Source organism: Coregonus lavaretus, assembly GCF_964263955.1.
Source record: "Coregonus lavaretus genome assembly, chromosome: 8".
NCBI classification, from domain to species: domain Eukaryota; kingdom Metazoa; phylum Chordata; class Actinopteri; order Salmoniformes; family Salmonidae; genus Coregonus; species Coregonus lavaretus.
In genome coordinates, this window is record NC_139995.1 from 18701694 (window position 1) to 18838235 (window position 136542).

The 136542-nt window shown below is 43.5% G+C and overlaps 4 protein-coding genes across 4 annotated transcripts in view; 2 read left to right on the forward strand and 2 right to left on the reverse strand.

Annotated features, from left to right (window-relative positions):
* LOC311133961 (cadherin-4-like) overlaps window positions 1–28356 on the forward strand; it is a gene marked incomplete at both ends in the record, with an annotated part of 66008 nt that extends 37652 nt beyond the window's left edge. The window contains 9 exons of the mRNA XM_084167590.1: window positions 3807–3944; window positions 10479–10664; window positions 10824–11077; window positions 15426–15568; window positions 16950–17186; window positions 27052–27285; window positions 27460–27599; window positions 27803–27967; window positions 28150–28356. Of these exons, the coding sequence (XP_084023716.1) occupies window positions 3807–3944; window positions 10479–10664; window positions 10824–11077; window positions 15426–15568; window positions 16950–17186; window positions 27052–27285; window positions 27460–27599; window positions 27803–27967; window positions 28150–28356 (1704 nt within the window). The remainder of the gene's footprint in view (window positions 1–3806; window positions 3945–10478; window positions 10665–10823; window positions 11078–15425; window positions 15569–16949; window positions 17187–27051; window positions 27286–27459; window positions 27600–27802; window positions 27968–28149) is intronic.
* Window positions 28357–56362: 28006 nt separating this feature from the next.
* On the reverse strand, window positions 56363–90474 carry LOC311133962 (transcription initiation factor TFIID subunit 4-like; the record flags this gene model as incomplete). Its single annotated transcript, XM_084167591.1, is given in 18 exon segments — window positions 56363–57377; window positions 57619–57729; window positions 57842–57898; window positions 58056–58181; window positions 58260–58296; window positions 58298–58388; window positions 59055–59224; window positions 59340–59439; window positions 59560–59689; window positions 72281–72481; window positions 72651–72740; window positions 74730–74870; window positions 75094–75204; window positions 75206–75208; window positions 75597–75753; window positions 75755–75836; window positions 89233–89647; window positions 90301–90474. Coding segments are annotated over 18 exon segments (2364 nt in total). The 3' UTR covers window positions 56363–57209.
* On the reverse strand, window positions 89569–90385 carry LOC311133747 (uncharacterized protein). The gene has a single exon (XM_084167299.1). It carries the CDS (start codon window positions 90296–90298, stop codon window positions 89663–89665), a length of 636 nt encoding a protein of 211 aa, XP_084023425.1. The 5' UTR covers window positions 90299–90385; the 3' UTR covers window positions 89569–89662.
* Window positions 90475–91719: 1245 nt separating the features above from the next.
* Window positions 91720–94414, forward strand: lsm14b (LSM family member 14B; the record flags this gene model as incomplete). Its single annotated transcript, XM_084167295.1, has 8 exons — window positions 91720–91840; window positions 91981–92144; window positions 92436–92571; window positions 92799–92984; window positions 93453–93533; window positions 93616–93777; window positions 94017–94155; window positions 94255–94414. The coding sequence occupies 8 exons, from the start codon at window positions 91720–91722 to the stop codon at window positions 94412–94414; spliced, it is 1149 nt and encodes a 382-aa protein (XP_084023421.1).
* Between the last annotated feature and the right edge of the window lie 42128 nt (window positions 94415–136542).

Here is a 136542-nt window from a genome sequence, read left to right on the forward strand (position 1 = left end):
ACTGGGCTGTCTCGGTGCTCTCTAGGCCTGGCTGGAGTGGCAGGTCCGTTGCTTTTCATTCCCCCAGGCTACTGCAACCTCTCTGGAGCCTAGCTGTGCACGATGCTGGGCGGCGTGGCTGACTCGTGTCAGCTCCAGGTTGGAGCGTGTCAGCTCTGCTCTGCCTGATTAGGGCATTGATCTGGCACTGTAGTCGGTGTTTGTGAGTGCCTACAGACTGTCCCCATGGGGGAGGAGAGGCCGGGTGGGGGACAAGGCAGGGCACTGGGCACCTACAGGGGCTTGGAGGTGCCATCTCCAGGGGACTGAGTATCACTCCTTCAGCCTGGGGAAGTGGTTAACCATTAGGGGCTCCCTCTGGAGAAAGGTTTGTGTTTGGCATATCTGGGGGGCAAGTGTCTGTGCATAAGGGTGTATCTGAGTGTTTGTGTGACTGTATTTAGTGTGTCATGAGTGTATCATATTGGTCTGTCGTAGCCGGCCGCGACCGGCACAATTGGCCCAGCGTCGTCCAGGGTAGGGGAGGGAATGACCGGCAGGGATGTAGCTCAGTTGGTTGTGAGTTCGATTCCCACGGGGGTCCAGTATGAAAATGAATGCACTCACTTAACTGTAAGTCGCTCTGGATAAGAGCGTCTGCTAAATGACTAAAATGTAAATGTAAATGTCTGGGTGTGTATGTGTATTGTATGTCCATATGCCTTTGTTTTTAATACAGTGTATTTAGCAGGAGCTCTGTGCTCCATCTTCCTCAGAGAGCTGCAGTGAATGGGAGGGAGGGAGTCTCTCTGGGTTAAATGTGAGTCAGTGGCTGTTTGAGGGAGATTGTTAGTGACAGGGTAATCACTGTGGTCAGTACCAGACTGACAGGCCAGAACACAAACCACAGAACAAATACGGAAAGTGCTAGTTCAGTGCTCATTCACGCTCGCTTTGTCTTTGTCACATGTTCAGTCTGCCTAACACACAAAGCACAAACACACACAGCTCAGATTAAATTCATTCTCCATTAAAGGGATTCTCCGGTACTTTTGTATACTTTTTAGCCAGTAGTTCTGAAAGTAGTGCTCTTGAGCCAAAAGTGGTCCCCGAAAATGGTGTACTATGTCACATACAGTATGTGCACCACGTCATTGCTGTCTCTCTCTCTCTCGCGCCAAACAGCGAACATTAGACAACCATTTCAGGATTTAATTTGACCTTTTTTGTTAAAAGGAGTGCTGGCCATTGAGTTCTGTTAGCCTGTAGCCTTTTGCGCTTTCTGTACTCTCCGGTCTCATTCAGTTCCTGTGTAAAGGATCTAATTTTACCTCAGAGTTTGCAGCAGTGTTCTGTTCTTATGGCCCTAGATGCCTTTCAACCCTTCCCATTAAAGTCCAAGGGCTTAGGCCCGTGGGAAAAGCGCTGCTTTTGTTCTGTTTGGTGAAAGAAGAAGGCGTATTTCCTTTCGTGAGTTGGACTCTCTAATCTAACAGAGAGACTTATTTTCAAAGATCTATAAGACTCATTAGAGACCCCTTTAATGGCTTGTTAGGGCAGACACAATGACGGGAGGGAGAGGCTAGAAGAGTGTGTGTGTGCTGGGTTAAACTTCTAACAAAGTGCTGCAGGACAACATGTGCCATTCCCCCTACTGTGTCAGAGTGCCACCTGCTGTTGGGCTTAACACTCCTTTCCATGCTTGATCAAACACCATGCACATCTGCTACTAAGAGTCAGGCTACCCACAGGACAGCAGCTATCCAGGACTACTGTTACCCTGATGTAGCTGAATCATAGTCTGAAGAGAGTGTAAAGGGTCTATTTACTGCAGTGCACTATGAGAAGAGATGTTATTGATATTTCATTATGGCTGTAATAAACCGCAGCCCATATTGAGTTTTCATTAATAGAGATGGTCTAGTTCAAATTAACATGTGGAGCGAGTCCTAATGACTCTGCAGAACTTTAAATGACTCTAGGTGAGTTTAAGTGCTTTAAAAAGCCTCGCTGGATCAACTGACCTGACTATTAAGCACACTGCACCCTGAGCAGCGAGAGAGAGAGAGAGAGAGAGAGAGAGAGAGAGAGAGAGAGAGAGAGAGAGAGAGACCTGAGAGAGAAGAGAGAGAGAGAGAGAGAGAGAGAGAGAGAGAGAGAGAGAGAGAGAGAGAGAGAGAGAGAGAGAGAGAGAGAGAGAGAGAGAGAGAGAGAGAGAGAAGAGAGAGAGGAGAGAGAGAGAGAGAGAGAGGAGAGAGAAGAGAGGAGAGAGAGAGAGAGAGAGAGAGAGATGAGAGAGAGAGAGAGAGAGAGAGAGAGAGAGAGAGAGAGAGAGAGAGAGAGAGAGAGAGAGAGAGAGAGAGAGAGAGAGAGAGAGAGAGAGAGAGAGAGAGAGAGATGAGAGAGAGAGGAGAGAGACGAGAGAGAGAGAGAGAGAGGAGAGAGAGAGAGATGAGAGAGAGAGAGAGAGAGAGAGAGAGAGAGATGAGAGAGAGAGAGAGAGAGAGAGAGAGAGAGAATTCATCTTTACCCAGCATTTTACTGGCCTCCATCAGGGTTCATTCATACCCATTCAGGTCCTGACCCAAGAGCTGTTTGTAGGCTGTGTACTCGAGGTCAACAGTGCAGAACTGGCCCAGTGATAGCAGGGCTACTGAATGGTGGAAGGCTTGAAAAGAGAGGCCTTTTCAGCTGAACAGGGTAAAACTTTATTTGGATAGTCCATCTACAGACTATCAGTAACATTTCAACTAACTACTAACCTTAACCTTAACCCTTATCCTAACCCTAACTTAGCCCTTACCCCTAGCCCTAACCTTAACTCTTACCCTTATTCTAAACCTAGCCCTAACTTAGCAAGCAGTTGCTTATCAACAGATAGTTTGTTGATATTATGACCTGTAGAGCATCTACCGATGGAAAATCCGGACTATACCCAAATAAAGTGTGACCGAACACAGCAGCAGGCTAGGCTGGGCTTTCATCTCCTCTCCTCTTCACACTGACTGACCTGTCTTGACGTCCAGTCTCCACACCAGCACAATAGGGGGTTTAGCCAAATGGATTAATGAGAGCAGAGAGGAGCGGCGACTCTGAGAGGCTTACAGGGAGAGACCAGGGGAGAGCCTGGGTGACTGGAGAGAGAGAGATGGACTGGGGAGAGGGGCGAAACCATTGCTGCACTGATGGACACAGTGAATTTTCAGCACCATGGACAGCAGCAATGTGTAAAAGTTTTGTTTTTGAGTCAAAAAAAGAAATAATGCATCTGTTCGTGTTGTGAGAGAGAAGGAGGGAGAGAGAAAGATAAAAAGAGAGGAGAAGACAGTGTCTCTGCTGTGTCTTCTCAGTGTGAATGCATGTTATACTGTTTGATGTCATGATTGACTGTTCTTTCAATGGTGGTCTTTACTGCAGCACCGCCTCTAGCTGTTCTCTACCATCTAACTGGGCTAAATAATGTCCATTCACTCTCTTTAATATTTGCAGCATAGTGGTTCTTCTTAAAGTGATGGCACCTCCATTAGAATGAGTGATGATCAGGGTTGCTCAGAGAGCTAAAAGCAGGGACTTGTAGGCTATAATGGATGAGCCTTTCACTCGCACCCATTGCTCCCTCACTTCCTAAGCCTTTGTGTGTGTGTGTGTGTGTGTGTGTGTGTGTTCATGAGTTGCACATAAGTGTGTGTATCAGATTCAGAGCTGTTTGTGCTAGTTATTAATTTGTTTGTTTGTCAGTCAGCCCACCTACCTACAGTATGCTCAGAACTACCTTCACCCTCTATGAGCTCTTATTTAACTAACATGAATGTGGTGTGTCTTTCCAGAAAGTGTCCCAGTACACCATCATCGTCCAGGCCACGGACATGGAGGGGAATCTGAACTTTGGCCTGTCCAACACGGCCACCGCCCTCATCTCTGTGACCGACATCAACGACAACCCTCCCGAACTGACCGCCAGGACGGTGAGTCTCCTCTCCACCCCAGGACTGACCTCTACTGTAGGGCCACACATCTGTCTTCATGACAGGATAACATCTGCTGATGGATATTCACCAGGGCAGTGCCCCAACTCTGTTGTAGACGCAGTCCATGTGTCTGATGCTATCTTAGAGAACAAGAGGTCATGGCTCTTTGACAGAGGAGCGGGGCAGAGACATGTGGAGAGATAAACAGCAGGCAAAGACAAATAGGAAGAAAGGGGTCAGAGGGAAAGAGGGAGCTACTGAAGTAAAGGGAGAGTGGGTCAGAGCGACATATGGAGGGACAAAGAGGGATGAGAGAGAAAGATCATAGGCTGTTTGGTTATAGGAGCAGCCCTCCCTCCACTCTTTCTGCCAGCAGCCTCTCTGGTGGCCATGGTTTGTCTGCAGGCATCTGGTCCCAGTCCCATACACATCCGCACTGGAGGCTGCCTGACTTCTTCTGGCCCACTTTAGTGTGTGTGTGTGTGTGCATGTGGGCGTGCATCATAAGGGAGGAGTAGTCTCTCCCTTTGTTGGTCTTTCTTTCTTTCTCTCTCTCTCTCTCCCTCCCTCTCTCCTTTTTCTGTATGTCCATCCATCTGCAGAGAGAGGAGTGTGTCCACGTCACACACTGCCTCCTCTGATATGTGATCCATCTCTCGGTGGCACGGCGGCATCATCACTGAGTGTGCCAGGCAGGCAGCTGTGTAGTTCCAGCCGGTTGCTCTGATAAGAGGCCCCAGCTGTCAGAGACTAACCCACTGAACAACGCCTCAGACCGCTCTGTCCTGTCTCTGTCACTCCCCTCTCACAGGGGAACACTCAAACTTCCACACTGCCACACTCCTCTTTACTCTACACTCTCTACTCTCTCCACTCTTCAGTCTTTGTATGCTGTTTGCTGTTGTAGGGTCACTGGATTATCAGACATGGTGTTATGCAGTGGTGGGAAAAGTACCCAATTGTCATACTTGAGTAAAGGTAAAGATACCTTAATAGAAAATGATTCAAGTAAAAGTGAAAGTCACCCAGTAAAATACTACTTGAGTAAAAGTCTAAAAGTATTTGGTTTTAAATATACTTAAGTATCAAAAGTAAATGTAATTGCTAAAATATACTTAACCCTTTGACACGTACCAACAAACGGGTGTGATCATTCTAAAGTGGTCTCTGCAGCATACGCTCAAACCAGTGTGATTAGAAGGCTTATTTAGAACGTCCAGTTTCGATTGACGCAACAGTCAGCGTTTGAGCTGGCCACACTGTTTTTTCACAGAAACATTTTGCACAAACACAGTCCTTACACAGTTATGTCCTGAATGTGACCAGTTTATTTTTGGATGCAATGTTCAGACATTCACAGAAGTAGCAACAGCATACACAATCATCCAAACCGGAAAATGTAGGCTACATTAGTCCTAGCGCTTACTGAGGAAAGATTGACATTACACAAGCGTATTTAGCAAACTCTCAGCTGACAGAAACCACAATTTGAATTAGCTAATAGCAATTACTATTTACAATTCATCATATCATGGGTGAGCTCTCCATTTATTTAAATAATTGAGTAAAACACTTTCTAAAAATCTAAACTAATCCGATGATGGGTAGTTTGTGCGCGCCGCCATGTTTGCTTTTTTTGCCTCAACCAAAGATAAGAAGAGGAGACAAGATGAGTTTGGTCTGTTTGCACTATGCATGTTGAAGGGGGCGTGTTGTCTACGATCATTCACTTCCCTTCATGCACTTCCGGAAGTTTACTCGAAAGATGAGTGAACCATTCCTTCACCTCATTTTGTTCTAACATATTTGATCTGACAGACGTTTAAGTGACACCCAGAATGCATTGTATGATGTCAACAAACATGGAGCCACACATACTGTAGAAAGCAAATAACTTAGCATTAGCTCATCATAATCAGTACAACCTTGAAAAAAGTATTTGTCTATTACAATCTATGCAAGAATCGGAATGCATGATTTGTCACCAGTACTTGAAAACATGTGAATAAAACTGTAAATACATTATGCTCCACATACTGTATGCTACAGTAGAAACGACAACATGATATACAGAAAATAAGGCACTTACTTTGATAGGAACGCACACACGTCCAAAGTTATTATTTGTAAGGAAAACAACAATGAAGGCAATGCGGGCGCCAGACAGAAAATGTTCCAGGGGGAAAACGTTTGTGCAAGACTGGCCAAATGTCTGCATACTTGATCTGCGGAAACACTGGGGAAGTGCTTGGGCTCTGGTTGAAGAGAGAAGTTTGTCCAGCTCAGTAAATCCTCAAACATAATTTGTCCGCATCAGTGAAATGGGCTACTTCCTATGTGTATTAATGAGGAGTTGGAACACACCTCAATTGAAACTGTTGTTAGAAAATAAAACTTGCTAGAAAATAATTTGAAATTGACAAGTTGAAACATAGATAAATAGCAGGCAGTGTCTTGGTTTGAGGGTAGCGTGGGTTAACTGTCCTGTTGTGTAACAATTACATTTGGGAACAGTGAGTGCATTCTGACATCACGTACATAAACAAACTCACGCTGGGGCGTGAAAAGGGTAAGTATCAAAAGTAAAAGTATAAATCATTTCAAATTCCTTATATTAAGCAAACCAGACGGCACAATTACATTTTTTATTTTATTTACGGATAGCCAAGGGCACAGTCCAACACTTAGACATCATTTACAAATGAAGCATTTGTGTTTAGTGAGTCCGCCAGATCAGAGGAAGTAGGGATGACAAGGGATGTTCTTTTGGTAAGTGGTGAATTGGACCATTTTCCTGTCCTGCTAAGCATTTGAAATGTAATGAGTACTTTTGGGTGTCAGGGAAAACGTATGGAGTAAAAAGTACATTATTTTCTTTAGGAATGTAGTGAAGTAAAAGTTGACAAAAATATAAATAGTAAAGTGAAGTACAGATACCCCCCAAAAACTACTTAAGTACTACTTTAAAGTATTTTTACTTAAGTACTTAACACCACTGGTGTTGGGTGGAGGGAGAGTGTTGAGTATCCTCACTGCCTCACTGTGTTTAGAACCACGTGGCATTGCAGGAGAGATCATGAATTATACCAGCAATAGAAGAACCAGGATGACAAAGAAGGAGAAAGAAACAAGCTCTGGAAACATGGTTTAGAACACATGGTTTAGAACACATGGTTTAGAACACATGGTTTGGAACACATGGTTTAGAACACATGGTTTAGAACACATGGTTTAGAACACATGGTTTGGAACACAAGTGTCAAACTGTGTGTTCCAACAGTAACAGATGGATGGGCCTCTGTTGTGGAGGGACAGTGGTTATTGTGGTGCAGAGGACAGGAGAGGGAGGAAGAGAAGACGAGTGGGGAAAGCAGAGGACATGTTAGTCATATTGAGGCAGCTGTCTTACTATCTTACTGCTGTCTATTTGACACGCACGCACACACACACACACGCACGCACACGCACGCACGCACACACACACACACACACACACAGCTTTACCCGCAGGCACACACACACACACACACACACACACACACACACACACACACACACACACACACAGCTTTACCCACAGGCACACACATACACATTTTCCTAGAAGATTGCAGTATTATCCAGGTTCTCTGTTGCTTTGTTTGTCAATTCCTTTTCTTCTCTTTCCACAGAGCAAACTCCACTCGGAGCAGTTCAGTAATTATTTGTGTATGACAGACGCAGGAAAGCATGTGCATCTCTCAACGGGAAATGGAGAGAAAACATAAGCACACTAATTAAGTAAAATTGCTTGCAGGGGCGTAAACCAAGCAGATATATTGCTTCTCATTTGAAAAAAAGCCAAATGTTTTATTCATTTGAGAACATGGGCATGAATATGAGAGTGTGATGTTCGTCATTATGTGAAAAACAAAAAGACAATGGTACTTGCCACAACTCATTAGGCTGCTTTCAGCGACTGTATAATCTCACTCTCCTAGGGTTATGGTAATGCGATCTAATCAAGTGCATCACACTCAAACTAAACTATATACTCCTGCCGACGTTTTCAATTCATATCCACAATGATCGGTGTTTGGAGCTGTAGTCTGTAGGTTCAGATGTTCAAATATCAGCCAGCTAGATTCCAGTAGGCCTTAATAGCATGCTATTCCTGGTTTACCTGAAGAGCGTCCGTGTCTAGCGGGCTAGTTGTCTCTCATACATTGTAGTTTTACTGAGGCTTATTACTGAAGAACAGTCAGGGGCATACAGATGTAGGATCTTAATTTGACCTACGTATATTGTCACAGCAAAATAATCCTGTAGCAACAGGATTTGAACGTTTAGTCCATAATGTTTTTTGATCGGTGGTTAGGCTATCAGCTGGCCAAAAGTAGGCTACATGAAAAGTGCAATACGGTGAAATACAGTGAATTTATGTCAATCACAGAGCTCATCTGCATTTCCTGCAGTGCAGTAAAAATTCTCAGCAACAAAAGAGTGATCAAATTAAGATGCTATATCTGTTGGCACAGCAGGCTTCATTGGCTGTTAGTGATAGTACATGTGCCACTGCATGTGGCACTAGTGTGATATGAAAAAAACAGAAATAATGTGGGTTGCCAAGGGCTCCATCACCGTCACAATGAGGATATAATAATACCCATAAAACTGATTTAACTGTGCACCATTCTACTCAGAGAGAAAAATTTTAAGAGTTGTTTTTAAGGGCATTTTTATTCCCACTTCTTGCTAACATTATTGCACCTTTGTTGTTGTTGTTGTTGTTTTCAACCAAGACCATGCTTCTATTGGGAAGAGTAAAAGAGCCCGTAGAGCCGTGTTGAGTTGTGTAGCTGATTCTCTTGTCGTGAGAGAGGTAAAACAGAATGCAGGACTATCTTCTCAAAACGCTGCATTATCACAAGGCTCAATTCTTATATTATTCAGTTATTCTCAATTTAATCTCCAATTCTGTTATTAGTAGCAGTTGAGTGGAACGGATTCCCAGTAAGGGTTGGGGTCTGTTCCATTTTGAACTGGATCTGCATCCTTTTGACTTTCAAAGTCAAACTTTGATGCATGAATTAAATTGTAGTTTACCATTCTGAATTGACCGTATCCTCTGTCATTTTTCAATCAGAACCCATTGATGGGCCCTCCAGTTCCCTAACCAGTAACCAGAGGAGGCTCCCATCAGGCTCTCTTGTTTGACTCTCTGGCTGCTTATCAGACAGACCACCTACTTTCAAGGGTGAGGACATCTTCCCAGAGCTCTATCATCCAGTTAGAACCGTTCCATAAGGTTTTAAAAAACACATCTAATTCTGCCTCTCCCTCTCTCTCTCCCAACGTTGCCATACAAGCTTGGAAGGTTTTTTTCCTGTCTGTGTTGAAGCTCGGAGAGAAAATGAAATAGAGGAGCCCACACACCACAGAGAATGTGCATATTTAATTTGTTCTGTGCTTATCGGCGTGGCGATGCTGCGGGGGACAAGGGCTAGGGAGGAGGAGGGGGGTTTGAATGCAGCCCCAGCGCCATGATGAAGCCATTAGAGTGAACAGCAGCTGGCAGACACACACCATAAACCAGTTAACGCATCACAAGAGGAAACAGGGATTACTGTCTGACAATAAAAGCCGTGGTGTGTGTGTGTATTGTGTGTTTGTGTGTGTGTGTGTGTGTGTGTGTGTTGTGTGTGTGTGTGTGTCTCGAATATGAAAGAGACCGCTGCAGAATGTGGTCACTTTGTTTGGACTAAATTCCTGTACAGTAGGTTTTTGTGTATGCCGTTTTTGCTCTGGCTATACCTCTGAGTTTTCTGTATCATTGAGTGAACTGAATAGTTTTAGATTGGAATATAATGAAGATCATTACCCAAAGATGGTTCAGGCCATCCATTTAATTACAGTACTTATTTAATTTCTTAATTGGTAAATGTGCAGAATTAAATGTAAATGGGTAAACACTTCATTGAACAAATCCATTGGTTTGAATTAAGATTTTGTGACGAGTACTGAGGATACGAAGAGGCAGGACGCAGACGCAGGAATCAACAATGTAAAGGTTTACTTAACACTGAGCAAGAGAACAACAAAGAGCGAGTACACGACAAGTCACTAACAATTACACACAACACAACACTGAACAGTCCAGGGCTATATAGGGGTTGTGATGAGATGATGAGGCGCAGGTGCGCTGGAGGTGATAGGGTGCGTTGGGTTTCCATTCCGGTGTTGCCGAGGTGGTGCGCTCAGACCGCTGTCTCAGTAGACCGGCGAATCAGAGCGCTGGAGGGGAGCAACGGGAGGAGATGTGACAGATTTCCACACATTGGCATTCAGCACTATAAGGAACGGCATTATGGTAGTTAGCAAGTTGGGTACTACCAAAGCATGTCCAGAGTGCATAAAAGGGCATTACTGTGACTCAACGGTCACGTGGAATTTTACTGCGGTCATGACTCATAACTGCCTGTCTCTATTATCCAAATTCATAAAAAATATCTCACTTTCTCTCACAACCTCCCTCCCTCTCTCTCTCTCTAGTTTTCAGGGGAGGTCCCAGAGAACAGGGTGAATGTGGTGGTGGCCAATCTGACAGTGATTGACAGGGATCAGCCTCACAGCCCCAACTGGGCTGCCCAGTACCGCATCGCCAGCGGAGACCCCCAGGGTCACTTCCTCATCCGCACCAACCCTGTCAACAACGACGGCATGGTCACTGTGGTCAAGGTAGGGAACTACTTCACTGTTTTAAATAAACAACTCCAAGTGCTAAATTATGATTAACTTTGGTTCCATATTGATATGGGTGCATTTTTGTTATTTCATTTCTCTTTCCTTTCTCGTTCATCTCTCTCTCTCGCTCTCGCTCTCTCCCTCTCCCTCCAGCCGGTGGACTATGAGCAGAACAGGGCCTTCATGCTGACGGTGATAGTCTCTAACAAGGCCCCACTGGCCAGTGGGATCCAGTCTTCTCTCCAGTCTTCAGCGGGGGTCACCATCTCCGTACAGGATGTCAACGAACCCCCTGTCTTCCCCTCCAACCCCAAGTCCATCCGTTTCGAGGAGGGTGTCCCTGCAGGCACCACACTCACCGTGTTCGCTGCCCAAGACCCTGACCTCTTCATCCATCAGAATGTCCGGTACTGAATGATCACTGTTAGGAACTACAGGGCCTGGGCTTCATTTAGGATAGATGCTGATTGTATTTTGCATCGCCGTCATAAGACTGAACCACTGCCTTCTGTGACATTCTTAACTGACCTGCTCCCAAGACTAAAGTCCATTAATTTCCCTGTTGGCTAGCGACGAGGGAGGAAAGGTTACATCGTAATAAGCTGGACTGTGTCCAGCTACTCTTTACCTCTCTCTCCCTCTCCCACATACTCACTGGGTCAAAGGTCATTGAGCCACTCCATCCACTCTATCCCCAGATTCAGCACCAATCAATTCCACTCTCAATTCACTCAGGCACCCGTTAAAGAATCAATGCAGTGCAGGCAAACAAATAAACTCTAAAAACACCAGTTCTTCTCATAAATGAATTCACTCAAACTTACTCTTTCACTGTTGTTTTGTCTTCTGAGAGCCACAGAACTCCTCTTCTTCTCTCGCTACCCTGTCTCTAACTCACTGCTTTCCCTCTCTCTGTCTCTTTTTTCTCCTTTATTGATGGGAAGTCGGCCCTTTTGTCTTCTCCAGAGATGTCGTGGCAGCCGACAGGCAGCTCATGTTTGGACAGCCTGATCACCACTGGCTGATTCACTTTAGTGACCTTGCCGACAGCTGACGTGAGGAGTTGCAGTGTGTGTGCACCAGAACACTCCTCTTCCTTCCCCATCCCTCCTCCCGCCTGCTTTCTCATGTGGAGGGGGAGGAAGAGGAGAGGAGAGCAGTGGAGAGGAGAGAGGAGAGAAAAGGGGTAGACAGGGTCTGATTTGCCAGCTAGTTTGACTGTCAGACTTGGGGGAAGTGGTAGCGTGCATGGATGGATCGTAGAACTGCACCACCAGCTGTGTGCCCTTCTCCATGTGCCAGTCTCTGCCAGCTGGGTGTCAGAGAGAGGCGTGAGTGCCCCCGGGCTGCCACCGTGGCATGGGGAGAGATGACAGAGCCTCTCACAACAACTAGAGACCTCTGTTTCACCTGCCAATGGACATCAAATCCAAACTGACACCAAAGTCTGTTGGCGTGACTTTCTAACTCTCATTTTCTTGTTACTACTTGTTACAACAATTTATCTGTTGTTGATTTCCCCATGACGGAGCACCACATCGATACCTCGATATCTCTGTTCGTCTTTACCTCCCTCCATCCCTTGGAGTCCAAATGTGGCAGAGTGTTTCATTAAGGGGAGATTTAGCTGCTTAGCTGCTATTATCTCCCACACATCTCGTTGGCACTTGCTAACTTGTGTGATCCTCCAGCGTGTTCTCTAATTAGACCTATTCTCATCATCATCAGCAGCAACATCAAACCTCATCCCACCAGGCATCTGATCTCTCTATACCTCTGTCTCTCTATATATATATACAGTGCCTTTGGAAAGTATTCAGACCCCTTGACTTTTTCCACATTTTGTTACGTTACAGCCTTATTCTAAAATGGATTAAATAAAAACATGTTCTCAGCAATCTACACACAATACCCCATAATGACAAAGCAAAAACAGGCTGTTAGAAACGTTTGCAAATGTATAGAAAATCAAAAACAGAAATACCTTATTTACATAGGTATTCAGACCCTTTGCTATGAGACTCGAAATTGAGCTCGGGTGCATCCTGTTTCCTTTGATCATTATTGAGATGTTTCAACAACTTGATTGGAGTCCACCTGTGGTAAATTCAATTGATTGGACATGATTTGGAAATATAAGGTCCCACAGTTGACAGTGCATGTCAGAAGGAATTGTCCGTAGAGCTTCGAGGCACAGATCTGGGGAAGGGTACCAAAACATTTCTGCAGCATTGAAGATCTCCAAGAACACAGTGGCCTCCATCATTCTTAAATGGAAGAAGTTTGGAACCACCAAGACTCTTCCTAGATCTGGCCACCCGTACAAACTGAGCAATCGAGGTAGAAGGGCCTTGTTCAGGGAACCCATTGGTCAGCTGTAGAGTTCCTCTGTGGAGATGGGAGAACCTTCCAGAAGGACAACCATCTCTGCAGCACTCCACCAATCAGGCCTTTGTGGTAGAGTGGCCAGACGGAAGCTACTCAGTAAAAAGCACACGACAGCGAGTTTGCCAAAAGGCACCTAAAGACTCTCAGACCATGAGAAACAAGATTCTCTGGGACGAAGGTTCACCTTCCAACAGGACAACGACCCTAAGCACACAGCCAAGACAATGCAGGAGTGGCTTCAGGACAAGTTTCTGAATGTCCTTGAGTGGCCCAGCCAGAGCCCGGATTCGAACCCGATCGGACATCTCTGGAGAGACCTGAAAATAGCTGTGCAGCAGCTCCCCATCCAACCTGACAGAGCTTGATAGCTTGAGAGGATCTGCAGAGAAGAATGGGAAGAACTCCCCAAATACAGGTGTGCCAAGCTTGTAGCGTCATACCCAAGAAGACTTGAGGCTGTAATTGCTGCAAAAGGTGCTTCAACAAATGACTGAGTAAAGGGTCTGAATACTTATGTAAATGTCATATTTCCGTTTTTTATTTGTAATACTTTTGCAAAAATGTCTAAAAACCAGTTTTAGTTTTATCATATTATGGGGTATTGTGTGTAGATTGATGATAATTATTTATTTTTTAATCAATTTTAGAATAAGGCTGTAACGTAACAAAATGTAAAAAAAGTCAAGGGGTATGAATACTTTCCGAATGCACTATATATCTCTCCATCTCTCCACACAGTGAGAAACACATTTTAACTGAGTAATCACATTGATTTACATTGTTTTATTGAGAAGAGATACACTGAGTATACCAAACATTAGGAACACCTTGAGTTGCATTCGCGTGGCAGTGTTACCTGCATGAAGGTTAGCTCCTTTCCCTGTAATTAACCTCTCCACTTAAATATTCATTTGTTTCCTTTCTGCAAATTGCATTTCATTTGCATCAGTTTACTCTATTTAGCTGTCAACTGTTTACTTGACAAAACCAAGCTGCAAGAATACCATACTGCTTCCTGATGCAGGGGAGATGTTTGCAATGTTAAACTCCTGATCCTATATGGAAGTTAAGATTAAATACAGGGTATTCGCTGATTCCACTTCTATGATATATTAAGGTGTTATCACCCATGTTCCCTCTAATCTGCACACGTGCGGGGGCGCGCAGTAGACCCAAGACTGCCTTGCAGCTCCCCGGGACAGCCGTGCAGAGCGCAGAAGAACTATCAGACCCATGAGAGAAGCACGAGATTGAACTTCACTCAACTTTCTAGATTTCTCCCTATTAGTTAACACTATCAACGTTTCCCTTTACTCTGGCAATTGTGATCGAATCAACGCAATATTAGCCACTTTCAATGCAACATACCGAAACAAAACAAACTATGCAAGAGATTTTGTTGTAGGCCGAACACATCGGAGTAGGATTCTATTGTGCATGACTCAGCCAGTACTCTACACAGACCGGTGCGGCATAACCAATCAGAGCTGCAGTAGGCCTATATGCAAATAGACCATTGCCATATATGGACCTGTGCCATTTACTTTGAACTGGACTGTGTTTACAGCTGTGGTCGTGAGTAGATGCGCTTGTTTTGAGATCAAAGCAAGAGCTGCATGTAGCCACGTGTGCAAATGTTGTTAATATCCTTTGCTAGTTAGTGAGTTATTAGCCCAGTTATAGTCATTTGTAGTCAGCTATAGGGGAGGGATTGCTTCCTACAAGAGCACAAAACATACATTTCTAGACATCTTTGAAAAAGTGTTGTATTTTGAGACTGGCTTGAATAAGCAAAGTAGCCAATAGGCAGAGGTTAGCATAATTTGTCTGATTCTCTGTAATAATGGTATGGGAATAGTAATGCATTTTATGTTGTAAAGTGGTTTCTTGCATCAAACAACACAAAAACATTTCCAGTCACCTCCTTGTCTGAAGGACAAGTGGATAAGCAGGTTAATGTCAAGCCCTGCATGTTTTTTTCAAAGGTCTAATGGAATGTAGGCCTACATTGAACACCACACATTGACTGCTACTGCAGGCTGAATGATAGAACAGCTATTTTCATGTTAAATTGTTATGGGATGTTTTTTCTCCATTGTTTTTTATGGTAGGCCACTCTGGTATGCCTACATTATGATCAAATAGCCACAGTAGTTTACTTGGCCACTGTTAAAACTGTAACTTAAAGCGGGTACAGCCTCAGTGTTCACAGGAAACGCGCGCTGGAAGTTGTACAGAATTTTCACAACGTTCAAGTTTGCGCTCAGCAGACCTGAAATTTGCTCAGTGCCGAAAAAAATGAGAGGTAACATTGGTTATCACTATGGGATTAGATATGTTGTAATAGTTTCTACTGTGTGTCTCCAGGTACTCAAAGCTGTCTGACCCAGCTAACTGGCTGAGGATCAACAGGACCAACGGTCAGATCACCACCATGGCTGTGCTGGACAGGGAGTCCATGTACGTCAGGAACAACATATATGAGGCCACCTTCCTGGCTGCCGACAATGGTAAGTCTGGGAAGTGAGTGTGTGTGTGTTTGTGTGTGTGTGTGTGTTGCCTGCTCAATGCATCCCTTGTGTACTTGGGAGAGAAGTTAAATATCTGTCTAAATGTGCCACAGGTGCGTGCTCTCAAAGCTGCTGTAGCGATCGGTGAAGTACTCTAAAACCAATCGACCCAAACCATTACAAATAGAGGTTAGTGCTCTGTGTTTGACAGGGAGGGCCCAGGTGGTTTTGTACAACAGAGATATGAAGGATTGGATTGCAGGAATGAGGTGGGTTGCCCTCGAGCGTGCAGAGTTTAGGCCAACAAGCTGTTGACTGTCTATTGATTTCAAACACCAGTCGACACAGGGATATATTCCACTTTGATTGAGTTTTGCTTTTATTTATTCTGCTCCACCAAGGAGGGAGCTCAACAAAGCGCCAAGCCAATCGTTACAGACAAGCAGTCGATGGGGGTGCTCTGCTGTGCTGAGGCAGTAGACCTTTACATACTGTAGCTGTAAGTCATGCACTGCATTATTCTCTAATAGAAGAAACAGTTGGATCTCCTCAGTGTGATGAGCTTGGGTGAACTGCATTCATGCAGAGAGTGCAGCATCCGTTACTTAGCAGAAAATACTCCATGGTAATCAGTCAGCTATACAAGGCTGTTAGTCTTTTTGTCACGGACTGTAGGTTAGGGTGTGTTGTCATAGCGTCAGAGTCTGACTGTACATTAGGATGTGTTTGTTGTCATAGTATATTGTAGGTTAGGGAGTGTTGTCATAGGGTCAGAGTCTGACTGTACATTAGGATGTGTTTGTTGTCATAGCATATTGTAGGTTAGGGTGTGTTGTCATAGGGTCAGAGTCTGACTGTACATTAGGATGTGTTTGTTGTCATAGCATATTGTAGGTTAGGGTGTGTTTCTCCTCATTTTAACAACAGCCCCTGTGTGCTGTGTGAGGGAGATATGTGGTGCTTTCCAGTAAAGTCATTTCATAACTGTGTCCTCTGAGAGTGCTGAGCTCCAGACTCACACAGAGTGAAATATTTATGTGCCGTTTCATTTGTTATGGCTGTCATCACTGGGAGCATTCACAATAAATGCATGCTGTATTCTTCCATCACTCTCAAACCCTCCCTCAATATTCTCTCAGCTCCTTCATTTCCCATCCCTCTGTCCCTTTGCTGTCTTCTATTTTTATTATATTTCTCCTCTTCAGATGAAAGTGGTTTTTAGGTACTGTATATGCATGAAGTTACCCTCTTCCTCGAATTGATTACATTTCTCTCACTTTCTTCCCTCTATATTTCTCTCCTCCCCCCTCCCCCCATCTGTCTCTCTTTTTCCTCTTTCTCTCCTCCGCCCTCCTCTCCCACCCCCTTCCCCCTCTCTCAGGCTCTCCCCCAGCCAGTGGGACAGGTACTCTACAGATCCATCTGATAGATGTGAATGACAACGCTCCAGTGCTGATGCCCAAGGAGGCCCAGGTGTGTGAACGCGCCAGCCCCCGCTCCAGGGTCAACATCACAGCCTCCGACGCCGACGCTGACCCCCACGTGGGGCCTTTTGTGTTCGAGCTGCCTTCCTACCCCCCTAGCGTCCGACGCAACTGGACCGTCTCCCGCATAAGCGGTAAGACACGGCTAGCCTGTGTTACCATTATGAGATCTTTACCAGAGGTGTAGTGTGTCAGAGTTCATATACTGAAGCCTCCTCTCTACACTGTCCCAGTATGATGCTTTCTGTTGTTTTATATTGTCTAATGTGTGTGTGTGGATGCTGGCTCCCTGTGTGTTTGCTGCTGTGTGACAGATGGCATGGTGTGGTCTCAGGCTGATGGACTGTGGTATAATGGAGGTCTTACAGTACATGCCACTATTCTCCCAGCTCTGTCTCATGTTGACATATGAGCTGTGTGCTTTGTGACAGATCACATCCATTCATCTCTCTGGTCTGATAGACAAGATGCCACCCCTACAGATTAATCTATGACACAATTTCTTTTAACAATCCGATACAACTGAGGGCTATGTTTTTGGTATAAGACCGTGAGGTAGTCAGGTCTAGGTGATCCGTTTGGCATTCCCGTTTGGCATGCCTCTTAAATAGAAAATAACTCGACTCTAAAGTCAAGAAATAACTGAAACGTTATGTTGGCAACTACATGTTATGGCAAATACTAGATCAAGAAGTGGAGACAAACAAATACAGTGAAACAACGCGACCATTGACCAAGTAGCTGAAGAACCGACTAAAGTGAGTTTAGAGATACTACTAATAGAAATTCGAACTGGCAATGAGAAACTGTCCAAGCAGATGAAGAAAATATCAGATGATGTCAAAAAATCTACACTGATATGACTGACCTGGCAAACGCGTGGCGAAGGCTGAAACCGGGTTAACTATGGAGAAAATCGCACTGGAAAAGATCCAGAAAACCGTGGATGAACAAAAATACATAATTACGGGGCTTAATGAAAGATAAAACGGGATGGAGGACTTCAGTCGCTGTTCAAATCTTCGTTCCGTATATTTCCCCGAAAGCCATGTAACAACCGAAATGGAAGAATTCCTGGAAAAGGTAATACCAGAACTACTGGGCCAGAAGAACGTCACACGGGCTCCCACAATTGAACGAGCACATCGAACAGGCGGCCCGAGAGGTGACACATCACCCTGAAATCAGCAAAAGAAGCTACCCGATTCCTGGATAACCTGGACAAGGAGAACAGTGGAAATGGCAATGAATGAAATGTATGGACTACAGGACAGCCTCTCAACAGAAGATGTACGACAGATGGGGCACTGGACTATTGAACTTTTTAGGCTACTGAAAAGAGGTGAACGATGGACTGTTACATCCCACCACATCAAAGACACAAAAGAGAAAGGTATGTGTTGTTAATGCCTTCACTCACATGCCTATTGGAAAGACAATCACAGCACCACTCAGGCGATCTGTCTACAGTGGGGGAAAAAAGTATTTAGTCAGCCACCAATTGTGCAAGTTCTCCCACTTAAAAAGATGAGAGAGGCCTGTAATTTTCATCATAGGTACACGTCAACTATGACAGACAAAATGAGATTTTTTTTCTCCAGAAAATCACATTGTAGGATTTTTTATGAATTTATTTGCAAATTATGGTGGAAAATAAGTATTTGGTCAATAACAAAAGTTTCAATACTTTGTTATATACCCTTTGTTGGCAATGACACAGGTCAAACGTTTTCTGTAAGTCTTCACAAGGTTTTCACACACTGTTGCTGGTATTTTGGCCCATTTCTCCATGCAGATCTCGTCTAGAGCAGTGATGTTTTGGGGCTGTCGCTGGGCAACACAGACTTTCAACTCCCTCCAAAGATTTTCTATGGGGTTGAGATCTGGAGACTGGCTAGGCCACTCCAGGACCTTGAAATGCTTCTTACAAAGCCACTCCTTCGTTGCCCGGGCGGTGTGTTTGGGATCATTGTCATGCTGAAAGACCCAGCCACGTTTCATCTTCAATGCCCTTGCTGATGGAAGGAGGGTTTCACTCAAAATCTCACGATACATGGCCCCATTCATTCTTTCCTTTACACGGATCAGTCGTCCTGGTCCCTTTGCAGAAAAACAGCCCCAAAGCATGATGTTTCCACCCCCATGCTTCACAGTAGGTATGGTGTTCTTTGGATGCAACTCAGCATTCTTTGTCCTCCAAACACGACGAGTTGAGTTTTTACCAAAAAGTTCTATTTTGGTTTCATCTGACCATATGACATTCTCCCAATCCTCTTCTGGATCATCCAAATGCACTCTAGTAAACTTCAGACGGGCCTGGACATGTACTGGCTTAAGCAGGGGGACACGTCTGGCACTGCAGGATTTGAGTCCCTGGCGGCGTAGTGTGTTACTGATGGTAGGCTTTGTTATTTTGGTCCCAGCTCTCTGCAGGTCATCCACTAGGTCCCCCCGTGTGGTTCTGGGATTTTTGCTCACCGTTCTTGTGATCATTTTGACCCCACGGGGTGAGAACTTGCGTGGAGCCCCAGATCGAGGGAGATTATCAGTGGTCTTGTATGTCTTCCATTTCCTAATAATTGCTCCCACAGTTGATTTCTTCAAACCAAGCTGCTTACCTATTGCAGATTCAGTCTTCCCAGCCTGGTGCAGGTCTACAATTTTGTTTCTGGTGTCCTTTGACAGCTCTTTGGTCTTGGCCATAGTGGAGTTTGGAGTGTGACTGTTTGAGGTTGTGGACAGGTGTCTTTTATACTGATAACAAGTTCAAACAGGTGCCATTAATACAGGTAACGAGTGGAGGACAGAGGAGCCTCTTAAAGAAGAAGTTACAGGTCTGTGAGAGCCAGAAATCTTGCTTGTTTGTAGGTGACCAAATACTTATTTTCCACTATAATTTGCAAATAAATTCATAAAAAATCCTACAATGTGATTTTCTGGATTGTTTTTCTCTCAATTTGTCTGTCATAGTTGACGTGTACCTATGATGAAAATTACAGGCCTCTCTCATCTTTTTAAATGGGAGAACTTGCACAATTGGTGGCTGACTAAATACTTTTTTTCCCCACTGTAAATGAATAACATTTTAATGACTATTGACTATGCAGCAGAAATGGCAAACCATTAATTGGTAGGCTATAGCCATCAACTATTTATTTAAATAACAAGTGAACAAGACACATGATGATTGCTATAATCTGGACAATTATTTTTGAATGCTCCCCAGCCGATAGGCTATAAAAGCCTGAGTGGGTGGGAATAAATTAAATGGCCCATATGTGAAAAAAGACTGGGAGAGATGAAATGTCATACATCCTAAGAAGCTGAAATTGTAAACACACAGTACTTTTATTTCCGTTGCTCTCTTCCTTCCTTCTTTTTAAAACATTTAATTTACTGTTGCCCGAATTAAGGCATCATAACGGGAAAATTGATATATGAATTGAAAAATGTCTTATCAATGTGGGCAACATGATATCATCACGTGTTGACTATCCTTTCCTTTTTCATTCTCCCATAGAAAGTGCACTGAATAATGTTAATGTTTTGGTTGAATGAATTTTGAAGAAACATGGACAATTGCTGAGTTTATAAAAGAGAGTGACAAACAAGCAGGCTATGTGCACGAAGCCCACAATTATGCACCTTTCAATCATTATTTTCAGCTCTTTGTTGGACAATTATATTGAAATGAATTCATTAACTGAATCCCAATGTGGAATGTACATGAAATATAGCTAGGCCAACTGAACATGTAGCTGATAAACTCTGGAAAAACAAGTGAATAAATGGCACTCGCTTTGCCTTTACCAGTGCCCAGAGCGGACGGATGTTGCATTGATGTTACAAGTCATTATACCACCCTGCTCTTAGTGATCCGCCCGCTCTGTCCCCCGGTGGGTTAAGACGAGTGAGCCCCACATGTGGTTGTGTGCAGTACAACGGAACTGTAGGCTACTCCAGTGGTTATAGGCCTACATCTGTTTGCATTTATTTAATTGGAGAATTATATGGAGAGTTTTAACACATTGTTCTATTTAATATACTATAATGATCCCTAATGCCTAAATAATCAAATTCATTTTATTCACAATTAACACAGTGATGGCAAGTGCTTTATATGCTGTTTTTCTCATGTTATTGACCCTGAGAGGGATAACCTATTCCTTTCCTTTGGAAAACAAGAGGTAGGCCTATCACGCTGGCCAGGACAAATTATTCATATATACTTTAGAAGGGTCTCATCTATCTCAGAAGGTAGAACCAGCCTTAGACAGGACTCCTTAATTATAATCATAATGATGATCATAATAATAATATATTTATTACACAACCAGTCAAAGGTTTGGACACACCTACTCATTCAAGGGTTTTTCTTTATTTGTACTATTTTTTACATTGCAGAATAATAGTGAATACATCAAAACTATGAAATAACACATATGGAATCATGTAGTAACCAACAAAGTGTTAAACAAATATATTTTATATTTGAGATTTTTCAAACAGCCACCCTTTGCCTTGATGACAGCTTTGCACACTCTTGGCATTCTCTCAACCAGCTTCATGAGGTAGTCACCTGGAATGCATTTCAATTAACAGGTGTGCCTTCTTAAAAGTTAATTTGTGGAATTAGTTCCTTAATGCATTTGAGCCAATCAGTTGTGTTGTGACAATGAAGGGGGGGGGGGGGGGGGGGGATATACAGAAGATAGCCCTATTTGGTAAAAGACCAAGTCCATATTTGGCAAGAACAGCTCAAATAAGCAAAGAGAAACAACAGTCCATCATTACTTTAAGACATGAAGGTCAGCAAATACGGAAAATTGAGACACATCTTAACGTCAACTGTTCAGAGGGGACTGTGTGAATCATGCCTTCAAGGTCGAATTGCTGCAAAGAAACCACTACTAAAGGACACCAATAAGATGAAGAGACCTGCTTGGGCCAAGAAACACGACTAATGGACGTTATACCGGTGGAAATGTGTTATTTGGTCTGGAGTCCAAATTGGAGATTTTTGGTTCCAACCGCTGTGTCTTTGTGAGACACGATGTGGGTGAACGGATGATCGCCGCATGTGTAGTTCCCACCGTAAAGCATGGAGGAGGAGGTGTTATGGTGTGGGGGTGCTTTGCTGGTGACACTGTCTGTGATTTATTTAGAATTCAAGGCACACTTAACCAGCATGGCTACCACAGCATTCTGCAGCGATACACCATCCCATCTGGTTTGGGCTTAGTGGGAGTATCATTTGTTTTTCAACAGGACAATGACCCAACACACCTCCAGGCTGTGTAAGGGCTATGTTACCAAGAAGGAGAGTGATGGAGTGCTGCATCAGATGACCTGGCCTCCACAATCCCCTGACCACAACCCAATTGAGATGGTTTGGGATGAGTCGGACGGCAGAGTGAAGGAAAAGCATCCAACAAGTGCTCAGCATATGTGGGAACTCCTTCAAGACTGTTGAAAAAGCATTCCAGGTGAAGCTGGTTGAGAGAATGCCAAGAGTGCGCAAAGCTGTCATCAAGGCAAAGGGTGGCTATTTAAAGAATCTCAAATATATAATATATTTTGATTTGTTTAACACTTTTTCGGTTACTACATGATTCCATATGTGTTATTTCATAGTTTGAATGTCTTCACTATTATTCTACAATGTAAAAATAAGAAAAACCCTTGAATGAGTAGGTGTGTCCAAACTTTTGACTGGTACTGTACATGTTTTTGGAAATACATTTAAGTAATGAAGTACTCCCAACTCCCATCTGAGAAGCTCTTAAAGCATATACAAGAGGTTGTATCATGTCTTACCTTTCACGTAAGAAAAATAATACCCATAAAGAATTAGAAATACTAGAACAGAAAATCCACGGCTTAGAAGGAAAACACAGTTTAGATAGAAATGCTAACACCCTTCAACAAAACACAGTTTAGATAGAAATGCTAACACCCTTCAACAAAACACAGTTTAGATAGAAATGCTAACACCCTTCAACAGTTGAACACTTTGAAGCTCGAATGTAACACAATAAACACCTGATCTGCAGAGATTGCTTCCATGAAATCCTAGAAACAATATGTTGAGCAAGGTGAAAGTGCAGGGAAAATACTTGCTTGGTAAATTAAGAAAGAGGAAGAGAAACATACTGTACCATCCATAGCATTCAAACCCCAGATGGTAGCATAATAATCGATCCTTCTGAAATCAACTCAGTATTTAAAATATTTGATCACAAACTGTATCCTCCTTTTAACAAAAGTTAAAAGGAGGATATATACAATTTTCTTAATAAGGCCATTTTAATTATAAGTGAACCTGAGAAAATGAATATGGATAGAAACATTACCCCAGGTGAATTGTTGGAGTCCATCAATAATCTACAAAATAGGAAATCTCCTGGTAATTATGGATTCCCAGTGAAATGTATAGACACTTCCATTCCAAATTACTAAAGCCTATGTTACTTATGCTCACAGCAGCTCTAGAGAAAAATGTACTTCCCCAGTCACTATGTTTGGCTACAATCACCCTACTTAAAAAGAAAGATAAGGATCGATTGTCATGCGGATCTTTCCGCCATTCATGAATGTGGATTACAAAATCATTGGTAAAGTATTGGCTTTTCGCATAGAAACAGTAACACAAAAGTTGATTCACTCAGATCAAACCGTAGTTTATACAGAACAGGATATCTTCAGACAATCTCTGCCATTTTTTCAATATAATCCATCATACCAAGAACTTGAATGCTCCAAAAGTGGCAGTATCAATAGCTGCTAAAAAAAGCATTCGATAGGGTGGAATGGGCATATTTGGTGACTGTCTTAATAAAGTTTGATTTTGGTCCGTTATTTATTTCCTGGATTGAGCTATTGTACAAATCCCCCAAAACATCTATACAAACAAATGGACAGATCTCTGAATCAATTAGCATCAGTAATTAGAACTCATGGCTCAATCCTGGGCATAGAGATTGGTGGAGATCAACATGTAATATCATTGTATGCAGATGACATTTTACTTTATTTATCTGAACCAGAACATTCTCTGTCATTTATTTTACTACTGTTGGACACATATGGTGCTGTATTTAAAGTGAATTGGGAGAAAACTGAAATAATGCCAATTTCTAATTATACTTCTCAAGCATAGAAAGTACATTTAAGTGGACATGGACAAAGTCACATATGAAATACCTGGGTGTACTGATACCATGCAATCTGGAGGAGGTATACAAAATCAATTACTTTCCTTTAATAGATAAGATTGAATCCGATGTTCAGAGTTGGAGATCTCTCCCAATTTCTATGTTAGGTAGAGTCAACATAATCAAAATGAAAATATGACCAAGATTGATGTATTTATTCCAGGCCCTGCCAGTTTCAATTCCATCCAACCTTTTTAATAAAATAAATGGCCTGCTCTCCAACTTTATTTGGAATGGAAAGACCTCAACACTCAAATTGACTGTTTTACACTTGCCTTATACAGTTGAAGTCGGAAGTTTACATACACTTAGGTTGGAGTCATTCAAACTCATTTTTCAACCACTCCACAAATTTATTGTTAACAAACTATAGTTTTGGCAAGTCGGTTAGTAATTTTTCCAACAATTGTTTACAGACAGATTATTTCACTTATAATTCACTGTATCACAATTCCAGTGGGTCAGAAGTTTACATACACTAAGTTGACTGTGCCTTTAAACAGCTTGGAAAATTCCAGAAAATGATGTCATGGCTTTAGAAGCTTCTGATAGGCTAATCGACATCATTTGAGTCAATTGGAGGTGTACCTGTGGATGTATTTCAAGGCCTAAATTCAAACTCAGTGCCTCTTTGCTTGACATCATGGGAAAATCAAAAGAAATCAGCCAAGACCTCAGAAAAAGATTGTAGACCTCCACAAGTCTGGTTCATCCTTGGGAGCAATTTCCAAATGCCTGAAGGTACCAAGTTCATCTGTACAAACAATAGTACGCAAGTATAAACACCATGGGACCACGCAGCCGTCATACCGCTCAGGAAGGAGATGCGTTCTGTCTCCTAGAGATTAATGTACTTTGGTGTGAAAAGTGCAAATCAATCCCAGAACAACAGCAAAGAACGTTGTGAAGATGCTGAAGGAAACAGGTACAAAAGTATCAATATCCATAGTAAAACGAGTCCTATATCTACATAACCTGAAAGGCCGCTCAGCAAGGAAGAAGCCACTGCTCCAAAACCGCCATAAAAAAGCCAGACTACGGTTTGCAACTGCACATGGGGACAAAGATCGTACTTTTTGGAGAAACAAAAGTAGACCTGTTTGGCCATAATGACCATCGTTATGTTTGGAGGAAAAAGGGCGCTGCTTGCAAGCCGAAGAACACCATCCCAACGTGAAGCACAGGGGTGGCAGCATCATGCTGTGGGGGTGCTTTGCTGCAGGAGGGACTGGTGCACTTCACAAAATAGATGGCATCATGAGGAAGGAAAATTATGTGGATATATTGAAGCAACATCTCAAGACTTCAGTCAGGAAGTTAAATCTTGGTCGCAAATGGGTCTTCCAAATGGACAATGACCCCAAGCATACTTCCAAAGTAATGGCAAAATGGCTGAAGGACAACAAAGTCAAGGTATTGGAGTGGCCATCACAAAGCCCTGACCTCAATCCTATAGAACATTTGTGGGCAGAACTGAAAAAGCGTGTGCGAGCAAGGAGGCTTACAAACCTGACTCAGTTACACCAGCTCTGTCAGGAGGAATGGGCCAAAATTCACCCAACTTATTGTGGGAAGCTTGTGGAAGGCTACTCAAAACGTTTGATCCAAGTTAAACAATTTTAAGGCAATGCTACCAAATACTAATTGAGTGTATGTAAACTTATGACCCACTGGGAATGTGATGAAAGAAATAAAAGCTTAAATAAATCATTCTCTCTACTATTATTCTGACATTTCACATTCTTAAAAAAAGTGGTGATCCTAACTGACCTAAAACAGGGAATTTTTACTAGGATTAAATGTCAGGAATTATGAAAAACAGAGTTTAAATGTATTTGGCTAAGGTGTATGTAAACTTCCGACTTCAACTCTAAATGTAATACCTTATGATTATTTAAGATAATTCATAGGACTGACAGAATGCATGTAACGCACCCAGAAATGTCACATTTTGGTTGGAGATGCAAAAAGCACAAAGGAACCCTATTACATATGCTGTGGTTCTGTGATAAACTGACATTTTGGGATAATGTATGTGCTATCATTTCATTGTGTCTAGGAATTTATATACATTTCCATCTGTTGGGAAATGTAAATATTGGTGTTTTGTAATCTAGGTCTAATTATGGTCCTCTGTAGCTCAATTGGTAGAGCATGGCGCTTGTAACGCCAGGGTAGTGGGTTCGATCCCCGGGACCACCCATACGTAAAAATGTATGCACACATGACTAAGTCGCTTTGGATAAAAGCGTCTGCTAAATGGCATATTATATTATATTATATTATTATTAATTGCTGCAACAAAAAAATGTATAGCCATAAATAAGAACGCCTCATATTCACCCTCAATAACAAACTGGAGGACTGAACTATCTAGCTACATACTGTTGGATTTTGTATATTATAAAGCTAAACAAAAACCGGAAGTGTTTGACGAAATTTGGAAACCATATGTTGATCACCTCGGGGAATGTGTTGTATAGTGTGCATTTTGTTTCTGTGTTTTTGTGTTGTTTGTGAGGTGCTATAAAAAAAAAAGTATACTCTGGTTTTAGTTTGAATGGATATGCTGTGCTGTAGGTGCGTGTGTATTTAGCTATAGTTACTGCCTGTGTATTATTCAGTAGGTATTTGCATGTACTGTATCTCTGCAGTACTGCTCACATGGCTATAGATTACTACAGTAAAACTCCAGTGGTCAACTGTTTATATTCTAAACCACTTCTATCTGATACTGTGAGCTTCAAGCAGTGACAGGACATTGTGTCTGTGTGATTATGTGCAGGTGACTATGCCCAGCTGAGACTGAGGATTCCCTACCTGGATGCAGGGGTGTATGATGTTCCCATCATCGTGTCGGACTCTGGGAACCCGCCCCTCTCTAACAGGTCCATTATAAAGGTCAAGGTATGTCCGTGTGACGACAACGGAGACTGTACTACCACCGGAGCTGTAGCTGCCGCTGGACTGGGGACCGGAGCGATCATAGCCATACTCATCTGTATCATCATACTGCTTAGTGAGTATAATACACACTTATACACACTTATATATTCACACACACACACACACACACCTGTGCTGTAGGCATCATTGTCTGTGTCAACATACTACACACACAACTTCTAATGTATCCATATTCCCAGCACTCCTCTGTCTACCCTGCTGATGTGCTGTTCTGTGTGTGTTGCAGTCATGGTGCTGGTGTTTGTGATGTGGATGAAGCGGAGGGAGAAGGAGCGTCAGGCCAAGCCACTGCTGATTGACCCAGAGGATGACGTCAGAGACAATATCCTGAAATACGATGAGGAGGGAGGAGGAGAGGAGGACCAGGTCAGTGATATACACATTACACATGCACTAAGACTTCATTTAAAAACAAAGCCATACTTTTAGTCATGATGATGACGATGATGACCACACCGATGATGAAGATGATGATGATGTAATGTTTACAAATACTGTGATTGCACTCAGACACTTTCTCCGCCATTCTTACACTTACACTGAGTCTCCTTCCTTGCCCGGTGTTGCAGGACTATGACCTAAGCCAGCTGCAGCAGCCCGAGGCTCTGGACCACATTATCTGTAAACCAGCGGGGGTGCGCAGGGTGGACGAGAGGCCTGTTATCGCTGAGTCCCAGTACCCCGTCAGACCCAGCCTGCCTCATCCCGGAGATATCGGAGACTTCATCAACGACGTATGTTAACTATTAGACATTGTTCATCTCGAAAGATCATACAAGTGTGTTAATGTTCACGTTCCTGTACTAAACAGTGATAGCTTTTCAAAAGTTTCCAAACACAGTAGCAAGCCATTGATATCAGTCTTTTGCCTTCCTCTCTTCAGTGCTAACTAATCCTCTCTATCTCTCTCTCTCAGGGTCTGAGAGCGGCAGACAACGACCCCACAGCCCCGCCCTATGACTCCCTGCTGGTGTTTGACTACGAGGGCAGCGGCTCCACGGCCGGCTCTGTCAGCTCCCTCAACTCCTCAAGCTCAGGAGACCAGGACTACGACTACCTCAACGACTGGGGCCCCCGCTTCAAGAAGCTGGCTGACCTCTACGGCGGAGGAGACGACGACTGAGAGAGGGGTGGGGTGGGGTACGGAGGGAGTCCGGGGGGAGGGGTTGGGGTTGGGGTCGGGGTCAGATGATCCTCGAAACCACGGGCAGGGCCCAAGCAGTACCACATGAGATATTTCCATAGTAGACCAGTGAGGACAAAACGGGACGTTAGAGACTGTTCTAGAACATGGCCTGTGACCTTACCAGGTTCTGCTGCTACTCTATTCTGGCTTTCTTAGTGGCAAGTTTTTAGTGTGTTTTGTTTCTCTCTCTACTGAACCTCGAGCTATCTGGGGACACAAGGCACTTCTGAGAGACAGGAGTGATGATGCTCGTTTGGCTTGGATGATAAAAAGGAACAGGACAAACCCGTCTCTTTTTGGCTTAGCGCTGAACAGAGTGTACAGAAAGACACTTTCTCTCTCAACTTGAATTTCCTTAGAACAGAAGCACTGTCGTTTTATAAAGTGCCTTTTGTGGTGTGTTTTGTATTGGACTCCTGCTATCTCAGGGTTGTTTGCCATTGGAGTGGTTTCGAGAGGCACACTCCCTTGTAACCCCCATGCCCCCAAACCTTCATATGGCCCTCTCTCCTCTTCTCTCTGTGTAGAAAGAACTACTGTACCCAGCAGTAACACAGAGAAGTGAGCCTCACAACGAGGGCTGGCTGCAGGTTAAGATCAGTTGAACTCTGACCTTTTGGAGCATTTTGGGGAAGTACTACTAAAGCAACCCTCTGTCAGTGAGACCTGATACATCACTGGGCTGATCGAAGACTTTCCCAAGCATCATCTGGTCAACACAACAACACACTGACATTGGGTGTGTGTGTGGATGTGGTTGTTTTTATAAATGTGGGGTTTTTCTAACAAACAGAGAATGCCTGCCTTTCCTCTGTGAACTCAGTCCTCAGTCTAGGAGCATTTACGTTTGGACGCTTGCCTGCCCTGTACGGTTTTGTGTTGCTTTTCACACTGTAAAACTTATATAGGCATGATATGAGTAGTGAGACAGTATGAGACAGTACGACTTTAAATGGCTTGGAAAGAAGGCACTGAAAATTAAGCATTGAAAGGATTTTCTCGCCTTGAACATTCCCATTTTTTAGGTCAACAAAACTATTAAAAGGTGCATGATTTTTTTTCAAAATGTTTTACTCAACGCACTTGTTCTTATGTGGTGAGAATGTAAAAAATTGTCAGCGGAAAATATATGAATATACTCTGTAAAAAGACATTCAAAAAAGAAAATGCTGTAAGATACCTATTTTTGAAGTGTTAACAACAAAACAGTTGCTGCTCTAGCTCTTCAATGGGCTGAATGACGTTTTGGCCCGGCCATTTTCAATGTGTGCGTGTTTCTTTTCTAATTTTGGTCAAGATGCTGTAGGTTTCTTTCAGTTTATCTTTATCCTTTTCAAAACAAAATAATGCTGGTTCTTTTTTAAGAATTAAGAAAGCTAGTTCTGTTTTTTTAAATGTCAAATGCAGCCCTCCCTCTTCTTTGTGTCTTTGACGAACGCATTTCTGTCGGCCTCTGAACTTGAAACTGTGGAAGGGTTAAACAGCCATGCCTGCTGATAGTTATTCTATTATTCAGTGTATCTGAATTATTTTCTTCATTCATCTAGATACTGGATATGTGCTTTAGAAAATAAATGAGACATGTTTTGAAAATGTGGCACCTTACTTATTTCTACCTTGTTCATGTTCAACCATCAGTGTTCTTCACTCCAACTTTCTGAGATTACACCCTCCTGGAATATACAGTGGGGGAAAAAATTATTTAGTCAGCCACCAATTGTGCAAGTTCTCCCACTTAAAAAGATGAGAGAGTCCTGTAATTTTCATCATAGGTACACGTCAACTATGACAGACATATTGAGAGAAAAAAATCCAGAAAATCACATTGTAGGATTTTTAATGAATTTATTTGCAAATTATGGTGGAAAATAAGTATTTGGTCACCTACAAACAAGCAAGATTTCTGGCTCTCACAGAACTGTAACTTCTTCTTTAAGAGGCTCCTCTGTCCTCCACTCGTTACCTGTATTAATGGCACCTGTTTTAACTTGTTATCAGTATAAAAGACACCTGTCCACAACCTCAAACAGTCACACTCCAAACTCCACTATGGCCAAGACCAAAGAGCTATCAAAGGACACCAGAAACAAAATTGTAGACCTGCACCAGGCTGGGAAGACTGAATCTGCAATAGGTAAAAAGCTTGGTTTGAAGAAATCAACTGTGGGAGCAATTATTAGGAAATGGAAGACATACAAGACCACTGATAATCTCCCTCGATCTGGGGCTCCACGCAAGATCTCAACCCGTGGGGTCAAAATGATCACAAGAACGGTGAGCAAAAATCCCAGAACCACACGGGGGGACCTAGTGAATGACCTGCAGAGAGCTGGGACCAAAGTAACAAAGCCTACCATCAGTAACACACTACGCCGCCAGGGACTCAAATCCTGCAGTGCCAGACGTGTCCCCCTGCTTAAGCCAGTACATGTCCAGGCCCGTCTGAAGTTTGCTAGAGTGCATTTGGATGATCCAGAAGAGGATTGGGAGAATGTCATATGGTCAGATGAAACCAAAATATAACTTTTTGGTAAAAACTCAACTCGTCGTGTTTGGAGGACAAAGAATGCTGAGTTGCATCCAAAGAACACCATACCTACTGTGAAGCATGGGGGTGGAAACATCATGCTTTGGGGCTGTTTTTCTGCAAAGGGACCAGGACGACTGATCCGTGTAAAGGAAAGAGTGAATGTGGCCATGTATCATGAGATTTCCATCAGCAAGGGCATTGAAGATGAAACGTGGCTGGGTCTTTCAGCATGACAATGATCCCAAACACACCGCCCGGGCAACGAAGGAGTGGCTTCGTAAGAAGCATTTCAAGGTCCTGGAGTGGCCTAGCCAGTCTCCAGATCTCAACCCCATAGAAAATCTTTGGAGGGAGTTGAAAGTCCGTGTTGCCCAGCGACAGCCCCAAAACATCACTGCTCTAGAGGAGATCTGCATGGAGGAATGGGCCAAAATACCAGCAACAGTGTGTGAAAACCTTGTGAAGACCTGTGTCATTGCCAACAAAGGGTATATAACAAAGTATTGAGAAACTTTTGTTATTGACCAAATACTTATTTTCCACCATAATTTGCAAATAAATTCATAAAAAATCCTACAATGTGATTTTCTGGATTTTTTTCTCTCAATTTGTCTGTCATAGTTGACGTGTACCTATGATGAAAATTACAGGCCTCTCTCATCTTTTTAAGTGGGAGAACTTGCACAATTGGTGGCTGACTAAATACTTTTTTCCCCCCACTGTATACCCTTGATACTATTTTTATCTTAAACTTGGCCATTGGTTATTTTGCACCCTCACTGAGTGACTGACTGTACTATTCTCTGTGTGTGTTTTTGCTGGCTATCATCTTTTCTCTGTGTTGGAGAGCAAGGAGAACAAACAGTGTTTTAATGTCAATGTCAAGGACCCTTCTCCCTCACGACGGTTCTAACTCCCTGTACACTGCAGAGCTGGGTCACAACGTGTATTTGTGTCCATCCCTGTGATTTCAATTACTCAGCTAAGGCCCCAAAAAGCGGCGGGGGAATGGAAGGATTTTAATCCTCCCCGGCTGTGTGTCTATCAATTAGCCACACCATTAATCCCCAGGACCTAATCTCATTAGATAGAGAGCCTTTAATGAGACACCCAGAGAGATAAATTATATATATATATATATATATATATATATACTTTTTTTTTTCTTTAACCTGTTTTAGACCCAGGTCCACTCAGACCTAACCCTTGAGAGAGAGAGATTTAATAAGTTATCCTTCTATTCCTACGGTGAAGCACAGCAACCATGCTAACAAGAATATTCCATCACCTGTGAATGGCATTGCTTTTGGACAAGTAACTATTAAAAAGTAATAATTGTCTTCAGATGATGATGCAAATGGAGAGTTACTTCGGTTTCTTCAAGGGTTGGGCTATTTTGATATATTGGCAAGCAGTTCCTGTGGCCCTGGCCTGCACACTTTGAGTCCCACAATCACACCGGCATGATTTAGGGCTTCCAACCCCTTAAACAGTGTGTGTTTGAGCTACAGATTTGTCTATTTGTGTTCTTCTGCTTCAGCTGAAACCAACCATTAGCCTGTGTGATTAACAGGGGGTGAGCTAGAGCGGTTTGTGAGATAAGGCCGGATCCTGAAAACTGATCTTCTCACAAAAACGTCCGTAAAATCCAATTGAGCTACATATTATTATGAGCCCACTATGAAAAGCGGAGACTCTCACAAACGCGCATGTTTGCTCTATGTTTTGTTCGATGACGCTCACAAGTCAAACAAATCATTAGAAGGTAAGGTTTCTTCTACATATAAAATTATAGTAAATCCCAGGACATAGTGTCTACAATACTGTAATAAGCTTGCATAGTTGCTGTCACAAACACCACACAGTTGTCACTGACTAGTTGGATATTCATTTTCTACTGAGCAAACAATTTTTGTACTTACAGCATTCTTATAAATTCATTTTCTATCAGGTTTCTGCTTGACATTTGTCAATAAAACTCATGAATGCAACTGTTTATGTCAAATAGTTTTGTGTTCTACTTGTAGCCCTGGTTGTCCTGAAAATAAAATGGTAAAACACTTCATTGTGAGGCTAAATATAAGGGCTAGATGCAGATAAATGAATGTAGTGAAAAAACTCTAGATATTTGCTGGGAGTCCCTAGGACTGATAAGGTTTAAAGAGTTAAAGAGAGAGAAAAGCAAACTTGACGTGGCTTATTGATAAATGGTGTATAAGCTACTGAGCAAGAGCTTAGGCAGTTGGCTATCGGCCAGCCCCTTATGTGTTGTAAATAAAGTTCTCCTTTTTAAATGCGTTCAGCCCAGCTCTTTTAATTTCCTCCCCATAAAGGCCTAGTCTCTTGGGCCGTCAGTGGGAACGATCCAATCTGAGAAAGACTTGGACCGCCGGGTTTTGGTGGTACCCGGGAAATTGACTGTTTACAATTTAGTGCTGATGGGGCTGCTTCGTGTGTGGGCAGCGCCCCGGGAGGGACTTGTTTACCAGGTCTGTTGTGCTGACACAGCGGGGCACTCCTGCTATTTTAAGATCAGGTCGGGAATGAGATCAAGGCTGGGATTCAATCAGATTAAGCGTTAACCAGCAATAGCCGACACCCGCATAGCTGGTGTTTTGGCGGTGTCGGAGGTAGAACTGCATTACGAGCTGTCAAATCGGTGAGCGGCTGCTCGTGTGGTTGTCTTCTAAGCTACACCCCTCCCACTCGCGTTAGAAGTTCGGAACGAGAAAGTGTAGGCTGTATGGTCTCAACCTGTCAAACTCTGTATTTATGTAAATGTCACCGACCAGCTCGATTCGGTCTTATGTAGCAACGTTTGAAGTTGTGTTTTTTTACATTGGATGAAAGTAGAGACTTAGAGCTAGAAAATAGTATATCATCCACTACAGTTGAGGAACAACGGGAAAGTAATTCTGCTTTGAAAGTTGATACATTTGTAGCCTCACTTTTGAGAAAATGGCCCTTGAATGTTCTGGTACCTACAGGAGAGCTCTTCTTTGTCTACACCCATTCAGCATTGTTCACACCCTTTTAAGCTTTAGCCCCACCCATCTCTTTAAGGATACACATGTGAGGCTATGTACTCAACAACCAAAGATTTAAAGACTAAAGGCTGGTTTATACTACGGTTGTGTTCGTAAATTTAATCTGGAGTGCCAGAGTGTGCTCTGGGCGTTCGTAAACTCAGAGCGTTGTCAGATTGGCCGTTCGTAAATTCAGAGCGTTTCGCTCTCAACGCGCACACTGGACACTCTGACCGAAAAGTAGGGTTGATCCGAGCGCTCTGACCTAACAACAGCAGTCAAGCATCCAAGCTAACTGGCTAACGTTGGCTAGCTTGCTAGCTACTTCCAGACACAAATGAGAGAACAGCTCACTCTGACCATTTTACTCGCCCTAGCAGAGCTGGTTAGGCTGTTTTAATGTTTTCCAGAGCGTTGGTGACTGCAACTGTGCTGCTGGCAACAATTTAATTACGCTTTTTTTTGCCAACATTTACTGACACCGGCCATATTCAACGGCTGTTGAGTGTTCGTAAATTCGTCAGTTATTCTGCGCTCTGGAGTAGATAGCCAGAGTGAATTTACCAGCTACGTCTATCGGCAGTTGTCGCAGTGACATCATAAACATTCTATTGAAAAATTGCCCTTAGTTTGAAGATGTAATACGGAGCCTTCTGTGTTCTCTTTTTGACTCCATCTGCATATTTGCAATCAAACGCCAGAATTTTCTCCATCTCCTTAGCTATCATACTCTAATTCCACTGATTTCAAAACTCTGTCCTCCAGAAAGTGGAGAGCAACACTTATGCAGTTCTGCTACGTGATATATTTCAAAAAAGCAGCGTTAGAAAGGATTACCTACACATACTAACCAGTTCATATTATAGACAGCAGCATGCTACATGGCAGACCAATCCAAACTCATCTCTCGGCATGTCCAGCCCACTCATTATCTCAGCCAATCTATGCTAGCGGGAAGGTTGCTGTCTTTTTCCATGGCTAAACCAACTAGGCTCATAATTTAACAATTTTATTCATTTTTACAGATGGCATACAAGTTTGTTATTAAGGCACATGAAAGTTCACATGTTCCAGAAAGCATTTCTGCCAAAAAACACATTTTGATTTGTTTTTTAAAGTTGACGTTCAAATGGCGCGACATTAGTAGTGATGCGCGACACGCATAGTTTCCTGAAACGAGTCACAAATAACATCTTTCAGATATTGGTTTACCCATCACATACTAAACTACCATAGACTTTGCAAACTTTCCATCAGAATGTGGTTGTGTATCTGTTAGTAGGTCTATCTCTGCAAAGTACCACTGCATTGCACTAAAATGCCTTGTTGAATAACTGACTTGCAGCATCTAGCCTTCCCAATGTGGTGTTAGTGCCTTATCTGGTCCTGTCAGAGTGCAGTGATTGTGAGCAAGCCCACTTTGAAGGGTTTAGAAGCCTTCATCCATGGCTGCAGACTGGGGTGGAGAGTATGGTTAGTCTGAGTGACTCCTGCTCTGTCTTCTATTTCCATTCAATCACATTTCCATTAGTCAGCATCAGTACAGGCATGCAGACCAGTGCTTTACATGAATAATAGATTGCAAGCAGAATGATTAGTATAAATAAGTAATCAGCCACCATGTGTACTAGCATTAACTGTGTATGTGTAATGATATTACAATAACATGATGAAGAGTAATGCCAACCTATCTGACTATGTGCCTGTTGAACCCGTTTTCTCAATGTATTCTAGTGTCTGTCGACAAATTTCTTATTAAAGGTACATCATATTTAAAGGAATAGCTTAAGATAAATATACTGACCCTATTGAATGAAAACTCCAAGAGAAAATCTATTGGCTAGCAAGTGGAAGGGTTTTTAGTGGTTATTCAGTGCGCTCAAGGTAGACACACCTGTAGAGCGCATTAAGCACTTGCATTAGGTAAGTCTGAATAACAACTACTGAGGAGTGCGTAGGAAAGGAGTAAGTAGGAAAGGTGTACATTTCCTAAGCTGAATCGGCCCCCAGGTGATGAGCCTGAGAGACACTGCCTAAGGGACTGGAGTCATCAGCATGACACTGTGATGTGTGTGTGGCCTGCAGCAGTGGGCTGGTCTGAATGAGGCCCATTAAAGAGGCCAACAGGCTATTAACCCCAGATTCAATACTTCACATGTTCAGCCGCGGTTATGAACCCATTCCAGCGCCAGTCATAAACACTGGGCTCATTTCCAGGGCAGAGCAGACCGCTTCACCTGACCCCAATACTCATTAACCCACTCTGGAACAGGAAAAGACATGAACAAGGAAAGACACCAATAAGTTGGTGTAAATAAAGAATAAGGGCTCTATTCAGCATCGTGGAAATTCAGAGCTAAAGCCCAATTGAAATTGAAAGGCAATGTTCCGCGTTGGCGGAGACGGCATTCACGGTAAATGCTGTATATGTCGGCTCAATCAGAAATGACCTTTACATTTCTATCGCAAAATCTGTAACGGTTCGGCGATACAGATTGAATAGAGCCCTAGGTGTTTTTCCTCTTCATGGAGATCAAGGCCAGCTGCTAGATGATCTCTGACTTGTTACTTCAAACTGTAAAGACTCCTCTTAACCTCCCCCTGACCTCTGGTCCTCTAGGACTGAGCCTCCTCTTCATTTGAACCATGGTTAACCTTTAACCATCATGGCCCTTCAAGAGCATGTCCATCTGAAAAGGTAAACAAGTGGAAGGTACTTTGGCGTGATCTCTTCCTTTCACCACCAGCTATTGCAAAGGTTCCGACTTTGGACTTCCTACTGAATTACTATCAGAACTTCCTAATCCATGTTTAGAATCCTTCATGTGCTGCCTCAACAATAGACACGCACGCACGCACCCACACACACACACACACACACACACACACTATCCTTGTGGGGACCCAAAATTGATTACCATTAAATATCCTATTTCCTCTAACCCCTAACCCTAACCCTTACCATAACCCTAAACCAAACCCCTAAACCTAAAATAGCCTTTGTCCTCGTGGGAGAATTTTACTTGTTTTACTATCCTTGTGGCGACTTGGGGATTTCCGGTAGCCACGAGGATAGTAATACAAGCATGCACGCACACGCACACGCACACGCACACGCACACACACACACACACACACACACACACACACACACACACACACACACACACACACACACACACACACACACACACACACACACACACACACACACACACACACACACACACACACACACACACACACACACACACACACACACACACACACACACACACACACACACACACACACACACACACACACACACACACACACACACACACACACACACCTTTCCTACGCACTTCTCAGTAGTTGGTATTCAGACTTACCTAATGCAGGCACGTAATGCGCTCTACAGGTGTGGCTACCTTGCGCGCACTGAGTAAAAGTAATTAAACTGCTGAAAACCCTCCCACTTGCTGGCCAACAGATTTTCTCATGGAGTTTTCATTCAATAGGGTTTTTGGTACATTTATCTTAAGCCATCTCTTTAAATACGATGTACCTTTAATTCGAATTTTGTTGACAGACTAGAATACATAGAGAAAACGGTTTCAGAATATAGGGCTCAATAAAAAAAAGCCATCTAAATATATGCATATTCATCTCCGTTTCAGCACCAACTAGTAGATTTATTTAGGCAAATTTTAGGGTTAGGAAAGTATGTATGAATAATAAAAAACAGGTTTGAAGAGCCTTTACGCAATAAATATATTGATTAATCAAAAATACAGTGGTTTGATCCTGAAAGTTGCCACATTCAAGTTCAACCCATTAAATATTGGAAGATGAAAGTATGTGTACAATAGGGATTGAACAATAGTCCTATAAATCTACCCTAATTCTCAATAATCATGGAACAGTATGACAACCGTTCAGTAGTCGTGAACCGTGCGCCAGGCTCCAGGTTTAAACTGCTACGTGCAGTCTGAGTTCCATAATGATTCAAATAGGATACATGTCCCAAATTATTGCACAACGTTAGCCTTATATGATCCACTAATGCTAGCGACCCTCACGAACAACTACATGGACTTGACAGAGGAAAGAAAGGTAAACAATTAAGGAAACTAACACTTAATTGACAGTTCTGAATGTCTGTGGGTATTACTGACGGTGGCTCCTGACAGGGACTAATATTTAACATGATACAAATTGTAAAATAAAACTGAGAAAACCCTGGGCATATAATTAAAACATCCTACAGAAGATGCCTATATACTACTGGTCAAAAGTTTTAGAACACCTACTCATTCAAGGGTTTTTATTTTTTTACTATTTTCTACATTGTAGAATAATAGTGAAGACATCTAAACTATGAAATAATACATACAGAATCATGTAGTTACCAAAAAAAGTGTTAAACAAATCAAAATATATTTTCTATTTGAGATTCTTCAAATAGCCACCCTTTGCCTTGATGACAGCTTTGCACACTCTTGGCATTCTCTCAACACGCTTCATGAGGTAGTCACCTGGAATGCATTTCAATTAACAGGTGTGCCTTCTTAAAAGTTTGTTTGTGGAATTTCTTTCCTTCTTAATGCGTTTGAGCCAATCAGTTGTGTTGTGACAAGGTACGGGGGGTATACAGAAGATAGCCCTATTTGGTAAAAGACCAAGTCCATATTATGGCAAGAACAGCTCAAATAAGCAAAGAGTAACGACAGTCCATCATTACTTTAAGACATGAAGGTCAGTCAATACGGAAAATTTAAAAGACCATCAAGCGCTATGATGAAACTTGCTCTCATGAGGACCGCCACAGGAATGGAAGACCCAGAGTGACCTCTGCTGCAGAGGATGAGTTCATTAGAGTTACCAGCCTCAGAAATTGCAGCCCAAATAAATGCTTCACAGAGTTCAAGTAACAGACACATCTCAACATCAACTGTTCAGAGGAGACTGCGTGAATCAGGCCTTCATGGTCGAATTGCTGCCAAGAAACCACTACTAAAGGACACCAATAAGAGGAAGAGACTTGCTTGGGCCAAGAAACACGAGCAATGGACATTAGACCGGTGGATATTTGTCCTTTGGTTCCAACCGGCGTGTCTTTGTGAGACGCGGTGTGGGTGAATGGATGATCTCTGCATGTGTAGTTCCCACCGTAAAGCATGGAGGAGGAGGTGTTATGGTGTGGGGGTGCTTTGCTGGTGACACTGTCTGTGATTTATTTAGAATTCAAGGCACACTTAACCAGCATGGCTACCACAGCATTCTGCAGCGATACACCATCCCATCTTGTTTTGTGATGAGTGTGATTAGAAGGAGTCAGGCGCAGGAGGGTAAATCACAGAATACAAAGTTTATTCCGTCGCACACAGTTGCGCTGGATAACGACAACAAAATACAGGCACAGGGGAACAATCTACCCCGGCAATACAAGGTACGGGTAGCTCCAACATAATACAGGCACAGGTGAATAATCTACCCCGGCAATACAAGGTACGAGTAGCTCCACTGAGCTACACTCAACTCACATAAAACAATCACCCACAAGGAAAAGGGGGCAGAGGGAACACTTATACACAGACTAATGAGGGGATATGAACCAGGTGTGTGTAATTGACAAGACAAGATAAATGGAATGATGATATATGGAGCTGGTGACGACAAACGCCAAAGCCTGCCCGAACAAGGAGGGGAGGCAGCCTCGGCGGAAGTCGTGACAGGTTTGGGCTTAGTGGTACTATCATTTGTTTTTCAACAGTACAATGACCCAACACACCTCCAGGCTGTGTACGGGCTATTTTACCAAGAAGGAGATTAATGGAGTGCTGCATCAGATGACCTGGCCTCCACAATCCCCCGACCTCAACCAAATTGAGCTGGTTTGGGATGAGTCGGACCACAGAGTGAAGGAAAAGCAGCCAACAAGTGCTCAGCATATGTGGGAACTCCTTCAAGACTATTGGAAAAGCATTCCAGGTGAAGCTGGTTGAGAGAATGCCAAGAGTGTGCAAAGCCGTCATCAAGGCAAAGGGTGGCTACTTTGAAGAATCTCAAATATACCATTTATTTTGATTTGTTAATTTTTTGGTTACTACATGATTCCATATGTGTTATTTCATAGTTTTGATGTCTTCAGTATTATTCTAGAATGTAGAAAATAGTAAAAATAAAGAAAAACCCTTGAATGAGTAGGTGTTTAAAATGTAAATGTAAAAATGTGTTCTAAAACTTTTGACCGGTAGTGTAGCTTGGGTCTCCAAATTGAATCCCCGCAAATTGTGAGGGCATACAATTAAAATTCTAAATAAAGGCACAGCTATTTATAGCCTACTTCCCTGTTGAAAACAAACACATTATATGACACCTATCACAGGAAACAGAGTGATGTCACTTCTCCCCCTGGAAGGCTCAGAGTTTTACCCACCACCTCCAGGTGCACCCACTGAGATGTCGCTAGGCAACCACAGTCATCGTTCTGCTTCTGACACACAAGTGGGAGCTTATGTGGACTTAACTCTGAAAGAGCCGCCATGTCGCGCAATAGAGGGGGAATTACCAGGGAAAATATTGGATTGGGCCGAAGCACAAAGGGCAGGTGAGACTGACACACCAGAGCTGTCTTCAGATGCCCTGTCTGTCTGGCATGAAGGAAGCAACTAACACTAGCCTCGTCTATCCATGGAGCTAACATGCATCCTTTGTCCTGATCTTGTCCTCATTCTGATTGTGCCCACATGGAAGTTATTGATACTGTAAACATCACTATTCAATGAAAAGATGCATGTTATCTAGCAATATGCACAGCAAGAGCATCCATGATATTATGCTTTTTGAGTGACAGGCCGTGAGCACCAACCCCACCCTCAGGCTGTCTTAGATTGGAGATTGAACTCAAAAGATTGAACTTACTTAGATTGAAGTAAACTGCAATATTTGAGTTGAGTAGACAAGGGATTAATCAAGTCAGAGAGCCATGTAGGCCTACAATTCATAATGAAGTCTATATTGAGCAGATCTTGCTCTGCTGAGGTTTGCTGAAAACATGCACCTGTCAATAGCACAAGTTTCTACTGCCATCTTGTGGAGATCAACAGCATGACCACTGAACAGAGTGGAAATGGAAATAGAATAGATTAGTATTGAAAGCTGCAACTGTCCATTATATTAATTGTTCTGCATGCATGTTGAAGCTGGTCACAATCAATGTAACATCAGGCCTTTGTCCCAACAGACATGCAGAATGGTGCCATTGATTCAGTCTCATAGTTAGCATCTGATGTAGCATCTGTTTCTAATACGCCAGGCACACTGCAGCCCATTCCTGTCTTCTGATGATAATAGTGGACGACTGAACCGAGCCGGCCCGACATAGAACAGAGGACAGACGGTTACCAGACAGACACAGTAGCCTAGTTGATGATGATGCACCCATTGTGTTTGGTGTGCTGCTGCTGTACGTTCATGTGGAGATGTCTGTCTGTCTGTCTGTTCTGTTGAGAATAGAGCTGGGGGACAGATGTTGATGATGACGACAGATGTTGGTCGTACAGATGCTAGTAGACAGCGCCACCGTGTGCATGTCTATCAACAAGAAATGGATCAGGGGAACGGGACAATATATCAATTCTATTGGTTCAATCAGACAATTAGGATACCTAAATGTCAGTTAGAATGTTTTATAAAAATGTGATATTAAATTAAGTCAGAATATTGACATTGACAGCTCTACTATAGCATTGGTTATCCAAGACCTGAAATAACCAAATCTATATTACAATACGCTAAGCATTCTAAGCTGTGGGAGGATCTCCTACATTTTAGGCTCAAAAGACCCCAGGAAGAGTAGCGGCTACCTTCGCAACAGCTAATGGGGATCCTAATAAAATACTGAAATACTAAAAGAAGCGCGTCGTACGCTGGCCAATAACCTATATTTGACCATTTTAATTGAAAACAGGCAATTAATTGTTACCCAGAAATGATATTGATATTGAGATAAAAACAGCTTCATTGGACCTTTAAAGCTGCAATATCTAACTTTTTGGGTGACCCGACCAAATTCACAACGAAATGTGATTTATAGATCTGTCATTCGCATTGAAAGCAGGTCTAAGAAGCGGTAGATCTGTTCTATGTGTGTTATTTCTATGCTTCCCGTTCTTAAGTTTCGTTTTTGTACACCAGCTTCAAAACACTGAAAATAAAATATTTTTGGTTATTGAAAATATATTTAACAGTGGTTTAGATCATACAATGATTCGCTACACTATACATTGCTTGTTTTGTCACATAAACTGAAATAATGCAAACTATTAGAATTTTAGCAAGCAGGGAATGAGAGCAATTTCTGCATATTGCACCTTTAAACAAGCACCATTTGCCCAAAGATTGTCTATTATATTGACAAGATAGTCAAGTGACCGCTCTAACAATGGAAATACATGTGCTCAAAGATGGAAGGCAGGCGGGTGGAGGCGAGATAAGGTGGAACCATTCTAGCCATGAGAGGGGCAGATACGGGTGCGAACAGGCGATAGCGCTATATAGAGGACTCATCTTTCTATCTGTGCCATTATATGCCTTTATAGCGTCTCCATTTTAAAGTAGTCAATTTTCTTCTTCTTCATTGGCTGATTACTCCCAACTCATAGGTATCCCCACCCATCTGAATACTTATGTTCCACAAAAGTAGATCTACTACGGTTGCCAGTCATTTCTTACAGTGCCATTCAGAACCATAACTCCTGGCGCCATTCAGTGTCTTATATAGGCACTATATACAGTTGAAGTCAGAAGTTTACATACGCTTAGGTTGGAGTCATTAAAACTTGTTTTTCAACCACTCCACAAATTTCTTGTTAACAAAATATAGTTTTGGAAAGTCAGTTAGGACATCTACTTTATGCATGACACAAGTACTTTTTCCAACAATTGTTTAAAGACAGATTATTTCACTTATAATTCACTGTATCACAATTCCAGTGGGTCAGAAGTTTACATACACTAAGTTGACTGTGCCTTTAAACAGCTTGGAAAATTCCAGAAAATTACGTAATGGCTTTAGAAGCTTCTGATAGTCTAATTGACATCATTTGAGTCAATTGGAGGTGTACCTGTGGATTTATTTCAAGGCCTAAATTCAAAATCAGTGCCTCTTTGCTTGACATCATGGGAAAATCAAAAGAAATCAGCCAAGACCTCAGAAAAAGATTGTAGACCTCCACAAGTCTGGTTCATCCTTGGGAGCAATTTCCAAATGCCTGAAGGTACCAAGTTCATCTGTACAAACAATAGTACGCAAGTATAAACACCATGGGACCACGCAGCCGTAATACTGCTCAGGAAGGAGACGCGTTCTGTCTCCTAGCGATGGACGTACTTTGGTGCGAGAAGTGCAAATCAATCCCAGAACAACAGCAAAGGACCTTGTGAAGATGCTGGAGGAAACAGGTACAAAAGTATCTATATCCACAGTAAAACGAGTCCTATATCGACATAACCTGAAAGGCCGCTCAGCAAGGAAGAAGCCACTGCTCCAAAACCGCCATAAAAAAGCCAGACTACAGTTTGTAACTGCACATTGGGACAAAGATCGTACTTTTTGGAGAAATGTCCTCTGGTCTGATGAAACAAAAATAGAACTGTTTGGCCATAATGACCATCGTTATGTTTGGAGGAAAAAGGGGAAGGGTTGCAAGCCGAAGAACACCATCCCTACCGTGAAGCATGGGGGTGGCAGCATCATGCTGTGGGGGTGCTTTGCTGCAGGAGGGACTGGTGCACTTCTCAAAATAGATGGCATCATGAGGAAGGAAAATTATGTGGATATATTATGTGGTCTTCCAAATGGACAATGACCCCAAGCATACTTCCAAAGTTGTGGCAAAATAGCTTAAGGACAACAAAGTCAAGGTATTGGAGTGGCCATCACAAAGCCCTGACCTCAATCCTATAGAACATTTGTGAGCAGAACTGAAAAAGCGTGCAAGGAGGCCTTCAAACCTGACTCAGTTACACCAGCTCTGTCAGGAGGAGTGGGCCAAAAATTTACCCAACTTATTGTGGGAAGCTTGTGGAAGGCTACCCGAAATGTTTGACCCAAGTTAAACAATTTAAGGACAATGCTACCAAATACGAATTGAGTGTATGTAAACTTCTGACCGACTGGGAATGTGATGAAAGAAATAAAAGCTGAAATAAATAATTCTCTCTACTATTATTCTGACATTTCACATTCTTAAAATAAAGTGGTGATCCTAACTGACCTAAGACAGGGAATTTTTACTAGGATTAAATGTCAAGGAATTGTGAAAACTGAGTTTAAATGTATTTGGCTAAGGTGTATGTAAACTTCCGACTTCAACTGTAAGTCTTATATGTACATATATAGGTACAGTGGGGGGAAAAAGTATTTAGTCAGCCACCAATTGTGCAAGTTCTCCCACTTAAAAAGATGAGAGAGGCCTGTAATTTTCATCATAGGTTCACGTCAACTATGACAGACAAAATGAGAAAAATAAATCCTGAAAATCACATTGTAGGATTTTTAATGAATTTATTTGCAAATGATGGTGGAAAATAAGTATTTGGTCAATAACAAAAGTTTCTCAATACTTTGTTATATACCCTTTGTTGGCAATGACACAGGTCAAACGTTTTCTGTAAGTCTTCACAAGGTTTTCACACACTGTTGCTGGTATTTTGGCCCATTCCTCCATGCAGATCTCCTCTAGAGCAGTGATGTTTTGGGGCTGTTGCTGGGCAACACGGACTTTCAACTCCCTCCAAAGATTTTCTATGGGGTTGAGATCTGGAGACTGGCTAGGCCACTCCAGGACCTTGAAATGCTTCTTACGAAGCCACTCCTTCGTTGCCCGGGCGGTGTGTTTGGGATCATTGTCATGCTGAAAGACCCAGCCACGTTTCATCTTCAATGCCCTTGCTGATGGAAGGAGGTTTTCATTCAAAATCTCACGATACATGGCCCCATTCACTCTTTCCTTTACACGGATCAGTCGTCCTGGTCCCTTTGCAGAAAAACAGCCCCAAAGCATGATGTTTCCACCCCCATGCTTCACAGTAGGTATGGTGTTCTTTGGATGCAACTCAGCATTCTTTGTCCTCCAAACACGACGAGTTGAGTTTTTACCAAAAAGTTATATTTTGGTTTCATCTGACCATATGACATTCTCCCAATCCTCTTCTGGATCATCCAAATGCACTCTAGTAAACTTCAGACGGGCCTGGACATGTACTGGCTTAAGCAGGGGGACACGTCTGGCACTGCAGGATTTGAGTCCCTGGCGGCGTAGTGTGTTACTGATGGTAGGCTTTGTTACTTTGGTCCCAGCTCTCTGCAGGTCATTCACTAGGTCCCCCCGTGTGGTTCTGGGATTTTTGCTCACCGTTCTTGTGATCATTTTGACCCCACGGGGTGAGATCTTGCGTGCAGCCCCAGATCGAGGGAGATTATCAGTGGTCTTGTATGTCTTCCATTTCCTAATAATTGCTCCCACAGTTGATTTCTTCAAACCAAGCTGCTTACCTACTGTAGATTCAGTCTTCCCAGCCTGGTGCAGGTCTACAATTTTGTTTCTGGTGTCCTTTGACAGCTCTTTGGTCATGGCCATAGTGGAGTTTGGAGTGTGACTGTTTGAGGTTGTGGACAGGTGTCTTTTATACTGATAACAAGTTCAAACAGGTGCCATTAATACAGATAACGAGTGGAGGACAGAGGAGCCTCTTAAAGAAGAAGTTACAGGTCTGTGAGAGCCAGGAATCTTGCTTGTTTGTAGGTGACCAAATACTTATTTTCCACCATAATTTGCAAATAAATTCATTAAAAATCCTACAATGTGATTTTCTGGAAAAAGAATTCTCAATTTGTCTGTCATAGTTGACGTGTACCTATGATGAAAATTACAGGCCTCTCTCATCTTTTTAAGTGGGAGAACTTGCACAATTAGTGGCTGACTAAATACTTTTTTCCCCCACTGTATTATGTCCATAAGCAGAGAGCTCCTGTACATATTTGTATAATGAATACATTTTTATGGCATTTTTGTTTTAAGGATGAACAATTAATGTCATCAGAATCCACAATGGAGTTTGAAGACTAAAGCTGGCAAGTAATTTGTTTGTTTGGCTAGCTAGCTAAATGTCAGCTGGCTAGCTGGCAATTGTTTTGATTCAAATGCCAGGCATGTGTCCGGAGGTTGAGAATGGAGAGAACCCCAAAATAAATATGGCTGAGGTGTGCAGTGATGCAATTATTATTGAAATATGGTGTGCTTTCTTGTGCCATGTGACTGCCGTAGCTTCACCCAAGTGGGTGCTTCATTTTGGTAGTAGTGAAGAACTAGCTAGCTAGCTAGCTAGCTACAGTGCCTTGCAAAAGTATTCATCCCCTTGGCGTTTTTCCTATTTTGTTGCATTACAACCTATAATTTAAATGGATTTTGTATTTAGATTTCATGTTATGGACATACACAAAATAGTCCAAATTGGTGAAGTGAAGTGAAAAAAATAACTTGTTTCAAGAAATTATAAAAAATAAATAACGTGCATATGTATTCACCCCCTTTGCTATGAAGCCCCTAATTAAGTTCTGGTGCAACCAATTACCTTCAAAAGTCACATAATTAGTTAAATAAAGTCCACCTGTGTGCAATCTAAGTGTCACATGATCTGTCACATGATCTCAGTATATATACACCTATTTGGAAAGGCCCCAGAGTCTGCAACACCACTAAGCAAGGGTCACCACCAAGCAAGCGAAACCATAAAGACCAAGGAGCTCTCCAAACAGGTCAGGGACAAAGTTGTGGAGAAGTACAGATCAGGGTTGGGTTATAAAAAAATATCAGAAACATTGAACATCCCACGGAGCACCATTAAATCCATTATTAAAAAATGGAAAGAATATGGCACCACAACAAACTTGCCAAGAGAGGGCCGCCCATCAAAACTCACAGACCAGGCAAGGAGGGCATTTAATCAGAGAGGCAACAAAGAGACCAAAGATAACCCACTGTTCAACAGGTAAAGTTCAAAAATCACTGGAGGATGTCTTTAAGGACTGCATGTATTCTTCTACCATTTTCTCAAATAATATATTAGAGGGAATAATGTAATATTCTAACCCCCAAAACATGCAAACGTTGTACCTTTTTCTAGTGAGATTCTGATTTTGATGATATTTGATATCGGTATGAATGAGGATGTTATGATTTTTAAAGCTTTCCTATCTGCTCAATAATCTGTGCTGCTGTTCCGATGCCCCATTGGACAGCCCTGGCTAGAGCTCTGTAGTATTTTTTTCCAGATCACTTTGATTTTAGATGCAGATTTTTCGGTACCTTTTCATATTTGTCTCTTACAGAGAAATCAAAGTAAGCAGAATCTCGGACGCATTACATTTTACATTTTAGTCATTTAGCAGACGCTCTTATCCAGAGCGATTTACAGTTAGTGAGTGCATACATTTTTTTTTCATACGTATAGCATGTCTCACTTAGTTCTTGTACATTTTGCACAGACACCTGTTCATATGTAAATATTTTACCTAAAGTTTTTAACTGCAATGGTTTTGTATACTTTTACATTTTAGCCATTTAGCAGACGCTCTTATCCAGAGTGACTTACAGTTAGTGAGTGCATACATTTTTTATTTTTTATTATTTTTTTCATACTGGCCCCCCGTGGGAATCGAACCCACAACCCTGCCGTTGCAAACGCCATGCTCTACCAACTGAGCTACATCCCTGCTGGCCATTCCCTCCCCTACCCTGGACGACTTGTGCACCGCCCCATGGGTCTCCCGGTCACGGCCAGCTACGACAGAGCCTGGATTCGAACCAGGATCTCTAGTGGCACAGCTAGCACTGCGATGCAGTGCCTTAGACCACTGCGCCACTCGTATAGGATTGAAAGCGAATAAACCCCTTCAATAAAAGTGGAACAAATATTTATTCCTTTCCATATATTAAGAACAAGATCCATGCACTAGAGGGCAATGTCTACATGTTCAGTTTAGGAAATTATATAATTACTAGCAGCAACCCGGCAAATCATTGGATCTGATTAATTTGATTCAATGCAATTACATTTGAGGACTCCAACCATAGAAATACAATGTATGTCTATTAATAATAATGTAATTACATTTTAGAGTAGCTTGTTGATAGTTGAACTAAATTCAAATCTAGGTAATGTTTTCAGTAGTTCATTACTTTTTTGCCATGGAGCGGTGTAGCTAACTACTGGACTACAAACTACTGTTTTTGCAACCCCCCAACAAATATGGGAGAAGTAGGCAATACATTCCTTTCGTTTTTAGCATCAGACCTGCCTAATTCTCACTTTAAACAAAGTGTTTGTGTTTAATAGGCTAAATTACACATTCAGTTACCATATGACCCCAAAGTGATGTGTTCTAGCAATTTGTAGTCTGGTATTTCAGATTTAGATAATGATAACTAAAGTAGTTTGGATGTAATGAACTACTTTTTCAAAGTAAACTATTTTTAAGGGTAGCTTTAGTGTAGTTTAACTTCTTCCAGTGTGAAGTAATTGGTAGCTTGGATCTTTAATTCGGCGGACTAAAGATCCCGAAAAGATCCCGAATTTAGCCTATTAAACACAAACACTTTGTTGTTTCTGTGGTCCTCTGTAGCTCAGCTGGTAGAGCACGGCGCTTGTAATGCCAAGGTAGTGGGTTCGATCCCCGAGACCACCCATACACAAAAAAAAATTATGCACGCATGACTAAGTCGCTTTGGATAAAAGCGTCTGCTAAATGGCATTATTATTATTGTTTAGACACGACTGCAAACTTCAAGGAGTTGGTCTGATGGTGACTTTGTGATGTCATCGACCCCTACCTTACTTGAGGAGCAATAGAGAACAAAAGAGGAAAGGCCCACCCCCCTCACTTGTGCCATGTCATGAGGATATCTGGACCACCTATTGAGATGTGCCTTTTGTTAAGTAAATCAGGTGTTAAATGAGGTGAAAAGGAGGCTGGAGTAGGACTTTAAAAAATTTAAAAAATCCTACATACATGTTGTGTCTGTGGGGAATCATACCAGAAGGCCAAACTCCAGTCATATCGCGGTGACAAATAGTTTTTTAAAATCTATTTTAGAACAGTTTTTACTGTTGTTGAAATCTAATAATGAATCATTGCAAATACTTAAATGACCAAAAATGCAATAGGAAAAGCATTAAATCATTAGAACACAATATTGTAGAGACTATCAATTTAACCCATGCAGAACACAGGATAGAGATGATCTCAACAGCACAAACGCTGTTTGAAAAGAAAAACAAGTGTTTGAGCTGATTACAAAATATAAATACAAGACATTGAATTCAAGATAAGCTCAAACAGATGAAACTAAAGAGACAATCAATCAATCAATCAATTTTATTTTATATAGCCCTTCTTACATCAGCTAATATCTCGAAGTGCTGTACAGAAACCCAGCCTAAAACCCCAAACAGCTAGTAATGCAGGTGTAGAAGCACGGTGGCTAGGAAAAACTCCCTAGAAAGGCGAAAACCTAGGAAGAAACCTAGAGAGGAACCAGGCTATGAGGGGTGGCCAGTCCTCTTCTGGCTGTGCCGGGTGGAGATTATAACAGAACCATGCCAAGATGTTCAAAAATGTTCATAAGTGACAAGCATGGTCAAATAATAATCAGGAATAAATCTCAGTTGGCTTTTCATAGCCGATTATTAAGAGTTTGAAAACAGCAGGTCTGGGACAGGTAGGGGTTCCATAACCGCAGGCAGAACAGTTTAAACTGGAATAGCAGCAAGGCCAGGCGGACTGGGGACAGCAAGGAGTCACCACGGCCGGTAGTCCCGACGTATGGTCCTAGGGCTCAGGTCTCTCAGTTGGCTTTTCATAGCCGATCATTAAGAGTTGAAAACAGCAGGTCTGGGACAGGTAGGGGTTTCGTAGCCGCAGGCAGAACAGTTGAAACTGGAATAGCAGCAAGGCCAGGCGGACTGGGGACAGCAAGGTGTCATCATGCCCGGTAGTCCTGACGTATGGTCCTAGGGCTCAGGTTCTCAGAGAGAAAGAGAGAACGAGAGAATTAGAGAGAGCATACTTAAATTCACACAGGACACTGGATAAGACAGGAGAAGTACTCCAGGTATAACCAACTAACCCCAGCCCCCCGACACATAAACTACTGCAGCATAAATACTGGAGGCTGAGACAGTAGCGGTCCGGAGACACTGTGGTCCCATCCGAAGAAACCCCCGGACAGGGCCAAACAGGAAGGATATAACCCCACCCACTCCGCCCAAGCACAGCCCCCGCACCACTAGAGGGATATCCCCAACCACCAACTTACAATCCTGAGACAAGGCCGAGTATAGCCCACAGAGGTCTCCACCACAGCACAAACCAAGGGGGGGGCGCCAACCCAGACAGGAAGATCACGTCAGTAACTCAACCCACTCAAGTGACGCACCCCTCCCAGGGACGGCATGAAAGAGCACCAGCAAGCCAGTGACTCAGCCCCTGCAACAGGGTTAGAGGCAGAGAACCCCAGTGGAGAGGGGAACCGGCCTGGCAGAGACAGCAAGGGCTGTTCGTTGCTCCAGCCTTTCCGTTCACCTTCACACTCCTGGGCCAGACTACACTCAATCATATGACCTACTGAAGAGATAAGTCTTCAGTAAAGACTTAAAGGTTGAGACTGAGTCTGCGTCTCTCACATGGGTAGGCAGACTGTTCCATAAAAATGGAGATCTATAGGAGAAAGCCCTGCCTCCCGCTGTTTGCTTAGAAATTCTAGGGACAATTAGGAGGCCTGCGTCTTGTGACCGTAGCGTACGTATTGGTATGTACGGCAGGACCAACTCGGAAAGATAGGTAGGAGCAAGCCCATGTAACGCTTTATAGGTTAACAGTAAAACCTTGAAATCAGCCCTTGCCTTAACAGGAAGCCAGTGTAGGGAAGCTAGCACTGGAGTAATATGATCAAATTTCTTGGTTCTAGTCAGGATTCTAGCAGCCGTATTTAGCACTAACTGAAGTTTATTTAGTGCTTTATCCGGGTAGCCGGAAAATAGAGCATTGCAGTAGTCTAACCTAGAAGTAACAAATGCATGGATTAATTTTTCTGCATCATTTTTGGACAGAACATTTCTGATTTTTGCAATGTTACGTAGATGGAAAAAAGCTGTCCTTGAAACAGTCTTGATATGTTCGTCAAAAGAGAGATCAGGGTCAAGAGTAACGCCTAGGTCCTTCACAGTTTTATTTGAGACGACTTTACAACCATCAAGATGAATTGTCAGATTTAACAGAAGATCTCTTTGTTTCTTGGGACCTAGAACAAGCATCTCTGTTTTGTCCGAGTTTAAAAGTAAAAAGTTTTCAGCCATCCACTTCCTTATGTCTGAAACACAGGCTTCTAGCGAGGGCAATTTTGGGGCTTCACCATGCTTCATTGAAATGTACAGCTGTGTGTCATCCGCATAGCAGTGAAAGTTAACATTATGTTTTCGAATAACATCCCCAAGAGGTAAAATATATAGTGAAAACAATAGTGGTCCTAAAACGGAACCTTGAGGAACACCGAAATGTACAGTTGATTTGTCGGAGGACAGACCATTCACAGAGACAAACTGATATCTTTCCGACAGGTAGGATCTAAACCAGGCCAGAACTTGTCCGTGTAGACCAATTTGGGTTTCCAGTCTCTCCAAAAGAATGTGGTGATCGATGGTGTCAAAGGCAGCACTAAGGTCTAGTAGCACGAGGACAGATGCAGAGCCTCGGTCTGACGCCATTAAAAGGTCATTTACCACCTTCACAAGTGCAGTCTCAGTGCTATGATGGGGTCTAAAACCAGACTGAAGCATTTCGTATACATTGTTTGTCTTCAGAAAGGCAGTGAGTTGCTGCGCAACAGCTTTTTCTAAAATTTTTGAGAGGAATGGAAGATTCGATATAGGCCGATAGTTTTTTATATTTTCCGGGTCAAGGTTTGGCTTTTTCAAGAGAGGCTTTATCACTGCCACTTTTAGTGAGTTTGGTACACATCCGGTGGATAGAGAGCTGTTTATTATGTTCAACATAGGAGGGCCAAGCACAGGAAGCAGCTCCTTCAGCAGTTTAGTAGGAATAGGATCCAGTATGCAGCTTGAAGGTTTAGAGGCCATGATTATTTTCATCATTGTGTCAAGAGATATAGTACTAAAACACTTAAGTGTCTCTCCCGATCCCAGGCCCTCGCAGAGCTGTGCAGATCCAGGACAGCTAAGCCCTGGAGGAATACGCAGATTCAAAAAGGAGTCCGTAATTTGCTTTCTAATGGTCATGATCTTTTCCTCAAAGAAGTTCATGAATTTATCACTGCTGAAGTGAAAGCCATCCTCTCTTGGGGAATGCTGCTTTTTAGTTAGCTTTGCAACAGTATCAAAAAGAAATTTTGGATTGTTCTTATTTTCCTCGATTAAGTTGGAAAAGTAGGATGATCGAGCAGCAGTGAGGGCTCTTCGGTACTGCACGGTACTGTCTTTCCAAGCTAGTCGGAAGACTTCCAGTTTGGTGTGGCGCCATTTCCGTTCCAATTTCCTGGAAGCTTGCTTCAAAGCTCTGGTATTTTCTGTATACCAGGGAGCTAGTTTCTTATGACAAATGTTTTTCGTTTTTAGGGGTGCAACTGCATCTAGGGTATTGCGCAAGGTTAAATTGAGTTCCTCAGTTAAGTGGTTAACTGATTTTTGTCCTCTGACGTCCTTGGGTAGGCAGAAGGAGTCTGGAAGGGCATCAATGAATTTTTGTGTTGTCTGAGAATTTATAGCACGACTTTTGATGCTCCTTGGTTGGGGTCTGAGCAGATTATTTGTTGCGATTGCAAACGTAATAAAATGGTGGTCCGATAGTCCAGGATTTTGTGGAAAAACATTAAGATCTACAACATTTATTCCATGGGACAAAACTAGGTCCAGAGTATGACTGTGGCAGTGAGTAGGTCCAGAGACATGTTGGACAAAACCCACTGAGTCGATAATGGCTCCGAAAGACTTTTGGAGTGGGTCTGTGGACTTCTCCATGTGAATATTAAAATCACCAAAAATTAGAATATGATCTGCTATGACTACAAGGTCTGATAGGAATTCAGGAAACTCAGAGAGGAACGCTGTATATGGCCCAGGAGGCCTGTAAACAGTAGCTATAAAAAGTGATTGAGTAGGCTGCATAGATTTCATGACTAGAAGCTCAAAAGATGAAAACGCCATTTTTTTTTTTGTAAATTGAAATTTGCTATCGTAAATGTTAGCAACACCTCCGCCTTTGCGGGATGCACGGGGAATATGGTCACTAGTGTAACCAGGAGGTGAGGCCTCATTTAACACAGCAAATTCATCAGGCTTAAGCCATGTTTCAGTCAGGCCAATCACATCAAGATTATGATCAGTGATTAGTTCATTGACTATGACTGCCTTTGAAGTGAGGGATCTAACATTAAGTAACCCTATTTTGAGATGTGAGGTATCACAATCTCTTTCAATAATGGCAGGAATGGAGGAGGTCTTTATCCTAATAAGATTGCTAGGGTGAACACCGCCATGTTTAGTTTTGCCCAACCTAGGTCGAGGCACAGACACAGTCTCAATGGGTATGGCTGAGCTGACTACACTGACTGTGCTATTGGCAGACTCCACTAAGCTGGCAGGTTGGCTAACAGCCTGCTGCCTGGCCTGCACCCTATTTCACTGTGGGGCTAGAGGAGTTAGAGCCCTATCTATGTTGGTAGATAAGAGGAGAGCACCCCTCCAGCTAGGATGGAGTCCGTCACTCCTCAGCAGGTCAGGCTTGATCCTGTTTGTGGGTGAGTCCCAGAAAGAGGGCCAATTATCCACAAATGTTATCTTTTGGGAGGGGCAGAAAACAGTTTTCAACCAGCGATTAAGTGCTGAGACTCTGCTGTAGAGCTCGTCACTTCCCCTAACTGGGAGGGGGCCAGAGACAATTACTCGATGCCGACACATCTTTCTAGCTGATTTACACGCTGAAGCTATGTTGCACTTGGTGACCTCTGACTGTTTCATCCTAACATCGTTGGTGCCGACGTGGATAACAATATCTCTATACTCTCTACACTCGCCAGTTTTAGCTTTAGCCAGCACCATCTTTAGATTAGCCTTAACGTCGGTAGCCCTGCCCCCTGGTAAACAGTGTATGATCGCTGGGTGATTCGTTTTAAGTCTAATACTGCGGGTAATGGAGTCGCCAATGACTAGGGTTTTCAATTTGTCAGAGCTAATGGTGGGAGCCTTCGGAGTCTCAGACCCCGTAACGGGAGGAGTAGAGACTAGAGAAGACTCAGACTCAGACTCCGACTCGCTACATAATGGGGAAAACCGGTTGAAGGTTTCTGTCGGCTGAATGAGCGACACCGGTTGAGCATTCCAACAGTATTTCCCTCCAGAAGCCATGAGAAAGTTGTCCGGCTGCGGGGACTGTGCGGGGGGATTTATACTAACGTTACTGTCTGTACTTACTGGTGGCACAGACGCTGTTTCTTCCTTTCCTACACTGATATTGCCCTTGCCTAACGATTGCGTCTGAAGCTGGGCTTGTAGCACAGCTATTCTCGCCGTAAGGCGAGAATTCTCCTGTATATTATGAGTACAGCGACTGCAATTAGAAGACATCATGTTAATGTTACTACTTAGCTTCGGCTGTTGAAGATGTTGAAGATGTTGATGAACCACGTCCAGATAAAGCGTCCGGAGTGAAAAAGTTGAATAAGGGAAAAAAGTTGCGATGGAAAAAAGGAAAATAACGTAAAGTTGGCAGCTAAAACGCACAGGAAAATGACTCTTCTGTCTCGGGATAAACGTCCGGGGTGAAAAAGTTTAACGAAAAAAGATGAGTGAGGACAAAACTAAAAAGTTGGTAAATTTGTTGAACACAGAGATTGATTAAACGTTTATTAAAAGTAAAACGTGAATAGTTTGGCAGGACAAAAATCTACTGCTTCAGATTTAAGCAGGAATCACTAGATTAATTGCGGTACTGTTCAAGATCAGGGGCGGTGTGTTCAATAGGGCGATATGGGCGACGCACTGCCAAACGGGAAAAGGAAGGGATTTTTTTCTAATCAATTATATCACGGCAACAGTAGTTATCAGTGTTGTAATCTAGACGTCTGATCTGCCACAGTGCCACTAAATGTCCAATCAGGCTAAAGTCGTGCTTCAAATGCCCCCCCCCCCCCTTTTGGGGCGATTTCAGTCAGGTTGAAAATCGCCCAGAAGTCTGTCATAGACTCCCATGTAAAATCTATTTTTTTCAAATATCAGAGCTTTCAATACAATCTCTATGGGTTTCTGAGGGCTTGCACTTACGCGCTTTCGTCATACGTAACATAACCATGAACGTAACTAAGAAAAGAGCGGGTAGCCTCGTCAATCAATTCACTACTACTATCAAAATGGCTAGGCTTCAGTGCAACTCGATTGTGTCTTTGAAAGAAGTTCCTTTTTGTCGGCGAACAAATGAAGATAAATTGGCAACGAAACAATTAGGACCTCCCAGACCAAATTTAATAATTCAACAGGTTTCTACTAAAGGGGGGAAGTCCTACACCCGAGGATTTTCCAAAAATTGGTACGAACGAAAAACCTGGCTAGCAGGCTGCGATGTAGCTAATGCAGTCTTCTGCTACCCCCTGCTTACTCTTTCACCCTGAAGGCGGCACGGCAGACAGCACCGCTTGGACAGCGACTGGTGTGTAACGGACATGCACCATCTTTCAGGAAAGATTAAGAAACATGAGCTGTCAAAGACCCACATGGATAGCTGTTTGAGATTGTCTGCTTTGGGGAGAGTGAACATTCCCACTCAACTGGATGAGGGATACAGGCTAGCTGTCCGCCGCCACAACGATGAGGTTAGTGTTGATAATCACAAGTTTACTGGAGAACTGAAACTGACAAGGCTGACAAGATAGGACCCTTTTGTCCATTGTTATTGGATAGGAACAGAACTTATAACCAGCTCCTGACCTAAATAGATCTTAGCACAACATTTTACTCAACATATCATATTCCATATTCACTATAACAAATATATTTACTACGACATTAGCAAGAACCGCCACATCCTCAGCCGGCTAATCCAGTGTGTGAAGTTTTGCGGAGTGTTTGAGTTAGCTTTGCGAGGCAAAGATGAAACTGAGGGCTCCACCAACCCTGGTAAGCCAACACTTTTGAGATCAGTCAATAAATGCTTCTGGTATTGACTTATATGCTGCCCCTGTCTTCATGTTGTTGCTGGACATATCTTTTTTAAAATGTGTGTAGGTCACCTAAATCATCAGAAAAATTGCCAGATAAAATTGCCAGATACAAATATATGGCTTATTTTGTCAGGAATGAAACTCAGTAGACCAGTGGTTCTGAACCTTATTTGGTTACTGTACCACCAACTGAATATTGCTCTGCCTGGTGTACCCCAGAAGTACCCCCTCTTGTGCATTTTACCAGTAGGCCTAAGGTCTCGTGAGTCTTCTCAAGTACCCCCGTGGATAGGCCAAGTACCCCCAGGGGTCCTAGTACCCCTGGTTGGGAACCACTGCAGTAGACGACAAGCAGAAATCAGAATGTTCAAACTAATTCAGAGGCCAATAGAATAACTATCACAAAATAAAGATAATGTTCTTAACAATCGTTACAAACACTGCTGATTAATTCTTTAAAACATGTTTTCATATAAACAGACTTATAAAATGAATTGACTGTATTACTTTAAATTTGTCCAAATGGTCATTTCCACACTACAAAACAGCCTTCCAAGTATACTGTGTAATAATATAATGCTAATATTTATTTATTTACCCTTTAATTAAAAGGGGATTCTAAAACAAAGTCAATAAAAAAGTAATAAAAACCGTAGAACATGTGAGAGAGGGTCCCAGGAATGCTCTGGGGGAAGGTGGAGTGTAGAGGGAGCGGTCGTGTACAGAACTAGATGAAGAACGACAGGACAACCACAGTATACATTGGAGACAAACGTTCCATTCACTTTGGTCAGATCCGTTCACTGTGACCTGGAGAATCATGACATCATGTTATCACTGTCCCATTCCTCTTATCCAATTCTAGGGTAGACACCTTTTTTTCTGGGCTCTCTATTTGAGGGAGTTGCTGTAGTGGTTGTGAGAGTGACTTCTCTCCGCTCTGTCTCTATGGGGTGTCTATTTGAGGAAGCTTCTGTAGATGAGGTGGGAGTGACTGGTGTCTCTCTCATTCTCCAGACAGAAGAGCAGGTCCCTGAGGTTGACACGGGTGATGCGCTGGCGGGTAAATTGTCTGGACGCTCCTGAACTACCACTACCAGACGCAGAGGGACTTGACCCCAAGCCCTGAGAGAGAGATAGGGGGAGGGAGAGCGACAGTCAGAGAACAATAGAGGGAGTTTGAGGGGGGAAAGAGACAAAAGGGGCAGAGACGTGAGAGGGAATTTGAGGGCGAAATATAAATAAAAACAAAGCGAGACAAAGAAGAGATTGTGTAAGTGAGAATGAAAGACCGCTAATAATGTGAATTGAATACAGAAACAAACAGCCCACATCACACTGTGAGAGAAGGTGGAGACCATGTTACCTCAGCTCCGGCTGCAGCCTCCATTTTCCTCTTCTTCCTGGGGCCGATTGCTGCCAGCGCCGTCAGGTTAGCTTCCTTCTGTCTCAACTGAAACAGCTCCTGCTGCTGCATCTGGAGACACACACACACACGTGTGAGATACACACATATACCCCTACTATGGACATTCCAGTCACACATACAGTAGTTTGTTATGCCAAATGTTCATATCCATATCTCTTACCTCTTTGGCTTTCTGTTTCAACCGCAGCTGCTCAGGGTGTTCTTGACGAGATCGAGACTGAATGGACACCCAACAGAAAAAAGATCGGAGTGGGTCAAGTGGGTCTCCAGAATAAAGTAATTCATTTTCACTTCTCACCACTAGTGGCCCTGAAAGTCAAATATAATGGGAGTGGTAGTGGAATTGGTCTGTGCTGCTGATACAACTTCAGTACCTTTGCTGTCTTCATCGGAATCTCTCTCTGCTGCTCCTCTTTCCTCTGTTTCTCCATCTGATCCATCTGCTCAAAGAACTTGAGCTGGGCACGCATGTCACTGGTCTGCTCGTACCAACTGTCCTCCTGTCAACACATACATTAAAGTACCAGACCATAGGAGCAGATGGTAAAGACACCAAATACGTATAAAACTGTACAGACCTTAAAGTTGATGTTCCGCTGCTGGGCCACCTCAGACTTTCTCTAGCAAGTTCTGTAGCATCGTTTGGATGGCGTAAGACACATAGTTTACTACCTCCGGCCCCAGATCACTCACACCAAACTTCTTACCTGAGGAGTGGAAACACATGCAGTCAGTGGGGATCTATGGAGCCAGTATGAAAACTAAGCTCAAAGGTGCATATTTCAGTGTGTGTGGGTGTGTGTAAGGCGTCTGCATGCTTCCCAGCCGAAACATTTCGGAAGAGTTTGTGCATATATTATGATGACATTTTGTGATGCTTTTGTTCGTTTTAGACTTGGGTAAAGGTTTTTTCGGCTATTCGGGCACAGAAAACATTTTCTTGATGGAAGCCCGAAGTCAGTAGCCCAAGTCTACGCCCCTTCGTCGGTGATTGGTCAACAGTAGGGATTCTTCAATAAAGTCTTTGTTGTCATTCAACGAGATTACTCGTTTTCACGCCCATTTTTTCATTGAGAAATACTGCACCAAACATCTTAGTTAGATGTAAACTTGCGCGACTAAGATCTCCTCTGCAAGAACATAAAAATGAATGACATATTTATTGAGTTATTTTAGATTAATTCTGAATAGTTTGAGGAAGTGTATACTGGCTACGGGGTCTCAAAATGGACAAACCTTACTATTGCCACTTTTTTCTCGTTTATCAAGCGAAGGTCTTTCTAAGGGAGTATGTGACACACTCGTTTGGTTCGTCTAGATGAGTTTGGTTAGGCACTAGCCGAACGGAAGCATGCTGACACCTTTAGTCTCACCTATCTCCAGTATTCTCCTGGTCAGTGTGGAGGTATGGAGTAAGGCCTCGTCCTTACAGGAACATGTCACTGCTCCCACCAGCTCGGAGTTGGTTGCCAGGATACAGGCACTCTCCTCAGACAGGTTAACCCCAGCCATGGACGCCACATCATTGATGTCATCGTCATCCCTGGACACACACACACACACACAGTCAGCCAGGCAACTGCTACAGAACTTTTCAATCTTTCATTTTAGTTGTGATAATTGTCCTCTTATTGTTTTGTGGGTGTGACCTAACTGACCTGAACGTGCCCCCAGCTTCCTTCAGCTTATTCTTCTGAGCTGCAGCAGCCAGATAGGCAGCACTAGGAGACAACTTAGATCCAGGCACCACCATAGGGACTGATAGAAAGACACATGAGAGAGAGACGAGAGAGAGAGAGAGAGAGATCAGACAGACATGATTTCTTCGTTTCACATGGTCCCACCCAGGTGAAGTTCTCCTCCCCCACTCACCTATCTATAGCTGTTTGAGCTGCACCTGTGGTGGTCCCAGCATAATGCGGCTGTGGGGGTGCTGACCCCTGAGGGTCACAATGGGGCTCACCTGAAGAGGCCTCACCATCGCCCCCTGCTGCAGAGGCTGGAGCACCTGACAGTTCAAAGTTAGGGGTCAATGGGGTGGTTGGCAAAATGTAGGCTGAAAAATCCTTTCATATACTATTAATACAATACTATGTTATTGAGATGTGACAATGAGATGTTATTATAATCTAGTCCTAAAAATAGCTAATCTCCCCACCATATGTATTTGGACAGTGAAGCTAACATTTTAAATTTGTCTCGTATACTCCAGCATTTTGTACTTGCGATCAAATGTTGCATTTGAGGAGTAAGTACAGAATGTCACATTTTATTTGAGGGTATTTTCATACATATCTGTTTTACTGTTTAGAAATTAAAGCACTTTATGTATCTAGTTCATACTCCTCCAAGAAATACATTTAGCACAATTAGAACATGAAAAACTGAAAAAGTTCTGAAAGAAATATTGCGCTTTTAAACAGAAAATCCTTATTCCAAACTCAGTTCATTTGGAAAGTATTAAGGAAATTAATGACAGAGGGGAAATTTACGGTGGTAAAGGGGAAAATAGAACATAAAGAGGTAATGTTCGTTAATGTTTATGCCCCTCCAGAGAGATACTTTTTTTTTTTAAACTTATTTATTTGAAACCATAGCATCAGAAGCAGAGGGGATTTTAATTTGTGCTGGCTATCTGAACGTGGTGTTAAATCATAATCTGGACAAGACCAGTACTAAGAGAAAATAAAAGGATCCTTGGAAAGTTGATTAACACCTCTTTGATAGAACTGGGACTGATTGATATCTGGAGGGACCTCCACCCATTGGAAAGATATTATACCCATCACTCTGTCCCTCACTCAGTCTGTTCTAGGATAGATTATTTTCTCATAAATGGAGGAGATAGGTATAGAGTGAAGGAATGTGGGATTGGGGTATCTGATGTATCAGACCATTGTAAAATTTCATGGCCATATATCTAAACTGTAGGAAAATAAATACTGTGTGGAGATTGAATGTGGGCATTTTAAACAACAAGGCAATGGTAGATCAAATACATTTAAAAAAGGTGATGTATAGAGGAAAATGACAATGGTGAGGTGAATCCTAATATTCTATGGGACACAGTGAAGGTGGACATTCATGGGAAACTAATCGCACTTACGACATTCCAGAAGTAAGTTGGATTTGCTATATACCAGAATTTGATTAAGATTAAGATATGGTACAAAAACATAAAATATCACTGATCCATTAATAATACAACAAATTAAAGAAACAAGGTGAAAAATAGATTCTATTTTTAATAACGAGCCAGAAAAAAATCAGATTTTTGAAACAGACATTTTATGAGGTGGGCCCTAAAGCTACTAGACTACCTTTAGCAAGACGCATGCATACACAAACAACAGATACCAAATACAATAACAATAAATAAATAAATAAAATATATACACAGTACCAGTCAAAGGTTGACAGAATAATAGTGAAGACATCAAAACTATGAAATAACACATGGAATCATGTAGTAACCAAACAAAGTGTTAAACAAATCAAAATATATTATAGATTTTTGATTCTTCAAAGTAGCCACCCTTTGCCTTGATGACAGCGTTGCACACTCTTGGCATTTTCTCAACCAGCTTCATGAGGAATGCTTTTCCAACAGTCTTGAAGGAGTTCCCACATATGCTGAGCACGTTGGCTGCTTTTCCTTCACTCTGCGGTCCAACTCATCCCAAACCACCTCAATTGGGTTGAGGGCGGGTGATTGTGGAGGCCAGGTCATCTGATGCAGCACTCCAACACTCTCCTTCTGGGTCAAATAGCCCTTACACAGCCTGGAGGTTATAGAGATATTTTATAAGGCAAATGTTGGGAAGTGCTAAAAGGTAAAATATAGTAAACATGGCTGATACTTTGTAATCCAGATGCATGTTCAAATAAGGAATATAGCCAATGTAGTGTGTAGCCATGCCTTATTGTATGTATGTGTATTATTTTTAAGAAAGGGTCTGCCACCAATATAATGAGATAAGGGAAAGAGGCCTCATATGGAAAAGCGCCCATGGCCTTTTGGAGTAAACCACATGTGACATCTGGACGTTGAAAGATAAGGGTAGAGTGGCACTAAAATAAGTTAATCATTTGCCCTAAGGGGAGTAACTGTATATGCTATGTAAACATGATTGTGCACTTGTATTTGTATAAAATGAGATCTTTGAGCCAAGGAGAGCAGGTGTTCCATGGAGCAGCTCGGCTTTGTTACGCAAATAATAATAAAATAATAAAGTCTAATTTTTGGATTCACAAGCTCCAGTTTCTTGAGAGATATTTGAGTTGACTACTTTTGAGTCAAATATTTCTACGACAAGGTGTGTTTTGGGTCATTGTCCTGTTGAAAAACAAATGATAGTCCCACTAAGAGCAAACCAGATTGGATGGCGTATCGCTACAGAATGCTGTGGTAGCCATGCTGTTTAAGTGCGACGGAATTCTAAATAAATAAATCACAGACAGTGTCACCAGCAAAGCACCCCTACACCATCACACCTCCATGCTTCACGGTGGGAACCACACATGCAGAGATCATCCGTTCACCTACTCTGCGTCTCACAAAGACACGGCGGTTGGAACCAAAAATCTCACATCAGACCAAAGGACAGATTTCCACCGGTCTAATGACCGGTGGTCGTGTTTCTTGGCCCAAGCAAGTCAAAAATGCATGTCAAAAATGTTATACATTGATTTGCATTTTAATGAGGGAAATAAGTATTTGACCCCTCTGCAAAACATGACTTAGTACTTGGTGGCAAAACCCTTGTTGGCAATCACAGAGGTCAGACGTTTCTTGTAGTTGGCCACCAGGTTTGCACACATCTCACTCCTTTGTTGCCTTGGCCGTGTGTTTTGGGTCATTGTCATGCTGGAATACCCATCCACGACCCATTTTCAATGCCCTGGCTGAGGGAAGGAGGTTCTCACCCAAGATTTGACGGTACATGGCCCCCGTCCATCGTCCCTTTGATGCAGTGAAGTTGTCCTGTCCCCTTAACAGAAAAACACCCCCAAAGCATAATGTTTCCACCTCCATGTTTGACGGTGGGGATGGTGTTCTTGGGGTCATAGGCAGCATTCCTCCTCCTCCAAACACGGTGAGTTGAGTTGATGTCAAAGAGCTCGATTTTGGTCTCATCTGACCACAACACTTTCACCCAGTTCTCCTCTGAAACATTCAGATGTTCATTGGCAAACTTCAGACGGGCCTGTATATGTGCTTTCTTGAGCAGGGGGACCTTGCGGGCGCTGCAGGATTTCAGCCCTTCACGGCGTAGTGTGTTACCAATTGTTTTCTTGGTGACTATTGTCCCAGCTGCCTTGAGATCATTGACAAGATCCTCCCGTGTAGTTCTGGGCTGATTCCTCACCGTTCTCATGATCATTGCAACTCCACAAGGTGAGATCTTGCATGGAGCCCCAGGCCGAGGGAGATTGACAGTTCTTTTGTGTTTCTTCCATTTGCGAATAATCGCACCAACTGTTGTCACCTTCTCACCAAGCTGCTTGGCGATGGTCTTGTAGCCCATTCCAGCCTTGTGTAGGTCTACAATCTTGTCCCTGACATCCTTGGAGAGCTCTTTGGTCTTGGCCATGGTGGAGAGTTTGGAATCTGATTGATTGATTGCTTCTGTGGACAGGTGTCTTTTATACAGGTAACAAGCTGAGATTAGGAGCACTCCCTTTAAGAGTGTGCTCCTAATCTCAGCTCGTTACCTGTATAAAAGACACCTGGGAGCCAGAAATCTTTCTGATTGAGAGGGGGTCTAATACTTATTTCCCTCATTAAAATGCAAATCAATTTATAACATTTTTGACATGCGTTTTTCTGGATTTTTTTGTTGTTATTCTGTCTCTCACTGTTCAAATAAACCTACCATTAAAATTATAGATTTATCATTTCTTTGTCAGTGGGAAAACGTACAAAATCAGCAGTGGGAAAACGTACAAAAAAATATAATTTTTTCCCTCACTGTATATCCACAGTAAAACGAGTCCTATATCAACATAACCTGAAAGGCTGCTCAGCAAGGAAGAAGCCATTGCTCCAAAACCGCCATAAAAAAGCCAGACTACGGTTTGCAACTGCACATGGGGACACATGTCCTCTGGTCTGATTAAACAAAAATAGAACTGTTTGGCCATAATGACCATCGTTATGTTTGGAGGAAAAATGGTGCTGCTTGCAAGCCGAAGAACACCATCCTAACCGTGAAGCAGCATCATGCTGTGGGGGTGCTTTGCTGCAGGACGGACTGGTGCACTTCACAAAATAGATGGCATCATGAGGAAGGAAAATTATGTGGATATATTGAAGCAACATCTCAAGACATCAGTCAGGAAGTTAAAGCTTGGTCGCAAATGGGTCTTCCAAATGGACAATGACCCCAAGCATACTTCCAAAGTTGTGGCAAAATGGCTTAAGGACAACAAAGTCAAGGTATTGGAGTGGCCATCACAAAGCCCTGACCTCAATCCTATAGAACATTTGTGGGCAGAACTGAAAAAGCGTGTGCGAGCAAGGAGGCCTACAAACCTGACTCAGTTACACCAGCTCTGTCAGGAGGAATGGGCCAAAATTGACCCAACTTATTGAGGGAAGCTTGTGGAAGGCTACCCAAAACGTTTGACCCAAGTTAAACAATTTAAAGGCAATGCTACCAAATACTAATTGAGTGTATGTAAATGTCTGACCCACTGGGAATATGATGAAAGAAATAAAAGCTGAAATAAATCACTCTCTCTACTATTATTCTGACATTTCACATTCATAAAATAAAGTGGTGATCCTAACTGACAGGGAATTTTTACTAGGATTAAATGTCAGGAATTGTGAAGAACTGAGTTTAAATGTATTTGGCTAAGGTGTATGTAAACTTCTGACTTCAACTGTATATGCACACAATATATATGATAACAAATCCACAAACTAGACAAATTAACCATGGACCATAGACATAGAGAATAGATTTGAGGACTATTACAAAAGCCTGTATACTCAACCACCCGCAGCAGATGAGGATACTGTATAATGAAGGTGTTTCTGAATTCTCTGGATTTGCCATCTATTGGGAAAACACAGAATGACGCTCTCATGGCACCCATTACAGAGGAAGAGGTGGTAAGTGCAGTTTCTAGATTTCAGAACAACAAATCTCCAGGGAGCGACGGCTTCCCATCAAAGTGGTACAAAACCTTTAAAGAGGTACTGACCCCTTCGCTTATATCATCCTTCAATTGGATCTTGAAGGAGGGCCTTACTCCCCCATAGTGGAAGGAAGCTATTATTTCAAAAATACCCCAAAAGGCAAAGATAAATAATTATTTAATAACTACCGCCCTGTGTCAATTTAAAATGTAGATTATAAACTGTTTACCTCAATTTTATCCAAGAGATTTGAGAAGGTCATGCCAGATTTGATTGATGAAGACCAAACTGGATTCATTAAGGGTCGTCAAACACAAGACAATATCAGAAAGACTTGACATATTATCAATGCTATTCAAAAAGGGGGGACAAGTGCAGTTTTGGTTAGCCTAGATGCAGAGAAGGCTTTTGATTTTGTGAATTGGACATTTCTATATCAAGTTCTGGAAAGGTTTGGATTTAAGGAAGAGTCAATCAAATGTATCAGAGCCATTTATCAGAATCTGACAGCTAGAATAAAGGTGAATGGGAACTTGACAAACAAGATGAACCTCAAAAGGGGCACACGACAGGGTTGTTGCTTGTCACCCACGCTTTTCGCCCTGTATATAGAGCCTCTTGCGCAGGCAATTAGACAGAGAGAAAACCTAGGGGGTATCCCTGTGGGAGAAGAGAAACATATCATTAGATTATTTGCAGACGATGTCATAGTGTATTTGAATAACCCAGAGGCAACTTTCCCTAAGCTGATGAATCTATTATTAAACCTGGCACATATGATCAAAGGTTTAAACAGTGGGTATAATAAGGGTATAACGGCATTGTGTACTATTGTTGAGAATGAAAAAATTATGAGTTTTCAGGATCTAAAAGGCAACATACCATTTGGAAAACCCTTTTTTTTAAAGGGATTACTATATAGAGGAGGTAAAGCAGCCAAACTCCCCCATGGACCCAAATGGGGTATTGAGAGCTATTAGTAAAGCATATAAGGGAAGTACATTTAGGGTCATCTCCATATTGTACCACAGCTTGATGGAAAGTATAGAAAACTCAACCTTGTACATCAAGGAAAAATGGGAAAAAGAAAAACAAACTAATCTCAGAAGAAAAGTGAAAGAATGTGTAAAACACAACAGGCCACCCCTAATTCAAGAATATGGAAAGAGTTCTGTTGGAAGAACCTGACGACACTTTATTACACCTAAAATTAAGAGTACACAACTTTACAGGCAAAACATGTGTTGGAGAATGTGTGGACACACGGAAGCTAACCATTATCATATCTTCTGGGAATGCAAAAAATTTGATGTGTTTTGGGATAATATGTGTTCTACTATGAAATACATCCTGGGCTACGGTGTCCCTAGGACTTTCACTGTTGTCTACCTAGGAAATGTACAGGATGAAATAAGGGCATGTGATTGGTATATGATTAGGATCCTTCTTGCAGCTAGTAAGAAAGCTATAACAAGAAAATTGTATAAATTACATACTCCTAAACTAGAGGATTGGTTAGACATGATACAAGAAATCTAAAATATGGAAAATATTAATTATTTGTTAAGAATGAGGGAAACGAGTTTGAGGACAGATGGAAGAAATGGATATGGTTTGAGGCTCAGTAAATGGGACATTAACTACTAAATGTGGTTATGACATAACTGTATGTACATGTACAGTGGGGGAAAAAAGTATTTAGTCAGCCACCAATTGTGCAAGTTCTCCCACTTAAAAAGATGAGAGAGGCCTGTAATTTTCATCATAGGTACCCGTCAACTATGACAGACAAAATGAGAATTTTTTTTCTCCAGAAAATCACATTGTAGGATTGTTAATGAATTTATTTGCAAATTATGGTGGAAAATAAGTATTTGGTCAATAACAAAAGTTTCTCAATACTTTGTTATATACCCTTTGTTGGCAATGACACAGGTCAAACGTTTTCTGTAAGTCTTCACAAGGTTTTCACACACTGTTGCTGGTATTTTGGCCCATTCCTCCATGCAGATCTCCTCTAGAGCAGTGATGTTTTGGGGCTGTCGCTGGGCAACACAGACTTTCAACTCCCTCCAAAGATTTTCTATGGGGTTGAGATCTGGAGACTAGCTAGGCCACTCCAGGACCTTGAAATGCTTCTTACGAAGCCACTCCTTCGTTGCCCGGGCGGTGTGTTTGGGATCATTGTCATGCTGAAAGACCCAGCCACGTTTCATCTTCAATGCCCTTGCTGATGGAAGGAGGTTTTCACTCAAAATCTCACGATACATGGCCCCATTCATTCTTTCCTTTACACGGATCAGTCGTCCTGGTCCCTTTGCAGAAAAACAGCCCCAAAGCATGATGTTTCCACCCCCATGCTTCACAGTAGGTATGGTGTTCTTTGGATGCAACTCAGCATTCTTTGTCCTCCAAACACGACGAGTTGAGTTTTTACCAAAAAGTTATATTTTGGTTTCATCTGACCATATGACATTCTCACAATCCTCTTCTGGATCATCCAAATGCACTCTAGCAAACTTCTGATGGGCCTGGACATGTACTGGCTTAAGCAGGGGGACACGTCTGGCACTGCAGGATTGGAGTCCCTGGCGGCGTAGTGTGTTACTGATGGTAGGCTTTGTTACTTTGGTCCCAGCTCTCTGCAGGTCATTCACTAGGTCCCCCCGTGTGGTTCTGGGATTTTTGCTCACCGTTCTTGTGATCATTTTGACCCCACGGGGTGAGATCTTGCGTGGAGCCCCAGATCGAGGGAGATTATCAGTGGTCTTGTATGTCTTCCATTTCCTAATAATTGCTCCCACAGTTGATTTCTTCAAACCAAGCTGCTTACCTATTGCAGATTCAGTCTTCCCAGCCTGGTGCAGGTCTACAATTTTGTTTCTGGTGTCCTTTGACAGCTCTTTGGTCTTGGCCATAGTGGAGTTTGGAGTGTGACTGTTTGAGGTTGTGGACAGGTGTCTTTTATACTGATAACAAGTTCAAACAGGTGCCATTAATACAGGTAACGAGTGGAGGACAGAGGAGCCTCTTAAAGAAGAAGTTACAGGTCTGTGAGAGCCAGAAATCTTGCTTGTTTGTAGGTGACCAAATACTTATTTTCCACCATAATTTGCAAATAAATTCATTTAAAATCCTACAATGTGATTTTCTGGATTTTTTTCCCTCAATTTGTCTGTCATAGTTGACGTGTACCTATGATGAAAATTGCAGGCCTCTCTCATCTTTTTAAGTGGGAGAACTTGCACAATTGGTGGCTGACTAAATACTTTTTTCCCCACTGTATGTTGTGATGCAAGTATTAATTTTTTGTATTAGTGATATACAGTATATATATTTATTTTCTCTGCGTTATCATTAATATCTGTATTCATTTTTCTATGGTACATTTCTGTACATTAGTGTAAAAATCTATAAAAATCAAAATGATAAAAAAAATAACAAAAAGGTAGAACAAAAACACACAATAAATAAAATAAGAAATAAGAAGAACACGTGAAAGTAAGTAAGCATACTATATACAGGGTCAGTCAGTTCCAGTACCATATTTACAATGTGCAGGGATACTGGAGTGATAGAGGTAGATATGTATAGGGGTAAGGTGCGTAGGCATCAGAATATATGATAAACAGAGTAGCAGCAGTGTATGATGATCGTATGTGAGTCAGTATAAATGTATGTGCATATTATGTGTGTTTGAGTGTCAGTGTGTGTGAGTGTGTAAGGCCCTGTGAGTATGCATAGAGACAGTGGAAAAATACAAATAAAATACAAGGGTCAACTCAGATAGTCCGTGTAGCCATTTTGTTAGCTATTTAGCAGTCTTATGGCTTGGGGACAGACGCTATTCAGGAGTCTGTTGGTGTCAGACTTGATGCACCAGTACCGCTTGCCACACGGAAGCAGAGAGAACAGTCTATGGCTTGACTGGCTGGAGTCTTTCACGCCGCCTGATATATAGGAGGTCCTGGATGGCAGGGAGCTCAGCCCCAGTGATATACTGGGCTGTCCGCGATCGAGGGCGGTGCTATGCTCATACGAAGCAATGATGCAGCCAGTCAAGATGCTCTCAATAGTACAGCTGTATAACTTTTTGTGGATTTGATTAGGGCAGGTTCTCCAACTGGCGACCCGTGGGCCGAATTTGGCCCGCAGGTGATTTTATTTAATTTGTGTGTGTGTGTGTGTGTGTGTGTGTGTGTGTGGTACTGTAAAAACACCAGTAAATCTGCTCCAAGTGATTTTAGTTTTGGTAATCTGTTCCAAAAGTATTCCCACGCATAATAGAATACAAATGTAAGGTTTGAAATTATTATGTTTAAGTCAAATATTATATTATATCTGTTTGGGCTTATTGCGGTCAATTTGCATTCTACAAATTATTTGTAATTATGTTCTGGCCCCCTGACCATCCGCTCAACAAAAAAAAAATCACCCTGCGGCTGAATCTTGTTGATTATCCCTGGACTAGGGTCTGGTAGATATGACAAACTCTTTTGGTTACTTCAAAGAAGGTTTTAGTGAAGTTCGTTGATACAAACTAGCCACTTTTACTCATTAAAAATAACCTCCGTGATCGCCATCTTGCTAGCTGCTATTTTGTGTCAGGGGGATGTGGGCAAGAAGCGGATACAGCAGTGACGTAGTTTTCTATGCCAAACTGACAAAGGCAACCTGTCAAACGTGTATGCTGGAACATTGGATACATTGTGGGAGGCAGCCCGTCTGCCTAGTTCAGAGGGTACAACAAAACATGCTAACCTCTCACCATTAACAATAACAATAACAGGGGAGGTTAGCATTTTTTTTGGGGGGGGGGGGGGGTATGATCTTTTTTCATCTATAACCTTCTCACTCATCATTATTCACGATTCATTCATGATTATCCATAATCATGGTAGCATACACATGAATGTAGACGTGTTCAGAAACATCTTCTATTCTTACTTACAATAAAAGTGACTCCAAAAATACATTATTCACCATTCAGTTCCTATTGGGCAAAACATAATCCAAAACACAACCAAAACCACCCGCAAATGCATCAAACACGTTTGTAAAGTCACAAGCTTGATGTAGACATTGTGTGCAAGGATAGGACCAAATACTAAGCTTTTGACTAGTTTAATACACTAAGTGAATTTGTCCAAATACTTATGACTTCTTCAAATGGGGGGACTAGATCAGGGCTCCAGACTGCGACCATTTAGTCACATTTTGCAACCCTTTGACAAGTAAAAAAAATTATTGGTCACATTGGTGCTAGCTGCACATTCTACATTGTCATCTCTTTTTCAAAACATCCTATTTCTTAGAAGGCTAAAACCTGCCCCTGTACCTGTTTCGCTGGGGCCTGCTGCTATGTCGAGCGAGCCAATGCTCCGGGAGAAAAAGGTGTTCTGAACATTTTAAAACCCAATTACAGGGAAAACACTGCTATCCCGTTGTCACAGTTGGAGAGAGGAGGTTCTCAGCTTTCTTTAGGTATACTTTGTATTTCTCAGCTCTCAATTCTGAGCTCAATAGCAACTATTTTACAAACTATATATTATATATAGCTTTGAGATAAGGAGCGAGTACCATTGCGAGTGCATAGGCCTCATTGGGCGGTAGTTTTTTTAGACATTCAATTTAGTGTTCGATTAATACATGGCTACTAGTGGGTATTATATTTAGAATTAGCAAATGTGTTTTGAGTTTCCACTTACTCAGGTGGCGAATTAGCCCCAAATAAACTAGCCTATGATATTAGAGCACATAAAGATGCAGGCAAATTCATCTTTACTGAACAAAAATAAAAGGAGCCCTATTTTAACAGTAAAATACAAAGTGTACAAAACTTTCCATAACATAGACTGACCAGGTGAATCCAGGTGAAAGCTATGATCCCTTATTGATGTCACTTGTTAAATCCACTTCAATCAGTGGAGGAGACAGGTTAAAGAAGGATTTCTAAGCCTTGAGACAATTGAGACATGGATTGTGTATGTGTGCCATTCAGAGATTTAAGTGCCTTTAAACGGGGTACGGCGGTAGGTGCCAGGCGCACCGGTTTGTGTCAAGAACTGCAACGCTGCAGGGTTTTTCCCCCTCAACAGTTTCCTGTGTATATCAAGAATGGTCCACCACTCAAAGGACATCCAGCCAACTTGACACAACTGTAGGAAGGATTCAACATGGGCCAGCATCCCTGTGGATTTTCAACATTGCAGAACTATATTAATTTATGTAAACTTAAGTTTACAATTTTCATTTATAAAATAAAAGACAAATGGCATGGACAAAATTAATGCCACTCCGGAGCTAGTACTTGCACAGTCTTTGGCCAAGATAACTGCCAACAAATGCCATCAATGAGCTTGCTACACCATTCTACAGGCAATTTGGCCTACTCTTCAGCAGCAAACTGCACTAATTCTTCAATGTTTGATGGGTGCCCTCCATCAACTGCTGTTTTCAGCTCTAGCCATAGGTTATGGATGTGATTCAGATCTGGACTCTTCGCTGGCATTTCTTCTTGAACCCTTCCAGGGTACTTTTGATGTATGTTTAGGTTTTGTCTTGCTGGAAGACCTATAACCTTCAACAGAGACACAGTTTTTGGACACTGGGTTGAACATTGCATTCCAAAATACCTTGATAATCTGCTGATTGCATGATCCTGGAGGAAATGTTCTGTGGACCAATGAAACAAAATGCCAATCTTTGGCAATACAGATCAGTGCTCTGTTTACTTACGACTAAATGAATAATTCATTGATAACACCCTCCCTACAATCAAAGATGGGGAGGTTTGATAATGCTGCAGGGTTGCTTTGAATGTGGTACATCATGAAATCAGCAGATTATCAGGCATTTTGGAGTCCAATGTTCAACCCAGTGTCCAAAAACTGAGTCTCCATTGAAGGTTGTGGGAATTCCAGCAGGACAACGACTCCAAACACAGATAAAAAAGAATCCAGAAATGGTTCAAGAAGAGATGCTGGACTGTTCTGGTGTGGCCAGCGAAGAGTCCAGATCTAAATCCCATCCAAAACCGATGGCAAGAGCTGAAAACAGCAGTTCGTCAAACATTGTTACTCAACCATTGAATAATTTGAACAGTTTGCTGCTGAAAAGTAGGCCAAACTTCAAGTTGAAAGGTGCAGCAAGGTCATTGATGGCTACAAGAAGCTTTTGTCTGCAGTTATCTTGGCCAAAGGCTGTGCAACCAAGTACTAGTTCCAGGGTGCCAATCATTTTGTCCATGCCATTTGTCATTATCTTCTAAATACAAATGGTAAACTTAAGTTTACAAAAACAAAATTGATTATGCAATGTTGAATATCCAATAAGGTGTGGTGACAAAAGTGTTTTTAGAAGACATTTATGGAATTATGTAAGAAAAGTGCAAGGGTGCCAATATATTTGTCCAGCATTATATGGAGGAGAGTGTATATGTTGGTAGAGTACCAGTGGGGCAGGCTGGCCCTGTTTGCTGATGACAGGCTGGAGGTATGGTCTGATGGCTGGGGCAGCAGGGTCCGGGGCTGGGCTACCAAGTACCACCATGGTGAGGTTGGGGGTGGGGGCAGAGGCCTGCTGCTGGAGCCCAGTCTGCTGGATGAAGGCTGCAGAGTCTGGGGTGAGCTGCCGCAATGCAGGGAGGCTCCTCTGTAGGACAGAAAGACACAGACAGAAAGGCAGACATTAGAAACAGTGCAGTAATACGGTCATTTGGAAGAATGGTTAGAGTTTGGTGACCGCAAACTGGTGGTGGGTGCTGAAGACTGGGTCATGACTTTGTTTTGTTCATTCATTGGCGCGCAGGAGGATTCCAAACCTTGAGGAAAGGCAGGAGGTAAGGCTGAGGTGAGGAGTTTAGCTCTCTGTATAACCTGCTGGTGAAGTCCTCGGCTTCAATCTTCCCCTCCTTTTGGAAAAAGAGAACCATCAGAGTTCCAAATAAATATGCTAATATACACTAGCAGTCAAAAGTTTGGACACACCTACTCATTCAAGTATTTTTCTTTATTTTTACTATTTTCTACATTGTAGACATCAAAACTATGAAATAACACATCTGGAATCATGTTGTAACCAAAAAAAGTGTTAAACAAATCAAAATATATTTTATATTTTAGACTCTTCAAAGTAGCCACCCTTTGCCTTGATGACAGCTTTGCACACTCTTGGCATTCTCTCAACCAGCTTCATAAGGAATGCTTTTCCAACAGTCTTGAAGGAGTTCCCACATATGCTGAGCACTTGTTGGCTGCTTTTCCTTCACTCTGCGGTTCAACTCATCCCAAACCATCTCAATTGGGTTGAGGTCGGGTGATTGGGGAGGCCAGGTCATCTGATGCAGCACTCCATCACTGTCCTTGGTCAAATAGCCCTTACACAGCCTGCCTGGAGGTGTGTTTTGGGTCATTGTCCTGTTGAAAAACAAATGATAGTCCCACTAAGCGCAAACCAGATGGGATGGCGTATCGCTGCAGAATGCTGTGGTAGCCATGCTGGTTAAGTGTGCCTTGAATTCTAAATAAATCACTGACCGTGTCACCAGCAAAGCAACCCCATAACATCACAACCCCTCCTCCATGCTTCACGGTGGGAACCACACATGCGGAGATCATCCGTTCACCTACTCTGCGTCTCACAAATTTGGACCAAAGGACAGATTTCCACCAGTCTAATGTTCATTGCTTGTGTTTCATGGCCCAAGCAAGTCTCTTCTTCTTATTGGTGTCCTTCAGTAGTGGTTTCTTTGCAGCAATTCGACCATGAAGGCCTGATTCACGCAGTATCCTCTGAACAGTTGATGTTGAGATGTGCCTGTTACTTGAACACTGCGAAGCATTTATTTGGGCTGCAATCTGAGGTGCAGTTAACTCTAATGAACTTAACCTCTGCAGCAGAGGTAACTCTGGGTCTTCCATTCCTGTGGCAGTCCTCATGAGAGACAGTTTCATCATAGCGCTTGATGGTTTTTGCGACTGCACTTGAAGAAACTTTCTTCAAATTTTCCGGATTGACTGACCATCATGTCTTAAAGTAATGATGGACTGTCGTTTCTCTTTGCTTATTTGAGAAATTATAAGGACTTGGTCTTTTACCAAATAGAGCTATCTTCTGTATATCACCCCTACCTTGTCACGACACAACTGATTGGCTCAAACACATTAAGGAAAGAAATTCCACAAATTAACTTTTAAGAAGGCACACCTGTTAATTGAAATGCATTCCAGGTGACTACCTCATGAAGCTGGTTGAGAGAATGCCAAGAGTGTGCAAACATGTCATCAAGGCAAAGGGTGGCTACTTTGAAGAATCTCAAATATAACATACAGTGAGGGAAAAAAGTATTTGATCCCCTGCTGATTTTGTACGTTTTCCCACTGACAAAGAAATGATAAGTCTATAATTTTAATGGTAGGTTTATTTGAACAGTGAGAGACAGAATAACAACAACTGATTGGCTCAAACACATTAAGAAGGAAAGAAATTCCACCAATTAACTTTTAACAAGGCACACCTGTTCATTGAAATGCATTCCAGGTGACTACCTCATGAAGCTGGTTGAGAGAATGCCAAGAGTGTGCAAAGCTGTCATCAAAGGGTGGCTACTTTGAAGAATCTCAAATATCAAATATATTTTGATTTGTTTAACACTTTTTTGGTTACTACATGATTCCATATGTGTTACGTCATAGTTTTCATGTCTTCACTATTATTCTGCAATGTAGAAAATAGTAAAAATAAAGAAAAACCCTGGAATGAGTAGGTGTGTCCAAACGTTTGACGGGTACTTCCAATGTCCCTTTCTATTGTGATACTATCAGCAGCTGACATCAACAGTTGGATCAAATATCTCCTGATATCTAGCTTCATCTCATCAGTGGTGTGTGTGGTCACTCACCAGGAGATCTTTGACTAGGTCTTTAACGTTGGCTGCAGTCTCGGAGGACTGCTTCCCGCTGGATACCAGCTTGATTAACGTAGACAGGAAGTTCTTGCATTTCTTCACATTCTCCAATTTCTTCACATTCTCCAAAGTCTCCTACAACAACACAAACAAAGGGCAGCCTTAGAAACAAAGTCAAGCTTGTCATTTAAACAACCATCATGGGCTCTTGCTTCATTCACACATCAAAAGCCAATATATCCTTCTATCATATCTGCTGTATTTGTATTGTATTTATCAGAGACCATCAGAGCACTAGAAATACAGTTATGGTCTAGAAGCCCTGACCCATGAGGATGGGTAGACCCTAGTTCCGCACTGTTGCCAAGGTGACAGTGGTCATGGGTGACGCGGTGACGGTCCTCTGGGTGGCCCCTGGTAGCGCTGTCCCAATGGAAGTGACTACAACAGTCCCTCCCACAACCATGGGGACTCTGGGGAGAAACACACACAACATCCAGGTTGTCACATTCAATGTACCATAAGCCAGTCAATTCTGGGAGATTTCAGCATAGATCATACTTATGAGCAAAAAGAGAGCTTTGAGGAAACACCTCATTAAAGGGGGGAAGAGCAATAGCATGGGGCTCCCGGGATAAATAAGCCATCTCACACACAAAGGGGATTCAAGCTCAAAGGAGCTGCCTAGGTTACAGAAACGCCCCTCGAGTGAATTTAAAAAAAGTTCTACATGACTGACTGGTGCTGTTTCTGCCCTCTGCTATGGCTTTACTGTGTAATATACCCTACTGTGTGTATCTTCCCACCTAATACACCTCTCCTGCTCTGCTGTAGCCCCCCACATCGTGTCCCCAACTGTACCTGTAGGACAGGTGGCCTCTGGAGTGTGGTGGTGACAGGGGCAGAAGTTGGCACAGGCGAGCCCTGCTTGATGATGGTGGTGAGGATAGGTGTCCCAGGAGCCTGGGGGAAGGAGGTTGATTTAAGACAAGCTGATCTGGACCAGGCACAACACTGGTCTAACCTGGACTGACATCTGAGCCAGGGTCTGCTGGTGGATCATCAACTGCTGGCCACTCTCATTGCGCACCAGGACCATACCTGTGAGAGAGACAAGGGGTCATTACACTTCCCCTAACCCTTCCATCACCATGTTAGATTCCCTTTACAACACTTTGTAACACATTTGTAACAACTCTCGTCAACAGGAGAGGGAATCTATAGACCAGGTTGTAGAGAGCAGCAGTTTAGCTCCGATCCTCCCACATCTGCTAACATTTAGCTGAGAGATAAGCATATGTTTTTGTTTCAGTCGCCTCCATCTCCTCTAACTGAAGCTAATTGTAGAGATTTTTTTTCTATTGATAATGTAAAATTAACAGCCAAATATAAAGACTCATGTGAAGGTGAAATGACAGAGGAGGAACTTCTGGATGCAATTAAAGTCTGGGAAAACTCCAGGGTTGGATGGCATACCAGTCGAAGTATACCAAACCTTTTTTGATATACTAAGAGGACCGCTATTAGCATGTTTTAACCACTCCTATGTAAATGGTAGATTATCTGACACTCAAGAAGAAGGTCTGATCTCATTATTACTGAAACAGGATACAAGTGGAAAATATAAAGATCCAGTCCATTAAAAAAAATTGGAGGCCCCTTACACTTCAGTGTTGTGATGCAAAAATTCTAGCAAAATGTATAGCGCATAGAATTAAAAAGGTATTGTCGGATATTATTCATTCTAATCAGACAGGTTTTTTACATGGAAGATACATTGGAGATAATATAAGGCAAGTATTGGAAACAATAGAACATTATGGAAAATCTGAGAAACCAGGCCTGCTATTCATAGCAGACTTCGAAAAGGCATTTGATAAAGTACGACTGGGGTTTATATATAAATGCCTGGAGCATTTCATTTTTGGTGAATCTCTTATAAAAGGGGTCAAAATCATGTATAGTAACCCTAGGTGTAAAATAGTAAATAATGGCTATTTCTCAGAAAGTTTTAAACTGTCAAGGGGAGTGAAACAAGGTTGCCCACTATCGGCATATCTATTTATTATTGCCATCGAGATGTTAGCTATTAAAATCAGATCCAACAATAATATCAGGGGATTAGAAATCCAGGGATTAAAAACAAAAGGTGTCATTGTACGCTGATGATTCATGTTTTCTTTTAAATCCACAACTAGAATCACTCCACAGCCTCAGAGGATCTAGATACATTTTCTAACCGCTCTGGATTACAACCGAATTATGACAAATGTACTATATTACGTATAGGATCAATAAAAAATACAATTTTTACATTGCCATGTAGTTTACCAATAAAATGGTCTGATGGTGATGTGGATATACTCAGAATACATATCCCAAAGGAAATAAATGATCTCACTTCAATAAATTATAATAGAAAGTTAGCAAAAATAGATAAGATTTGCTACCATGGAAAGGTGGGTGTCTGTCAATTTGTGGAAAAAATCACCCTGATTAACTCTTTAGTATTATCCCAGTTTACCTATTTGCTTATGGTCTTGCCTACGCCTAGCGAACAGTTTTTTAAAATATTTGAGAAAAAAATATTCCATTTAATTTGGAACGGCAAGCCAGACAAAATTAAAACGGGCCTATTTATATAATGAATATGAATTTGGAGGACAGAAATGATTAAATATTAAAGCATTAGACCCATCATTAAAGCTTCAGTCATACAAAAGTTATACTTAAATCCGAACTGGTTCTCTAGCAAATTAGTAATATTGTCTCACCCAATGTTCAAGAATGGCCTTTTTCCCTTTATTCATGGTGCGGTGCACAATTGGCCCAGCGTCGTCCAGGGTAGGGGAGGGAATGGCCAGCAGGGATGTAGCTCAGTTGGTAGAGAATGGCGTTTGCAACGCCAGGGTTCTGGGTTCGATTCCCACGGGGGGCCAGTATGAAAAAATAAAATAATGTATGCACTCACTAACTGTAAGTCGCTCTGGATAAGAGCGTCTGCTAAATGACTAAAATGTAAAATTCAGATTACAACCTCTCACTTTCAGTTATTTGAAAAGGAAATCATCTCCCAGATTTCACTATTTCTAAAACAAGCCATAGAAAGTTGGTTGCAATTTCAATTTAATCCTCCAGAAACGACAGAACAAATAATGCAACAAATATTGTGGTTAAACTCAAATATGCTAATTGAAAACAAAAAATGTTTTAAAAAGGTATAATCTTTGTAAATGATATCATCGGTAGGACTGGTGGAGTTATGTCACACATGCAGCTAACAAAAACATATGGAAATGTCTGCTCTACCCAAAATTACAACCAAATAATTGCAGCCTTACCGCAAAAATGGAAGAGGAATGTGGAAGGAGGAGAAAGTAAGGAACTTGTATGTTGGCCTTGCATTAAAGAACATCATTGGTTAAGGAAAACTGTGATAAATAAAAAGGTATATCAGTTTCATTTAAGGACCAAAGGATAGTGTCCCGAGTGGCGCAGTGGTCTAGCTGTGCCACTAGAGATCCTGGTTCGAATCCAGGCTCTGTCGTAGCTGGCCGCGACCAGCAGACCCATGGGGCGGCGCACAATTGGCCCAGGGTAGGGGAGGGAATGGCCGGCAGGGATGTAGCTCAGTTGGTAGAGCATGGCGGTTGCAACGCCAGGGTTGTGGGTTCGATTCCCACAGGGGGCCAGTATAAACTAAACTGTATATAACTGTAAGTCGCTCTGGATAAGAGAGTCTGCTAAATGACTAAAATGTAAATGCAAATGTGATTGACAGCCGTCCCATATAGATTGCAAAATAGTTGGGAAGAGATTTTTGACGTACCGTGTTGTGGAAAATAACCACCATACTTTATTACAAATACGGTCTTACAGAGTTTTTGTTGCATCAAGAAATTACTTGATTAAAGTTTTCAACAAAGCCGATACCCGTCTGCAGAGGGGCATCCATTCTTACGGTCTCCCTCCATCTTATATAGTCCTCTTCAGTTTTCCCGCTCTTTTATTGCTCCGCCCACTTCCTTTTGTCTCTGAGAGCGGCTAAACTCAACTTTTCTTAAGTTCAGAGTACTACAATCAATCAATCCTTATCTTGCAAAAACACTCATGTTTACTTTAAACTCTGTTCAACCCAAGCTCTTTTCACTGTGTTTGAAGACAAAAACAAACGGCCCAATTCAGTTAGCCACAAAGAATGTTAACTATATGTTCATGATTAACTCAATTTGATCTGATAATCCATTAAAAATACACATCAACCGATCCCATGGCACAGTGTTTATGAACTGGGGCGGCAGGTAGCTTAGTGGGTAAGAGCGTTGTGCCAGTAACCGAAAGGTCACTGGTTCTAATCCCCGAGCCGACTAGGTGAAAAATCTGTCGATGTGCCCTTAAGCAAGGCACTTAACCCTAATTGCTCCTGTAAGTCGCTCTGGATAAGAGCGTCTGCTAAATGACTAAAATGTAAATGTAAATACGCAAAACGACACCGGATTCAAAACTTAGAATCTTTCAATTTAAATTATTATATAAAATTCTTGCTACCAATAGAAATTTTATTTATATGGGGGATACAATCTTCCCAGCTCTGCAGATTTTGCTGCAAAGAGACAGAATCATTAGATCATTTGTTTTGGTACTGTCCATTTGTAGCTTGTTTTTGGACACAGGTAAAGGAATGGCTAAAGGATTGCAATATTTACCTGGAGCTAACCCTGCAGATAGCACTACTGGGTGATTTGAAAAGTCATAGTCAATCGATCAATAACATAATAATACTATTAGCAAAAATGTTTATTTTCAATTCACAATCTGTAGAAACAATGAGAATAGAAAGGTTCAGAACTTTTGTAAGACATCACAGTACAGTTGAAATATATATGGCAAATAGAAATCCTATATGAATGGTGTTAAAAGATAGATGGGAAGTGTTGAATGGAATTGAAGGATGGGACTAATAACAACTAACAACAACTAATAACAAGACAACTAATAATGTAGGCACGCTTTGTCCATAATAAGTGTATGGGTTGTAGGTTGGGAGCTTTTGTGAAGGAGCACAGTTAGAAAGATATGGCATATAGAAGCAAACTGAATGGACATCATGAAAATTATCGCAGAGGTTGAGAGTAGAAGAAATTCAGGAGAAAGAACAAACAAAATGTAATTACTGTAAAATTGACTGTGTCCATAAAATGTAGATAGTAAGTATGGGCTGGAAGTAGAGGCCTAGGCGTTGTTGTTCACCAGATTACTCCAAGTGGGGAAAGGGTGGCGGGGTTGGAAGGTAATAAAGGGGAATATATCTATTTTTTAAAAGGATATGTATGTGTATGTAAAGTGGGGAGAACAAGTATTTGATACACTGCCGATTTTGCAGGTTTTCCTACATACAAAGCACGTAGAGGTCTATAATTTTTATCATAGGTACACATCAACTGTGAGAAACGGAATCAAAAATCCAGAAAATCACATTGTATGATTTTTAAGTAATTACTTTGCATTTTATTGCATGAAACCAACCAGTAAGAATTCCGGCTCTCACAGACCTGTTAGTTTTTCTTTAAGAAGCCCTCCTGTTCTCCACTCATTACATGTATTAACTGCACCTGTTTGAACTCGTTACCTGTATAAAAGACACCTGTCCACACACTCAATCAAACAGACTCCAACCTCTCCACAATGGCCAAGACCAGAGAGCTGTGTAAGGACATCAGGGATAAAATTATAGACCTGCACAAGGCTGGGATGGGCTACATGACAATAGGCAAGCAGCTTGGTGAGAAGGCAACAACTGTTGGCGCAATTATTAGAAAATGGAAGAAGTTCAAGATGACGGTCAATCACCCTCGGTCTGGGGCTCCATGCAAGATCTCACCTCGTGGGGCATCAATGATCATGAGGAAGGTGAGGGATCAGCCCAGAACTACACGGCAGCACCTGGTCAATGACCTGAAGAGAGCTGGGACCACAGTCTCAAAGAAAACCATTAGTAACACACTACGCCGTCATGGATTAAAATCCTGCAGCGCACGCAAGGTCCCCCTGCTCAAGCCAGCGCATGTCCAGGACCGTCTGAAGTTTGCCAATGACCATCTGGATGATCCAGAGGAGGAATGGAAGAAAATCATGTGGTCTGATGAGACAAAAATATAGCTTTTTGGTCTAAACTCCACTCGCTGTGTTTGGAGGAAGAAGAAGGATGAGTACAACCCCAAGAACACCATCCCAACCGTGAAGCATGGAGGTGGAAACCTCAATCTTTGGGGATGCTTTTCTGCAAAGGGAACAGGACGACTGCACCGTATTGAGGGGAGGATGGGTGGGGCCATGTATCGCGAGATCTTGGCCAACAACGTCCTTCCCTCAGTAAGAGCATTGAAGATGGGTCGTGGCTGGGTCTTCCAGCATGACAACGAACCGAAACACACAGCCAGGGTAACTAAGGAGTCGCTCCGTAAGAAGCAGCTCAAGGTCCTGGAGTGGCCTAGCCAGTCTCCAGACCTGAACCCAATAGAAAATCTTTGGAGGGAGCTGAAAGTCCGTATTGCCCAGCGACAGCCCCAAAACCTGAAGGATCTGGAGAAGGTATGTATGGAGGAGTGGGCCAAAATCCCTGCTGCAGTGTGTGCAAACCTGGTCAAGACCTACAGGAAATGTATGATCTCTGTAATTGCAAACAAAGGTTTCTGTACCAAATATTAAGTTCTGCTTTTCTGATGTATCAAATACTTATGTCATGCAATAAAATGCAAATTAATTACTTAAAAATCATACAATGTGATTTTCTGGATTCCGTCTCTCACAGTTGATGTGTACCTATGATACAAATTACAAACCTCTACATGCTTTGTAAGTAGGAAAATCTGCAAAATCGGCAGTGTATCAAATACTTGTTCTCCCCACTGTATGTACAGTGAGGGAAAAAAGTATTTGATCCCCTGCTGATTTTGTACGTTTTCCCACTGACAAAGAAATTATAAGTCTAAAATTTTAATGGTAGGTTTATTTGAACAGTGAGAGACAGAATAACAACAACAAAATCCAGAAAAACGCATGTCAAAAATGTTATACATTGATTTGCATTTTAATGAGGGAAATAAGTATTTGACCCCTCTGCAAAACATGACTTAGTACTTGGTGGCAAAACCCTTGTTGGCAATCACAGACGTCAGACGTTTCTTGTAGTTGGCCACCAGGTTTGCACACATCTCAGGAGGGATTTTGTCCCACTCCTCTTTGCAGATCTTCTCCAAGTCATTAAGGTTGAGGCTGATGTTTGGCAACTCGAATGTTCAGCTCCCTCCACAGATTTTCTATGGGATTAAGGTCTGGAGACTGGCTAGGCCACTCCAGGACCTTAATGTGCTTCTTCTTGAGCCACTCCTTTGTTGCCTTGGCCGTGTGTTTTGGGTCATTGTCATGCTGGAATACCCATCCACGACCCATTTTCAATGCCCTAGCTAAGGGAAAGAGGTTCTCACCCGAGATTTGACGGTACATGGCCCCGTCCATCATCCATTTGATGCGGTGAAGTTGTCCTGTCCCCTTAGCAGAAAAACACCCCCAAAGCATAATGTTTCCACCTCCATGTTTGACGGTGGGGATGGTGTTCTTGGTGTCATAGGCAGCATTCCTCCTCCTCCAAACACAGCGAGTTGAGTTGATGCCAAAGAGCTCGATTTTGGTCTCATCTGACCACAACACTTTCACCCATTTCTCCTCTGAATCATTCAGATGTTCAATGGCAAACTTCAGACGGGCCTGTATATGTGCTTTCTTGAGCAGGGGGACCTTGCGGGCGCTGCAGGATTTGAGTCCTTCACGGCGTAGTGTGTTACCAATTGTTTTCTTGGTGACTATGGTCCCAGCTGCCTTGAGATCATTGACAAGATCCTCCCGTGTAGTTCTGGGCTGATTCCTCACCGTTCTCATGATCATTGCAACTCCACGAGGTGAGATCTTGCATGGAGCCCCAGGCCGAGGGAGATTGACAGTTCTTTTGTGTTTCTTCCATTTGCGAATAATCGCACCAACTGTTGTCACCTTCTCACCAAGCTGCTTGGCGATGGTCTTGTAGCCCATTCCAGCCTTGTGTAGGTCTACAATCTTGTCCCTGACATCCTTGGAGAGCTCTTTGGTCTTGGCCATGGTGGAGAGTTTGGAATCGGATTGATTGATTGCTTCTGTGGACAGGTGTCTCTTATACAGGTAACAAACTGAGATTAGGAGCACTCCCTTTAAGAGTGTGCTCCTAATCTCAGCTCGTTACCTGTATAAAAGACACCTGGGAGCCAGAAATCTTTCTGATTGAGAGGGGGTCAAATACATATTTCCCTCATTAAAATGCAATTTATAACATTTTTGACATGCGTTTTTCTAGATTTTATTTTTGTTATTCTGTCTCTCACTGTTCAAATAAACCTACCATTAAAATTATAGACAGATTATTTCTTTGTCAGTGGGCAAACGTACAAAATCAGCAGGGGATCAAATACTTTTTTCCCCTCACTGTGTATATATATATATATATATAAAACATGGGGGATTGGAAGTGATGCAGACAATTACATTGATGGAAGTTACAATCTATCTGCAATATTAAGCTGATCTACCCACCCCCCCCCCCCCCCCCCCCCCCCCCCCCCCCAAAAAAAAAAACATGTAGCTGAGAGACAGAGAGCACTGGATAAGTGCAATAATTACTGTGCCATTTCATGCTAATCAATCACTCTTCCTAAAGGAGCGAGGAAAGACGAGGCAAGGCAGCAGAGTTCCATACAGACAGTGGCGGCAGTGTAAACGAGTCAAGTTGTAATTTTGGTAATCCACCTGGACAACATGCCATGCTACAGGGAGATCTCAACACTGACTGCACTACAAGAAGGGTCTCAAGAAAAGACTGGCTGCATTACAGGCACGGCTCGTCCTGGATTCATACAGTGCCTTCAGAAAATATTCAGACCCCTTGACTTTTTCCACATTTTGTTAGGTTACAGCCTTATTCTAAAATTGATTAAATTGTTTTTTCCCCCTCAATCTGCACACATTACCCCATAATGACAAAGCAAAAACAGGTTTTTAGAACTGTTTGCTAATATAATAAAAATAAACAACTCGTGTTTTCTTGGGTATGATGCTACAAGCTTGGCACACCTGTATTTGGGGAGTTTCTCTCATTCTTCTCTACAGATCCTCTCAAGCTCTGTCAGGTTGAATGGGGAGCGTTGCTGCACAGCTATTTTCAGTTCTCTCCAGAGATGTTCGATCAGGTTCAAGTCCGGGCTCTGGCTGGGCCACTCAAGGACATTCAGAGACTTGTCTCGAAGCCATTCCTGCGTTGTCTTGGTTGTGTGCTTAGGGTCGTTGTCCTGTTGGAAGGTGAACCTTCGCCCCAGTCTGAGGTCCTGAGCCATCTGGAGCAGGTTTTCATCAAGGATCTCTCTGTACTTTGCTCCGTTCATCTTTCCCTCGATCCTGACTAGTCTCCCAGTCCCTGACGCTGAAACACATCCCCACAGCATGATGCTGCCACCACCATTCATCACCGTAGGGATGGTGCCAGGTTTCCTCCAGACGTGACGCTTGGCATTCAGGCCGAAGAGTTCAATCTTGGTTTCATCAGACCAGAGAATCTTGTTTCTCATGGTCTGAGAGTCTTTAGGTGCCTTTTGGCAAACTCCAAGTGGGCTGTCATGTGCCTTTTACTGAGGAGTGGCTTCTGCCTGGCCACTCTACCATAAAGGCCTGATTGCTGGAGTGCTGCAGAGATGGTTGAGCTTCTGGAAGGTTCTGCCATCTCCGCAGAGGAACTCTAAAGCTCCGTCAGAGTGACCATCGGGTTCTTTGTCACCTCCCTGACCAAGGCCCTTCTACCGATTGCTCAGTTTGGCCGGACGACCAGCTCTAGGAAGAGTCTTGGTGGTTCCAAACTTCTTCCGTTTAAGAATGATGGAGGCCATTGTGTTCTTGGGGACCTTCAATGCTGCAGACATTTTTTGGTACCCTTCCCCTGATCTGTGCCTTGACACAATCCTGTCTCTGAGACAATTCCTTTGACCTAATGGCTTGGTTTTTGCTCTGACATGCACTGTCAATTGTGGGACCTTACATAGAGGGGTGTGTGCCTTTTTTAAATCATGTCCAATCAAGTTGTAAAAACATCTCAAGGATGATCAATGGAAACAGGATGCACTTGAGCTCAATTTCGAGTCTCATAGCAAAGGGTCTGAATACTTATGTAAATTAAAAACCTGTTTATGCTTTGTCATTATGGGGTATTGTGTGTAGATTGCTGAGGATTTTTATTTATTTAATCCATTGTAGAATAAGGCTGTAACGTAACAAAATGTGGAAAAAGTCAAGGGGTCTGAATACCTTCTGAAGGTACTGTAGAGGGCTCACAGAGGACAGGACATTATATTATACACACACACACTTCTCAGACAGGCTGGGACATTGGGCAGCAACAGCCTCCACTTCTGATGGTGTTCATGATCATCACACAACATACAGTGAATACAGTCAGTGGTTAGCTGAGTTATGCTATGCTTGCATGTGGCGTGGCATGGCATATCACTGTCTGCCATTCTATCCGTTGGTGTTTATTAAGTGTATTTTTTTTAACTTTTTCCTGTGTAGGCTAAATGTTACGTGACAGAAGAAATCGAGCATAGGAGATAATTGAAAAGGTATTGAAAAGCTCTGAGTATTTCATTATCTGCATGCCATACAGCAATTTCCAGTGACAGTTGACAGGAGGGTGTTATATGTAAAGTCTCCTGTTTAGGGGACGTGCGTGGTTCTGGTACCGGTTCCGACCGACATTTTCGCTTATAAATCAATCTGTGGACACCGCAGATCGAAATGGCTTGAGCGATAGCTCTGTTCCCCACGGGCACATTAGTATATGTTTTGCACCTGTGCGACGTAGTATGTGAAACCTGAAATAACTGGAAGCTGGGATGTCCCTCCTACCATTTAATTCACTCTTCCGACCATCAACTCCTGGTTGAACCCTATGTCACAGCCACTGACAAAGCACAAGCATGCAATCCTTATATCGTAGAGCAGCAGGAGAGAGTGGTTTCATCACTATAACACATTCAGAGCTTGACTTATAGCAATTCATCTAAAATAATTCATAGATTTTAAACAAAAACACTTTCTGTTTGTCATAGATGGACAAGATTAATACGAGATGAAATACGAGTTCAGGAAGCCAAGCTAGAGATCTGTGTGACATTCACAGCAGTGGAGGGCAGATGTTTTGATAAAGAGAGACCTTTAGAAAATATGCACATTTGCTCTAACACTAAACATACAAATATGTATTTTACAGTTATAAGGAAGGTGAAATCTTATAGTTAATGGTTTTATCATTTGTTTATACTATATTTAGGAAGCATATAAGTCATTTTAAGCCTTATTCATGCAGTTTTGTTGAATAGGAAATTCAAATATGATGAAAATATGAAATATTTTATGATGTACTGTTTCCTTGAGCACGCCCCCATTCTCATCGACGGGGCTGTAGTGGAACAGGTTGAGAGCTTCAAGTTCCTTGGTGTCCACATCACCAACGAACTATCATGGTCCAAACACACCAAGACAGTCGTGAAGGGGGCACGACAAAGCCTATTCCCCCTCAGGAGACTGAAAAGATTTGGCATGGGTCCTCAGATCCTCAAAAAATTCTACAGCTGCACCATCGAGAGCATCCTGACTGGTTGCATCACCGCCTGGTATGGCAACTGCTTGGCCTCCGACCGCAAGGCACTACAGAGGGTAGTGCGTACGGCCCAGTACATCACTGAGGCCAAGCTTCCTGCCATCCAGGACCTCTATACCAGGCGGTGTCAGAGGAAGGCCCTCAAAATTGTCAAAGACTCCAGCCATCCTAGTCATAGACTGTTGTCTCTGCTACCGCACGGCAAGCGGTACCGGAGTGCCAAGTCTAGGTCCAAAAGACTTCTCAACAGCTTCTACCCCCAAGCCATAAGACTCCTGAACAGCTAATCATGGCTACCCAGACTATTTGCACTGCCCCCCCACCCCATCCTTTTACGCTGCTGCTACTCTGTTAATTATTTATGCATAGTCACTTTAACTCTACCCACATGTACATATTACTTCAACTAGCCGGTGCCCCCGCACATTGACTCTGCACCGGTACCCCCCTGTATATATAGCCTCCCTACTGTTATTTTATTTTACTTCTGCTCTTTTTTTCTCAACACTTTTTTTGTAGTTTTATTTTTACTTTTTTTGTTAAAAAGAAATGCACTGTTGGTTAAGGGCTGTAAGTAAGCATTTCACTGTAATGTCTGCACCTGTTGTATTTGGCGCATGTGGCCAATAAAATTTGATTTGATTTTGTCCTCAAAAGTGACTACACCTCAACAATTTATAACTATTTTTTACCAGAAATGTGAGACTTTAACCTTTCTTGGAGTATGCAGCATTTCTAGCTATTGTTTATGGTCCGCTAATGATAAATAATTAATTTCGGGGATTATGTAGATTATATATTGTTACATTTAAGAGGTTTTTAAAAGTGTGCAGGCACAGAACAGCGCAGCACAATAGGATAGCGCGCGGGAAGTACTGCATCCATTCAATGAACAAACAAGACAGATCGGCAGGGAAAGTTCGGGATTTTCTGTGCAAATTATGATGCAATGAATAAGCAGTGAATAATCAATGAAGTAGCAAGTATCATTTTCCAACATTAAGTCAGCAATATACCACTCGATTTTACTGTTTTTAAACATCTGTTGTAAGCAACAACAATATATATATATATATATATATATATATATATATATATACACTGCTCAAAAAAATTAAGGGAACACTTAAACAATACAATGTAACTCCAAGTCAATCACACTTCTGTGAAATCAAACTGTCCACTTAGGAAGCAACACTGATTGACAATACATTTCACATGCTGTTGTGCAAATGGAATAGACAACAGGTGGAAATTATAGGCAATTAGCAAGACACCCCCAATAAAGGACAGGTTTTGCAGGTGGTGACCACAGACCACTTCTCAGTTCCTATGCTTCCTGGCTGATGTTTTGGTCACTTTTGAATGCTGGCGGTGCTTTCACTTTAGTGGTAGCATGAGACGGAGTCTACAACCCACACAAGTGGCTCAGGTAGTGCAGCTCATCCAGGATGGCACATCAATGCGAGCTGTGGCAAGAAGGTTTACTGTGTCTGTCAGCGTAGTGTCCAGAGCATGGAGGCGCTACCAGGAGACAGGCCAGTACATCAGGAGACGTGGAGGAGGCCGTAGGAGGGCAACAACCCAGCAGCAGGACTGCTACCTCCGCCTTTGTGCAAGGAGGAGCAGGAGGAGCACTGCCAGAGCCCTGCAAAATGACCTCCAGCAGGCCACAAATGTGCATGTGTCTGCTCAAACGGTCAGAAACAGACTCCATGAGGGTGGTATGAGGGCCCGACGTCCACAGGTGGGGGTTGTGCTTATAGCCCAACACCGTGCAGGACGTTTGGCATTTGCCAGAGAACACCAAGTGGCAAATTCACCACTGGTGCCCTGTGCTCTTCACAGATGAAAGCAGGTTCACACTGAGCACGTGACAGACGTGACAGAGTCTGGAGACGCCGTGGAGAACGTTCTGCTGCCTGCAACATCCTCCAGCATGACCGGTTTGGCGGTGGGTCAGTCATGGTGTGGGGTGGCATTTCTTTGGGGGGCCGCACAGCCCTCCATGTGCTCGCCAGAGGTAGCCTGACTGCCATTAGGTACCGAGATGAGATCCTCAGACCCCTTGTGAGACCATATGCTGGTGCGGTTGGCCCTGGGTTCCTCCTAATGCAAGACAATGCTAGACCTCATGTGGCTGGAGTGTGTCAGCAGTTCCTGCAAGAGGAAGGCATTGATGCTATGGACTGGCCCGCCCGTTCCCCAGACCTGAATCCAATTGAGCACATCTGGGACATCATGTCTCGCTCCATCCACCAACGCCACATTGCACCACAGACTGTCCAGGAGTTGGCGGATGCTGTAGTCCAGGTCTGGGAGGAGATCCCTCAGGAGACCATCCGCCACCTCATCAGGAGCATGCCCAGGCGTTGTAGGGAGGTCATACAGGCACATGGAGGCCACACACACTACTGAGCCTCATTTTGACTTGTTTTAAGGACATTACATCAAAGTTGGATCAGCCTGTAGTGTGGTTTTCCACTTTAATTTTGAGGGTGACTCCAAATCCAGACCTCCATGGGTTGATAAATTTAATTTCCATTGATACTTTTTGTGTGATTTTGTTGTCAGCACATTCAACTATGTAAAGAAAAAAGTATTTAATAAGATTATTTCATTCATTCAGATCTAGGATGTGTTATTTTAGTGTTCACTTTATTTTTTTGAGCAGTGTGTATATATATATATATATATATTATATTTGAACAATATTACGTTTTTGTAAACTATTTAATATCAAAGACAGACAATTTAATGTACCTGGGGAGAGCTGGATGTTCTGAACTTTAGGCTGATTCGGGGATGGCGGGGATGGCTGGGGGGCCAACACCTGTGGCGCGATGGCTCGGATCCCTCCCGGGCTATTGTTCAATAGCGGAGTTTGTATGTCCATGCCCGGTGCACTTGTGGTGGGCTGACCCGCTACATTGACAGCCAAAGGTAATCCCGTATTAGTGCGCCCATTCAACGCTGTACCCGATCCCGCAGTTTGCATTGATGGCCTCAAAAGTGTTGCAGTATGCCATGGGCGGCGCACAATTGGTCCAGCGTCGTCCAAGGTAGGGGCGGGTTTGGCCGGCAGGGATGTGGGTTCGTTTCCCACGGGGGGCCAGTATAAAAAAAACAAAAAAAAAACATGTATGCTTTCACTAACTGTAAGTCGCTCTGGATAAGAGCGTCTGCTAAATGACTAAAATGTAAAAGTAATATGTCCAGTGCCCAGACTCGCAGCCTGAGACGAGGTGACAACATTCCGAGAGTACATGAAAGATGTATGGATGACAGTGTTCGATGAGGGTGGCATTACTGCGCTCGCATATCCTTTTGACAACCCCGGCCCGTTGTCAACTGTGACAGCAACTTTGGCATTACCGCTACTCGTACTTGGCAGTGTCCCCGTGAGCGAGACAGCGCTTCCTGAATTGTGAACGTTCGTTATATTGCCTCCATTTAAAGTTTGAGCTGTGGGAGAGACTACTTTTCCCCCGTGGTTTGGGAGAGAAGTTATTTTACTGGCACTGACAGCAACTGTATTGCATTGACCGTACTCTGCCGATGAGTCCGACTCAGCGGATGACGCATCCATAGCTGAACTCTGAGACATTGTATTACTAACAACACCCCCTTGCACTTCAGCCCGTTGTAGAGCGGAAACAAGCGTGAGAGAATAGGGTGACACAATGAATGCTAAGTAGGTTCTCCCAAGATAAACTACTGTTTGCTTTCGTTTACACTTAGAAACAACAAGCAAAACTACGTTAACACAGCATACCTGCTTTTGCAACCTCTTGCGCAAGTCCCCGTTTGCTCTGCTGGACATTAGCATTAGCTGCCCCCTGTCCCGGAACTGTGTTTAGCATCTGTCTGGCTCCTTACCCAAGGGTTCCAGTGACCTGAGCCCGAAAGCTCGGACTCAAAAGACCCCACAAGATCACTAACTACTTTCTCGTCCACCTCAGTGTTAAAGAAAACCTCGTCCAGCAGATCGGTGCCTGCTGCCATGTTCACACTGCTGTGGAGCGCGGAAAGTGATGCGCGCATGCGCAAAATACATGGCAAGTCACCCAACAGGTATTCCGGAATGCAGTGATTGGTCGTTTCCCGATAATAAAGGGCGGGACAAATGGCTCCCACTGTCATTACAAGGATGTACGTCGAGTTGGCCAAATGGTGGAATGAACTCGATAGTACACATTGTATTTAGCGTATTTCCATTCATATTCTAGACAAGCGATTTTTGAATCCTGGTCTCGAGGTTCAAGATGGCTCCGCGGTTTTTGTTCAGCAAGTTTGGAGAGCCACTTTAGAAATGCGTTTGAGGGCGCCGTGGCCAAAACTTCTCTGCCAACAACATTTTAGAATGCTGTCAAAACCACATGGGGACTGTCAACACATAGGAGAAGTTGTGTTCGGTGTGAAATAAATGTATGGAATTGATCAAATGAGAAAGTGTTTACAGAATGTTCTGTTTTTGATGGCATCGGCTTAAAGCCTATTCTTTTCCCCCCCCAGATTGGTCTACGTCCGAACAAAACGGTTTAGGGTTAGGGTTAAAATGTGCTAAACGTATGCCTAAAATAAAAAGCTGTTAATACAATTGAAACAAATAAAGACTATGACAATAGGGCTGGTTTCCCATACATAGATTAAGATGAGTCACATTTTAAAAACCACACTCAACGGAGAATCTAGATTTTTTATTTTTATTATTTCAGCTCACTAATAGGCTATTTAGTATGTCTCCCTTCTGCGATAGAGGGGAGAAAATAGCACACAAAACATTTAACAGATTGGGTTGGTCTTTGCATGAAAGACTGAAAAAAATCTGACATTCCATAGTGCCCTGGACACTTGATGCCCCATCAATAATAGGCCTATGCAATATGGGTAGCCTAAATGGGTAGGTCAATCTAGAAATCAGTTTCGAGTTCTCAAAAAAAAAAAAAAAGTTCTCAGAAAACGTTTAGGCTATTCCGTAAATCCAACTAAAACATCGTTCTATTAAAGGGACTTGTTGCAGTGATACGATAATAATTTCCTTCCACTCAAACCGCAGGCTTGGCTAGGTTCTAATTTTAATGGATGCGTGACGGCAATTGGTTTTGTAATATAAAGCACCTGTTTTCACAAATTGTGCACCTGCTGATAAATGATAAATTCGAGTTTGGTGTCGGCCTTCGGGAAATGCGGAAACAAAACGATGGCTTGTGTTGAGAAGTAGAAATAAAGACTACTGTAACAGCAACAATGAGCACCGGAACACCTTATATTGGAAGTAAAATAAGTCTAATATCCAAGGCCGGGATTCGTTATGAGGGCATTTTGTATACAATCGACACTGCTAACGCGACGGTGGCTTTGGCAAAGGGTGAGCTTTCCCATCAATTGAAGAGTTTGTTTGGCAAACGCTCCACGTTTGGAATGAACTCTGGCACACTGCGTTTGGGCCGACATGCCTTGGGTAACAATCTACTTCCAAAGGTACAATCTTGTCATCTTTTTTCACAGTTAAATCATTCGGGACAGAAGGCCGTCCTACAGACAGACCAGTGCCACCCAAAGAGGACATTTATGAATACATAATTTTCAGAGGGAGTGACATCAAGGACATAACGGTGTGTGAGCCGCCTAAACCACACCATGGTTTACCTCAGGACCCTGCCATTGTACAGGTAGGAGACATGGGCCAATACATCAACTCTGCTAAGAATAAATATCACATTGATGTCCATGCATATGATAAAGCACACATAGCCATAATAATACAGTCCCGTGTAGCTCAGTTGGTAGAGCATGGCGCTTGCAACGCCAGGGTTGTGGGTTCGTTTCCCACGGGGGGCCAGTATGAAAATGTATGTACTCAGTAACTGTAAGTCGCTCTGGATAAGAGCGTCTGCTAAATGACTAAATTGTAATTGTAAATTGATAAGACATAAGCATTTGTTTGCGTTTCCTTTTTGTAGTCGTCGATTGGGAGCTCCTTAACCACATACCCGTCCCAGGCCCCATACAGTCCCTACAGGAGTATGGTACCTTCCTATAACCAACTGGCTGCCAACTCTCTACTCAACCAGCAGTATGCTGCTTCCCTGGGTCTGGGTGAGTGAAACTGTGTTGGAGACCCTAATAAACACACAGCCACCTTCATGATGTACTGTTTTTCAAGATTTCATCATAATAGCCCCTGAACTGCTGAGGCCCTTATACTTAACTGCTATTTAACACATTTTAACTTTGTCTCCATGTAGTGTCTAATCTTAAGAATTCTGGAAAACTGTACCAGATCTCTTAACCTCTTTCCCCATGTATTGCTTGGCCTGCCTTAGGAACAGGACTTCACTGCCTTCCAGCAAGAAGAGGCCCGATGGTAGAGCAGGCTGTCCAGACTGTACCAGCTGAGAATGCTGCCGAAAAAAGGGGCCAGTCTGCCTCCCAGCAGCAAGGCAGAGAGTCTGGTTGGCCTTCCCAGCACTCTGGCAGAGATGGCCCTCCGTCTCAGAGGACCGCTTCCAGTGGTAAGCTCAGACAACCGGATTGAGGGCTTCTGGTAATGCGTGGTACATAGTTGGAGTACTCTCAACAGGAACACCTGGGTTGTGTTCATTAGTTGGATTCATTGCAAAACTTTTCATATTTTGCAAACATCTTTGCAACGGAAACCGTTTACTCTATGAACCAAACGGAAGCAAACAGCAAATAACCAGCGGGACCTACCTGAATTTGTCCAACAAACACTTGTTTTCAGAGTAAATGGTTTCCATTGCCAAATGTTTTGCAACAGAATCCAACTAATGAATACAACCCTGTTCTGGAGTGTTTTTACTCCTGCTTTATGAATTCCAATCAATTGAGGGAGCAAGAACTTTAAATTGCACTTGTTTTATGAGTAATGTGATGGCATGAAACTATAGTTGGTGACGCTGTCATGATTTTAAAATGTAGATGTTGTGGTGCCCCTCTCATCCCTTGTCAATGTTTAGGTCAAACAACACTGCGTGGCACAGCCCAGGAACAAAGGCAAGGCAATGACGAGAACCGCAGACCACCGAGACGAAGACAGGGTAACTAGCAATGTCATGGTCTGTTGTAGAGGTTTGCTTTCATATTTGTTGTTAATGTCTAAATGTATCAATATGCTCACAGGCAATCGTAGGTCAAGGAACCGTGGGAGAGGTCAGCTTCTTGTAGGAAACTCAAAAGCCAGAACCTTACAATTTGAGTCTGACTTTGATTTTGAAACCGCCAATGCTCAGTTCAACAAAGATGAACTCGAGAAGGAGCTTCAGGAAAAGTTGACCATCAAAGGTACCTGCATGCAAAGTGATTACCCAAGTATTCCAAATTTGAGAAACAAATGTTGCTCAGTGAAATACTGTATGTGTAACTATGATTGTCAATCTAGGCACTAAGTTGCTTAACTGCAGAGATAAAAATGAAACATGTCAATCTTTAACCACACCTAAAATAATTATAGAATTTGGAGTTGGTAGCCTTTCTCTTTTAATCCCTATATAAGAATGTGACCCTCTGTTGTTCTCGTTCAGACCCAGAGGAGAAGGTAGAGTCTGAGGTTAGTGAGGGCCAGGACACTGAGGGCACAGTGGAGGATCCTCCTGGGGAGAAGTTCTACTATGACAAAACAAAGTGCTTCTTTGACAATGTCTCATCTGAGATGAAGTCTAGGTAAAAAATATGTACTTAAAAAAAAAAAAAAAAAAAAATCTATTTTCTGAAAGGTTAGTGAATTAACAGGCTGTCAATCTGTCCCACCCTGTCTCTCAGGAGGACCACCTGGGCAGAGGAGAGGAAGCTGAATGTGGAGACGTTTGGTGTTCCGGGCCGATTCCTGAGGGGCAGAGGATTCCGAGGGGTCTATCGTGGGAGGAGAGCTGGGAGGGCCAACCAGCGTCCCATGCCTAAAGTAGACAGTGCAAGGGTGTGAACAGGTGGGCAGTTACCTACCTCTTACTTACTGTCCATAATGTTAGCTTTTTATTTGCTTTTTAGTTTCCTAGATGCTTTCCTACTACCATCACTTGGCATCAGTCTCTTTTTGTTAGTTTTATCTTTTACTGGTATTTATGTAAGAGTTGATACTGAAGTGGCCTATGATTCCTTCCCTTCCTCTTGAAACACTTGTTCTTGGCCCTGGAGCACTTAAATCCAAATGACGGATAAGATTTTAAGTTGAGTTTTCTTTTCATTTCTCCTTTGTGCCTTGTCAAAGTTGTGAATGGCACATCACTATTTGAACAGGAATTGCAATTGTGTACATAGTTTCTGTGTTCAGAATCTATTTTCATTCATGGTACTGTAGTGCAATTTCTCTACGTATTAGAAAACATCAAATTCTTGCGTTTGCCTTGTAAAAAAAAAAACTGCAGGCATAATTATTTAGCAAATATTTTCTTAGAACCAAAGCGATGTACATAACTTATTATTTATCTTCAATTATTTCTTGTAAATAAAACTGGGTTGGCATGTCTATTGACTGGCCAAATATGTACACATGGCCCTTAAAGGGTGATTTTCCCACATGTTAAATTTATGGAAATTGGTTATAGTTGTACAAAAGCATATTTTTTTTTTTAGATACTGAAAATGTTATTGAAACTGTGGGAAACTTGTATTGTTACTAATCCATTAATAAACATGAGAAATTACTTGATTGTGTACTGATTTAGCATAATCTGCCAACAGTGAACACAACATTGAGTTTGATCTCAACATTGAAATTAATATTTAATGACCTGCTGCTGCTCCAACTGCTGTAGTGTATAATTCATCCTTAGCATAGGTTTGTGTGCAGATACAAGCCAGCTGGTTGAACCTGGGGCCCATGTTGTCCAACTCTCTCGGTCAAGGGTCTTGTCAGGGATGGAGATGGACTCCAGGTCTGGTTCTGGGGCAGAATGAGTCCCTTTCATCGTGAGGGTCATAATCACCCAGCTCCTGGCCTGGGGCTTGTATGGTGACTAACCTCTGCTGTGGAGAGCGGAGCAGACGAGTTGGCAGTCTGGAGCAGTAGTTGCAAACTAGATTACATTTCACTAGGTCGCCAAAAACAGTCTGCCACACCTGCTGAAAAACCAACCTGATGGAGCATGTTGATAAGGGCAGCCTCTGTCACAACTGCAGTCCCGTCTAGTCTCTTTCACAGTCCCTTCTAGTCATGGACTATTTCATGCGTAAAACTGGTCCCTGTAGAACAGTACTTCTAAACAGGTAGGCTTGTATCAAAAGATTACAAGAGAAATGTGATCAAAACCATTTGATATGCCAGTTACTGTACCTGGTAATGGCAGCAATTGTTTGTAATTGTTGTGTACTCGTCCTTTACGATTCATAAAGTTAAGAGTGGAAAACGCAGCATATGGGTATGAAATCAAGACAAAACTGAAACGAGGCCTGCCGACTCTGTATAATTGTAACGGATCATTTTAAATGACCAGAGATGAATGCATACTGTGTACATTGAGCTGCCGTTGAACAGATGGTGAAAATGCTGTTCCCCTTGATCCACAACACTTACAATTTATGAAGCGTTGGTCTGAAACCTGTACAATTAAGGTAAGGGATAGTGATATTCATCCCAGAAAGTTCCTTAAACATTTTCTTGTATTGCCCAATCATAACTGTAGCCTCACCCACCTGAGTCCAATGTGATACCAACTCACCAGTGACGTTCGCTGACGATTTCCACTAGGCAGCACTGGTAGCATATTGCGTACCTTGGCATTAAATTACATTGTCAACAAATACTTAACGATAGTTGCACCTTATGAAATTGTCAAGCCATACTGAACATAACTGTTGTACATTCATAGGCCAGCAGTTTAAGTATTCCAATACCTCAGTATTTGTCAATGTTTGAGTGAAGCAAGACATGTCCAGAGTTGTGGTCAACATGGATGGTGGACATCTCCGCATCACGAGAGTCAGAAATCACCAGCAGCAGGAAGATGACAGTCCGATACAAATGTTAATTGTAGTCTTTTCTAGTAAATAAAAGCAGTAGCACACATGGAGGCGAATATGATGCAGATGGTCCCATTGGGTGACTGTTGCTCTTCCCTTCTCTGGTGGTAGTTGGGCATGACGGAACAGTAACAGAGGTTGTACAAGGAGAATGTCAGAGATCCTCCGCTGGAGAGTGTATTGGCTTGCATACACTGCAAGCTCCTTCACCAGGTTCACAGTGAAACCTTATGTAAGACAGACCTCAACACAGATTGATAAGGGACACTTCACAGATGACATTGAGTTGAACTTTTGTCAGATGAGTGATTTATTTTTTACATTGTCACCAAAACCTAAGGGACATTTTAAATGGCAGAATCATCTACCATATTAAGGGTCCATTCCCCACTTTCCAAGCAGCTCCAATTGGAAGGGTCTTCCATAGGGCTCTTGGTCCAGGTTAAAGGCTGTGATGTGGGCCCTTCAGACACACATGTCCAGTCTGCTCTCAGACAGCTGTGGGATGTTGTCATTCTGGTCCTTCTCGTGGATGCTCAGGGTCCATTAGCCTGTCATCAGTGGCTCACATGCCTTCGGAAAGTATTCAGACCCCTTGACTTTTTCCACAATTTGTTGCCTTACACTAAAATTGATTAAATAAATACAATTCCTCATCAGTCCAAACACTATATCCCATAATGACAAAGCGTAAACAGGTTTTAAGAAATAAAAAATAGGAATACATTATTTACATAAGTATTCATACCATTTGCTATGAGACTCGGAATTTAGTTCAGGTGCATCCTGTTTTCATTGATCATCCTTGATGTTTCTAGAACTTGATTGGAGTCCACCTGTGGTAAATCCAATTGATTGGACATGATTTGGAAAGGCACACAATTTCTTGCAAAAATGTATTTAAACCTGTTTTTGCTTTGTCATTATGGGGTATAGTATGTAGATTGAGGGGGGGAAATAAAATTTTTAATCCATTTTAGAACAAGGCTGTAACCTAACAAAATGTGGAATAAGTCAAAGGGTCTGAATACTTTCCGAAAACACTGTGTGTGTGTGTGTGTGTGTGTGTGTGTGTGTGTGTGTGTGTGTGTGTGTGTGTACCAGTCAAAAGTTTGGACAACTACTCATTCAAGGGTTTTTCTTGATTTATTTTTACTATTTTCTACATTGTAGAATAATAGTGAAGATATCAACACTATGAAATAACACATATGGAATCATGTAGTAACCAAAAAAGTGTTAAACAAATCAAAATATATTTGAGATTCTTCAAATAGCCACCCTTTGCATGATTACAGCTTTGAACACTCTTGGCATTCTCTCAACCAGCTTCACTTGGAATGCTTTTCCAACAGTCTTGAAGGAGTTCCCACATATGCTTAGCACTTGTTGGCTGCTTTTCCTTCACTCTGCGGTCCAACTCATCCCAAACCATCTCAATTGAGTTGAGGTCAGGGGATTGTGGAGGCCAGGTCATCTGATGCAGCACTCCATCACTCTCCTTCTTGGTAAAATATCCCTTACACAGGCTGGAGGTGTGTTCATTGTCATGCTGGAATACCCATCCACGACCCATTTTCAATGCCCTGGCTGAGGGAAGGAGGTTCTCACCCAAGATTTGACGGTACATGGCCCCGTCCATCGTCCCTTTGATGCGGTGAAGTTGTCCTGTCCCCTTAGCAGAAAAACACCCCCAAAGCATAATGTTTCCACCTCTGTGTTTGACGGTGGGGATGGTGTTCTTGGGGTCATAGGCAGCATTCCTCCTCCTCCAAACACTGTGAGTTGAGTTGATCTCATCTGACCACAACACTTTCACCCAGTTTTCCACTGAATCATTCAGATGTCCATTGGCAGACTTCAGACGGGCATGAGCAGGGGGACCTTGCGGGCGCTGCAGGATTTCAGTCCTTCACAGCGTAGTGTGTTACCAATTGTTTTCTTGGTGACAAGATCCTCCCGTGTAGTTCTGGGCTGATTCCTCACCGTTCTCATGATCATTGCAACTCCACAAGGTGAGATCTTGCATGGAGCCCCAGGCCGAGGGAGATTGACAGTTATTTTGTGTTTCTTCCATTTGCTAATAATCACACCAACTGTTGTCACTTTCTCACCAAGCTGCTTGGCGATGGTCTTGTAGCCCATTCCAGCCTTGTGTAGGTCTACAATCTTGTCCCTGACGTCCTTGGAGAGCTCTTTGGTCTTGGCCATGATGATTGATTGATTGATTGCTTCTGTGGACAGGTGTCTTTTATACAGGTAACAAACTGAGATTAGGAGCACTCCCTTTAAGAGTTTACTCCTAATCTTAGCTCTTTACCTGTATAAAAGACACCTGGGAGCCAGAAATCTTTCTGATTGAGAGGGGGTCAAATACGTATTTCCCTCATTAAAATGCAAATCAATTTATAACATTTTTGACATGCGTTTTTCTGGATTTTTTTGTTGTTATTCTGTCTCATGTTCAAATAAACATACCATTACAACTATAGACTGATCATTTATTTGTCAGTGGACAAACGTACAAAACCAGCAGGGGATCAAATACTTTTTTCCCTCACTGTATATATATATATATATATATATATATATATATTTTTTTTTAAATATTAATTGAAAGCAGTAAATTAACTCCACTCAATATACTCTGAGCATTTCATGACTCATGGACCAATAACATGTATTAAAAATATATTCTAAAGTTTCATAATTATATAAATATTAGTTAATGGGAAAATATGGGATTTGTTTCAATTTCTTGATAAGTTTCTGTTTTGGAGATAATACATTTTCATCCAGGATTAATGTGTTTGGGGATGGATGTGTGCTCATGTGGTGAAAGAAGTTGAACTGCATTTCTTATGCATACATTTTTCAGATGAAATCTGCCTAAGGTAATGCATGTGTGGCGAACAATTAAACTAGCATGTCAAGCTGTCTCACATACAATGAGTTTGGTTTGTATATGTACTTTTGGATTCATGTTTTGTGTGAATAAGGATAAAAAAAAAAAAAAGAGGTAGAGGTATCAAGTCTAACAGGTCTTGGTGGTAGAATGTCCTGTGAACAGTGCACATCTAACCTACAGACAAGACCAGTAGCAGGGTTTGTCAATTACTTTGCCCGACAAAATGTCTAGATTCACAGGGGAGCCACTGGAACAAACAGTAAAAATACTTTCGCACAACATTGTTTCACACAATACCTCCACACACAAAAAAGGAACACAAATAATTGTTTGCAGGGAAACAAATACTGTTTTTTATTCCTCTTTATAGTTAAAACAAATAAACTTTAAGTCAGAAGAAGAGGAGACTAAGAGAAAGATAACAAATGAAAGCACCACTAAGCACTATGTACAGTATGTCCTTAGTTCTTATTTGTGGCAGGTGTTTTGGGGTTGGTTGAAGATTTTAGGGATATGGGAACTAAGGGCCAGATTTACAAAGCATGGCAAAGTTGATATGTTTTTCTCTAAAGAAAAAAAGTTAACCTGTCTTTATTTACATCTTACATTTTTTTAAATAATTCTCTACATCTTTATTATACCAATTATTCTACCTTTATTTCAACCTGGTTAATACAGATGCTTACTTTTTACTAACACTCCTTCCCGAAAGAGTACCACACATTGCCAGATCCTAATAGAATCCTAAATGAGGAAATAATAAAAATGTCCTGTCATCTACATGCCAGAAGTATAAATGGAGATAAGCAAGCTTGGAGAAGATTTGGCTTTCTATGGACAGTTCAGGCAAAACAACATGAAGAGTAAAGAAAAGGCTGTGGAAAGTGACAGTTGCCTTGCCAGTCCATGAAAGACTTCTGTGTGTGAGTGTCCAGTTTCAGTGATACTTGTAAGCATCAGTAAGTCCAAAATGTTACTGAATATTGGAAGTGAAGGAAGGCGCCTAGGAAGAGAGGATAGACCGATCCTTCTCCTCATCTTTCCCTGGGGGTGATCCCATCAGCAAGTGTGTGTCGACACGCACATTCTCATCATCTGATTGGATGACTGGGGTGTCCCATCTGTCCTCATTGGTGTTCTGGCTGTGAGTGGAGGGGGTGGAGGACATGCAGAACTTCCCATCACAACCGTCATTGTAGTGGCGAGAGCGTCCCTGGTTGATGACCTCATTGTTGTTGTTGTTGCCATGAACTACTGTGGGTGAAATGAAAGGGATATTAGACAAAATATTATCAGTGCTGCACTCAGTATTGCAGTTAGTGTTGCCAGCTAGTATAGGGTAAAAGCCTTGACTCTCTGCCAAATACTACACTATCAACATGGGATGGCCTCAGACTGGCCTCTCTCCTCCACTCACCTTTACCTGGCAGAGGGGAGGCCAGCACCCCCTCATCCCCCCCAGAGCTGAGGAAGACATCCAGGGCTTCCTGGTCAGAGATGTCCATGAGGTCCATCTGCTCCAGCATGTCCACATTAACTTCCATGGACGAGACGCTGCCAATGGGAGCTAACAACAACCCAAGAGACAACCGTGTGGTTGATTAGAGGCATATAATGGCAGCTTCACTTCTCAAAGGAAATGTTTAGCAACATTTAGAAACTTTCACACGTGTGTATACTAAACAAAAATATGGATTTCACATGGATGGGCAGGGGTGCAGCCATGGGTGGGCTTTGAAGGGCATAGGCCCACCTACTGGGGAGCCAGGCCCAGCCAATCAAAATGAGTTTTTCCACACAAAATGGCTTTATTACAGACAGAAATCCCACCCCCCTCCCCTTAGACAATCCCGTAGGTGAAGAAGCCAGATGTCCTGAGCAGGCGTGGTTACATGCGGTTGTGAAGCCAGTTGGACGTACTTCCAAATTCTCTAAAACAACGTTGGAGGCGGCTTATAGTAGAGAAATTAACATTAAATTCTCTGGCAACAGCTCTGGTGGATATTCCTGCAGTCAGCATGCCATTTGCTCACTCCCTCAAAAAAAGACATCTGTGGCATTGTGTTGTGTAATAAAGATGCACATTTTAGAGTGGCCTTTTATTGTCCCCAGCACAAGGTGCACCTGTATAATTATCATGCTGTTTAATCAGCTTCTATTTATGCCACACCTGTCAGGTGGAAGGATTATATTGGCTAAGGAGAAATGTTCACTAACAGGGATGTTAATAATTTGTGCACAAAACTTGAGATAAATGAGCTTTTTGTGCGTATGGAACATTTCTGGGATTTTTTATTTTTGTTCAGTGTAATATAGCGAGTGAGAGAGAGCGAGTACTTGAAGTGTGCGGACTTGAATATAGGGTTATGGATAGGGTTGGGTTGAGCCATGGTTTGGACAGGAATCTCGTGTTAGTGTTAGGGTTTAGCCAGGGTGTGGACATGAATCTAGGGTTAGGGTATTGGCTAATGTAAGGGTTGAGCTTGGGTATGGACATGTGTGTGATGCCGACTGCACTCACGTCTCTTATAGTCATGAATCTGCAAGTGGGCAGAGGACAGGTAGACGTCCACATCGTGCTGAAACACCTCCTCAAAGAAGCGCTGTCGCTCTCTCAGTTTCAACTGCTGGGCTGCATCCATTCCTGGGACCCTCTGAGCATGCTCGGTCTCCGCTGGCACAAAGAACAACAGAACATATCTGTCAGAAACAGGTCTGCAGGATCAACACTCCCCAAAGCTGCAACAAACAATGTGATGGCAAGAAGGGGGTAACACTGAACCATGGGAACAAGAAATGACAGAAAATATTTGGCCTTTACTGTAATCTCAGGTTTTGGGGCTGTGAATTTTAGGCTTTTCATATCCTCTTGCAGACTTGGTTTCCTTGGTACCACTAAGTAGCAGACACTTTTAGCATAATGTAGATAGAGCATGCATGTGCAACATTTCTTACTCATGCTTTACGGTGAAATATGATTGCATGACTGATCCTGTAAACCATATCATACATTCTCTTATTTGTTTTATTCATGAAGTTTTAGGAACTCAGTTGGGGTATCAATTTACTATTGAGAGTAAGAATAGTAGAATACACCTGGTGCAATTTAGAAATGTGGTTTTGCATCAGCAGTTGTGCATTTTCTCATGTTATGTCAGTCACTGACAGTCAATCAATTAGCCATGACAGCTAACAATTTTTTGATTGGTAGTTAGTCTAGCCAGCCATCTGAACTTAATCATGGCCGAATCCCGACTAGGCAAGTGCCCAGGGGCCCTGAACTCCAGGGGCCCCCCATTGATTTTGTTAGTCATTATCACTCAGATATCATATTAGTATGGCATAAGTCATTACAAAGTGTGTAGAATTGCAGGAAATGATCTTTAAATGGCAACGTTTTCTCTACGCCCCATGGCAAAATGCGTAGAATTGGCAGAAATGAACATTTAAACAAAACATTTTCTTTCATGTTTCAAGTTTTTAATGTCACGTGCACAAGTACAGTGAAACGCCTTTCTTGTCAGCTCTAAACCCAAGAAAACAAAACCCAAGAATGCAATAATCAATGTAGTACTAAAAATAACATAAGGTAGGACAAAAATACGCGAGAAATAAAAATAAGAACACGAGAAGTAAGTAAGCTACAGTGCATTCGGAATGTATTCAGACCCCTTCCCCTTTTCCACATTTTGTTACGTTACAGGCTTATTCTAAAATGATTAAATAAATAAAAAGTCCTCATCAATCTACACATTATACCCCATAATGACAAAGCGAAAAACTGGTTTTTAGACATTTTTGCCAAAAAACAGAAATACCTTATTTACAGAAGTATTCAGATCCTTTGCTATGAGACTCGAAATTTAGCTCAGATGCATCCTGTTTCCATTGATCATCCTTGAGATGTTTCTACAACTTGATGGGAGTCCACCTGTGGTAAATTCAATTGATTGGACATGATTTGAAAAGGCACACACCTGTATATATAAGGTCCCACAGTTGACAGTGCATGTCAGAGCAAAAACCAAGCCATGAGGTTGAAGGAATTGTCTGTAGAGCTCCGAGACAGGATTGTGTCGAGGCACAGATCTGGGGAAGGGTACCAAAAAAAATCCTGCAGCATTGAAGGTCCCCAAGAACACAGTGGGCTCCATCATTCTTAAATGGAAGAAGTTTGGAACCACCAAGACTCTTCCTAGATCTGGCCGTTCGGCCAAACTGAGCAATCAGGGGAGAAGGGCCTTGGTCAGGGAGGTAACCAAGAACCCGATGGTCACTCTGACAGAGCTCCAGAGTTGCTCTGTGGAGATGGGAGAACCTTCCAGAAGGACAACCATCTCTGCAGCACTCCACCAATCAGGCCTTTATGGTAGAGTGGCCAGACGGACGCCACTCCGCAGTAAAAGGCACATGACAGCACGCTTGGAGTTTGCCAAAAGCCACCTAAAGGACTCTCAGACCATGAGAAACAAGATTCTCTGGTCTGATGAAACCAAGATTGAACTCTTTGGCCTGAATGCCAAGCGTCACGTCTGGAGGAAATCGGGCACCATCATGCTGTGAAGCATGGTAGTGGTAGCATCATGCTGTGGGGATATTTGTCAGCGGCAGGGACTGGGAGACTAGTCAGGATTGAGGGAAAGATGAGTGGAGCTAAGTACAGAGAGATCATTGATGAAAATCTGCTCCAGAGCGCTAAGGACCTCAGACTGGGGCGAAGGTTCACCTTCCAACAGGACAATGACCCTAAGCACACAGCCAAGACAATGCAGGAGTGGCTTCAGGACAAGTCTCTGAATGTCCTTGAGTGGCCCAGCCAGAGCCCGGACTTGAACCCGATCAAACATCTCTGGAGAGACCTGAAAATTGCTGTGCAGCAACACTCCCCATCCAACCTGACAGAGCTTGAGAGGATCTGCAGAGAAGAATGGGAGAAACTCCCCAAATACAGGTGTGCCAAGCTTGTAGCGTCAAACCCAAGAAGACAAGGCTGTAATCGCTGCCAAACGTGCTTCAACAAAGTACTGAGTAAATGGTCTGAATACTTATGTAAATGTATTACTTTTTTCTTTTTTATAAATTAGAAAACATTTCTAAAAACCTGTTTTTGCTTTGTCATTATGGGGTCTTGTGTTTAGATTGATGAGGGGAAAAAACTATTTAAATCAATTTTAGATTAACCTAACAAAATGTGGAAAAAGTCAAGGGGTCTGAATACTTTCCAAAGGCACTCCCAGTCCCTGCCACTGAAAAACATCTCCACAGCATGATGCTGCCACCACCATGCTTCACCGTAGGGATGGTGCAAGGTTTCCTCCAGACATGATGCTTGGCATTCAGGTCAAAGAGTTCAGGGTCCGTTCCAATACCATATTTACAATGTGCAGGGATACTGGAGTGATAGAGGAAGATTTGAATAGGGGTAAGGTGACTAGGCATCATGATATATGATAAACAGAGTAGCAGCAGTGTATATGATGCTTGTATGTGAGTGTGTGTGCGTGAGTCATTATAAATGTGTGTGCATGTTATGTGTGTGTGAGCAAATAAAGTGAGTGTGTGTGTGTTGGAGTGTCAGTGTGCTTGAGTGTGTAGAGTCTTGTGAGTGTGCAGAGAGTGCAAAAATAAAATACAACGGTCAACTCAGATAGTCCGTGTAGCCATTTTGTTAGCTATTAAGCAGTCTTATGGCTTGGGGATAGAAACTGTTCAGGAGCCTGTTGGTGTCAGACTTGATGCACCGGTAGAGCTTGCCATGCGGAAGCAGAGTGAACACTATGGCTTGGGTTGCTGGAGTCTTTACCAATTTTCCCAGGCCTTCCTTTCACACTGCCTGATATAGAGGTCCTGGATAGCAGGGAGCTCGGCCCAAGTGATGTACTGGGCTGTTAGTACCACCCTCTGTAGCGCCATGTGATCGAGGGCAGTGCTGTTGCCATACCAAACAGTGATGCAGCCATTCAAGATGCTCTCATTGGTGCAGCTGTTTAACTTTTTGAGGATTTGAAGGCCCATGACAAACCTTTTCAACCTCCTGAGGGGGAAGAGGTGGTGTCACGCCTTCTTGTGGTCCTCTGTAGCTCAATTGGTAGAGCATGGCGCTTGTAACGCCAGGGTAGTGGGTTCGATCCCCGGGACTACCCATACGTAAAAATGTATGCGCACATGACTGTAAGTCGCTTTGGATAAAAGCGTCTGCTAAATGGCATATTATTATATTATTATTATTCACGACTGTGCGAGAGTGTGTGGACCGTTTTAAGTCCTTAGTGATTTTGACACTGAGGAACTTGTAGCTCTCAGCCCGCTCCACTGCAGCCCCATCGATGTGGATGGGGGCGTGCTCACCACCCCGTTTCATGTACTCCATGATCAGCTCCTTGGTCTTACTGACGTTGAGGGAGAGGTTGTTGTCCTGGCACCACTCTGCCAGGTCACTTACCTCCTCCCTGTAGGCGGTCTCATTGTCGCCGGTGATCAGGCCTACCATCGTCGTGTAGTCAGCAAACTTGATGATGGTGTTGGAGCTGTTTTGTGGCCACGTAGTCGTGGGTGAACCAGGAGTACAGGAGGGACTAAGCACAGAACCCTGTGGAGCCCCCGTGTTGAGTATCAGCGTTGCAGAGGTAATGTTGCCAACCCTCACCACCTGGGGTCGACCCGTCAGGAAGTCCAGGATCCAGTTGCAGAGGGAGGTGTTCAATCCCAGGGTCCTAAGCTTGGTGACGTGCTTGGAGGGGACAATGGTGTCTTGTATGATGGAGTTGATGTGTACCATAGCCAGCCTTTCAAAGCACTTCATGATTACAGATGTGAGTGCTACAGGGCGCTAGTTATTGTGGCATGAAGCCTTAGAGGTCTCGGGAACAGGAATGATGGTGGTCAGCTTGAGAAATGTGGGGATTACAGACTGGGACAAGGCGAGGTTAAAAAAATGACTGTGAATATGCCTGCCAGCTGTTCTGCGCATTCTCTGAGGTACGCGTCCTGGTATACCGTCCAGCCCCGCGGCCTTGCGAGTGTTCACCTAATTAAAGACCTTACTCACGTCGGCCTCTGAGAGCGAGATCACCCAGTCCTCTGGGTTGGTGGGGGCTCTCATGCATGGCACGGTGCTGTTATTGTTGAAGCGTGTATAAAATGCACTGAGTTCGTCTGGTAGAGAGACATCGTTGGCCACATCTCCACCGTCAATAGGGGGGCCACTAAAATGTTTTGCTGCAAAGTGTGGGGCCCCCCAACCAAATCTTGCATAGGGCCCCCAAAATGCTGGAGCGGGCCCTGGCTCCATGTTCTGATTCATTCCACATAAAGCTAATGCTTTTACTGTTGCAAGCCCATAAATTACCTGACCAGTGTGGATGGCTTGAGAAATCAAAACATACAATATTCACACAGTACTGCAGTGTACTATATTAAATCACTCCACACCCACCAATTGCTTTGCAAATGCCAACTGTCAATTCCCTTACTAAGTTAATCTTGTTTGGGATACAATGCAATCACATTTTCCCCCTCATCAGCACCATTGTAATAAAGCAGAGTACTGCTAGAGCCAGGGGAGGGGACAGCACACAAGTGTGATACACAAGAGAGAGGAAAGAGAAATGCAGGAACCCAGAATAACAGAATGATTCATATATGCAGAATGATTCAAGGCCATCTGAAAAGGGCAACAGGCTCCCCCCGGTACAGTCTGCTGTGTCAGCCCCAACTTCCCTGTGGGTCCTGCGGAGCCCTCTGTCTAGTGACAGCAGGAGGCAGGCCTGTCACAGCAACTTCCTGTCTCCTTCAGTCTGACAGCCCTGTCCTAGGGGTTCGGGTCGGCCGGGGAGGAGAGGGGAGACGCCTCACTCACCCCCTGGGCCTGTCTGTCTGTCTGCACCACTGGGCATCTGTGGGTAAACACTAAGACACTGAGCCATGTGAGGGAGAGCCTCTGACACCAGCCCAAGCAAACTCTCAGAGCTCCAGAGGCAGAAAAACCAAAATGACACATAAAAAATACAGCCCTGGTGAGAAGTCTGCTGTGTCCTGCCAAACATTAAATGAGTTATGTCGGTTCATAACATTGGTATTCTGTCTGATCTATGGGTTACAAGTTTGCAGTCATGGAATTAGGCCATGACTGTGATTCTTCTTGGATTCTATTGCCCCTGATTCGGTTGCACTTTCTTTGAACCCACCCTCATGAAGCCAACTTTACCCACATTTCAGATCTGTGTATGTACATGATGTAACTCGTTACAATGAGCAACAACATTTAATCCCGTCACTTCTATTTTCTAACATCACTTGCAGTGGTGTGCAGGCTAACAGCTATCTGACCAACTAAGCTAAACTGAGGCATGTAACAAGCCAATATAATTAGAGATATATCTTTCACTCCTGAAGCAGTCTCTACTCTCCTCTCCTTTATTGTCTTCTCTTCTCATTCCCTTTCCTCGTGGTCATTGTTAACATCAAGTGATGAAAAATCATTACCCAGCCTTTAGAACTTTTTTCATTGTCATTTCCAACTCTGTATTTTCTGAAGGTCAAGTTTCCCAGAGATGGTTTTTATGTAACCAACAGAGAGAGAAATATAGTGTCACTCTTGTTACTCCCCTGCAGAAAGCAAAGCATGGCGTGAGTGTTGGAGTTAAGATTACGTAATGAAGCCGTACGACTGACTGCACTGAAGCACTCTCGCCATGCGGGCTGCTCTTCTCTTCAGCCTCAGTCTGGGAGACCATGTGAACTCATGGTCTGGGTCTACAGACATTTACATTAGAAAACTCAATGGAAATCTAATATATCATCCGATTTCTCAATTTTCTCCATGCTAGGCTGAAAAACAAGCCTATTGTGATGTCACAAGTTCTTACTGCATCACTAGTGTGCACGGAACCCAAACGTATCACAATGTGATGTCATAAAGTTATTACCTGTAATGCATCACTGGTTTCTATGGAGACCTACAGATGTCGGATCTTAACTTGATCACTCTTGTCGCTCATTGGGATCAGGGCTTGCAATCAAAATAATTGTATCTCTCGCTTGTTCAAATGCTAGGCCTAGGTCCTATTACTGCAATATTCAAATGTACAAAAATGTATCTGAAATGCAGCCATAGACATCAACAACTGTCATTTTTATATAGCTTAAATAACACAAGCTAGATATTGGTCTCCACGACATACAAGTGTCTAGTGTATCCTAAGGTTACGAATGGAGTTCAATCGTGGCCTGGGGTGGTCTAGCGGTTAAGGCCAGCACGCACATATAGGCCTACTGTATCAGTGTGGGTTCGATTCTGGCCCACGCCCTTCTGGCACAAATAACTCAATGCCCCGATTGACTTGACGTACACTACCAGTCAAAAGTTTGGACACACCTACTCATTCAAGGGTTTTTCTTTATTTTGACTATTTTTTACATTGTAGAATAATAGTGAAGACATCAAAACTATAACACATAAGACATCATGTAGTAACCAAAACAGTGTTAAAAAAAAATCTAAATATATTTGAGATTTTTCAAATAGCCACCCTTTGCCTTGATGACAGCTTTGCACATGCTTGGCATTCTCTTAACCAGCTTCATGAGGTAGTCACCTGGAATGCATTTCAATTAACAGGTGTGCCTTGTTAAAAGTTAATTTGTGGAATTTCTTTCCTTAATGCGTTTGAGCCAATCAGTTGGGGGGGGGGCATACAGAAGATAGCCCTATTTGGTAAAAGACCAAGTCCATGTTATGGCAAGAACAGCTCAAATAAGCAAAGAGAAACGACAGTCCATCATTACTTTAAGACATGAAGGTCAGTCATTACGGAAAATGTCAAGAACTTTGAACATTTCTTCAGGTGCAGTCACAAAAACCATCAAGCGCTATGATGAAACTGGCTCTCATGAGGACCGCAACAGGAATGGAAGACCCAGAGTTACCTCTGCTGCAGAGGATAAGTTCATTAGAGTTACCAGCCTCAGAAATTGCAGCGCAAATAAATGCTTCACAGAGTTCAAGTAACAGACATCTCAACATCAACTGTTCAGATGAGACTGTGTAAATCAGGCCTTCATGGTCGAATTGCTGCAAAGAAACACTACTAAAAGGACACCAATAATAAGAAGAGACCTGCTTGGGCCAAGAAACACGAGCAATGGACATTAGACCGGTGGAAATGTGTCCTTTGGTCTGATGATTTATTTAGAATTCAAGGCACACTTAACCAGCATGACTAACACAGCATTCTGCAGCGATTCGCCATCCCATCTGGTTTGGGCTTAGTGGGACTATCATTTGTTTTTCAAAAGGACAATGACCCAAAACACACCTCCAGGCTGTGTAAGGGCTATTTGACCAAGAAGGAGAGTGATGGAGTGCTGCATCAGATGACCTGGCCTCCACAATCCCCCGACCTCAATCCAATTGAGATGGTTTAGGATGGTTTGGGGTGGCAGGTAGCTTAGTGGTTAAGAGCGTTGTGCCAGTAACCGAAAGGTCGCTGGTTCTAATCCCCGATCCGACTAGGTGAAAAATCTGTCGATGTGCCCTTGAGCAAGGCACTTAACCCTAATTGCTCCTGTAAGTCGCTCTGGATAAGAGCGTCTGCTAAATGATTTAAATGTAAATGTAATGAGTCGGACGGCAGAGTGAAGGAAAACATTTACATTTTCGTCATTTAGCAGACGCTCTTATCCAGAGCGACTTACAAATTGGTGCATTCACCTTATAGCCAGTGGGATAACCACTTTACAATATATATATATTTTTGGGGGGGGGTGGGGTAAGGGGGGGTAGAAGGATTACTTTATCCTATCCCAGGTATTCCTTAAAGAGGTGGGGTTTCAAGTACAAAGGAAAGCAGAAAAACAGCGGCGCAGTGCTCAGCATATGTGGGAACTCCTTCAAGACTGTTGGAAAAGCATTCCAGGTGAAGCTGGTTGAGAGAATGCCAAGAGTGTGCAAAGCTGTCATCAAGGCAATGGGTGGCTATTTTAAGAATCTAAAATATAAAATATATTTTGATTTGTTTAACACTTTTTTTGGTTACTACATGATTCCATATGTGTTATTTCATAGTTTTGATGTCTTCACTATTCTTCTACAATGTAGAAAATAGTAAAAAATAAAGAAAATCCCTTGAATGAGTAGGTGTGTCCAAACTTTTGACTGGTACTGTAGTTACACATCTCAAAAATGGTGACGAGTACTGAGGATACGAAGAGGCAGGACGCAGACATCAACAAGGTAAAAGTTTACTTAACAATGAGAAAGAGAATAACAAGGAGCGAGTAAACGACACGACGCTAACAATTACACACAACAATGACTGAACAGTCCAGGGATATATAGTGGTGGTGATGAGATTAGGTGCAGGTGCGCTGGAGGTGATTAGGGTGCGTTGGGTTTCCATTCCTGTGTTGCCGAGGTGGTGCGCTCACACCGGTGGCTCAGTAGACCGGCGAATCAGAGCGCCGGAGGGGAGCAACGGGAGGAGACGTGACAGTACCCACCCCCGGACGCGCGGCTCCTGCCGCAGGACGTCACCTGCCATAAGGACGACCCCGAGGACGAGGAGCGGGCCGGTCAGGGTGGCGACGGTGGAAGTCCCGAATTAGATTGGGGTCCTCCGGCGGATTAATGACGTGTTGTACCGGCTGCACCTTCCCCCTCACTACCGTGTCTCACCTACTTTTCATGTGTCTCTCCTCAGGCCGGTGGTTCCTGGTCCTCTGGCATTATTCATGTCAGATATTTCCATTTTGGGATAGTTGTTCACTGAATTGCTAGCACTAGTTGCTCATCCTGCTACAGTGGCTACAATGTGGCTACAAACAATGTGGATGGAGAAGGAAATGCATTGTCAATTACCATCAAGGTGTACCCTTTCCATGCATACTAAATGTTTGGGGGGGATTCTTATGACATTGCCAGCAGTAAGATTTGAGTTCAATATCCCAAATTACAAGGGCTGTCACTTTCTATTTTCTGACAACAACAAAAAATAGCCAGGCCCAAAACAACCCCTCAGGCTTTAACAGGGATCCAACATCTGTAACACATCATAATGGTTACATCCATATAAAAGCCCATTGCATTCAAAGCTTTGCTCACATTGCTTTCAGAGAGCATCTAATTAGTTTTTGTCTATTGCTTTTCATTGTACAAAAACTCAAGACCGACACAAGATTGATAGCCGAATCTACTAAAATGGGTCAATCCCAGAGTGACCCGACAGCCCCTAAAAGGCAAACTGCCTCAGGAAGATGAAACAGAAAAAGCCACCCAACAAGACCTCAAGACCCCAGACCATGGAAAAATAATGAAAGATTCTAAGGACCAAGAATGCCGACCTAACTCCTCCAAATCAACTGAACGACCGACTGAGTGGAAGATACAGCCTAGTAATTTTAACCTTTCTAATTCATAAATAAATGCATATTATCATAAAAACAATAAGATAAGTGTAAGATAAGAGAGGCTGTCTTGTGACACAACAGCACAACAATACAAACTGTAAGTTAGCTCAAGCTCTTAACATTTGTCAAAAAAATTAAACAAAAGAAAGAAAGAAACCTCAATGGAGCTCTTTACTATGTCCCCCGTCAGGTATAGATGGCATTCAACAAGGTCACTGGAGAGGTCTGCATGCTCAGAGCAGAGCTGTTCAGTGTAGGCATGGGGAAAGGGAGTGACTCCTTTGTGTCTTCTCACAGTCTTACGCAACCAGACATGCCACTGTGTTCTCTCATAAGGGCACAGTGGAAGCCATGCTGACAAAGCAAGATGCCAGCCAAAATTGAGGCCAGGCATCTGAGGAGGATGTCCGACATGAACTTTAATTCGTTTTGATTACTGGAATATCAAAACATGCCAGGGTGCATCTCAAAATACTGGTTGCATGAACGATGTCTGAGGGCTCTTTTTAAAACCTCTTAGATGTAAAGTCCCCTGTTTTGGGGACCTGCGTGGTTATGGTTCCGACCGACATTTTCACTTATATATTGATATGTGGACACCATAGATCAAAATGACTTGCATTGAGCGGTAACCCTGATTCTCACGAACACAGGAGTATGTTTCCTCTGCCTGTGTGAAGCAGAATGTGAAATGTGAAATCACTTGAAGCTGGGATGTCCCTCCTACCACTTAATTTGCTCTTCCGACTGTCCATCAACTCCTGGCTGAACCCTACATCACAGCATATGCCTGGAATCCTTGCATCATAATGCAGCAGGAGAGAGTGGTTTCGTCACTGTAGCACATTCAGAGATCGATTTATAGCCAGTAATCTAAAATAATTAATAGATTTTAAACAAAAAACACTGTTTGTCATAGACGGACAATATTAATGTGAGATGAAAGGCGAGTTCCTAACGAGTTCAGGAAGCCAAGCTATAGCTCTGTGAGGCGATGGGGGCAGATGTTTTGATCAAGAGAGACCTTTAGAGAATATGCACATTTTCTCTTAAACTAAATATACAAGGGAGGTGAAATCTTATAGTTAGTCATTTTATAAATTGATTATACTATATTTAGAAAAAATATAAGTCATTTCAAGCCTTATTCAAGAATTTTGCTAGGACTGTCTGGGAGTGGTCTGAGTGGGGAGGGGAAACTGAAAATGTGCGGTTATTGGCAGAGAGGTTTGGAACTATTTTTTCATTGGTCTATTAGCAAACGTACAGCCTGGTGATGTCACCAGGCAGACCAAAACTCCATCCCACCAAAACAGGCAGAAATTTCAGGCGATATTTTCAAAGAGCCCTTACATGCTACCCAGACCGCACGCGCGCGTAAATTGATTTTGTCCCCCCACACCAGACGCGATCAGGACACGCAGGTTGAAATAAAAAAACTCTGAACCAATTATATTAATTTCGGGACAGGTTGAAAAGCATTAAACATTTATGGCAATTTAGCTGGCTAGCTTGCTGTTGCAAGCTAATTTGTCCTGGGATATAAACATTGGGTTGTTATTTTACCTGAAATGCACAAGGTCCTCTACTCCGACAATTAATCCACAGATAAAACGGTAAAAGTTTGTTTTCTAGTAATCGCTCCACCTTCAGGCTTCTTCTTCTTCTTTGGAATTTATATGGCGGTTGGCAACCAATTTTATGGTGCATTACCACAACCAACTGGACTGGAGTGTAGACCTCATCTTTCAATCACCCACGTGGGTAGATGCTCCTAAAAACCAATGAGGAGATGGGAGAGGCAGGCCTTGCAGCGCGTTTAAAGTCACAAATAGAACCGAGTTGTATTTTAGTGCCTGGCCACGCAGACACTCGTTGACACGCGCAAGCAATGGGGGTGCAATGATTCAGTAACATGTATGTGCACTGTAACGACCCGGTATTGTGTTCTGTGTTCGTGGGTGTGTTATCGTTCTCATGGGTGCTAGCAGGGGTTAAATATGCCAGGACAGATGGAAAGGTTGGGGGGGTATGATGGGTAATCCCGCTGGGTTTTGGAATGCTTAAATAGGGGTTACGGTCTCATCTCTCTCTCTTCTGTTCGGGACCCTTGACTTGACATGTTATATTTGTGTACGTTCGAGGTTTAGCGGCGTGGGCTGTGGCCTGAACAATAGCCCATTCAGGAATAAACCTGTGTTCTGCCTGTACACCTGGTGCCCGTCTCTCTTTTACTTTATGACCCAGCTGGGTCATTACATTGGTGTCAGAAGTGCTTTCGAACGACGGGATAGATCAAGATTAGGCGAGTTAGCTGTTTCAGTATAGGCCGTGGTTGGCTTTAGCATGACTCGCATCTACGGTCATGATGATCGGGGCGAGGCGGAAAATTAAGGAAGAGTCGGACAAAGTGTCCGTTGTGGGCTCGGGTGTACCCGGTCGGGAGGGTCAGGCGACGACGGCTGTAGAAGAGCTGGAGAGCCACATGGCGGAAGTTAAATTGTCAGTCAGCAAGATGGCAGAACGGGCGGGTTTTCCTTCACACCGCTCGACCAGAACAGACGTCACGGCGACGGAGATATCGACGTCACCGCGTGCGGAAATGGCTGGGCCTCCTTATGTAAACAGAGATGGCAGCGCCCTATTGCCATTAGCCACGGTAGCGGCTAAACTTCCAAAGTTCAATGGACATGGTAAATGGGATGTTTTTTTCACTCAATTCGAGTTGTTGGCTAGAGCCGGGAGGTGGTCTGACGAGACGAAAGGGTTACAGCTTGCCCTGAGCCTGGCAGAGGAGGTGTCGGAATGCCTGCTAACGCTAGCCCCGGACGAGAGGGGCGACTACGGTGCGCTAGTGGAGGCATTGGAGGGCCGTTTCGGCAGCGAGGCACAGCCCAACATGCTGCGGATTGAACTGAGTAACAAAAAGAGACTTCAGGGGGAATCATTAAAGGCGTTGGCAAGTGGTATTCTGACCCTGACCAGGCGGGCTTATGCAACTATGCCGATTGGGGTGCAAGACGAGCTGGCACGGGACAGTTTTATTAGAGCGCTCTCCCCCACTGAACTGGGTAAGCATGTTCAGATGTCGGACCCAGCATCTCTGCGGGCTGCAGTGGAGATAGCCAGGAAGAGGGAGCTGATCTGGGGTGAGGGAGTGAGAGTGGAGGTTGCCAGTCAACCAGAGGTGAGAGCAGCGGCGGCCGGGGTGCCGGGGGTCACCAAACCAGAGTGGGTCGACGAGTTGGGCGGGTTAGTCAAGACCGCTTCGCTTGTCATTGAGAGGGGCTCCAGACAACATCGCAGTGTCAGCTCAACTCCCATTGTCTGCTGGGGTTGTGGCCAGCCTGGCCACATTCAGCGGGAGTGTGGCAGATTCTCCCGTCACCAGGGAAACGACAGCGGGTTCTCGCGCAGGGGGCAGCGCGGGCCCACCCCTCTGCCCCCGAACCCACAGTAAGCAGAAGAGGTACCCAGCAGCGCAGGCAAGAGTGTGGGGACCTGCTTCCCCAGTGTGTAGCTGCCACCGTGTTTTCTAGTCCGGTAGTTGTGGTGGGACGTACCACCATTGGGGACTTCTGCAATGTCATCGTCAAGGTAGAGGGGGTGGAATGTTTGGCCCTGGTCGACACGGGCTCTACAGTAACCCTGGTGAGACCAGACATACTACCTGTTGCGGTGCGGGTGGAGCCGACCCTTGTCCAGCTACGGACTGTCACGGGGGAGCTAGCCCCCATGTTAGGGAAGTGTCGGATGTCTGTGACTGTGGGGGGGAGAACTGTGGGGTGTCCGGTGTGGGTAGCAGCGGTACAGGACCCCTGTATACTGGGAATGGATTTTTTGAAAAACTGTGGGGCTCAGTTGGACTTAGCTTTGGGCACTTTGAGGCTGTCGGGGGGGCCCACAGTGGGAATGTCGCCTTCGGGAGGGCCAGCAGGGGGCAGGGCTGTCCCTCCATCTTCCTCCAAGCTTGCCGAAACTCCACTGGTCGTCCCGGCTGCTCCCTTGGTCGTTGTGCCATCCCAGCAGCTGTCTCCGGTGGCAACGACCTTCACTCCCCATAATGGTGCAAGCACAGGCAGCCCAGTAGCCCAAAACACACTGGCTCCTTCACCCCATCAGCCCGACGGGGGAAAGGAGGAAGTTATCGACGCCGTTGAGGCTGTGTGGCTGAAAAACTGTCAAGGTCTGGATGAGAGACAACAGAGACAGTTAAAGCAGCTGCTGTTTGACTTTAAAGATAGCTTCGCTTGGGGGGAAGATGAGGTAGGGCAAACGCACCTGGTTCAGCACGACATCGACACTGGGGACGCCCAACCCATTAAAATTCGGCCCCGTCGCATTCCCCTTGCCAAGAGGGAAGCAGCAGCCACAGCTATTGCTGACATGTTGCGGGCTGATTTCATTGAGCCATCAGATAGCCCATGGTCCGCGCCGGTCGTCATGGTGCCTAAGAAAGGGGGTAAACTTAGGTTTTGTGCGGACTACAGGGGCCTAAATTCTGTCACCACTAAAGACTCTTACCCCATACCGAGGATCGATGAGTCGCTAGACCACGTCAGAGGGTCCTCGTGGTTCTCTTCCCTTGATCTGCACAGTGGCTACTGGCAGGTGCCCCTCTCGCCTGGGGCACGTGAAAAAACTGCCTTCTCCACGGATAGGGGCCATTGGCAGTTCAAGGTGCTGTGCTTCGGGCTTTGTAATGCTCCTGCCACCTTTGAGAGGCTCATGGACAGAGTGCTGGCGGGGGTTCCGAGAGACGAGTGTGTTGTGTACCTAGACGACATATTGGTGCATGGCACATCATTTGAGGGGGCACTGGGGGCACTTAGGCGAGTGTTGGAGAGGATCTCGGGGGCGGGGCTAAAATTACACCCGGAAAAGTGCCATTTCATGCAAAGGGAGGTGGCGTTCCTGGGTCATCAGCTGGGTGGTGAGGGCATCAGCACGATGCCAGACAAAGTGGAGGCTGTGAGGGGGTGGCCAGTTCCAAGGGGAAAAAAAGGTTAAGAGCTTCCTGGGTCTGGCATCCTACTATCGTAGGTTTGTGAAAGGGTTTGCGGGGATAGCAGCTCCTTTGAACCACCTTCTCAAGAAGGACACTGTTTTTCAGTGGACCGAAGAGCACCAGCGGGCGTTTGAGGCCCTCAAACGTGCCCTGGTGGAGGCCCCTGTCCTGTCCTCACCAGACCCGAACTGTCCGTTTATCCTGGACACCGACGCAAGCAATGAGGGCTTGGGGGCTGTGCTGGCTCAGCGTGGTTCTGACGGGGAGCACGTAGTAGCTTATTTCAGCAGAACTTTTGATAAGGCTGAAAAACGCTACTGCGTGACAAGGAGAGAGCTTTTGGCTGTCGTGGCAGCAGTACGCCATTTCAAGTACTACCTGGGGGGCCTGCCGTTTGTGGTGCGGACGGATCACTCCGCCCTGCAGTGGCTTCTCTCCTTCAAGGAGCCAGAAGGTCAGATCGCCCGCTGGTTGGAGGAGCTGCAACCCTACGACTTCCAGGTGGAGCACAGGGCCGGTCTTCGCCACAGCAATGCAGACGCCTTGTCCCGCCGCCCGTGTGCTGAGGACGGCTGTGGGTACTGCGCCAAACGGGTGGAGCGAGAGAGGGAACTGTGCATGGAGGAGGGAGTCACCGCCACAGTGAGTCAGCTGAGGGTGACAGAGTGCCGGGAGCTTGAGGCTGTGGACGTCGGGGAGTGGAGGCGTCGCCAGGAGGAGGACGCAGAGCTGCGTCCTGTGCTGGGGTGGGTGGAAGAGAGAAGACGACCGCCGTGGGGGGAAGTAGCCCCTCTATCACCAGTCACCAAATAACTGTGGGCTAAATTATCAGTCCTTAGAGTGGCTGAGGGAGTGCTCCAGAGGGGGTGGAAAAAGCCAGCTACTGGAGAAATTACGTGGCAGGTAGTGGTTCCCAAAAGGCTGCAAGGGAGCGTGTTACAGCAGCTTCACAGGGGAGTAGGCGCAGGGCATTTTGGGGTCTCCAAAACATTAAAGCGCGTACGGAAAGGCTTCTATTGGGCCAGGCACAGGAGGGATGTGGAGGACTTTTGCAGGCAGTGCGACGAGTGTGCTGCTAAGAAAGGACCTCCAGGTCAAATCAAATCAAATCAAATTTTATTGGTCACATGCGCCGAATACAACAGGTGCAGACATTACAGTGAAATGCTTACTTACAGCCCTTAACCAACAGTGCATTTATTTTTAACAAAAAAAGTAAAAATAAAACAACCACAAAAAAAGTGTTGAGAAAAAAAAAGAGCAGAAGTAAAATAAAATAACAGTAGGGAGGCTATATATACAGGGGGGTACCGTTGCAGAGTCAATGTGCGGGGGCACCGGCTAGTTGAGGTAGTTGAGGTAATATGTACATGTGGGTAGAGTTAAAGTGACTATGCATAAATAATTAACAGAGTAGCAGCAGCGTAAAAAGGATGGGGTGGGGGGGCAGTGCAAATAGTCCGGGTAGCCATGATTAGCTGTTCAGGAGTCTTATGGCTTGGGGGTAGAAGCTGTTGAGAAGTCTTTTGGACCTAGACTTGGCACTCCGGTACCGCTTGCCGTGCGGTAGCAGAGAGAACAGTCTATGACTAGGGTGGCTGGAGTCTTTGACAATTTTGAGGGCCTTCCTCTGACACCGCCTGGTATAGAGGTCCTGGATGGCAGGAAGCTTGGCCCCAGTGATGTACTGGGCCGTACGCACTACCCTCTGTAGTGCCTTGCAGTCGGAGGCCAAGCAGTTGCCATACCAGGCGGTGATGCAACCAGTCAGGATGCTCTCGATGGTGCAGCTGTATAATTTTTTGAGGATCTGAGGACCCATGCCAAATCTTTTCAGTCTCCTGAGGGGGAATAGGCTTTGTCGTGCCCTCTTCACGATTGTCTTGGTGTGTTTGGACCATGATAGTTCGTTGGTGATGTGGACACCAAGGAACTTGAAGCTCTCAACCTGTTCCACTACAGCCCCGTCGATGAGAATGGGGGCGTGCTCAGTCCTCTTTTTTTTCCTGTAGTCCACAATCATCTCCTTTGTCTTGGTCACGTTGAGGGAGAGGTTGTCGCCCTCCTACAACAATTCCCAGTAGGGGAGCCCATGGAGAGACTGGGGGTAGACATAGTTGGACCGTTTCCAACCACAGACAGCGGTAACAGGTGGATTTTAACTGCTATGGACTACTTCACCAAGTGGCCAGAGGCTTACGCTCTCCCAGACCAGGAGGCAGAAACAGTAGCTGATGCGTTGGTAGGGGGAATAATCAGTCGGTTTGGGGTGCCACAGTCTATACACAGCGACCAGGGGAGAAACTTTGAATCACGGGTGTTCTCAGAGTTGTGTAGACGGTTAGGCGCGGAGAAGACGCGCACTACTCCTCTTCACCCCCAGAGTGATGGGCTGGTGGAAAGATTTAACAGAACATTAGCACAACAGCTGGCTATCGTTACCTCAAAACACCAGAGAGATTGGGACACCCACTTACCGTTTATTCTTATGGCATGTAGGTCGGCTGTTCAAGAATCGACTGCGTGCTCCCCAGCGCTACTAATGTTAGGTCGTGAGTTGCGCACCCCAGCCGAACTGACGTTTGGCCACCCTCCTGATAACGACGACGGGGTTTTGCCTGGCCCGAACTATGTTCGTCATCTGCAGAACCGGTTAGAAGCGGCTCACACCTTTGCAAGAGAGCAACTCGAGAACGCAGGAATGCGCCAAAAGCGCCACTATGACTCACTCGCTAGGGGGAGGCACTTTGGAGCGGGAGAACGCGTGTGGCTTCACAACCCCACGCGCAAGAAGGGGCGGTGCCCAAAGCTGGACAGTGCCTGGGTGGGGCCGTGTCTGGTGATAGAGATAGTGGGGGAGGTGACGTACCGGGTGGAGGTTCCCCCACGGAGCAGGAAGGTGGTGGTCCACCGGGACCGATTGGCGCCCTACAGAGGGAGGAAAACGGTAGGGAATGGAAGTGAGGACTCTGATGTGAGCACACGGGGACAGTCTAGCGAGGAGACTCTAGCGCAACCTGAGCCTGGGGCGGGGGCTGCCTCTTCGGAGGGCACTGGAAATGACATTGGGGCAGATTAGTGTTCTGGGGGTCCACCGGTGAGAGTCAAGGAGAGGCACAAGAGACTGATGCGACCTCCGGGTCGTTTTAAGGATTTTGTTTTGTAACCGTAGGGACTAGGGTTTAGAAAGGGGGGGGCTATGTAACGACCCGGTATTGTGTTCTGTGTTCGTGGGTGTGTTATCGTTCTCATGGGTGCTAGCAGGGGTTAAATATGCCAGGACAGATGGAAAGGTTGATGGGTATGATGGGTAATCCCGCTGGGTTTTGGAATGCTTAAATAGGGGTTACGGTCTCATCTCTCTCTCTTCTGTTCGGGACCCTTGACTTGACATGTTATATTTGTGTACGTTTGAGGTTTAGCGGCGTGGGCTGTGGCCTGAACAATAGCCCATTCAGGAATAAACCTGTTTTCTGCCTGTACACCTGGTGCCCGTCTCTCTTTTACTTTATGACCCAGCTGGGTCATTACAGTACATTTATTTTGCAACGCTCGCGTTGTGGTCAGCATGTTACACTAAAAGGCCTTATCATAATTTTCTAAATGCTTGAGTATTATTCCAACCTCATAACGTGGAAGGATATATAAAACAAAGGAAAATCACATTTCTGACTGCACTGGCCTTTAACAACCCTAACACAATGGTACATCTTAGCGCTGGCAATAGCACTATAGGTCTGGTTATGTTAAAAATATTTTTGGCTAATTTCACAGCAGGAATTATGGGTGCAATAGCTGATGGAGGCCCGAAAGAGCTGGGTTTTGATGAATACATAAGTTGAAGGTGTGTTGAGGCTTGGCCCTTCACTGGTCAATCAGAACATGCTCCATTGCTAAATATGTGTTTGCTTCAAGTTGTGTATTTACAGTATTTTGTTGTCAACTCCAATTAAAATGTTTGTCCATTATACACTGAGTGTAGAAAACATTTGGAACGCCTTCCTAATATTGAGTTGCACCCCCTTTTGCCCTCAGAACAGCCTCAATTTGTCAGGGCAGGAACTCTACAAGTTGTCGAAAGTGTTCCACAGGGATGCAGTTCTTGCCACACTAATACCGGTGTACCTGGCACTTACTACCATACCCCGTTCAAAGGCACTTACATCTTTGTCTTGCCCATTCATCCTCTGAATGGCACACATACACAATCCATGTATCAATTGTTTCAAGTCTTAAAAATCTTTCTTTAACCTATCTCCTCCCCTTCATCTACACTGATTTAAGTGGATTTAACAAGTGACATCAATAAGTGATCATAGATTTCATAGCTTATGTCATGGAACGAGCAGCAGTTCCTAATGTTTTGTACACTCAGTGTAAATAGCCTACAGAAACATAATAACAAAATGTAGGCCTATCCCATATTTGCTAAATATGTTGAACATGTTTGTAGTCCACATTGTTGTAAGTAATTGCAATAAGAAAATATATATTTTTTAAACATAGCATTAGCACTGATACAGGCCTACTGTACTCAAAATTGCAATTATGTCTGATCCATGGACATGCCAAGCATTGTCAATAAGCAAGATTCAATTCGCTTATGATAAGACCTAAAAAGAAGACGAATAGTTTGAATAAAACGAAACTTGTTTTAAATATGCTATGTCTAAATACAGTTACAGGCACCATAATTGCTCCCCGTGGGCATATACAGTGAGGGAAAAAAGTATTTGATCCCCTGCTGATTTTGTACGTTTGCCCACTGACAAAGAAGTGATCAGTCTATAATTTTAATGGTAGGTTTATTTGAACAGTGAGAGACAGAATAACAACAAAAAAATCCAGAAAAACGCATGTCAAAAATGTTAGAAATTGATTTGCATTTTAATGAGGGAAATAAGTATTTGACCCCCTCTCAATCAGAAAGATTTCTGGCTCCCAGGTGTCTTTTATACAGGTAACGAGCTGAGATTAGGAGCACCCTCTTAAAGGGAGTGCTCCTAATCTCAGTTTGTTACCTGTATAAAAGACACCTGTCCACAGAAGCAATCAATCAATCAGATTCCAAACTCTCCACCATGGCCAAGACCAAAGAGCTCTCCAAGGATGTCAGGGACAAGATTGTAGACCTACACAAGGCTGGAATGGGCTACAAGACCATGGAAGAAACACAAAAGAACTGTCAATCTCCCTCGGCCTGGGGCTCCATGCAAGATCTCACCTCGTGGAGTTGCAATGATCATGAGAACGGTGAGGAATCAGCCCAGAACTACACGGGAGGATCTTGTCAATGATCTCAAGGCAGCTGGGACCATAGTCACCAAGAAAACAATTGGTAACACACTACGCCGTGAAGGACTGAAATCCTGCAGCGCCCGCAAGGTCCCCCTGCTCAAGAAAGCACATATACAGGGCCGTCTGAAGTTTTCCAATGAACATCTGAATGATTCAGAGGAGAACTGGGTGAAAGTGTTGTGGTCAGATGAGACCAAAATCGAGCTCTTTGGCATCAACTCAACTCGCCGTGTTTGGAGGAGGAGGAATGCTGCCTATGACTCCAAGAACACCATCCCCACCGTCAAACATGGAGGTGGAAACATTATGCTTTGGGGGTGTTTTTCTGCTAAGGGGACAGGACAACTTCACCGCATCAAAGGGACGATGGACGGGGCCATGTACCGTCAAATCCTGGGTGAGAACCTAAATCCCTCAGCCAGGGCATTGAAAATGGGTCGTGGATGGGTATTCCAGCATGACAATGACCCAAAAGACACGGCCAAGGCAACAAAGGAGTGGCTCAAGAAGAAGCACATTAAGGTCCTGTAGTGGCCTAGCCAGTCTCCAGACCTTAATCGCACAGAAAATCTGTGGAGGGAGCTGAAGGTTTGAGTTGCCAAACGTCAGCCTTGAAACCTTCATGACTTGGAGAAGATCTGCAAAGAGGAGTGGAACAAAATCCCTCCTGAGCAGTGGCGGCTCCTGAAAAAATTCTCAGGGGGGGCAATTTTTCTGATGATTTAGGTGACCTACACACATTTAAAAAAAGATATGTCCAGCAACAACATGAAGACAGGGGCAGCATATAAGTCAATACCAGAAGCATTTATTGACTGATCTCAAAAGTGTTGGCTTACCAGGGTTGGTGGAGCCCTCAGTTTCATCTTTGCCTCGCAAAGCTAACTCAAACACTCCGCAAAACTTCACACACTGGATTAGCCGGCTGAGGATGTGGCGGTTCTTGCTAATGTCGTAGTAAATATATTTGTTATAGTGAATATGGAATATGATATGTTGAGTAAAATGTTGTGCTAAGATCTATTTAGGTCAGGAGCTGGTTATAAGTTCTGTTCCTATCCAATAACAATGGACAAAAGGGTCCTATCTTGTCAGCCTTGTCAGCAGGTGGCCAAGGACAACACCCACGCCATAGGCCTCTCAGTTCTTCCAACTCACGAGTTCTTGCTCTGAGGACACACACACACACACACACAAACACACACACACACACATCATCACTGTTAAACACACACACACACACACACACACACACACACACACACACATCATCACTGTTAAACACACACACACACACACACACACACACAAAAATCCCCTCTCTTAGGCTGAACATTTGAAGACAGAGAACCCGACTCAGAGCCAATGCAACAGTGACACTAGCCTGGAGGTGACCTCGCCCAACTCATCAGGACCAATCAGAAGATCAGAACTACTAGATTCAACCTACTTCATTTATTGCATAAAATGTCTGCACACAATGAAACATTGTCTTCAGATAACGAACGGGTCCGTGCACGCGATTCCAGATATCTTTACCTCTGAATAAACTGCCTTTATTATACCATATCCACCCTGTCCAAAGTCTCTACTTGGTCTCAGTTCTCCAGTAAACTTGTGATTATCAACACTAACCTCATCGTTGTGGCGGCGGACAGCTAGCCTGTATCCCTCATCCAGTTGAGTGGCAATGTTCACTCCCCAAAGCAGACCATCTCAAACAGCTATCCATGTGGGTCTTTGACAGCTCATGTTTCTTAATCTTTCCTGAAAGATGGTGCATGTCCGTTACACACCAGTCGCTGTCCAAGCGGTGCTGTCTGCCGTGCCGCCTTCAGGGTGAAAGAGTAAGCAGGGGGTAGCAGAAGACTGCATTAGCTACATCGCAGCCTGCTAGCCAGGTTTTTCGTTCGTACTAATTTTTGGAAAATCCTCGGGTGTAGGACTTTCCGCCTTTAGTAGAAACCTGTTGAATTATTAAATTTGGTCTGGGAGGTCCTAATTGTTTCGTTGCCAATTTATCTTGATTTGTTCGCCGACAAAAAGTAACTTATTTCAAAGAGACAATCGAGTTGCACTGAACGCTATAGCAATCTTACCAGTAGTACGTGAATTGATTGACGCTGCTACCCGCTCTTTTCTTAGTTACGTTCATGGTTACGTTACGTATGACGAAAGCGCGTAAGTGCAAGCCCTCAGAAACCCATAGAGATTGTATTGAAAGCTCTGATATTTGAAAAAAATAGATTTTACATGGGAGTCTATGACAGACTTCTGGGCGATTTTCAACCTGACTGAAATCGCCCCAAAAGGGGGGGGGGCCATTTGAAGCACGACTTTAGCCTGATTGGACATTTAGTGGCAGATCAGACCAGACGTCTAGATTACAACACTGATAACTACTGTTGCCGTGATATAATTGATTAGAAAAAAAATCCCTTCTTTTTCCCGTTTGGCAGTGCGTCGCCCATATCGCCCTATTGAACACACCGCCCCTGCTCCTGAGATGTGTGCAAACCTGGTGGCCAACTACAAGAAACGTCTGACCTCTGTGATTGCCAACAAGGGTTTTGCCACCAAGTACTAAGTCATGTTTTGCAGAGGGGTCAAATACTTATTTCCCTCATTAAAATGCAAATCAATTTATAAAAATTTTTACATGTGTTTTTCTGGATTTCTTTGTTGTTATTCTGTCTCTCACTGTTCAAATAAACCTACCATTAAAATGATTGACTGATCATGTCTTTGTCAGTGGGCAAACGTACAAAATCAGCAGGGGATCAAATACTTTTTTCCCTCACTGTAATATTGAGACAACGTAGACTATGGAGGGTTTTACGAACATCCAAACGTTTCACAAAGCTGGAAAAAAATACAATATAAAGGGAAAGGGGGAATGTCCATTCACCGTTCTACTGCTTCCAACGGTTTCTGTCTCATATAGCGGAGACTGCATTCACTGTAAACGCTGCATATGTCGGCTTAATCGTAAATTACCTTTAATTTCTTTCGCTTCAGAGATACAAATTGAATACAGCCCGTCATGTTAGTGCAATAGATCCTACAACCTGGTTGACATTGATTGATTGATGCATTGAGGCCTGGGACCTGACTTATACATGAGCTAAAGGGAGAGTAGTTAAAGATGCATTTCTTCCTATTCCATTTTGTTACCATCTAAATCACCTTAATCGATGATGGGGTCACAAATGTCTCGGATTGATGAGATCACTTTTCCGATCAGTCATTCTCCATTCCCTACCCAAAACCCTCCCAGTTCACACCACAAGCCATCCAGTGTGACAGCCAGCAGGCAACACAGAGTGACTATTCAGGAGGGAGGAAGAGGAGGGAGGGCAATGAGAGAAGACTGGGACAAAAAGGATGAAAGCAGATTGTCTGACTTTCTTACAGAATCCCTCTCAGCGAATGCAGTGGGAGTTGTGGGAGGGACAGAGTGTAGGATTAGGGCTCAGTACCAGCTGGACATGTGGAATGGGTCGGATTCGGACAGAGCCGGACATTTCAGCGTGCCCACTCTGCCTTCCCACACAAAGACAAACCCAGATCCCCCACACTGATGGGAAAAACGGAAAGAGCCCTTTCAGAAATACAAAAGCAGGGATGTAAGGGAGTGGGCCTGGGCCTGGGCCTGATTCTGAAGACATGACGCCAGTGAGAGGAAGTTATTTTACTGCATGGGCATGTAGGGAAGGGTAGGAAGGGGTATACCATGACATCAACAGCAAACTGTCCCTCCCTGTATTCATCCTCACATTAGACCTTAGTGCTAGCCAGATACTGAGATACTGAGAGGGTGATGACCGGAAGAGATGGCCTCAGAACAACAAACAGTGTTTGGGAACAAACCATGGATGATTAGCTTTCCAGATGATCCAGATGCTTTCGGGTTTTAGATCTTTCACTCGGGCTGCTGGTTTGTGGCCCCACTAGAGCAGCTCTCACACTAAAACCCCTATGGGAATGGTCACTTCCTTCTGTGCAAACTGATAGACTAGTTTGCCATATTCTCATTTTGAGGGAATTCTCTACCACACAGCAAATTAAACCAGTGTTAAACTAAAACCACACCCATCATTCTCATATTTCCCAGCATGCTTTATTGCAGGCAGATTTTTTTAAATTGTTTGTTTCAATATCCAGATTTTTGATTAATTAATCTTATGCTACTCAAATATGCATAACATACATTTTGCTAAACTAATCCAATCTGTTACTTTGATTTATTGCACCCGTTACTGAAATGGTTATTCCAGTTTAGATGCTTTAGGTAGTCTCATATCTTCCCAACTTGGCAGTCATTCTGAATTTGGAATAAAAATTCAAAATGTTGGAATTACACATCACTTTGCAATAGAAATCACACATCACTTTGCAAGTCTCCCTCCCTCCCTCCCAGAGGAAAGAGTGCCTCCTACTGGCCCTCCAACACCACTTCTAGCAGCATCTGGTCTCCCATCCAGGGACCGACCAGGACCAACCCTGCTTAGCTTCAGAGGCAAGCCAGCAGTGGGATTTAAAAGAGAAGGAAAAGGATTGGGTGTGGACTAGACAGGGAGATAAAAAATGTGACAACTCTGATTAGGGCTCATTAGCTGAGGATGTCTTGCTGTTTTGACAGGATGTGTTTTCTGCTGCTCTCATCATCACATTCCACTCTCAGCTGTCTAGTGGCTGGCTAAAGCTGGCACTATGGAGATCACCAGCTGGCCATGACTGCCTCTAGGTAACTGGAAGTTCACTGGATAAACTGCTGCGAATCAGGGGACAACATTTAAACTGCTTCCGAAAAACTAGCTTTACCATCAGATTATATGAAGCCCTGTGCAATTACTTAGTTAATTGAAGAGGTTTGGTAGGTGGTAAACTGACCTTAGTGGCAGGCAGCAGCCTGCCTTTCATAAAACAGAAGATGCCTCTGCGTTTTTTCTTTACACCGTTTATTCTGGGTCATTTTTTTCTTCTTCCTGCTCTCTCTCCTGAATCTCCCATTTGGGCTTGGTTCCAATTGCGAAGAGAGTGAATTATTGATGGGGAGAGTTGAGCAGTGTGTGTGTGTGTGTGTGTGTGTGTTTGTTTGGATTGTGTGTGTGGCGGAAGCTTTTTGTAATGGGTTGAATCACAGCCTGGTACCACCACATACCCAACTCTGTAAACACCACAATTACATTATTAACAATAACCCCCTCCTCCCCCTAGCACAAACATACACACCCCGGACTGACAATAGGGCCATTTATGGGTCAGTCAGCCTCAGTCTCCTGTCCCGGTGCCCTCAATGTGGTCCAATGCATTTGGTCGTTTTCGGCCGAGCTGGGAGGAGGTCGTCGGGTAAGCTTGGCGTCGGGTAAGTACATAGCTTGGGCTTTGTCGAGTAAGGCTTAAACTATGTATTTAGATTGTAGTTAGGTATTGTAGGTAGGTGTTGTGGGTTGCTGTAGGTAGTTATTGTATGTAATTATTGTAGGTTAGTATTGTATACGGCGGTGCCGGGTGTAGCACGAAGCTAGCTAGCTAGCTAACTCACCACCTGGACTAGCTGGCGAGTAGCTATTAGCAACGGTGTAGTTGTTTCATGCCTGAGAGTGCCTGTAATTACGCCAGCTGGCTGCCTACAATAATTACATACAATAACTGCCTACCATTCAGCTGTTTTCTAACCTCATTGTCTGAACCGTTAACGTTAGGTAGCAAGTGGCTACTGTGCTTGAAAATTAGCAAGCTTGTTGCAACCTGGATAGCTACTTGTAAACAATAGCTGGAACGACCGAGCGAACAGACGCGAACTGGCTGAGTCAATTCAGTGTCTAGCTTTGCACTTGGCTAGCTAACAGTAGCTGCTAGGGGTAAGTCATAACCTACACTTCGGGACATGGGTGACTAGTTAACGTTAGTTTGGCTCTCTCTGTGTGTTCGTGCCGTGAAAGGAGGGGGTTCTTCTTTGTCTGAAAGCAATGGCTAGCTAGTTTGCTAACTATTCTAGCTAACTAACTGGCTGAATAAGTTGACGACGGACTCGCTCAAGCTGTCGGGACTAACCCACAACGTTAGACACGGTCACGAACGATCTGCTTCCGTGTTGATACACTAGTGGTTGTTGTGGCTGAGTATTGGCGCTAAACCCTGCTGTTGGAGACCGGCATGCTAGCTGGCTGTGGCGTCTTATGACGAGGTGCCCGGACGTTTTTCACGGAATAATACTGCACCTAGTTAGCTAGCTGAATAAACTAGGTTAGTCTATTCCTAGAAAACATTGAACCGCTGTAGTTTACAACAATTATAGTTTCTGAGGTGGAAGTTGGGAGAGTTATATTTGGGAGTTGTGGTGAGGGAGGCCCCGCTCTCTCCTTTCCCAGATGTTTAGTTCATTTTATTCCGATCTCCTCTGCATAATTGTAGCCATCTGCTGCAGCCTGTCAACTATGCCTCTGCCTATCCCTGTTCTCTCCTCTCCGCACAGGCTACACAAACGCCTCACACCGCGTGGCTGCTGCCTCTCTAACCTGGTGGTCCCTGCACGCACGACCCACGTGGAGTTCCAGGTCTCAGGCAGCCTCTGGAACTGCCGTTCTGCTGCCAACAAGGCAGACTTCATCCCAGCCTATGCTACCCTCCAGTCCCTCGACTTCATGGCGCTGACGGAAACATGGATTACCACTGAAAACACTGCTACTCCTGCTGCTCTCTCCTCGTCTGACCATGTGTTCTCGCATACCCGAGAGCATCTGGTCAGCGGGGTGGTGGCACAGGAATCCTCATCTCTCCCAAGTGGACATTCTCAATTTTTCCCCTGACCCATCTGTCTATCTCCTCATTTGAATTCCATGCTGTCACAGTCACTAGCCCATTTAAGCTTAATATCCTTGTCATCTATCGCCCTCCAGGTTCCCTTGGAGAGTTCATCAATGAGCTTGACGCCTTGATAAGTTCCTTTCCTGAGGATGGCTCACCCCTCACAGTTCTGGGGGATTTCAACCTCCCTACGTCTACATTTGACTCATTTCTCTCTGCCTCCTTCTTTCCACTCCTCTCCTCTTTTGACCTCACCCTCTCACCGTCCCCCCCCTACTCACAAGGCAGGCAATACGCTTGACCTCATCTTTACTAGATGCTGTTCTTCTACTAATCTCACTGCAACTCCCCTCCAAGTCTCCGACCACTACTTTGTATCATTTTCTCTCTCCCTCTCCTCCAACACTACTCACTCTGCCCCTACACAGATGGTAATGTGCCGTCGCAACCTTCGCTCTCTCTCTCCCGCTACTCTCTCCTCTTCCATCCTATCATCTCTTCCCTCTGCTCAAACCTTCTCCCTCCAATCTCCTGATTCTGCCTCCTCAACCCTCCTCTCCTCCCTTTCTGCATGCTTTGACTCTCTATGTCCCCTATCCTCCCGGCCGGCTCGGTCCTCCCCTCCAGCTCCGTGGCTTGATGACTCATTGCGAGCTCACAGAACAGAGCTCCGGGCAGCTGAGCGGAAATGGAAGAAAACTAGACTCCCTGCAGACCTGGCATCTTTTCACTCCCTCCTCTCTACATTTTCTTCATCTGTTTCTGCTGCTAAGGCCACTTTCTACCACTCTAAATTCCAAGCATCCGCCTCTAACCCTAGGAAGCTCTTTGCCACATTCTCCTCCCTGCTGAATCCCCCCCCCCCCTCCTCCCTCTCTGTGGATGACTTCGTCAACCATTTTGAAAAGAAGGTTGACGACATCCGATCCTCGTTTGTTAAGTCAAATGACACTGCTGGTCCTGCTCACACTGCCCTACCCTATGCTTTGACTTCTTTCTCCCCTCTCTCTCCAGATAAAATCTTGCGACTTGTGACGGCAGGCCGCCCAACAACCTGCCCGCTTGACCCTATCCCCTCCTCTCTTCTCCAGACCATCTCCGGTGACCTTCTCCCTTACCTCACCTCACTGATCAACTCATCCTTGACCGCTGGCTATGTCCCTTCCGTCTTCAAGAGAGCGAGAGTTGCACCCCTTCTCAAAAAACCAACACTCGATCCCTCTGATGTCAACAACTACAGACCAGTATCCCTTCTTTCTTTTCTCTCCAAAACTATTGAGCGTGCCGTCTTTAGCCAACTCTCTTGCTATCTCTCTCAGAATGACCTTCTTGATCCAAACCAGTCAGGTTTCAAGACTGGTCATTCAACTGAGACTGCTCTTCTCTGTGTCACAGAGGCTCTCCGCACTGCTAAAGCTAACTCTCTCTCCTCTGCTCTTGTCCTTCTAGACCTGTCTGCTGCCTTTGATACTGTGAACCATCAGATCCTCCTCTCCACCCTCTCCGAGCTGGGCATCTCCGGCGCGGCTCACTCTTGGATTGCGTCCTACCTGACCGGTCGCTCCTACCAAGTGGCGTGGCGAGAAGCTGTCTCCGCACCACGTGCTCTCACCACTGGTGTCCCCCAGGGCTCAGTTCTAGGCCCTCTCCTATTCTCGCTATACACCAAGTCACTTGGCTCTGTCATATCCTCACATGGCCTCTCCTATCATTGCTACGCTGACGACACACAACTAATCTTCTCCTTTCCCCCTTCTGATACCCAGGTGGCGAATCGCATCTCTGCATGTCTGGCAGACATATCAGTATGGATGACGGATCACCACCTCAAGCTAAACCTCGGCAAGACGGAGCTGCTCTTCCTCCCGGGGAAGGACAGCCCGTTCCATGATCTCGCCATCACGGTTGACAACTCCGTTGTGTCCTCCTCCCAGAGTGCAAAGAGCCTTGGCGTGACCCTGGACAACACCCTGTCGTTCTCCGCTAACATCAAGGCGGTGACCCGATCCTGTAGGTTCATGCTCTACAACACTCGGAGTACGACCCTGCCTTACACAGGAAGCGGCACAGGTCCTAATCCAGGCACTTGTCATCTCCCGTCTGGATTACTGCAACTCGCTGTTGGCTGGGCTCCCTGCCTGTGCCATTAAACCCCTACAACTCATCCAGAATGCCGCAGCCCGTCTGGTGTTCAACCTTCCCAAGTTCTCTCACGTCACCCCGCTCCTCCGCACACTCCACTGGCTTCCAGTTGAAGCTTGCATCTGCTACAAGTCCATGGTGCTTGCCTATGGAGCTGTGAGGGGAACGGCACCTCCGTACCTTCAGGCTCTGATCAGTCCCTACACCCAAACGAGGGCACTGCGTTCATCCACCTCTGGCCTGCTGGCTCCCCTACCTCTGCGGAAGCATAGTTCCCGCTCAGCCCAGTCAAAACTGTTCGCTGCTCAGCCAATGGTGGAACAAGCTCCCTCACGACGCCAGGACAGCGGAGTCACTCACCACCTTCCGGAGACATTTGAAACCCCACCTCTTTAAGGAATACCTGGGATAGGATAAAGTAATCCTTCTACCCCCCCCCCCCCAAAAAAAAAAAAAACATTGTAAAGTGGTTATCCCACTGGCTATAAGGTGAATGCACCTATTTGTAAGTCGCTCTGGATAAGAGCGTCTGCTAAATGACGTAAATGTAAATGTAAATGTCCATAAGCATACTACTGGTCCACAATGGACCCAAGCAGCTGACATCTGAGAAATGTCTCTATTAGACTATACTCACTCACCATGAATGTGCAGGTTTTGCCAGGAGTGTTGTGAGGGAGTGGATGTATGTGTCGGTCAACTGAACTCCCTCCATCATGAGTTGAAGACTCCTAGTCATAATCACATGATAACTCATTAACAGCCCTTTGGCAACACATAAACTATCACATTGTTCATCTTCCCTGGTGTTACTGGAACCTCTTTGTTGCTGATCCCCTTTTGTTGATGAATAGTCCACATTGCTATTTTCAAATCAATGGGGCGTGTCACTGAAATGTTTTGCTGAAAGCAATAGAATAGTTCTGGCCTTGCACTGATCTATTCTGTTGTTGTTAGCATTTCTCAAATCTTGTGCTGTCATGAGCCTGCCCAGCTAGCACATCAAGTTCTGAGAACCATATGTTTCTTATAGCTTAGTGAGAGCTTGGTTGTCCTATGGTTATTTTGCATACAACCTTTCCACAATGCTCTGGGAATGGCGCAGGATACCCAGCTAGCACATAACTTTCTGAGAACCATTGGTGGGAATTTCAGTACTTCTTCTACAGGTTTCCTCATGGTTCTATTTAAAATAATGTTCTAAGAACATTAAGAAAACTTTCCATGAAAACCACAAGAAAACATTAGTAATGTTCAAAGAATATTCTAATAATATTATTAAAAAACATATATAATCCGTTGTCAGCGTTACAGAAGGCTGCTGAGGGGAGAACGGTTTATAATAATGGCCGGATCGGAGCAATGGAATGGCATCAAACACATGGAAACCATGTGTTTGATGTATTTTATACCATACCACTAATTCTGCTCCAGCCATTACCACGAGCCCGTTCTCCCCAATTAAGAAGCCACCAACCTCTTGTGGTCAGCGTCAACAAAACTCTCTCTATCCTCTATCTTGTTAAGTGTGTTCAGGTGTGTTGGCCACGCCCACTAATTGGCCACACCTGATCTTAATGAGTGCTTGTTTCCTTTGAAATTGAGTCTGTTTGAATAAACTAAAATTAACAGCTTTGTAGGAGTTTAAAAAAAACATGGCATGCTAGCTCCATCCTGGTGGCACAGTGGACTAATTTCATGGAACGAGAACAGAATATCATAGGTTCTAATCTCACCGACTCCGTGCCACAATAAAAAAGAAATGTGTTTGCATGATTAATGCCTAAGCAAATGAATTTCCAGGAGTTCAAAACAGTTAAACTAAGCTAGCAGTGTTATTAAAAGTCTTATTGAAACATGTACTCAAAATATTATTGAATTACCTTCAAATAACCTATAATTTCCGTTCTCAGAACGTTAATAAAACCTCCCAGGAAAACCTTCAGGAAACCATAATAGAACCTCCCTGCAACCTAAAAATTAACATTCTCAGAACAGGCAATTAATTGTATGTTTTACCGGTCAGGAAACGTATGGCTTCCAGTGGTGTGTATTCATGGATGCCAAGGGAAGTCAGGCTTCCCCAAAACATTGACCAAGAAAAAGATATACGTATACCTGGTCTGAAACAGGTGTTGTTTTTCACTAAGAAGAGGGTGGGATGATAGGAGATTTGTTCAAAACGAATTAGGAGGACTTGCTCTTTGGCCTGAGGGCTGCATAGATTAAAGGAACTGAGTGGAAATACACATACAGTACCAGTCAAAAGTTTGGACACACCTACTCATTCAAGGGATTTTCTTTATTTTTACTATTTTCTACATTGTAGAATAATAGTGAAGACATCAAATCTATGAAATAACAAATATGGAATCATGTAGTGACCAAAAAACTGTTAAGCAAATCAAAAATATATTTGAGATTTGAGATTTTTCAAAGTAGCCACCCTTTGCCTTGATGACAGCTTTACACACTCTTGGCATTCTGTCAACCAGCTTCACTTGGAATGCTTTTCCAACAGTCTTGAAGGAGTTCCCACATATGCTGAGCACTTGTTGGCTGCTTTTCCTTCACTCTGCGGTTCAACTCATCCCAAACCATCTCAATTGGGTTGAGGTCGGGGGATTGTGGAGGCCAGGTCATGTGATGCAGCACTCCATCACTCTCCTTCTTGGTCAAATAGCCCTTATACAGCCTGGAGGTGTGTTGGGTCATTGTCCTGTTGAAAAACAAATGATAGTCCCACTAAGCGCAAACCAGATAGGATGGCGTATTGCTGCAGAATGCTGTGGTAGCCATGCTGGTTAAGTGTGCCTTGAATTCTAAATAAATCACAGACAGTGTCACCAGCAAAGCACCCCCACACCATCACACCTCCTCCTCCATGCTTCACGGTGGGAACCACACATGCAGAGATCATCCGTTCACCTACTCTGCGTCTCACGAAGACACGACGGTTGGAACCAAAAATCTGAAATTTGGACTCATCAGACCAAAGGACAGATTTCCACCAGTCTAATGTCCATTGCTCGTGTTTCTTGGCCCAAGGAAGTCTTCTCTTCTTATTGGTGTCCTTTTGTAATGGTTTCTTTGCAGCAATTCGACCATGAAGGCCTGATTCACACAGTCTCCTCTGAACAGTTGATGTTGATATGTGTCTGTTACTTGAACTCTGTGAAGCATTTATTTGGGCTGCAATCTGAGGTGCAGTTAATTGCCAATTTCTGAGGCTGGTAACTCTAATGAAGTTATCCTCTGCAGCAGAGGTAACTCTGGGTCTTCCTTTCCTGTGGCGGTCCTCATGAGAGCCAGTTTCATCATAGCGCTTGATGGTTTTTGCGACTGCACTTGAAGAAACGTTCAAAGTTCTTGAAATGTTCTGTATTGACTGACCTTCATGTCTTAAAGTAATGATGGACTCTTGTTTCTTTTTGCTTATTTGAGCTGTTCTTGACATAATATGGACTTGGTCTTTTACCAAAAAGGGCTATCTTCTGTATACCACCCCTACCTTGTCACAACACAACTGATTGGCTCAAACGCATTAAGAAGGAAAGGAATTCCACAAATTAACTTTTAAGAAGGCACACCTGTGAATTGAAATGCATTCCAGGTGACTACATCATGAAGCTGGTTGAGAGAATGCCAAGCGTGTGCATAGCTGTCATCAAGGCAAAGGGTGGAAAAATCTCAAATATAAAATCACAAATATGTGTTATTTCATAGTTTTGATGTCTTCACTATTATTCTACAATGTAGAAAATAGTAAAAATAAAGAAAAACCCTGGAACTGCGTGTACCCCCCCCCCCCCCCATGGGACATTGCATGCATAGCACCATGGATATTGTGTGTTCTTATACCAATCACGTTGTTCTAATGCCTAACCTCGTCCCCAGGCTAATTGCTACCAAATAGCATTAGAGAGAGAGGTATCTGGCTGGTCAAGTTGTTGATCAGCCATGTTTTGGGAAGAACTACAGTATCTACACTGCAGCTGTAGCAGTCAAAGTTAAATGAGTACAGGTGGACTAAAAACACATACTTGTGTTGTGGCCACCTCTCCATCCTACAGTGGGCTGGGCCATTATCAGTACAGTACCAGGCTGTGTCTGCCTCGGTGGGAGCACTCTGGCAGCAGCCATCCTGTCTGTGAGCATTCAATACAAACTGCACATTCTCTTCATAATTCTCAGCCCATCATGTAACTTTTCAACAGTGTGACAACAACTGTTCAGTCCTCCAAGCCAACACACACCACTGTGCCTCTCCAAACATAACATTCCCACACAATGCAGTCCATACAGGCAGGGTGCTGGGCACCGAGACTGGTCAATGCAACAGATGGAAGATGTCTTCTCTCGCAGTCATGGTCTGATCCAATTTAGCCCCAGACGCCAATGACTGACTGACAAATTAAATTACCCCTATCTGGGTTTCTCTGTGAGAACACTGTCTGTAGGACAGTCTGTAGCCCTATGTCACTGCAGTCAATCTGTTCCCATAAGATACAGACACACAATCTCATTAGGAGTTAGAGATTTATGTCGGTGAAACCAATGGATGCCTTTGTGGCCCCAATCCAAAATTAGAATATATCCCTTTAAGAACCCTCAACACTGATTACAGCGGACCATATATATGGTGATGATTCAACATTCTTGTCTTTATTTGGCCAGGAAAGCATGTACAGTATGCCAGCCTTAGTAACATCAAAAACAGCAGGTCCTTACCACATCGGCTGAACATTCAAAGCAGCCAACACAGACACTGATACACACACACACACACACTCTTTGCTTTAAATGCTCAAACACCACCAACAACAAAAACAACAACAGGAATCAGTAATCACCCATAATTACTTCGACACGTTCTGTTGATTGTGGCTTGATTTATGTTTCTCTTCACTAAATATTGAATGTGTTTGTCTGTCTGTAAAAGCTCATGCGGATAACCAAATATGGACAGGAATTTTTTCTATGTAGCTTTCTGCTCAGCAATAGGGGATTACAGTAAATTAACCTATGTAGAAAGTTAAGATAGTACAGAATAAATGACTAAAATTATCTGTAATGACTTATGGCATATTCACACAGTGACACAGTCTTTCCAACTCCTACACATTTAAGCAGTTGTTGAGAGAGGTAAAGAAGCTGTAAAGTTACTCACAGGGTAGACGCTTGTTTTGGAGGTTTGCCCCAGATGAGCTCATGGTGCTGGCAGCTTCGGACAGAGAGCTGCAGAATCAGATAAGGTGTGCTGTTGAGGAGGACTGGAGGGTCAGTTCATACAGTCAGGTACAGAGATGCGATGTGGTGGGGAACAATCAGCCCTCCAGAGCTTTAGCAGGACAGCTCATCGCCCTCCTCCTCTCCTGGGACAGACAGAGACAGAGTCAAAGCACTCTCAAGAAACTCACTGGCTCTCTCAAACACACACTCTCTCTTCTATTGAACAGTACAGGACCCTTCTCCCTTGGTGGACTCACTCAGTCAACTAAAGTATTTGGATGAGGAT

What these genes read in the sequence shown, in the direction of transcription:
- LOC311133747 (XM_084167299.1), bottom strand. Translation starts at nt 90,298, where the DNA reads ATGCTAATGTCCAGCAGAGCAAACGGGGACTTGCGCAAGAGGTTGCAA.